Source organism: Thermothelomyces thermophilus, chromosome 3 (assembly GCF_000226095.1).
Source record: "Thermothelomyces thermophilus ATCC 42464 chromosome 3, complete sequence".
Classification (NCBI taxonomy): domain Eukaryota; kingdom Fungi; phylum Ascomycota; class Sordariomycetes; order Sordariales; family Chaetomiaceae; genus Thermothelomyces; species Thermothelomyces thermophilus.
Window position 1 is genome coordinate 4,114,124 of NC_016474.1, and position 136,416 is coordinate 4,250,539.

Genomic DNA, 136,416 nt, shown 5'->3' on the forward strand with positions numbered 1-136,416 from the left:
CTATAAGCTATTAAGTGCTTATAGCTTCCTACTATTAGGTTTGTTCTACTTTCCGTCGTACGTACTATAGCTTTATCTAAAGCTCCCGAATTTGTAACTTCTTTTCGTCTATATGGTAGAGGCAATCGTTACTCTAGCATAAGTCCTATATATCTTGTCCCGTTCTGCAGTACCTAGGCTAGGCTTGTTTTAGAACTATCGTAATGCCTTCTAGACTCCGGTCTTCAATCTTCTAGAGCAATTCGGCCGCTCTATTCCCTATATTATAGACCTATTCTATAGGGTATAAACTTCCGTCCTCATTTCCTTGTCAGGTCGGCTAGTAATTGTTTTCGAATTTGTCGTGGAAGTGATATTGGCATTTGTATGCTATACACTAGAACCAGGGCACTTACGTATATGCCTCGTATTAAGGGTATAGTCGCGTGGCGTCGCCTAGGAGGTATTAGAATTCTCTCCTAAATCCTTCCTACTGTACGTAGACCGTAGGTACTCTAATGCTAAGGTAGGAGTATTTCTTCTAGTAGCTTTCCCACATATACTCGTCTTTTCTATGGTTCGTATATATAAACTAGTATTCTAGGTTCTATATATCATTACTAAGTTACTAATTGTCAAAACACTCGGTATAGCTGTCGGGTCTATTATATATTATAAGCTATTCTCCTTTAATAGTTTCTACGATACGTTAGAGTTCCCTTATCTCGTCCCTTATCTTATTACTCTACTAGGCAAGTTAAGTCAAACGTTTATCCTATTTATATAGTTCTATATTAAGCCGGAAAACTTCATTATAGTACCCTTCGATTTGTTCCTAGAGGAATAGAACATTAGGTCTGGGTCTTTTGGTTCCTTAGGTATTGGTTGTCTACAATCTATCCCGCCTCTATATAACTATAAAACCCTACTGCCCTAAGGCTAGGAGAATCGACATTAGTAGTATATACTCTCCTACCGTATCTTATTTGGCGAGACCTATCTCTAGGTTTATAGTAACTAGTTCGGAATATAATGCTTGTTTGTCTTTACCGTTACTATCGTGTCCTAGACTGTCCGTGTCACTGCCCTTATCTTTATAACTTGTAGCTACTACTTTGGTAATATTCTTGGTGATTTTGTCGATATCTGCGATTTCTTTTCTAGGGACTGGCTTCTACTCTTTCTTCGGGCTTCGACATTCTTGCTTATAGTGCCCTTTCTTTCTGTAGTTATAGTAGGTAATATTAGACTTATCTTTGGTCGTCTTCTTCTGGTCCTGCTTCTATGCTATATCTATATCTATAGCTCTAGGGTATATCCTATACGAGGTGCTAGTATATGTTTGTTTTTTCTTGTCGTTGGCCTTAATTATAGTTCCGTTCGTTTGACCTCGTTTCTATTACTCTTACGTGTAGAGCTAATTATCGATTCTAATGGCCTATACGATATATTCGTCTAGAGTCTTAGGCTGATTATACTTGTATAGCTCGTCTTTAATCTTTTCCTTTAGGCCGTTATAGAATAATTATATTAATGCCTTGTCGTTAAGCTAAGACTTAAACATGTCCTATCTAAACTATATAGCATAAAAGGCTATTAACTTAGTCTATTAGAGATTGGCAAGTCTTTCTTATATATGAATTTTCTTGTCTTTATTATTAAAAACCTTCTAAAGCTCTTCTTCGAAACGGTTGTAAGATTAGAAGACTACCTATATAAATATATCTTAGTTATCTTCGTCTTCCTCGGTAAGATAGTCATTCCATATAGGCTTAAACCATCTAAGTACCTTGCCCTCTAGTCTTATAGCTATATAAAGGACTTTGGCCTTTTCATCTAGAAACTTATTATTATTAATCTAGAAATAGGATCAGAGGTTTATTAGGAATCCTATAAGATCCTCTTTAGTTCCTCTATATTTGCTAGGTAGTTTAATCTTAATATAGCTTACTTTAATAGCCTTAAGCGTCTCGATTTTAGTATAGGCCTTGTTAATCAATTTCTACAAGTACTTTTCGCCGTTCTCGAGTTCCTTAATTCGAGCTTAAGTAGCCTTATCTCTCTACTCTAACTCCTAGATCCGCTGCTAGAGTTAACTAAGCTAGGCAAGCAGTTGTTCGGCCGTAACGTCGGTAGCCATGTCGGTGTCGAGGTCGAAGTTACCTCCGTTCTAAACCATGATAGAACAAAGGGAGTGGTAACAATATGTAGTGAACCTAACTTAGACTTCTTCTAAAAGGGTCTAGATAGAGGTAGATAAAGCGAATAAGGGTATAGGTCGTCTAAGGGATTTAGTAAAGCTAAAGGGTTTATAATAACACTAGAGTTATCTCTTACAGTAGTCGGCAGTGCTTAATATAAGTACTATAATTGTAATTATTACCACTAGTAAACTCTTAAAGTCTACTAAACGAGTGACTAGTTAGCTATATATATATATAATTTGTCTGTCCTTCTTCTATAGTTATCACTAGTACTATTTCTCCTTTTACTCCGTGATTCCGCGTTGTCGGCAGTGACATGCTATTATCACCAGTGAAGACCTTAGTCTTGGCGGTGATAATCTTCCGATTGGTTCGTCAAGTGATTGGCTGTCGGAATGTCCCGTGTCCTGGCTGCAGCCTGCTAGGCCGTCTATATGCTTATTCGTGACACTTTAGAGGGATATCTGTCCCTATTAACTACCTAGGTAGCCTATAGACAAACTACTTTATAGGCCACTAGTTCTATAGCTATAGCTATAACTAGAATAGGCGAAATCGGTTATTTTTATCTAGATAGAGGAAGGAGAAGATAATCTACTACTAATAAAGGAGTAACTAGTCGTGAAAAAGGATTATTAGGTTCCCTTAGACAATACTATCTAGCGATTCCTTAGCAAGACGCTTAAGGGACTTAGGCTACCTTAGCTACTCTAATAGGCACTTAAGTACCCCTATAAGCTAAAGATAGCTATCTACTAGCGTATAGTAGAATAGGTAGAGGAGTAACTTATAGCTACGAAAGGATAAAAAAAACCTTTAAGGTTATAGTAATAGTAACTAGTCAAGTAGGCGCCTTTAGTAATACAATAGCCGCCTAGTTAGACTAGGACAAAGCTAAGTAAGCCGGTATAAATATAAGAGATATGCTCGACCTAAGCCGCTAAGAAAGGATAGGCTCGTTAGCATCGTCCTAATGATAATCCTATTAAATAGACTTAGCCCCTACTATTTAAACGTTTAAAGCCTAAAGATCTAAAGCTAGTTCCTAAGTACCTACCATAGTTTATAGGCTAGGATGTACTAGATACTAAAGTAAAAGCCTAGCAAAGGTATTAGGCATCTAAGAAATAGCCCTTACCTAAAGGTAATAGTAGAGCTAAATAGGCTAAGCGTTATAAGGAATGTAAGTAAGGTTTTAGGTCTAAATTTGCTAGTAAGAGCCTTAAGGTAAATTTAAAGGGGAAGTATAGACTAGGGCTAAGAGTTCTTAATATAACTAGAAAGATATAAGGTATAGTTTTGTTTTTCTAGTTCTATAGAGCTTTACTATATATAATAGGCATAAATAAGGGTTACCTATCTAAGGGTACTAGATAGATAGATAAGGATAATAGATAGCTTTTAATACTTATTTACTCTAATAGATTAGAGTAATAGGATATAGTTCTTCTTTCTTTTATAAGTTAGGGATATCTTTTTCCACGTAAGTAGACTCTTTTACGTCTATCTAGAGGGACATTGCTATCGCCGCCTTTACCTCTATCGTCGTTGCCGTCTAGATGGTCGGACTTGCCTACTGTGACCACGAATACTCGGACGCCCTGGACATTTTGAGCCGAGGCTCCTTCCCATCTGACCAGACGGAGGTTTGGTTCTAGAGGTGCTAAGTGGTGCCTTAGAGGGTTGGTACTAGCTTAATATATCCTTCGAAGGCTAAATCTTCGTTATTTTAAAGCAACTAAGGTCTTCTAACTATATTACTACTAGTGGCTAGAAGTTTAGTATCCTTTAAAGACTTTAAATGCTAGCTAACCTAGGTCTTTCTAGTCTTAAATAGCTAAGCTATATGCTAAATACTAGGTTACTTTCTATAAGGTAAATGGCTAGTTTGGTGGCGAGCTTAAGCGGCAAGGAGCCATTTGGCGGCCTATATACTAGCCGGTTCCTAGATTTGGTTAGTTAGAGGCATCGTATATAGGAGAGTAGGTTTAACTAGGCTTGTGGCAGTGGTTGTGTCTTCGAATATAGGGAGTTGGCTAGTAAAATTGGACGCGGATTTGGACGTATACCTGTCCGGCTATATTGGTATGTCCGGGGGTTTTGGCCCTACCTGTCGGGAGACAGGTGGTAGTCCTGAACTAATTAGTCAGCAACTAACCACCGGGCACGTCCGTACTGTGTATCCGTACTCCTCCGTAAAGGCGCCTGATCTCTGATATCCGGCTACACGGCGCGCTTCATCTCCTCTCCCCCCCACCGGAACGTGGGGACCAAAATGACCCACGCTGACCCTCTACGCTAGTGTAGTGCGGAGTTGCAGCAATCACAGTGCCCAGCGCCCTACCCACCCTTCGTTTCAGGCATGGTTTGTGGCCTTCCCTTGTTCCCCGTTGCAGCCCACGCCGCACTGGTGCCTTTTTCTGCCCTGGGATCCCATCATTCGAACCCTGCATGACCGGGAATGGACAGCAGCCTCCCTCTTGGTTATCTTTCGGGGGTTTGGTTTGACTGCTGATCGCGGCAGCAGCGTCGCTTCTGACCACAACCAACGATGCCACCCCCGAGGATGCGGTAAATTGGTTCCTACTACTGATACCCTGAGGCCTGAGCCAAAGTTAGTCGCCCGCCCGCTGGTTCATCGCCCGCTGCTCGCCGCCGCACCTCGAAATCGTTATTTTGCGACTTTGACGGCAGCGACGGCAGCTGGCGCTCAGAAAACCATGATTCTGAGGGATCTGAGGCGCCTGGCCCTCTTGGTCGGGCCCTTCGCGGTCCTGCTGCTGCTGAGCGCCAGCCTCTGGCGGTCGCACACCGACGGCCTGCGCTCCCAGGTCGGCGCCTTTCTCGTCACTTACGGGCCGTCCGCGTCCCGGTCGTCGTCGTCGTCGTCGTCGTCGTCGTCGTCCGCCTCGTTGCGCAAGCCGCGGCTGACCCCAAACGAGACACACTACGAGGTCTTCTCCCAGTCCACCCCCGACGCCGAGTTCTTCGACATCCGCTTCGACGAGGACGTCTTAACCCCGAGTGTCATCCCCCATCCGAAGCTCAACGATACCTGGTACGTGGTGGCCCAGCTGCCCGCCAAGCGCGAGAAGGGCGGCATCGACGTGTGGGCCGAAGAGGTCGGCTGCCTCGCCCAGTTCTACAAGGGTGCCCTGATGTGCATCGAGAACACACAGCCGCTCCCCTACGAGCCGACCCTGAACGGGAACTGCAAGGGAAACGTCGAACTCCTGAACCTCCAGCGCGGGCCCCGCGAGGCCCGCGTCTTCTTCGGGCCCAAGAACCCCTGGACCGCCTACGGCTCCAACAGCGCGATAGGCTGCTATGGCCAGTTTATCCAGGACTTCCGCGCCCTCGACGTCCTGGCCCCCGAGTGGACGGCCAACGCCGCCCACCCCGACTTCCGCGTCGGGTCCGAGATCCGGCGGTCGCCGCAATCTAACCCCGTGCAGAAGGACTACTTCCTCTTCTGGGACAAGGACGACGCGATGCACGTGCACTACAACATGTTCCCGACCCGGGGTTACGCGAAGCTCGAGGCCCAGGGCAAGACCGGGCCGGATCTTGCTGGCAAGACGGCCAAGTCGGACACCAAGTGCCTCCGCCGCTACCTTCCCAAGCTGTCGGACAAGTCCCAGTCGATCCGGCAGGCGACCAACTCGCTCCGCGTCACCCTGTGCAGCCGCGCCGAAGCGAAGTGCACGCCGCACGACGGGAACACCTTCATCATGACCCTGGTCCAGCACCAGACCGATTTCGTCCACCACAGCGAGTACGAGCCCTACGTCGTCCTCTTCCGGCAGCACCCGCCCTTCGAGCTGTACGCCGTCTCCCGCCGGCCGCTCTGGATCAGCGGGCGCACCCGCCGCGAGGGCCTGCCCGCCGACATCGTCTCCGTCACCTCGGTCAACTGGAGGGACCGTGGCCTCAACTACCACGGCTATCTCGACGACGTCGTCATGCTCGCCTTCCAGTATGGCAACAGGCACTCGGCCGGCATCGACGTCCGCGCCGGCGACCTGCTCGTTGACCTGGGTCTTTGCCAGGACAGCTCATGATTGGCGATATCGTTTCCGCCATCCTCCCCGTCGTCCTTCACTCTTTTTTTTTTTTCTTACCCGCTTGTATTTCATCCTCACGCAGTCCTAGGATTGACTGTACTTAGTGGTGTGACGATGGCGGCCCTTCTTTTCAGTCATGTACTAATCAATAAATGTACATGGCTCGGGATCACGGAGTTCGGGAGTCTGTTGCGCATTGGGAAGCTAGAGGCAGTATCTGCCGGGGGTGGTAAATCTGGTACTGCCAGTTGGCCTCAGAGAGGAGGCTGAGTTACTCCTCTTTCCGTTTACTATATACCCTCTACTGGATATGAACTTCCTCCTTCTTCTTCCCGCATGCATGCCTTACCTGTTCTCCTGCTTCCTTGCAACGGTCTGTCGCCCATAGCAAAGTGGTGCAGGAGCGACACCCTCCCTCACTCCGTTCTCCCTTTGGCCGACGCTTCCTGCGGATGCTAAGACCCTAGACCTTCCTTGCGCCTTCTCTCCTCTGCCCAACAACCCTCCCGGGGGTGCCGACTCGGATCAACACCAAGCAAGAAAAAGGCGCCGATTTCCGCGCCCTCCCGGGCCGCTCCCGTGCATCTCAACTCGCACACCTAGCAGCGCCGCTCATCACTTCACAATTGTCCAACTAACCGCAGGCAATACCGACCCTCCTGCCCCCGCCACCGGTCTAGTCGGGCCTCTATTACCAATCCATTCCCTAGCTTAGCAGTTTGAACCCGGTTGCGCGCACGCGTGAGGTCCCTTGGGTCTCAAGGGGGCTTACGCCCTCCGAGAGACGAGGAGACTCAAGTCAAAACCTCACGGCCCGACCGCTTTAGCCTCCCAACGCTGCGCAACAACACCGAACGACGTCCTCCCAGACTGACGCAGCCTGATGGGCGTGTTTCGTCGCGGCGGTTTCGCACCAGGCCTCGCTCGCTCTGCTCGGATTTCATCCAACCAACCCCTGTCTCCTTTTCCTCGGAGGAAAAAAAAGAATAAGATTGGGAAAAAAAGGTGGTGGCCAGTCGGTTGGGCCGCTTCCCGAGACACAGACTTGGCGCATGCGCCGCATGCAGTGCGCTGGGCGAGGACCGGGCCCCAGCCCAACTCGCGAATGGAGGACAATGTTTCAGGCCACTGCGGTTTCTTCTTGCTTACTTTGTCTTCTTTTTTTTCCCCTCTGCTGACTCATGACCTGAACTCCCCCGTGCGGAGAGCCCGGCGGCCGATGTTCGCATGTCCCATGTATGTGGGTACGTACAGTATATACTTACGGAGTATCATGTGCAGTGCCCATACGTACCCGTTGGGGTTGATCATCATGTTGATCCGGCAGCGGTGGGTTTGGAGACCAGTCGTGAGGAGGAACGCTCATAGAGAATTGCGGCCGAGGGATGCATCTCGTTCATTCGAGTCGTAACATAACATGACAAAGGAAATAAGTGACGCAACCTGGTCCAGACAGGTGTTGTTTTGTGTTCTGGCCTCCCGGCCGTCACACGAGAACCACCCAAGACAAACTCCCCAACTTCCCCAAAACAATGCCAAGGGTCGACGACGATGAAGAGACCAAATGACCCAGACACCGAAGCCAAGCACCACCCACCCACACCCACATCATCACAAGAAGTTCCATGCATCGCAAGTCGTGTCCTCCGATTCTATCAAGGAACGCCACAGAAAGGAGAAAATAAAAATGGAAAAAAGAAAGGAAAAAAAAATAATGCTCAGTACCTGTACCCGTCACCCGCATAGATCCGGCTCCTCTTGCTCCTCTTCCCGCTCTCCATCTCGTCGTACCCATACCCATACCCGCCGCCGCCGCCGCCGCTCCCGCTCCAGTCCCACTCGTCCCGGCCCCGGGGCTGGCGATCCCGGCCCCTGGGAATCTCCATCCTCTCGATCGCCCGCCGCAGGTCCGCGATGTCGTCCGCCTCCTCCCGCGCTTTCCCCTTGCTCTTGCTCTTGCCCCCCCACGGGTCGCTCGCGCTGCGCTTCAGGATCCCCTTGATTTCCCCGGACGTCGTCGTCGTCGTCGTCGTCGACAGGCGCGGCCGGCTGGCGATCTCGGCGTTCTGCCGCTCCCGCCGGGCGCGCACCTCGTCCTCCCAGCGGAGTTGTTTGCGGCTGGCGGAGGAGGAGGAGCCCGTCGCGGTCGAGGCGGATCCGTCGATGTGGTGGTGAACGACGGCAGCGCCGGGCGCGCGTCGCGGCACGTACGCGCTGCCGTAGGGGTCCATCATGCTCACCGGCAGCGCGGCCGCGGCCTCGTCCGGGTAGCCGGACCCGGACGTGGAGTTGCGGCGCTTGGCCTCGCGGCGCTGCCGGCGGCGCTCGTCGTCGTCGTCGTAGATCACGTACCCTTTCGGGTCGTCGGTGCGTCGTCGGGAAGGGGCGGCGGCAGCGTCGGCGTGATTGAGTCCGGAATAGTAGCCGTAGTCGCTGCTGTCGCGCTCGAGAGAGGTCGAATGCCGGCGGCGCCGCCGGCCGTATTCTTCTGCAACCGGCACCAGGCCCAAGGGGATGTCGCGGCTGCTCGAGCGGGATCGGGACCGGGAAGATTTGCCGTCGTCGCGCCCGCGGTCTACGTACACAATGTGGGGGTCGGTGACGGTGCGCTTGAGGCGCAGCTCGCGGTCACGGTCGCGGTCGCGGTCGCGATCGTAGCGTGAGTCGAGAGAGTCTCGGGGGTCATGCCGCTTCGAGGAGCTGCGGTAGCCGTATGTGTCGTAGCCACCCGCAGCGTACAGGTCGTGGGAGTCGTGATGCTTGCTGCTGGGGTTGGAGCCGCCGCCCATGTAAATGCCCGAGTCGCGCCTCCCAGACGGTGACGACGACTTGGCGCTGCGCGGTGTGCGGCTCGAAAAGTAGGGGGTCGGCTGGCGTTCCGAGAGGCTCCGGCGTGACTCGGCCTGGACGTCTGCGAGCCTGGTGAAAGGGAACTTGCGGTCATACCTGCGCACCTCGGGATGGGAGCATCTCCTGCCGTCTCGACAAGGGTACGACTTCTCGGTGATGTCCTGGGCCCCGTCCGCATAAGTATTGTAGTAGACCTTGGTGAGACACATGGTGGGCAGCGTTGGCAGCGCCCTGGAGAAAGAGCGACGTGAGGTCTCCGATATACGGCCCGGCGAGAGCACGAGGAGGGCGGTAAAGAGATATTAAGCTTCCCTAAGGCAACGTGCCTGAAGGGGGAGCTGTGATATCGAAGAGGAGGCGTGAGAGCTCAAGTTTGCTATCAGTCGGCCGTATCCGAGACAAGGCAGTCAGGGTGTCTTCTGACATGAGTCAACGACATGAGGTCATCGAAGAACACCGAATGGGTGAGGAACGACGAGGCCGAGGTCCGCAACGAGATATATCGAGGTCAGTCGCGTCCAGAGTTAGCGGTGCCCGCGACAGACCGTGTTTGAGGGCGGGCTAGGTGGTGACAGCCGTTTTTGCGAGGCTATGGTTGCATACGGGTTGGATAAGGTGGTTATCAACCGGGGCCGACGACCAGAAGGCGGGCGGCCTGTTTTTGTTATATACGCAGTAGAATGGGATGTGAGGGCGGGCCCATAGGATGGTTGACCCAGTCAGTACCACACCCCAAGCCGGCCCTCGCCCAACCTGGCATGCTGCTTAGCCGCATCTCTCAAGCGGCACCCCCTTCCCGCCCTCGCCATGGATGTTTGCGGGAAACGATGCAGTGAAGGGGTGGTTTGTGACGGTGTTCTGTGTGGTCAAGACCCTCCAAAGACCAGGGGTGAGTCTAGTGTATGTTTAACCCACATGCGGAGGAGCTATGGGCAAGGGTGTGGCTACCGGAAGCCAATGAGACATCGACGGCAATGGCTGAGCTGGACGGGTGACCCTGATAGGTCGCTGGTGGGTGTGGACTGCCGGGAACGCAAGGGTCCTGTGACACTTCCCGCTCTTCCCTGTTCACCCCACCATCGATGCCCCGATCCTGGCGAATCGTTGGTGGATGACTTGAAACGGCAAGTTGGGGGACGTGAGCGGCGCATCCGGCGGGCTGGAGCACAGCAAGACGAAACGGGACTGTCTTCGCAGAGTTAGTACACGAACAGGCTCGTAGACGAGCCCACGAACCTTCCTCATCCCGTGACATTGATGAACACAAATTTCAATACTCATCCGGCCGAGGGAACTCGACAGGTCAGTGCTGCCTCTTTTGAGGTGGGGTGCATCAGCAGATTGAAGCAAAAAAAGGCATCTTGCTTTTTTCTCACCGAGAGCTCGTCAGACTCCGAGACCTCGTGCTGCTGTGCCACTGGGGTTGCCTGTTGGTCCAACGACCGGCAGACGGAGGACGAGAGCGACGAAACACCCATGCCCTTAACTCCGGCCTAGCCCGCCCTGTTGTTACAGGCCGGTATCAAAAGGAGGCGCGGCCAACTTCAGAGAGCGGTAGTGCTGCATGCAGGAGCCGCAATGCATGTCATTTCGCAGCGAATCCGCTCGGAGATCGGCGAATGCATCGGAAGCTTGGCTTCTCATAAACAGACGAAGGCCCATCACCCGAGTCAAGGACCGAGCTGGTACTTTGATGAGTACTAGAAGACGAACCGAAAAGCACTGCCACCGTTTGTTCGTCATGACCAATTGATCACGACGTGCGCCACCATTTTGCGTTGCGCAAGTCATCGATCAGCAGGTATACTGGTGGAACTTGCGATCGTGTGTTAGAGTATCCGTATGCGATAACGAAGGAGCTCACCGAGGGAGATCCTTTTTTTTCTTGGGCCAAGATGATGCGTAATTAAGGCCGTTGTGGATGCTTTTGTTTACGGTCGCCGAGCCGAGGAGGCCCAATGACGAAGATCGACTGGCTCAATTTGTTGGCTGTCATTCACCGCAGCTTCGTGAAACTTGCCACCATGTACGGATTGCTTTGTACATACTTCGTAAATGTTGTGCTTCCTAGTATTTCGTAGCCCAACAGGGCTTGTTGACGCGCGTAGGGCCGTGCCGACTGACCCACCACATCCCTACGCTAGCGGCTGCTGGTGGGATATTTTGCAGAGAGCCGGGACAAGCTGTGGTGGAATCCATACACACCAGCCGTTCACCGAGGTGACTGAGGTCATTGAGCTCCAGAGCACCCAGGATTACGATGCTCTCCATTCCTGTTTTTCTGTAAACAAGGCCGCATTTTGGCCACCTACCTTGGCTCGCGATACCGAGCCTGCCGGGTGTTCCTCAGTGGAGTCTTGGGCGATCAGACTCAGCAGGCTATTTCCTGTCGTTAGCACAACAAGAAGATCCCCCGGTATTGCATGTATGTACAACCAGAACCCGTATTTGTCGGAATGGTGGTTGAAGGTTCGCAAAGAATAGGGCAAGAACTCGGCATTCATCACGATGCAGGAAGTAGCTCGGGCGACTTCGAGAGTGTGGTGTTCTGGCTTCGAGAGTGGGGAAACGCAGGCAGCGTCAGCAATCCACCATTTCCCAAGGAAGTATGAAACACCATCGAAGAATACAAACGACGATGCTTGGTAGGTGCCCGTATGCGGTGCCAAAAAAAAAAAAAAAAAAAAAAAAAAAAAAAAGAAGGTCGTGGTTCCAGATAGGTGGAGCATGGTTCTCCCTGCAGCTAGGGTCTAATCAGGAACTGAACTGAGTGAACCTTGACATCAATGAAAGACAGCAGTCGCTCCTGCCAGGGACCAAACGGCGTTCCCACTGCCTAAAACTGCAGGCCCCTTCAAGCCCAAATCGGCAGCAGGCGACCCTTTGAATACATACAAGTCTCCCATGAACCAACCAAGCAACAAAGCAAGCTCCAATGTGGGGCACGAAACAAGCTCCATCATCAATGTGCATCGCTGATCTCGCCTGTTCCCGCTTGATTCCGACTGCAACGCTGTGAAGGCAACAAGTGGCCATGTGAGACAAACCGCCCGGCCGAGCGATCAACCAATGGCGCCATTCCAACAGCATGTGCTAGCGTCATTGACGCCTGGAAGCTAAGCTTCAGAGGACACACTGCAGCCACGACTTGCCATTGCACCCGAATCAGCATCCCACCATTTCTGTGTGCGGTAGTTCATGTTCAACGACGCTCAAAGGTTCGATCTCCCATGGAGCAGCTCAAGATTGGTGTTTTGAATGATCCCAGAAATGTGGCATTTATTTAGTAGTACGTCCGTACCTTACGCGGCATCAGTTACGAAGCTGTTATCCGTACTTAATAGCTTTGCCTCAGTCTCTCAGAAATACCAGATACCTAGGTACCTATGTCCCCTAATTACAAAACGGCCAGCGCTGTCTCATCACCTTATCGAAGTACATAGGTACAGAGAGTCAATAGGAATATTAATAAGAAGCTTTTCCGATGCCCCAAACCTTGAACCCCAGTCCAATAAACTCAGCATGATCGACAACGTTGCGGCCGTCGAAAACCCAGCGCTGCCCTGCATCAAACCCGTAACTTCTACCCAGTCCACGGCTTCTGTGTCGTGGATCCTGGCTTGCCCGAGCCCGCATTGACTATGTGCAGTTGGCGAGGCATGGCGCTAGCGGTTTGAGTCTCCGCAAGAGATCACCCGAGGGAACAGCGATATTCTTCCAGGCCATTCATTCTATCTCGAGGATGCTCAACTCCCTCAGGCTACCGTCAGGACCTCGAGCCGCGAACACATGAGCACCACTCTTCGCGGTCTTGGCCGGCCTCGTTGGTCGATTGCCCAGACCGCGTCCGTGGAACTGTCTCCATGGTGTCAGAATGCAAGCGGCACTGGGCCCTCGAATGCACCATCTCCAGCCGGCAGAGATCTTCACCCTCTCCATCTGGACAGTGCTGAGGCCAATTCGCCGGACCTCTTCGAGAATGTCAGCCGCAGCGCAACCAGGGTCAAACACGGCGATCTCCTGCCGCATCTCGGATGCTAGATCCTTGATAACGTGAACGGCAATACTGTTCCGCGTGTCATTGGTTCCATCCTTGAAAGTGAAACCCAAGATCACAATCTTCTTTCCTCGTAGGGACCCGTTCAGCTCTCGCACGACACGGCGGGCAAAACGCTGGCGTTGATCCTCGTTGATCTTCAAAAGATCGCCAGCCAATATTCCGCAACGACATCGAGATGTAGCTCCTTCGCAAGGTATGCAAGGTTCCGGATATCTTTCTCGAAGCACGAGCCGCCGAACCCGACGCCTGCCTGCAAGAGTTTGGACCCCAGTCTCTCGTCCTTCCCAACAGCTGGGCTCACGTCATCCACGTCGGCGCCCAAGTTAATCTCCTTGCACATGACGCTCACCGCGTTGATGCTGCTGATGCGCTGGACGAGCATGGTATTTGCCACGAGCTCGGTGAGCTCGCTGCTGAAGGTGTTGGCAGTCACTCTCCGGCAAGCAGGCACCCACGCCGCATAGACATCCTTGAATACGGCGGCCACCTGTGTTCCGGCAAGAGTCTGAGCGCTGCCGATGAGGATCCATCTGCGTGGGGAGCAGCGCGGTGTACAGGAGGGCCCCGCTGGAGAAGGTCGGCGGGACAGCCGAGACTGGCTTCTCGGAGGATGTCCATGCCGGGTAGGCTTGTTCTTTTTTTTCTTTTTCAGATGCCAAGCATATATGCTACACACACATATAGGTGAGCAGAAAGAGTATTGAACATTGCTGACGAGAGCGAGCAAGTCCGGTGCCGTCGACCGTGGCTGGAAGGTCAAGTACGTCCCGCTGTGTTTGGCAACGGGCATCTGTCCAAATACTCCGCGCTCCTTTTTCTCGCAGCAGATGCGCTGGGCCCGTGGCAGCACCACTCTGTTTACCACCAAGAACTTTTGGACGTCGAACTTGACTGTCATGCAGAAGATATGATACCTCTGCGGTAAGCAGCTACCCCCAACTCACCGCTTTGCGTTGGAGAAGGAGAGAGAAAGAAGGAAATGGAGGTGTAATCAGTGTTAACGAAAAACCAGGGCTTTTGTACTACTCTGCTGTTTCGCTCGGCATCTTCGTCTCGCCCATCCCGAGGCATTCTCCTCTTGTTCTTCCGACCCTAGTGGTTCAAGTACTCCAACCTGGCCTTCGCCGTTCCGTCCATCATCCACAGCTCCCTGCTCTTTCGCTTCTGGACCAAGGCGAAATACGGCTTCGACGTGCAGCACGCCATGGTTGTGCAGTCGTACGCCTACCTGATGGCTATCAAGGACCGCCTGCTGGGCATCGAGCTGATGTGGGCCGCGTCCGGCGATAGAAAGGCCCACAAGGGCAACAAGTACTGCAACATGCGCATTCTGTGCTGGGTGTGGACCATCGTCACCCTCGGTGGCGTCATGGCAGCCGTTACCTACTACTGGCTGCTGAGTGGGTTTCCGTGGTACCAAACCATCCCTCTGCTTGTGCTCAACATGTACAACCTCTACATTGCCCACTACTTTCTCTTCTGTTCGTGGCGGTGGTAGTCCGGACGGCTCGATGCCGAGGCCGCAGCCGAGGAAACTCAAAGAGCAGGTGTGCAAATATCTACTAACAATGGCCAGGTCGAGACCAAGCACCCTAATGAATAGCAGCGGATGCATAATTACCACTTACAATTACTCTCTTTAATTCAAGTCGAATCTACAGGAGCAAAGGGCTGTTATCCTCGGCTGCGGGAATGTGGGTAATCTCAATGAGTTGACGTTTAAGAAGCCAATGCTGAGCTGAAGAAGCGAACGGGGTGCAATGACCACGTCAAACTCCCGCAAGGTTGCGAATCCGTGCAAGTATATTCTCCTCAGCTCCGCGATAATACTCATTGAAGCGAACATATGCATCCCAGGAGCGAGATGGGAGTGCCGGTACGTTCAGGCCGGCGGTGTGATGGTGGTATCCAGTTTCTTCGTGCTGTCCCCTGACGCTCCGACGGCGACCCCGTATCCGGGAGCACGGGGCTGGTCTCCAGGAAGCAGCGGGTCCGGGCTCTGCGGCTCCGAGCTCAGAGCCTCGGGGCTCTCGCTGTCACCGGGCGCCGCCCAGCGATGGGCCCTCCTATCCATGCGGCGCCTCCACGGCCGGTAGATGAGCACGGATCCCAAGCCGACCAGAAGGAAGAGGCCGCATATACAGCCACCGATGATGTCGTAGTGGTCGCCGATGGCGCCCACGCCTTCCCAGAAGCTCCCTTCGGGCTCCGCGACGTTCTCGACCAGGGACAGGACCTGGATGATGCCGATGAAAGCGGCAACAAAGACGGTGATGCCGGTCAGGACGATGGAATAGTACAGGATGGCAACCACGTCCCGGGAGAACACTTTAGACGTGTACAGGGCCATCATGAGGGCCCCGTCGGTCGTGTCCAGTAGACACATGCCCGCTACAGTAATGTTTCAAGCATCAATCAATATTGTCCGCGTGTACAAGAGAAAGAAAGAAAGAAAAGAATAAGGGAGGTTGGGGTGAAGAGAGCGTCCACTCACCGGTAAATAACGCCGGAAAGATGAGTATCACCCAGATGCTCGTCCCCTGCGCTGCCTGGATGCTCGCGATCCCGAGGATCGCGATCTCGGAGCTGGTGTCGAAGCCGAGCCCGAAGAGGATGCCCAGCGGCAGCATCTTCCACGGCCGGTCGACCATCTTGAACACCTTCCGAAAGACGTTCGCCAGGAAACCCGGGCCCTCCAGCTGCAGCGGTTGCTGCTGCGTCCCGGTTCCGGTAGCGGCGACGTCCACCGCCGCGTTGCTCTCCTCCTCCTCCCCTTCTTCGAGGCCACCGCCTCCTCCAACACCCCGGTCCGCAGACGCGGCCCTCTGCTGCTGCTGCTCCAGGACGGCCCTCAGGCGGCGGACGAGGCGCCAGAGGACCCAGCCGTTGCCGGCGCAGAGCAGCAGCAGGAAGGCGGCGGAGACGCTGGTGCCGATGATGCCGCCGACGCGCTGGAAGTCGGAGAAGCGGTCGCGCAGGGCGCCGGCGGTGGCGGCGACGGCGACGCAGGTGACGACGACGACGGTCGAGTGGCCGAGGCTGAAGAAGGTGCCGACGGCGACGGGTCGCTGGCCCGAGGCGATCAGGCGCCGCGTCATGAGGTCGATGGCGGAGATGTCTGTCAAGCAAATGTGATTGGTTTGTTTCCTCCCCTCCTGGCGGCGGCCGCCAGGCAGGGGAGAGTGAGGATGCGTTAGTTAGTCTTCTTCGTATTACTCTCCATTTTTTCCTCTGTTCATTCATTCTTGTTGCGGTTTTCTCTTTTTGGCTTTCAAAGAACAGCGAAGAGACTGTGTTCTCCGACGGCATAGCAAAGCAAAGCCAATGGACTGAACGACAAGGAGATACGCAAAAGGCAACATACGGTCTGCATCTAGGGCATGGCGGAGGCCGAGGGTGCTGTTTTATTAGTGTGTTAGTGAGATGTATAGTAGAGGTACGGGACTTGGTTACGAATTGCCTCTTCCGGCAATCGACAAGGGCTTGCGGGGAGGGGAAAAGGTGGGAGGGGTTTCGTGTGTGTTCTTCTGTGTAATGCCACGGTTTGAGGAAATCCAAATTGCCGACGACGTACTAGGAGAGTACTGCGGGCGAGATGAGCTCTGGGTTGTAATCTGTGCAGTGTCAGTTAATGAAAATTGCGGTTCTCGATCAGGACCGTGTCGAGGGCGTGCACATACGCAGGACTATTCCGGCGGCGACCCAGACCAGCCCATTAACGAAGATGAGCAGGCCGATGAGTTGGAGAGCGGGTGCGGGGATGGCTCTGAGGTATCCCGGCCGGCGCAATTGTGACGCCCATCTGGGACGCGAGAAGTGGACTCCGATAGGCATAGGGATGTTGGTGTTGGGAGGCTTAGCCGACGGCGATATTCCGGCGCGCGCTGGAGATGCCCCTCCTTCTTTGACTTCCCCAGTTTGTTCGTGATTTTGAAAGGAAGGAACAAGAAATTTATAGAAGTGCGTGAAAGGTCAAAAAAACCTACTCAGAAATTTCTATCTCTTGACAAGATGGCAGGTTGGAGGGGAAGAGTCGAACTGGGTGACTTCATTTCAGATTCAGTGTACGGCAGGAGGGTTCAGGTTGGTTATGCCGACCTCGCATGAGCCCCTCAATGCCTTATCTTTGCGGGCGTTGTAGAGAACCTTAACGGCCTTTCTTGGCGTGGCGTGCATTGCTGTTGCGCTGAGATAAGCTTATCAGTTGACCTTCAAACCTTAGCTTATCTAAGTGTTTTATTGATAAGTTGTTCTGTTAATAGGGGGGTCTAACTTATGCCGAGACCGTACAACAGGCTAATAGACCAATATATATTACTAAAGACATGAACTCCTCTAAGACTCCTAGGAGGCGGGGTAGTGAGGTTATATGTCTATATATATATATACATATATACATACCTATATATATAGCTTAGGTAATTAACCTTATATAGAATGGTCTATAGGTATATATATATATATATGTACAGGACGTAAGATATCTACGCAGGTCCGGATTAGTGGGATCAGTATGACTATTTCGGCCCACCCGCCTGTTTGGCAATAACAGTTCCTCAGACAAAACAAAGCCCTGCCCGTTATTGCGCGTGGGCGAAGATTAAGTCGCAATGGCGGCGCAGCAGCAGTATCGCTGTTCTCCACTTATCACCTTCCAGTTGTAGGCCCTCTTAGCTGCTGTTGGTTTGTGTCCCCTATGCAGCTGTTGGTTCTTGGTTGTTTTTTTGCTCGCGGCTGTGGCCTAGGACCGGTGATCTTACATTGTTCAGCGGCCCTTGAATGCTGTGCACGAATCATCCTGAATGGTCACTTGTCGAACTACAGCCATGCTGGTGGGGGATTCTGCCTGCGTGAGACTCCACCGTCAACAGTCGTGTTCGCATTATCGTTTTGTTTCTCGCCCAGACCTCTTGCAACCTGCCGCAATCACGTGTCCTCAACAATCCACAACACCTGCAATTTCCTCTCCTCCGGCTCCCCCAGCTTTCGGCAGATTATCCTTTTGCACTCCCTCATCGTCCTGGGACTCGGGCGCCGCGTATAGCTCGTATTTCAGAAACGCATCAGCCGCCTTTGGGTCGTCCTCCCACCTGCGCCAGTCATAAGCCGTCGGGTCGATCCCGTAGTAGCCGAGCGGGTCGCCGTCCGGGACGCCGTAATGGGCTTCCAGTGTAGTTGGTCCATCATATCCTGGATCTCCCCAGTCCCACCTCTCTCCCATTCCGAAGTGGACAATGGACACGTGAAGATTCAGAGCGTCATTATGCCTCTGCCTCAGCAATTCTACGCGGTCAATGGCTTCAAAGCACGGACTGGGCATCGTCCAGGACCGGCTGAAGTCGATGAGTTTCCCGCTGGCCATGTAATTCCTGGGGCCAATGTCGCGCACGAGAATGCCCAACTTGTGGAGGTCTTCCAGGTCCCGCCAATGGTCGTGTAGCCTCGACGGGACGAACGGCGTGTAGTCCGTCACTAGCTCTTTGACGATGGCGCGAACAGGTAGATGACGGTGAACCTCCCACCGCCCCCAGAAGTTGCAGCCGTCGAGGACGGTCTCGGTATTGGCTGGGACATGCGGAAGAATATCCGTTCCACTAGCCACCTCGGCGACTTCGGCCTCCTGCTGGGGTGTAAGGAGGAGGTAGCCGTATGCGCGAACCGCGAGATCTTCACGGCCTTCCTGCTTCAGACGCCCGTAGACGCGGCACTCGCAGTTGAAAGGATCGAGGAAGTCGATGTAATGGAGCGGTGAGGAAAGGCGACGGGTGAGGTATCGGCCTGTAGTACTCCCGAGATACCTAGGCAAGGCGAAAGGAAACTGACATGCGGGTAATTCCATTTTTAGGTCAATTTGGTTGGCGCGTTAATTATGGTGCGCGTGTTTGTTTAAACGCGCGTCACAAGCTGCCGGAGGAGCTACATACCATTTTTAGGACATAGTACGGGTCCAATCCGTTGATTTTGACCTTCCACACTCTGGAATCAACATCGCTGTCGGGGTTTCCAAGTTCCTCGATAAATTCAATATCGGCGTGCGCTGTAGCGGTGAAGGGGGCAAGCTTCGGGCCCGGGACCTGTGGAAGAGGCTTCGGGGGATTGGGAAGGCTTGCGACGGACGCCATGGCATGCGCGGTGCGCTCGTCTAAGTGTGCGTATTGGAAATGAAGAAATTAAGGAAATGAAGAAAGAATTCAGCGGGGACGAGTTTGTTTGGAGTGAGGTAATGAGGCCGGTAATTCGATGACTGTTGTCAAAAGCGCTAGAGCTTCTAAAGTACTAAGCACGTGCTAGCCATAGCATATAACACGCTTATAAACACTTTAGCTATTTCCTTTATCTAAATATCACTTGCTTTTTTCTCCTTTGTAGACAGTTTAATAAGGTACCTTTTAGACCTTTAAACCATGTAATTTACTATAAAGTATTTTTAAATGCTTACTTAAGCTTATTATCATCTTTAATAGGAATAAATATAATAATACTAAATTCATATAGGTTAGTACTATTTTAAGAACCCTAAGTTAGAATTAGTATACTAGTATTGACTTTAGTAAGTACTAGCCTAGTATTAGTACTAGACTAATTCCAAACCCTGCGTTAGCAGGTGGCTGCCTAGCAAGCACCAACCGAGCCCCCGGTGTCTCAGAGACTTTGTAAAGCTCATGGGCCACCGAGTGCCTAAGATATCGAACGGCAACCCTCGACAGGTACACTTGACAACCGTCGTCAAGGTGATCGAATTCGGCAGCTACCCCGACCCGAGATCGGTCCTCTCCACACTAGAAGCATCCATGAAGTGGTTCTGGCAACAGTGGCAAGACTCACACCAAGGCGGCGAGATCTCCAAGTAAATATGGCAACTTTCCCGACCCCGAATGGACCCTGGATCACCTGGATGCCATGAAGTGTGGATGGGTGTGCAAGAATCCACAGTGGGTCATTCGGGTACTGAAGGACGGCAACGACACGATATTGAGCTACGGACCGAGTCTCGACTATGAAGAAGGCAATTCTCTGCAGGACCTCTGATTACAGCTTGGGCGAGTTGGACAAGGAGGGCAGAGAAGCTAACCCGAATTACGTATCTCTATTTGAACACAGACGAGCCGGATTCTGGATCACATGTGGTGCGCCAACGATCCGCTGCAGGCCAACCTAGCCCAGCAAAGCGACTGGCGCGTTTTCAAGCAGCAGATGCGAGCGAGCTGGTCCCCGCCCCTGCTCAGGATGATGCTCCTCTTCGCGGCCATGATCACCTGTTGCATCCCCTTGTCTGCCGCTGGGTGGGTGAACCGACTGTTCGTGCCCGTCCGTGTCGTATAATATGGAGAGGCGCTCGTCGCCATCGGCCTGCTCGCAAAGACGGCACGACAGGAGGAGTCGGCTCGCGGCCAACCTCGACTGATATTCAGCGTCGGCCAGCATCTGCCGGCGGGAGGGACCCAAGGTCTGTCGTTCGGTGAGAGGACAGATGAGGAGTCTGTAATGACCACTAGTGTTCTGTAATTATGCTGGATTCAGCCGTGTCGCCGACGGAAACAAGGCTGATGTCTTGGCCGCACCACTGTCCAGAGTGCGCGAGCGGCCTCGGCCATCCCAGGTTGCAGATGCCGCTGACGCGTGGTGTGGTCGTGATGAGGAACGAGATGGGCTTAGTCGGAGAGTGTGGGCCGAGTGTTGAACCACCAAGTAATGCAACTAGCCAGGTCAGCGGTCGAAGCTGCGATTATTCGTATACACTAGTATGTACATACAGTGCCTGAGTTGGGTTCAGTCGGGAACGTGTGAGGCAGGACGGAACGGCGGACTTTTGGTGGTCTACATGGCAGTGGAGGAGGGTTGTAGGAGGGATCCGATCCTAGGGCCGGGTTGTTGTGTAGTTTTGTTGTTGCGATTCCCGGCGTTTCTTGTAGACGGGTTGGAGTTCAATTGGGTGTTTGAAATTTTGGGTATTTAATTACAGGTTTCTTGGTTAAAACACGGATAGAGTTTGACTTGGACTCGAGAAGCCCACCCTACTCAAGTACATACGAGTTCAGGGGATCTATGGTCGAGATGCCCATAAATTCTTCTTTTCATCTGACATTCTGCACTTATAGCAGGTGTGACCTACGGTACACAGCTGTGCTTCAGGTGGAATCGTAATGGAAGGTCCTCGAGGCATCATCAACTTCAATCTCGCTGGCTTATTACTCAACCAGGATCCCCCTCTGATACCTTGTTTCCTTGTTACGTTCCTGGTCTCTCGGCAAGATGCTATCTCAGCTAAGCTGTAGTAGGGTTAACCGGACCTCCTTGCCTGGTTGTCAGCGAACAAGTGAAAGGGAGGTGCCGAACCTGAGCCTGCAATTCGTGGATTTTGGGGGGCCCACCCGCGACCCCTTAATAACCCGGGAAACCGGGAACGGGAGCCAAGCTCAGCTTCCGAGATGCCAAGTCGGTTTTAGTCTGAGCGGCGGGGGGTAACATTTCTCGGCGAACGGCCCGTGATGGAGGGGGAGCAAGCGGGAAGTCGGCAAGTCTGAAGAGGGTGACGGAGGGAAACAGAAGAAGAGGAGCAGGGGACACCAAAAATAACGCGAGAGAGGAACCGGGGAAAATTCACAAGATAAATAGGAAGCCTGCTTATAAAGATGGGTCGTCTAATAGAAATGGTCTCCATCCAGAATCTGTTTCCCAGAGTCGCGGTCAGACAGTCGAACCAGAAGGTAATAATTATTACAAAGACACAACACGATGGGGCAGAAGACTCTCCAGGGGCTGGTGGCGGCGGCGGCACTGGCAGCCTCGGTGGCGAACGCGCAGCAACCGGGCACCTTCACGCCCGAGGTGCATCCGACGCTGCCGACGTGGAAGTGCACGACGAGCGGCGGGTGCGTCCAGCAGGACACGTCGGTGGTGCTCGACTGGAACTACCGCTGGTTCCACACCGAGGACGGTAGCAAGTCGTGCATCACCTCTAGCGGCGTCGACCGGACCCTGTGCCCGGACGAGGCGACGTGCGCCAAGAACTGCTTCGTCGAGGGCGTCAACTACACGAGCAGCGGGGTCGAGACGTCCGGCAGCTCCCTCACCCTCCGCCAGTTCTTCAAGGGCTCCGACGGCGCCATCAACAGCGTCTCCCCGCGCGTCTACCTGCTCGGGGGAGACGGCAACTATGTCGTGCTCAAGCTCCTCGGCCAGGAGCTGAGCTTCGACGTGGACGTATCGTCGCTCCCGTGCGGCGAGAACGCGGCCCTGTACCTGTCCGAGATGGACGCGACGGGAGGACGGAACGAGTACAACACGGGCGGGGCCGAGTACGGGTCGGGCTACTGTGACGCCCAGTGCCCCGTGCAGAACTGGAACAACGGGACGCTCAACACGGGCCGGGTGGGCTCGTGCTGCAACGAGATGGACATCCTCGAGGCCAACTCCAAGGCCGAGGCCTTCACGCCGCACCCCTGCATCGGCAACTCGTGCGACAAGAGCGGGTGCGGCTTCAACGCGTACGCGCGCGGTTACCACAACTACTGGGCCCCCGGCGGCACGCTCGACACGTCCCGGCCTTTCACCATGATCACCCGCTTCGTCACCGACGACGGCACCACCTCGGGCAAGCTCGCCCGCATCGAGCGCGTCTACGTCCAGGACGGCAAGAAGGTGCCCAGCGCGGCGCCCGGGGGGGACGTCATCACGGCCGACGGGTGCACCTCCGCGCAGCCCTACGGCGGCCTTTCCGGCATGGGCGACGCCCTCGGCCGCGGCATGGTCCTGGCCCTGAGCATCTGGAACGACGCGTCCGGGTACATGAACTGGCTCGACGCCGGCAGCAACGGCCCCTGCAGCGACACCGAGGGTAACCCGTCCAACATCCTGGCCAACCACCCGGACGCCCACGTCGTGCTCTCCAACATCCGCTGGGGCGACATCGGCTCCACCGTCGACACCGGCGATGGCGACAACAACGGCGGCGGCCCCAACCCGTCATCCACCACCACCGCTACCGCTACCACCACCTCCTCCGGCCCGGCCGAGCCTACCCAGACCCACTACGGCCAGTGTGGAGGGAAAGGATGGACGGGCCCTACCCGCTGCGAGACGCCCTACACCTGCAAGTACCAGAACGACTGGTACTCGCAGTGCCTGTAGAGGCCGGATCCTCTCTGACTGGGTCCCGACCGGGGACGTGTCTTGAGGAAGAAGGGAGAGGGCATCGAGGTTCATTGTACATAGTAGATAGGTATCTTTCCGAATAGTATGTACATACATACATGGGTACATAAGGTATATACGTAGCATATGAACGAACCTTGGTGCGTTATTTCGTGCTCGATATGTGGTGATTATGCATATTTTATGATGTGATCCTTGCAGGCCTCGATCTAATTAATTATGCTGTTCATTTTCCTCGCTTTCTTGCGTCTTGAGATTACAAAAAAAAAAAAAAAAAAAATAACACTCTTCTACCCAACTCCCAAATCCCCCCCGCTTACACCAGATACCGGAACCCCTTGTTCCGCTGCTCGGGCCGGTCCGCGTCGACGGCCGCGGCCGTGCCCGTGCCCGGGCCCGCGCCAACCTCCTCCTCCTGCTCCTGCCGGTCGAGCTGGCGGTTGAGGCGGACGAGGATGATTCGGAAGGCAAGGCAGCCGGCGATGGCGACCCCGAACATGGCGGTGACGATGCCGTAGCTCTTGCGGAACCCGTTCTCCTCGAGGTCCCAGACGTAGGAGCCGGCGACGTTGCCGAGCTGGCTGAAGGCGTTGATCATGGCGATGGCGACGGCCCGCTTGGCCGGCGGGCGCGGGAACGACGACGAGATCCACGAGTAGAAGACGATGAACCCCGCGTAGCTGCTCGCCTGCAGGAACAGCGCCACGTACCGCGCCGCCACGTTGAGCGTCGACATGCTGATCACGAACCCCACCAGGCCCAGCACGATCGGGCCGGTAATGTGCCAGAACTGGGTCACGTTAGTTACCTTTCCGAAAGAAAAAAAAAAAAAAAAAAACTGGAAGACATACCTTGTCTTGGGTGCGGTCCGAGTGCCACGCGTTCACCAGCGAGACCAAGCAGGCAAACACCCAGGGGGGAGCGCTCATGAGCAGCGTGGGCACGTAGTCGAAGCCCAGGGTGCCGGTGAGGGTAGGCTGGAGAGAAAAAAAAAATTATGGTCAGCTCTTCCTCTGGAAAAAATAAAACCGTCAAACGAACAGAGAGAGAGGGGAAAAAAAGGGGGGGAAAGGGAGAAGGACGTACGAAAAAGGCGTTAAAGGAGAGGCCGACGACGTATGCGGTGAGGGTGAACATCATGAGGTAGACCTTGGGGTCCTTGCCGGCGAGGATCAGGCCGGTCCAGACGGTCTGGCCGGGCTCGTCGTCCCTGTCGGCCGTGCCGACGTCCTCGGTCATGCGCAGCTGGGCCACGTAGCGCTCCTCCTCGGTGAAGCCGCGCGAGTTGTGCGGCAGGTCGGGCAGGATGATGGCGGCCAGGACGGCGAAGAACATGGTGGCGGCGCCCTCGACTATTGTTTAATAATATTTGATTTTGACCGTCAGTCTCAGTCCTATATGTATGTACACACACACCAAAAAAAAAAAAAAAAAAAAAGAAGAGAAAAGAAAAAAGAAATCTCGGAAGGATTCGGGGCTCGCTCGTACTGTAAAACAGCCAGCGCCAGGCGGCGTGGCCGAGGACGCCCTGCATGTTGGAGAGGACGCCGGCGCCGACGAGGGCGGAGAAGGCGTTGGAGATGAGGTTGCCGCAGAAGAGGAGGGCGTTGCGGGTGGTCAGCTCGCGGCGGGTGTACCACTTGGACAGGATGAGGAGGGCGCCCGGCAGGAAGGCGGCCTCGACGAAGCCGAGGAAGAAGCGGACGGCCACCATGCCGCCGAAGCCCGTGACGAGGCCCGACAGGGTCGAGATCAGGCCCCAGATCATCATGGAGCAGGCGATGTAGAGGGACGGGCGCGAGACCAGGTTGATGGCCATGTTGGACGGCACCTGCATCAGGATGTAGCCGACGTAGAGGATGCTCAGGCAGGTCGCGTATTCGTTGTACGAGAGCTTCAGGTCGTCCTGCAGGCCCTTGAGACGCGCCGCCGCGATGTTGTTGCGGTCCAGGTAGTTCATGATGTAGAGGAGGATGAAGTAGGAGCACCGCGCGTCCAGCTTGCGCTTCAGGCTCTTCTCGACCTCGGCCCGCCGCCCGGGATCCAGCGCGAAGGCCGTCTCCAGCTCGGCAGCACCCCCCTTCAGCTCATGCTGTTGGGCCCCGGCCTTCTCTGCTGCCGCGTCCATTTGGGTCGGCTTCGGTGGTAGTGGTGGTGTTGCTGACCGTGGACGTTCCAAGGAGAGGGAGGGAGGGAGAAGGGGGGGAGGAGGGGGGAGAGACCTAATAAGGTGTCATTGCAAGCGGGTAGCGGAGGATGAGACAAAGCTTGATATATAATATATACACGACTTCCCGCCCGGTGACAAAAATCCGCCCCCATCCCATACCACTCCCGGCCTTTTCCCACTTTTCCCCCTTTGCCCGGGGCAGGCCGGGGTATCTGCCGGGGAGAGGACGGTCTACTTACCGCAGTCCATCCGCACGGGATACCGAGCACTACACTGATCCGCACAACTGGCTCGCTCCCCGTCAAGGGTCCCGTCAAGGGAGAGGAAAACCGCACGCACACACACACACACACCAAAAAATGGCACTAACGTTACACAGTAATTCCGCCGTCAAGCGAGCGCCCCAGTTTTATTCCGGGAACACCTTGTTGTGGCATGTCAAAGGTATTGGCAAATCGTCAAGCTTCCTCGCGCCGTTGCAGTGCCGAACGCCAATTGCATGAGGCTGATGCAGGGTATGGCACTGGCCGGCTGGAGATGGTGGAGATTGGTGAAAAACAGATGGGGCCATGTTGGGGAACATGGGGAATGTCGGGGAGCGCTGCGGAGGTGTGGGAGGTGGAACTTGTTTGGGCTGCTAAGACCGAGAGATCTTCTCGAAAAAATTTGAGAAGAGCATGACCCCACGAAACCAACATAAGTACACTAACACAGAAGGGCAACTGAACGTAGAGGATTTTTTTTGCGTCTTTTTTTTTTTTTTTTTTTTTCGTCTTCTTTTGTCTTTTTGTCCCTCATCCGAAATACGAAGCCAGCTCGCTTTTCGGGGGGCGGATCCGGACTGCCTCTCCCGGTGCTCCCTCTCCCCAACGTTTTGCAAGCAAAAAGATACCTTGATGCTACCTACTCCGTACCTCCAAACATACACACCAATCAAGTATTTTACTAGATGTCTTACTCCGCACACTCCATACGCACAATCCCGAATACCCAAATTCCCTGCAGCCGTGGGATGCTACTCCGTACACTACACTACCCAGACCCGACCCGTCCACCGATGGCGTGGGGTCGCAACGGACCGTTCTGGGTTACATCCCCGCCCTGATCGGGCCTTTTCCCATGCAATCGGACTTTAGCAGCGAACAAGGCTCCGCTGCGCACGACTTGGCGTGATCCCTGGCGTACACTACGTGTGTTGGTGTGTCTCGCCCTACTCCGGGCCACGGCACCGAGGTACACTACGCAAACTAGCGCAGCGCGCCGTCGACGTCATGGACTTCCCCCCCCACCCCCATCCCCACTCTCCCGACCCCTGGGGGATGCCGAATTCATCCACACAGGGTTAGTTATTGCTCTCGCCCCAGTTGCTCCCCCCAGGTTTGCTCCTCCGCCCCAAACTCCGCCCTCCGCGTTTGCGTGCGACACTACACTAGACGCTCTCAGTCGCTTACCCTGGCGGGCCTGGGCGGGGCCCCCGGACATGTCCGCGGTCCTGGATGTTCGTGGTTAGTGTACACTAGTCGAAAACAGCGGGTTCTCCCGGATGTCATTCCCTTCCCCCAAGTGAGGCACACGAGCAACAGAAGCCCGGGGTCTCCTTGGTTTATAGCCCGGCAGACACGGCCTTGCAGTGGCGACTAGCGTGGGGGTCATCGTGCTCCTTACAGTAGTGATTTGGAGGACTCGGTAAGTTCATGTGTCCGTGGGGGTTAACTGTGGAAACACCGTGACGCTGCCGGTGATCATAACTTTTGCTCCAGACCGCCGGACAGGGCAAAACGCTAGTTTTTTGGGGGCGGGGAGGTTCGGGCAGTCACGCCGGTCAACCGGATCAAAAAAGCGGTATAATTATCCAATCTGGACGGTCTGGACTCGTCGGGATCGGAATGCCGAGGTAGCCCCATCATCATCCGGCCGTGTTACCAGCTTTTTAACTCTGGAGCTTTGGAACTCCGACAGGAGGTGCCCAAAGCATGTATATAAATAACAGGACTACGGGCCGTAAATCCCAGCATACCTAACTTAGCGATCACAACCAGCCATGGGAAGAAACAAGAACGTATTATTACTCGTTACATACAACTAAACCCCAGTATCTAATTAGACCTGGTTGGTGACTTTCGTGGTCCTCCTGGCCTTGAAACCGGTCAAGACCAACTAGACATGACTGGCAGCAAGCCAGCTCTGCTCGGTATGTATGACAGATATATATATATATACGGGGCTGCTCGCCCGAGTCCCTGTCCCGGGAGCCCGACGTGGTCGTGGTCGTGTCCGCATCCCTTGGCACGCGATCCTGCGTCATAATCACGTACCGTCCGGCAGTATTCAGTATTTGTACATCGACTCGCTTCGTCCCAGTATCATGGCGTTTCACCTCAGACCGAGGGCGCTTGGGTAGGTAGGTAGGGAGCTAGTCGACCGGCCCCTGTCATGGCAGCCTGAACTGCTCCAGCATCCAGTTGTTCGGCCCGTAATCCTGCATCACCAGCCACGCCTCATCCAGCGCCTCTGACCCCAAGTAGGGGTCTATGCCCTCCATCATGCCCGAACCGCCCATCGGCGGCGTCGGCATCGTGTGCTGCTGCCCTTCCCACGTCGGAACGTGCCTGAACTGCTCCTGGAGCGGCTGGGGATGTTGTTGTTGTTGTTGTTGCTGTTGTTGTTGTTGGTGGTGGTGCTGCGGTTGCGCCATGTAAGGAATCGGTGGAGGCGTCACGTCCGGGACACCTTGGGCGGCGGCCGCCGTCGGGGAAACGCCTGTCTCGCCATTGCCCATGAGCGCTGCGCGAGGGTGAGGCGCGTGTGGGAGTTGGGGGTGCCTACCTAGCCGCGCGCTAGCCCGCCGCTTGATGCTCTCGCGATAGCGCTGCAGCACCTCGATGCCTTGGGCCGCCGAGGCGACGTTCGACTTGTGGAAGTTGAGGATCGCCATCACGCGGTCCCACGAGGACTTTGCCGGTTCCGTGTCCAGGCACACGCCGAGATTGGGCGAGAGCGTCGCCACGAGGAGGATGGTGGCCGACGCAAATGTGACTGTTTCAATTCGTCCCCAGAGTTAGCCACCAGACCCACAAAGATCACCCGGACGGGTCGTGGTTAAGAGCAGTCCGGGAGGAGGGGGAGAAAAATCGAGAGGGAACGGGAGACTTGCAGTGCAGCGCATACCACGCCGAGATGCCTCCGGCCGTGGCCGGACATCGGTGTATCTCCGCGAGCATGGTATGCACCGTCTGTAGGCAAAGCATGCATATCTCCTGGTGGAGTCTCTCCTGAAGCATGGATGAGGCCGTCAAGGCCGAGGAAGCGGCCGGGTTGGTCCACCGTTGCGCCTCGGCGAGGAGGGATGGGCGGAGGAGGAAGACTCGGAGGATCAGCAACCGGTAGCAGATCGCGTGGCTCTGGACCTGGAAAAACTTGACCGTGTCCTCGTCCAGCGACATCTTGGAGTAGTCGGCGTCCATGCGGAGATGTTCTGGCAAGGCCTGGAAAAGATCGTCAATCATGGCGTTGACACGGAGGAGAGCGCCGGGCTCCGGCATCGCGATCTCGGCCCCTGCGAGTTTTAGCTTTATGTACGGCGCGCTCCCTGCCTCTTTCATCTTATCCAGAATTTCCACCGTCTTGAGCGTGAAGGCCATCATGTCCATGCGTGAGGGCAGACCTTCGGGCTGCCGGCCTTCCTCGGTCGTGGATAGATATTCTTCGTCAATCGCCAGGGGAGGTGCTGTTTGTGTGAGACCCGGAGTCACCAGACCGGGTCGGCCAAAGCTGACCGAGATGACCCTGTTTTCATGGTTACCAGAATAGCTCGCTGATTACAGGGTTTTTGCGGGGGGGTGGTGGTAAGTTATGAGAACCCGGGAGGGGTTACCGTACTGATCCAAAGAAACACAGCCGCCGAACCAGATCCTCCGGCGCATCTCTCTCTCGAGCTGATTGAGGTGTCTCCTGGGATCGAGATGCAAACCTAGCCCAATAGCCACCCGGACAGCCGCCCCTGACATGAGCCAGCAGCGGTCCGCTTTGCCGGCAAAGTAGAGATACATGGCCCGGAGGAGCAGCAGCTGCACAATCGGAATCGAGGCGGTGTCGAGGGTCTCGACAGACACGAGCCGTAGCGACCGGTGGTAGAAATCCTCGGCTTGGTTCTGCCTCTGTTCGAGCGGGATCCTGTCGAGACGGAGACACGCCAGCGCCATGACCATGTTCGCGGTTGCGTAGAACAGAATGTCGTCGAACGCCGGTCTCGGAGGCGGTTTCTGCTTCCAGAGGGCGCGATATTTGCTCTTGAACATGGGCCAGTGGAGTAAGGGAAAGATGGAGTGAAAGTTTTGCCAGTACCAGCGGAGCAGCTCCTCGGCAAAAGCACGCGGGGGGAGGTAGAGGTTCTGCGGGTTGAACTCGTCTGGAGGACGATCCGGAGTGTGCAGCGAGAAGCCGACGAGATCGGGAAACGTGGGTGATTCTGTTGGCGAGACCGGGGACTCGGAGTTCACGGTCAGGTCATGAGGGCGGCCCTGATGACCAGGCACTTCCATGCCCTGGCGCATAAAAGCCATGTTTGACACTGCCGAGGGTTCATTTGGACGAGCGGCAACTGGATCATCTGAGGGCCTCTCATCCATGGCGGCGTGACCGAAAGACGTGCCGGCCGAGGCCAGGCTGGGCTCGGCCGAGGAAGACCCGGCACGGCCGGCATCGTGAGCTGCGCCCACGTCCAGGGAGGATGATGGGTGCCGAGCCGGAGATGGCGAGCTGCGGGAGGCGTCCTGGCCAGCCCGGGCATTTTCCAGCTTTTGAAGTCTCCGATCAATGTCGACCAAGGTGCTGCTTCCCCGTCAGCTCGGGGGGCCAAACTTGCTCGTCGGGATACGGCCGAGGTAAAAAAGCTTACAGTGCTGTTGAAGGTTGCATGACACTGTCCGGATAGAAGCATTTGTCTGCCCAGCCCCTCATGGAGCAGGCCGAGCACACCGGCTTTCTCCCATCGCATCCAGTCTTGCGGGCCCGACACGGGTTGCAGGCCAGACGCGCCTTTTTTCGCCTCTGCGTAGGCTGTCCTGTTTCGGCGACGAAGGTGTGCTGAGATGCCTCCATGGCGGAGATTGGGGCCAACGCAATTGTCACCGACGGGAATTGTGCCGTGAATCGAGGCACCCCGACTTTGACCTGCAGCCGATGGTTGGCAACGCCGCATTATGTAATTCTGAGGACGCCTTTCATTGGCGAAGATCGCGCCAAGGAGAACATCACTCACAGTTAAACCATGTTAAACCCTGGCGCCGCCGCCATCGCTTGATCCGTGACCGGTTGCGCCGATCTGCATGTAATCCGTACCTACAGCAGCCAGAAACCCAAATCGGACAATCGATTTAAGACCTGCAGCGGGCGCTCTTCTCAGTACTTCGCACCGCGCACGCATTACATAGAGCTCTTCGGTGCTTCTTTACGCCACAACCTATTGAGCATCTGAGGAACCTGGGTATATAGGATCTGTGGAAGGATCGGTTACGTTTAGTAACCGATGAGATGCGGTGGCAAAATTCGGCTCTTTTTTTTTTTTTGGGGGGTGGGGGGGGGGGGAGTGGGCTTCGGGGAAACAGCAAGACTGGCCCTTTCCGGTCGTGTGTGGATTGGACGTGAGCGTTGCATGCCACAGGCAGGTACGCCTGGTGCCTGGTACAGCAGGGCAAACCAATCCAGTCCCTTCAAGCCACGAACCAATTAGCACGTACACGGCCGAACCAGACCAAGCCCTACAAAAAAGTTAGAATCTGAAGGATAATTCCTAGTTCAAAGTCGTTTTTGCCCCGTCCCATCACCCAGACTGTGTGGTTGCGGAAGAAATGGCATCCACCCGACCTGAGGTAAATGTACCATAATCCGTACATGTCTTTCTTGCCCTTACTTTATATATATATATTCATTATTTTAGCGATTTTCTTTTCCTGTCTCGCTTTTTTAGCGATTAGTGCCGGTTGGCAGCAGGAAAACTGGAAACCGAGGCTGGTTAAAAGAAGTGACTCGTCATTAGCATCAAAGTACAGGCATTGCGCCTAAGGTACGGAGCTATGTAGGTACTGTCTGAACATGTATGAAACGTATATAATCCGTATGGTCCAGTCCACGCGTATTAGACATCCTGCCTTTCTTACGGCAACTGGGTGAATGAAGCGACAACTCACTAGTCGGAAGAATTTTCACTCTTTTCAGAAGAAGAAAACACAAAATGAGGAAAAAAATTACTAGCAAAGATGCGATTTAGTCTTGAGAAATTGCAAGCAACTAATGCTCCAAATCAAGCATTCCTGAGAGGGAGATTCAAGCCTGAAGATGTTACTCGCCTGGTTTGGATGGAATCCTTGGTATGTAGGACAGGCAAGTACGGGACGTCTTCCGGTGCATGCTTCTGCGGGGTTGTGATCTGGAAAACCCCCGACGACAAAGTTCCGTAGGTACCCGGTGGTTGGGTGCTGAGTACAGATAGGTGCAGGTCAACTAAGGGTGGGGCCTGAACGGCCAGAGGCTGGCTGCCACTGGTCGTATCGAGAGCCATAGCGTTGAATGTGTATCTAATTACCGAACCCCAGTCACCGGGCAGGTCTAGAACACCCCACCGGAAGTGCGGTGCAAAAGGAATAATGATAGGCTCACAGTGTCTCTCCGCGGGCGAGGAGGGTGATAAACTGATCAATCTTCTTTCTCCGCGTCTCCTCCCGTTTCGCGGTCGTGATGCGCCATAGAAAGGAATAGCGCTTGGTCTTGCCCAGGCCCTCGAAGAAGGCCTTGGCCTTGCTGTTGCGCTCGAGCGCCTCCCGAAAGTCGTCGGGGACCTGCATCGCGCTCGCCGGCGCGTACGCCTTCTCCCACCGGCCGTCCGCCTTCCCGGCCTCGATCTCGGCCCACCCGGGCTCCCGCACACGCCCGGCCGCGATCAGAGCCTCGACCTTCTCGACGTTGCGCCGGGACCACAGGCTCCCCTTACGCCGCGGCGTGAAGCGCTGGATGAAGTGGTCCGCGTCGAGGCTCTTCTTCTGCCCGTCGATCCATCCGAAACAGAGCGCCGTGTCCAGAGCCTCCTCGTACGTGATGGAAGCGATCTTGCCCCCCTTCTTGGCGATCTTCAACCACAAGCCCGCTTGATCCGTGTGGTTGGCCTCGAGCCACGTCTCCCAAGCCTTAACATCCTCGAAGAGCCGGATCGGTTGTGGCACGGTAGTGGCAGCAGATTTTGTTGCTTTGGGTACCGGTTTGGCGGCGGTAGTCGACACGGGTGCCGGCCTTGCTGTCTGGACGGTTCTGGTTGCGAGTCTGGTACGTGCTGTCATCTTTTGCGCTCCTCTGGATGATGATGATTGTTGGCTGCACCCGAGTCGGCTCAGCATCCGTCCGTACTGTAATAAACACTCGACGAGGGTCAACATTGAGGGTTAGGGTTTGTCGGTGACAGAGGAGCAGGGGCACCACGTGGTCTCCTGCCATCTACGACTTAACTTAAGCGGGGATGATTAAAGTACGGAGTAATCCGTAGACGCAGCTTCTGATCTCGCGTCTCATTCTGTGGCGCCCTTCCGGGGCCAGCAAACAGGGGCTTTTGATCCTGGGTTGGGAGAAAAAGAAAATCAGCAGCAGCCAAAAACTGGCAAAAGAGAAGAACACGATCCACCCAGGGGTCGAACCTGGAACCTCCTGATCACTGACCCTCTTCAGGGCTCGTAGTCAGACGCTCTGCCATTGAGCCAGCGGACCTGCTCGGAACTTCTTGAGTATCGGCGAGTCCTGCGCCAGCTTGAGAAGAGCGCACCCAGGAAAGCTACGGCCATTTTGGTTCGCACTTGGCGTTTGCCTGCCCCAAAATGGCCTGGAGTCTCAAAAGGAGGCCTCGAGTACTGCATATACTTCAAGTTCTTTGCAAGCAGGGCTTCATGCGTGAATCCAAGGTTGATACCGTACGTGACTCTCCACTTTCACCGATCGGGTTGTTTTCTCACTCTTTCTTATTCTTTCGTGTTTTATTTTTTTCTCTTACACATTCTCTTTTCCTTGCTTAATGAGTTATATAGTAAGGACCATAAGAGGCTGTCCGGATCTCAGGAGGATCGCTCGCAATATTACGCGTCGTCAATTTCGGAGCTCAGAGAAGTCAACGGAGCATGGGATACGAAGGCCGCGAGAGGATTTCGGAACGTTGCTCGCAGACCAGTTAAACGGCTGATGGTGAATTAGCGGGCCTTGCTCCCGTCAGGCCAAATGATCGGCATCGTCAATCATCTGGGGCAGGCACGACGAATCTCGGGTTGCGCGCCGGAACGAATGGGAATGTCACGGCCTCCAGATAGATGAAACGCACCCCACATTCTCGGCAGACGTTACGGAGTACCAGACCAAGACGATCCACACTTTGGAACCGCCTCGAGGTGAGGCACAAGCTCATTTATCCGGAAAGGCAGATATAGCCAGCAGAGTAAGGGATTTGCGAAATACACTACACCACCGCAACGGTCGGCCGGGCCCCCAACTGATCGACTCGAACAATTTCCCCATTCTTCGGCCAGCGGAAGATGCCATCGCGCCAGGGAAAGGAAGAGATCAGCAGAGCTCTCCCCTGGCCCCTTTCCTTCCTCAACGTCGAGCGTCAGGGCCAAGGTGAGCAAAACACCCTTGTTTAACGTTTAGTGTAAATGATACATTTCGTTCCGCCCAAGGCCCACCCAATGAGACACCGAGACACGGCGCCAGCGCCTCTTGGTCTCCCAGGAACCGGTCCTCCACACCGCGCCAAGCGGATGCTCGCGCGATGCCAGGTACTGTACGTACTGTACTGTATGTACATGACTGTGCCGACCTGGCGGGCAATCCCGCCGCAATTTGAATCTGACAGGATATAGTCATGGCGGACGATGTACTCCCGGTGCAGGAGGATGCGTGAGAATGAACAAGGTGATCCTTTGACCGGGGATATTAAATATAATTATCAAGCCATCGGCATCCCGGACCCCAGGCATGCCGTCACCCGGGTTTTCGTAGCAGTGTAACTTATCCTGGCAGACGATCGACCACCCTTTCGACCTGGTTATTTGGTGTCCAGCAGCAGTGTGATATCAGTTTTCCTTTTACGATCTCGGACTCCCGTCATATCAACCATCTTTGATCTCTCCGAGGCCCCTTCTCCCGGTTCATCTGTCGGCCTAGACTCCTTCAGCGGCTCGACCAAACTCGCCCTCCGCGACGACACAATAATACAACAATAAGCTGCCCGGTATGCCGCCACCACGACTGAGCACCCTCCTTCCCCTCCTAGCCTTAATAGCCCCCACCGCCCTGGGGCACTCCCACCTCGGGTACATCATCATCAACGGCGAGGTATACCAAGGATTCGACCCGCGGCCGGAGCAGGCGAACTCGCCGTTGCGCGTGGGCTGGTCGACGGGGGCAATCGACGACGGGTTCGTGGCGCCGGCCAACTACTCGTCGCCCGACATCATCTGCCACATCGAGGGGGCCAGCCCGCCGGCGCACGCGCCCGTCCGGGCGGGCGACCGGGTGCACGTGCAATGGAACGGCTGGCCGCTCGGACACGTGGGGCCGGTGCTGTCGTACCTGGCGCCCTGCGGCGGGCTGGAGGGGTCCGAGAGCGGGTGCGCCGGGGTGGACAAGCGGCAGCTGCGGTGGACCAAGGTGGACGACTCGCTGCCGGCGATGGAGCTGGTCGGGGCCGCGGGGGGCGCGGGGGGCGAGGACGACGGCAGCGGCAGCGACGGCAGCGGCAGCGGCGGCAGCGGACGCGTCGGCGTGCCCGGGCAGCGCTGGGCCACCGACGTGTTGATCGCGGCCAACAACAGCTGGCAGGTCGAGATCCCGCGCGGGCTGCGGGACGGGCCGTACGTGCTGCGCCACGAGATCGTCGCGCTGCACTACGCGGCCGAGCCCGGCGGCGCGCAGAACTACCCGCTCTGCGTCAACCTGTGGGTCGAGGGCGGCGACGGCAGCATGGAGCTGGACCACTTCGACGCCACCCAGTTCTACCGGCCCGACGACCCGGGCATCCTGCTCAACGTGACGGCCGGCCTGCGCTCATACGCCGTGCCGGGCCCGACGCTGGCCGCGGGGGCGACGCCGGTGCCGTACGCGCAGCAGAACATCAGCTCGGCGAGGGCGGATGGAACCCCCGTGATTGTCACCAGGAGCACGGAGACGGTGCCCTTCACCGCGGCACCCACGCCAGCCGAGACGGCAGAAGCCAAAGGGGGGAGGTACGGAAGGAACTTTCGCGGGTAGACGCTGAATCGGTTTTATTTTTATTTTTATTTCCTTTTCTCCCCTTGTGGACTGTCTAATAATTGCATATTACGGCATTGTTGCGTGCATGGTGTAATTAGGTATGATGACCAAACCCGAACTAAAGACCTAAATGAACGCTTCTTTTATAGTAGCCGGCCAGAACAGAAGAGGCTGACAGCGACCTCAAGAAGGGAACTAGTTGATCATCGTACCCGGTACCTCTCCGTAGCTGTCTGCGCAGATTTCGGCGCTCATAAGGCAGCAGAAACCAACCACGAAGCTTTGAGAGGCGGCAATAAGCACCATGGCGGTGTTTCAGAGTGAGAAGCATAGATTTGGAAACATAGTAGAGAGATAACGTCGGACGGTGGTAGGGATAGGTTCCATGAGCTTGCAAGATAGAGTCATGTTTTTTAATCCACTCTCCACCCCGCCCCTTTTTTTTTTTTTCTTTTTTACCTCTACACTCGCTATTATTTTAAGAGTATCATAGATTTACGGGAAGCCGTGGAACTGATGCGGCTCACAATCAGACACGGCAAAATATTGAGTGGTATTATTGAAGGAATGCCCGACCCTAAAGAAAACTATACGTCCGGTTTCACTTGGTTCTCAGGGTTTCCTGTTAACTTGTCGTCTTTGTATATTGTTGTGTTTAGGTGTCAATTGGATAGCCAAACCATTGTTCTTGATGAGTTATTACCGAGGATCGGAGGTAAATATAGGTACATATCTTAATGGACCTTAGGCAAGGTAGCTTTTTCTGTGGTGGTTACTGGCCCAGTCTCTGTGTGATCAGCAGACCACGCTGCACTTGCAGACGTCGCTCAACTCATTATTAACTGAAGCAACCTCCAAGCTCCCGACCAGATATTTACGTGAAATAACCATACCGAACTCCCTTGTGCCTCTATGCGGCTCGGCACTCACCTCCGTCATGTCTACCAATGTGTAGTAGGTACCTAGGTACCTACGTATAATCAATACTGATGAGTACTTCGTACCTAGCTCATAATTACGCTCAAACAAAACACATTCAAGCGAAGATATCTTCAATTACCCACTAAGATGAATTACCTCTTCACTCATTACGACCAACAAATCCCATGAAACTGGACAATTGGCTCAAGCAGCTACCAAACATGATCGATTTCATCAGGCACGGTTCAACCCGTACGTTAACACTGCCTAGCCAAGATTGTTCCGTACACGGTGACTACCTAGGTATGTACCTATCGAAATACCAAGCGATTGCGTGTGCTGGGCGCCGGGGTGCAAGCATCTTGGCACATGGGCCAAGCATCCTCACCTTCCGCATTGGGCAATGCTGTATCACAACAATGCGACCTGCAGTGGCAGGCCGATGCTCGTGCGGGTTACCTGCCGTCCGGGGATGAACGGTTCGCGGCCAAGAGTCCAATCAGGGCAGGAGAGGAAGATTCGGCAAAATAACATCGTACTGTGTACCCAGCAAAGTCGAACATGCCCAGCGACCAGCCCGTATCACGCCATGTTCGACCATGTGCTCGGTAATTACTCCCTCCGTTCGTAGGTAGTTAATATTTAGTTGATTACATGGTTACTGCCCGACATGACGATCTCCAGCTTCTTCTCCCTTTTCCCTCCCCCGCTTCTCCTCGAGGCCCTCCACACCCCGGTATACACTATTACCTGCAAGACGCTCCGAGAAGCTCGGTACCTGAGCGTAATAGACGGCGGAAGGAGGTGGCGATGCGACGACTCCTCTCTCTGTGCGTCGCGGCCGTGTTGGCCTCGGCCATCGAGCCTCCCCGGTTCCCTCACCAGCCGACGGGCAATGGCAAGAAGCTGCTGACATACAACATCACGACGGGCAGCCCCGGCGAGCTCTCGCCGTCGACGAGGACGGTCACGTGGGTCCAGTCGGACCGGGACGGCGACTTCATCACGACCGACGACGACGGGTCTCTCGTGTTTGAGAACGTCGAGTCCGGGGACCGGACCACCTTCCTGGCGGCCGACAAGATTCCGGCCGACTACTGGGACTACCAGATCTCCCCCGACCGCTCGCGGGTCCTCTGGGCCGTCAACTACACCAAGCAGTACCGCCACTCGTACTTCGCCGACTACCTGGTCCAGGACGTGGCCACGGGCGGGACGGAGCCGCTGGTCGGGGACTCGGCGGGCGACATCCAGTACGCCACCTGGAACCCGGCCTCGTCGTCCGAGATCGCCTTTGTCCGCGGGAACGACCTCTTTCTCTGGAACGAGGGCGACATCAGCCGGATCACGGACGACGGCGGGCCGGACCTGTTCCACGGGGTGCCGGACTGGGTCTACGAGGAGGAGATCCTGAGCAGCAACAACGCGCTCTGGTACTCGCCCGACGGCGAGTACGTCGCCTTCCTGAGCTTCAACGAGACGGGCGTCGAGACCTTCACGGTGCCCTACTACATGGACGGCCAGGACGTCGCCCCGCCCTACCCGCGCGAGCTCGAGCTGCGGTACCCCAAGGTGGGCACCAAGAACCCGACCGTGGCGCTGAGCCTGCTGGACGTCCGGGCCCGGTCGGTCACGCCCGTGCCGGTCGACGCCGCCTGGCCGGCCGACGACCTCGTCATCGGCGAGGTCGCCTGGGTGACGGACGACCACGACAAGCTCCTCTACCGCGCCTTCAACCGCGTGCAGGACCGCGAGAAGCTCGTCCTCGTCGATACCGAGACCGCAGAGTCGACCGTCACTCGCGAGCGCGACGGGTTCGACGGCTGGCTGGACAACAACGTGGCCATCACCTACGTCGGCTCCCGCGGGAAGAAGGACAAGGACAAGGGGAAGAAGAAGGAGGGCGACGGCAGGGGCGAGGAGGAGCGGTACTACCTCGACCTCTCGGACGCGTCCGGGTGGAATCACCTGTACCTGTTCTCGCTGGACGGGCGTTCCAACGTGACGCTCACGTCGGGCGAGTGGGAGGTGGCGTCGATCCTCAAGGTCGACCGGGCCCGGGGCCTGGTGTACTACACGTCGACGGAGCGGCACCCGACCGAGCGGCACCTCTACTCGGTCTCGATCGCGACGGGGGCCAAGAAGCCCCTGGTCGACCCGTCCGTGCCGGCCGTCTGGTCCGCCTCCTTCTCCCGCGGCGGCGGCTACTACATCCTGCGCTACGCCGGTCCCGACGTGCCCTACCAGGAGCTCTACTCGGTCGAGCGGGGGCCGACCGAGCCGATCCGCACCGTCGAGGCCAACGCGCGCCTGCACGCCGCCCTGCAGCAGTACCGTCTGCCCCGGATCCTCTACTTCGACCTCCCCCACCCGTCGGGCGTCAACCTGAGCGCCATGCTCCGGCTGCCCGTGAGCCTGGGCGACGACGACGACGACGCCGACGGGAAGAAGAACAAGAACAATAACAAGAAACAGAAGAAGTACCCGGTGCTGCTGACGCCCTACGGCGGGCCCGGCGCGCAGGAGGTGAACAAGGCGTTCCAGGCGCTCGACTGGAACGCCTATATCTCGTCGGACCCGGAGCTCGAGTACGCGACGCTGACGGTGGACAACCGGGGCACCGGCTACCGCGGGCGGGCGTTCCGGTCCGCGGTGGCCGGGCGGCTCGGGGAGCTGGAGGCACAGGACCAGATCTGGGCGGCCCAGTGGCTGGCGGAGCGGTACCCGTCCTGGGTGGACGCCGACCGCATCGGCATCTGGGGCTGGAGCTACGGCGGGTACCTCACGGCCAAGGTGGTCGAGTCCGGCGGCGGCAAGGACGGGAAGAGGGGCCCGATCGCGTTCGGGTTGGCGACCGCTCCCGTGGCCGACTGGCGGTTTTACGACAGCATGTACACGGAGCGGTACATGAAGACGCCCGAGCTGAACGCGGAGGGGTACAACCGCTCGGCCGTCTCGCGCCTGGACGGGTTCCGCTCGCTCCACGGCACCTTCCTGGTCCAGCACGGCACCGGCGACGACAACGTGCACTTCCAGAACACGGCCGCCCTCGCCGACCGCCTCATCGGCGGCGGCGTCGGCCCGGACAGGCTCGAGCTCTCCTTCTTCACCGACTCGGACCACTCTATCCGCTATCACGGCCAGAACGCCTTCCTCTACAAGCAGCTGACCACGCGCCTGTGGGAGGAGAAGCGGAGGGGAAAGACGGCCGAGGAGCACCAGTGGAGTAAGAAGGCCGTACTCCCTACTCGGTGAGAGAGCACGGGAGCGGTGGGCGTGACAGCCCCCAGGACCCCAGGAATAGAAGGGAAAAAGAGAGAGAGAGAGAGAGAGAGAGAAAATACCTAATAGTATATTTGGGCCCTTAATGTCTGAGAATTGAAGACCGGTAATGAAACGTAATTGATATTAATTACCTACAGAGGTTGTCGCGGTGTGCCTGGTTGAGAAGTCATCATCTTCTCTTCTTTGCTTTCAGTGTTTGATGATTCCCCCGAGATCCCGGCAAGTTGGACGCGTAGTCTCGTTTAGGAAGGTGAGAAGATGGAAGGCGAAGGAAAAGAATAATAGCCCGCTCAAGTTCGTCCCTACCTAAATCACACTAATTAACGAATTCCGCCCGCGCTTACCCTCGGTTTGAGGAGACGGCCTAGAACCCGCCGACGCACAGCTAAGACATGCAGTGTTCCCGCACTTGCTGTTTCTAAAATTTCCACGGCCAGGGAGGTACTGTACCTCACGTACATACAGTACCAAACAGCCATCGAACTCGTTAGACAGCGACCATCAGCACCCGTACCTGGATAAGCCCCATATGGCTAGCACGTGGGCATAGGTACTCTGTGTTCGTAAGATACATACATTGAGCTCCGAGATGTTCCGATCCCAGGTCAGAGCAGTTTATCATTGCCTACCTGACTCTACTGTATGTACATACATCATACAGCTGAGACGCGTCTGAGGGGAATAACCATCCAACAATTGGCTCCATCCATCCGTCCTTTCTATTCACCCCCGGACTGACCACCCAGAACAAACTAGCTGACAATGTTCATCTGTTCTTCCCCCCACCAGACCCCCATCCGCCCCCCGCATCCCCTGTCCTGCATGTGCACGTGGGACAACGGTAGCACCAGACACTACAGACCGGCAATGGGGCTCGGCCGTGGCAGAAGCAGGATGTATTCCAGGGGATCTTGGCAGGGCCGGCTGGCCGCCGTAACCTGTCGGCGATCCTGGCTCTTCTGGGGTTAGTGTGCATACGACACCGCGGGGCCCTACACTACCGCAGTACTTTGCGATTCACTTTGGCTCCCGGTTGATTGGTGTCGGAGACATGGGGGACAGGGGAGGCGGGAGGTGTGGGTTAGTTAGGGGCGGGGGCGAGTTTGCGGGGAAGTGGACACTCCGCACGAAACTACTACCGCGCTCCGTGGCCGACGCATGCGGGGGAGGGGCCCCCCATGTCCCGGTGGGCTTTTGCGGGGAGAGTTTGGGAGGAAAGAAAGAAGAGTACGGAGTAAGTAAAGTGCGGGCTGCCTGGGATGTGGACCGGGCGGGTTGAGGCGAGACCTTGTGGTGGTCGCTTCTTGGCTGGTCGGTGTCGCAAAGGGACAGGACCCGGTACTTGGAGTTAAACTGGTAATTAGTTCTGGAACCTCGGATGAGTGAAGTGCTTACACAGTACTGCTTGCCCTGTTGAGCTTTAAAGAGAGAATGCACACGACGCAGATCCGCAGTCTAGATGTTTCCCTCCTCGTCTCTTTGGCTCTCCCTTCCCTCTCCGTCCGTCCCCTGCACCTTTCTCTTCCGTTTTCTGTGCTTTTCTAATAAAAAGCAGGATAAGAGAGCAGCCCCTGTTAAACGCAACAGAAGGCAGAAAGGTTGATTACCTCCCGAACGCCCAGACAAGATGGGAACGCACGCCGACAAGGTCGACGGACCGGGGTCGCAATCCGACGACCGGGTGGACGTCGAGCAGCTCGACCAGGTAGCGGTGCCGCCAGTGACGCTTCAATCGTTTGCCCATCTCAACGAGAAAGCCATCCTACGCAAGGTAGGTCAGGTTATCAGGTTATCAGACATGGACTCTGCCCCGAACTCTTCCCTTGCCCTGGCACATTGCTAACCCGAGAATCGAAAATGATAAACAGATGGATATACGCCTGATCCCCATGCTCGCCCTTCTCTACCTCCTGTCATTCCTCGACCGTTCGTCTGCCCCCCTCCCCCGCTTTCTCCCCTCCCCTTGGCGCTTCATGCTTCGCTCCGTTCTCTGCAAATGACCCTCCCCCCCGCTAACGCTGTCAATATCTCTCTTCCTAAACAGGCGGCAACATCGGCAACGCCAAGATCGAAGGCCTCCAGGAGTCCCTGGGCCTCACCAACGACCAGTACAACTGGTGCCTGACCGCCTTCTTCTTCACCTACGCCGCCTTCGAGGTGCCCAGCAACCTGATGCTCAAGCGGGTCCGCCCCTCGATCTGGCTGCCCACCATCATGGTCGCCTGGGGCGTCGTCATGACCCTGATGGGCATCGTGCGCAACTACGCCGGCCTGCTGTCCGCCCGCATCTTCCTCGGCGTCACCGAGGCCGGCCTCTTCCCGGGCGTCGCCTACTACCTCACCAACTGGTACAGGCGCGAGGAGATCCAGCTCCGCCAGGCCATGTTCTTCAGCGCCGCCAGCGTCGCCGGCGCCTTCAGCGGCCTCCTGGCCTTCGCCATCGGCAAGATGGACGGCGTCGGAGGACTTCGTGGGTGGCAGTGGATCTTTATCCTCGAAGGTAATAACTATTATATCAACCGCCACGTTCCCAATGCCTCTGGGACTTTTTTTTTCTTCATCTTTTTTTCCCCCGTAGTGCGTAATTAATAGATGCTGATTGCGCTCGTCTAGGAATCGCCACCGTGCTCGTCGCCGCCATCGCCTTCTTCGCCCTCTTCGACTTCCCCGAGACGGCTACCTTCTTGACCGAGGAGGAGCGAGCCTTCGTCATCTACCGTCTCAAGTACCAGGGTCAGAGAGGGGATGACTCTGGCCGCGAGCAGGTAGCCCAGGCCGACGGGTTCAAGTGGAAATACGTCAAGGATGCGTTCCTTGACTGGCAGATCTGGGTCAACATCATCGTCTATTGGGGCGTAAGCGCTTTGCTCTAATTAATATCCAACTTACCCATCAGCCTGTTGCCCCTTGTTTCGTTGCTGACAGGACCCATATTTCTGACATCTGCTAATTAGATCGTCTGCCCCCTGTACGGTATCTCGCTCTTCCTGCCGACCATCATCCGCGAGCTCGGCTACAAGAGCAGCCAGGCCCAGCTGATGACGGTGCCCATCTACATCACGGCCGCCATCTTCGCCGTCTTCGCCGCCTACTGCTCCGACAGGGTCGGCCGCCGGAGCCCCTTCATCGCCGGCTTCCTGCTCGTCATGGCCGTCGGCTTCGCCATGTGCATCGGCACCGACCCCAAGGAGAACCCCCGCGTCGTCTACGGCGGCGTCTTCCTCGCCGCCTGCGCCATCTACCCTGCCTTCCCCGGCGTCATCGCCTGGCTGTCCAACAACCTGTCCGGCTCCCTCAAGCGCTCCGTCGGCATGGCCATCCAGATCGGCGTGGGTAATCTGGGAGGTGTGAGTATTAGCAAAGTGCCTGTCCCCTCATCTTTTCCGGCGCAAAACTGAACTGACTTGTGTTGCTCAGGCCATGGCATCCAACTTCTATCGCGCCAAGGATGCCCCCCGGTACATCCTCGGTCACGGCCTCGAGCTCGGCTTCATCGGCGGCGGCCTCGTCGCTTCCGCCATCCTCGTGCTGGGATACACGACCCAGAACAGGAAGCGCGCAAGGAGAATCCAGGAGGGCGCGCTGGACTCGTACACGTCCCAGGAGCTGTCCGAGAAGGGCGACAGGGCCATCACGTTCCGTTATGTGCTCTAGAGAGAATCCCCTTGTGGGACTGCGGCTATTAATAAGGAAAGGAGGGGGGGATGTGCTGCTGCTCGATGAGACGCGCGCGGAGTGTCTAGACTAATAACTCAAGAAGGAAACTGAATAACCTGTCCCGTCAGCGCAGAGAGGATCGTGCCCTGAGAGTGCCACCATCTAATTAATTATTCAATCACCCTCGAGAGTGACCGCGGCAGGCAAGAGGGCATGCAGATCCAAGATTCAACCTGTCAGCGTCGTTGCCGCCGACATGACCTCCCAGTCCTCCTCTTCCCCTTCTCCCCCCGCCAGGGTATCATTCTCGTCGTCCTGCTCCCCGCCCTCACCCTCACCCTCCCCATCCCGATCATCACCCTCTTCCACCCTTGACCAGACCTCCCCGCCCCGTCCTTCCGGTAACCCTGGCCCGTTGACCCCTCCGAGCGCAGAACACCACGCCTCGTCCCAGCACAGCACCAAAGCAGACTCCCCGCCCGCCCACTCCTCCCACCGCGCCGGGCGTTGCCCCTGCCCCTGCCGCTGCCCCTGCCCCGAACCAGACGGCGCGCCCCACGGCGCCGCCGCAGCCGAGGATAGCATGCCGTGCCCGTCGGGGAGCGGGACGGTCTTCTTATCATTGTCTTTGATGTCGCTGTCGTCGCTGTTGTCTCCTGTGGTTCGGTTGCCGAGGAGGGCGACGGCGGCGTGGGAGAGATAGAAGGCGATGTGGTCCCTGGGGAGGGTTGACGCGGTCGTCAGGAGGTCCAGGTGGTGCGAGACGGACGACCGCTCCGGGGGCGCGGGGGGAGGGGTTGCGAGGACGAGGTGGGCGTGGATGTATTTGAGTAGGTGTGCGTGGGAGGTCACCTCGGCGGGGGTGGGGGTTTCCCCGATGAGTTTGGCTTCCTCGAGCAGGACGGCGCGGTGAAATTGTAGCACTTCCAAGGACGGGAGCTCGGGGACGAGGCCGGCCCTCCGGAAGGATTCGTTGGGACTGGGGTGGGTGGACAAGAGGTGGAAGTTGGCCGGGCTGACGGTGTCCGGGAGCGGCTGCAGGTCGGGCGGGTGGAACCTTGCGCGGGCCGGGATGCTGTCCCAGAGTTGCGGGCTGTAGTACGCCGTCCACGCCGAGGGCGAGATGCGGAAGGTCTCCTCGAACAGCGGGTAGGTCATGTTCTGGAGGAGGTGGGTGTTACCGAGGGTGAGCGGCAGCAGGGCCGCGTGGACGAGGTGGAGGTAGAAATGCGATTGCGTCTCCGAGTACGCAGGGACACCCGGGCACAGCGATCTGAGCCGCATCGTCTGTCGCCGGAGCGAGTCCAAGGCCAGGTTGGTGAACCAGGCGCGTCGACGGGTCTCACCGGGGCGGAGATACCTCTGTACCACGGCAAACGCGAAACGGAGGAGCCGGTGGGGATCTTCATGCTGCGGTCTGGTGAGCTTGTGTCGAAACTGTGAATCTCGATATTGTACCAGTTCGACAAGCTCACGCAGATTTGGCAGCATCCAGTAATCCCGGGAATACGAGGATGCCAATACGTCCGGGCTGAAGTAGGTACTGGGCAATCTCTCGTCTACGAGTTCCGGGAAGTACCGGAAGATGCCCTTGAAACTCGTGGGCCCTCGCACACTGAAGCTCAGCATTGCCACGAGAGCAAGCCTGACATGGTACAGCCAGAAAACAGTAAGGGTTCTGCCTTGTGTCAGTGATCCGAAACAATCCCCTCGCTTCACGGCGGGTCAGACTCCTAGTAATTAATGCCCCATCATTCATGTACATCAGGTAATTACATACCTCGGCTCAGGTGAGTGTTGGGCATGCGAGTTACGCCGTCGAAACCTGTTCATCCTGGTCGCGAATATGGTCGCCACCTCAAGCAGGTCAAGATCCCGGACGTCGCATTCGAGAAGAGTGATGTAGGCGGCGCGAAGGTAGTCCATGTGTGTCCAAGGGGTGATATTCCCGCGTAGAAACGCCTGGCGGAAAGCTTGGTCCGTCATGTTATCTCCAGAAGGTGCACCTCGCTCCGGCTTCCCAGGACGAGACGGTCGAGGTGCCGCAAGTAGAGCATCGCCGACCATTCGAGCAGCGTCGACAACCGGCATCTCGAGGACGCAATCGAGACTTGCGGCCACTGCCGGTGCATCTGATATGCCCGCGGAAGCCAGCTCGTCCCTGAAACGGGCGACCATGTCATTACGAACCCCGCTGGAAACACTAGCACCTTGTGCGGTGCTAACGGCGACCCAAAACCCTCGGCTGCCGTGCCGCCTCTGCAACTCAATGGAGTCGCGCAAGGAGCGTACCGAGGCTTCGACATCCGGATTCGATGCATCGTGCACAAACAAGAATCCCGACTTGCCACCCGACAGATTCAGAGATCCGTGGAGATGCTCTGGGGCTGCAGAACGTCAGCTGAGACGCGACGGCGGGGCAGCATGGTCCATTTCGCGAAAACTCACCGATGTCAAAGGACGAATCTTCCCGGGGGACGTGGCGGAACAAGGTGATGACGGAGCCACCCTGTAGCTGTAAACGTGCCTTCTCGACCCGGTGGTCAAGCCCTGAACCAACATCTTTCCAATCCAGCAATGACAAGAGTGCAGATGTCGTTGGGAGTCCGCACAAGAACAGTGAACACCCAAGGGTCCTATCACTAGGAGGATCCTGGAGGTTGGAGGACTTAGGAGAGCCAGGCACAAATGAGTTCATGGCATGCGATAGCGACAGATCCTAAAATGAACTGCTAGCAATTGCAGGAGATGACCAAGAGGTTTTAGTCGGGGATCAGGATGACACCTAGGAGTGGAGTGGACCGGCGTTTTTGTTATTGTTCTCATCTTCACTTATGAACAAAGGTGCAGAGCGGAGAATCGGTAAAGGCTCCAGCTGTCCTCTTCCTGACGACACGCAACACTTGCCAATTGAAGATCACTACCTACGAAGTGGAAAGCACTAATTATAACTAGTTTAAGCTAACGCTAGAGCAGCAGGCAGCAGGCAGCAGACAGCAGGCGGCGTTCGGGCTCGCATTAACCCTAACCCCTATCGAATCCCAACCCCTATTACTAGTACTCCGTACCCCTTGAGCAAAAACAATGTAATCTGGACGAGAATGTATAAACTGAAGATACACGGCATCTTGTACAAACAAGGGCACTCGTGGCTGACTGTGATCAGGGTATTCATTGTTGAACTTCTATCCTCTCTGCTTTCTTATTTCTTACCTCAAAGCTCTGTTAACATCAACGTGGCAGCCTGGACACTCACGAGGACCATACCTTAGTTAGCTCGGTACATAATTACCATGCTTAAAGAACCAATCTGCAATACTGAGCTGTATGTGCAATACATAAGTAGTTCCTCTCTGCCACTGATACTGCTTCAAGAACCGCTGCTGCATGATCCTCCGTTAACACAAGAAAGGCCGCCAGCAACCTTGAGTCAACCATCTCTACCTGACTAATCCAAGAGGAAATCCCACCGACATGTGCACCGGCGAGTGCGTCTGCTTTTTCTGCCCCCGGTCCATGGTCCGGGACCGTCTCTGCCCGTACTACATCCCCAACGCCCCGGGCGGGCCCAAGGCGCAGCCCCTCGCCATCATATGGATCGAGGCCCTTTTCGTGTGCTGCGGCAACCACCAGGGCAACTGCCTCAACTGCCCGGAGCTGTACGAGCCCGGGAACATTGAGCACCAAATTGCTACCCACCTCGAGTGCGAAGACTGCACCCTCCGAAACCAGGCCGAGAGTTAGGCGGGCTGGAATAATAGGAGGTGATGGGCGGGTGTTGGATGAAGCGGGGAGGGCGCGGCGCCGAGGAGGAGAAGGGTGGGATAAGCTTATTATAGCGATGGGGAGACGGAGACAATGCTAGTAATGACGATGACCGTGGCATTGGGAATTATGGGTAAGACCGCAGTCAATTCACAAGAGTCAAACACACCCCGGTCAAATTCGGCCAGCACTCTTGAATCATATTATTTGCTATCATTACCTTGTGGTATAATAACGGAACAGTCTCGTCATCCGTCGACGATATGGTAATCTCAAACGGAGAGAAGTGTACCGAAAAACCCATCGAACTTTCCCTGACTTTAGCCAACCATACACCGTTCTTTGCTTCGCGGTTACCTATTGTGGTTCTCTTTGACTCTCAAATCGTTGTTCGTGGCTATGATCAGGCTTGCAGTGAGCTGCTGTAGAGAATAATTGTTCCCTTGAAAGTTTTCAAGTTCATGCTGTTTTCCAGCTGATAGCTTGAAGACGGCACTTGGTAACATGCCAAATCTAACAAGGAGCCGTGGGAGGGTACATCACTATTACAGATGGTTGTTCGTTTGAGTCGAGGTGCTTATTTTTTGTTCATTTCTTTATGTCCGCAAAGAGGGGGGAGGGGGGCCAAACAAAGGCTTTCATGGGTCATGCAAAGATCATGCAAATCTCTTACCAAGGAATCATCCAAAGAACATTATATCATCCCAAAGACCAGAAACAATGTACTATGAACAATAGACCGGGGAGCCGTCGCCTAGTCCAATGCGAAAAAGTACAAATACCTCGATTCTGCACATCTTCTACTTGGCCCTCTCTTCAATCCCAAGCAACCACACTCAGCCACCCTACACCAACAAGACAAAACCTTCGCGATGTGCCAGGTTCAGATCATTCACTTCTATTGTATTGACGCCCAGATGCGACATCCCCAGTGTCCATACTGGAAACGGACGACCGGCCGCCCGTGGAGTTACGAATATCCATATCAGCATGCTCTTACTAATTGCTGCGGGCTCGACAACCACATCGGAAAGGAGTGTTATGAGTGTCCTAATGCCACAGGTGAGAACCGCAGGGAATTCGTGGTAAACACGCAACGGTGCCATGTATGCGAGAGCAGGGTCAGGTCAAAAGCGTCATCTGCTTGACTCCGTCGGTCCTATTCCTAAGATACATTAGGTAGCTAGGTGGATGGGTAGATCGATAGGTTAGTACCTTTCAGAGGTGAGGTAATTAGAGGAAACAGGCCCCCTAAAATAGACACTTCTCTCTTGCCACCTTTTCTGCTTTCTTCATCATGGTACGTCCGGCTGTGATTACTACGCCCAACGACTAATTATGTAACACACAGCTCCTTCACACTGGTAAGACGTATGTAAGGCACCGTATTGCCCGTTGTATGTACCCTATCTACTCCCTACCTGAATCAGTTCGTTACCGAGCCAACCCTCCCCAGGCCCTTCCTTGCTCACCGCGGGCGCCATATCCGATCAGGGCGAGACCCGAGCACATACGAGATCTCGATATCTAAACCCTATTTACCAAGCAAGGCTCTCCACAAGTCAAACAAGCCAAATATCCTCCAATATTTGACTTGGCTTGGCCTAAACCGAGCCATATTTGACATGTAAAGGGCCAGGCTGCTAAATATTAATTACTTCAACATCACCAACGAACTGCTCCCTCACACCATCGCCTAGACTTCTGCCGCGGCAGGCTCCTCGTTGCCCACCAGATCCTCAGACGGGCTCCCTCCAGAACATCCTTAAGGATCTAGACCGCCTTCCCCTCCTTCGATCGTAGTCTTCATCTAGAATACTATACATCTCCATCCTCATACAAATAACCGTCTAATTCGCACATAGTTAGGAGCAAAGCTAATTAATTAATAATTCATATAAACATGGATATATGCCTATATATTATATATATATTTTATTATTATTATTATTAATCCTATACTACTATACTAATAAATATACTAGAGTCTCTCTAGTTAAATATAAAGGAAACTATACCTAATAGGCCGGATAAAAACCTCTATCCCTCCTTTAATACCTAATCTAGAATACTAATATACTATAAAGAAAAGGAGAAGTGGCTAGGATGGCCTTATAGAGGCCCTGCTTCCCGGTCTAGCCTCCTCGCAAGGCGATATTCCTGGAGCCTCCCTAGGTCCATTAGCCACTGTAGAACCCTCCTTGCCAAACGATAGTTGCGGGCCCCTATACCCCGTAAAACGAGGTCTAGGTCTCTTTGCGACCGAATTTCCCAGGATTCCCACGTTCGGCTTCTTGGTGAATTCCCTTCGGGGTAGCACCTTCCATCTCCAAGCATACCTTCAGTGGCGATTGAGAAGCACAGATGCCAAGAACTCAGTGCTGCATTGAGGGGACACCACAGCACCAACAAGCCAGCACTCAGAACCGCTCCCGGTCATTGGTGCGTGGGACGGATCGTTTTGTTCAATGATAACGTCGAGTGTGACACACACACCGGGGAAACTGTTGCCTTCCGTGGATCCTGTTGCCTTGCATCTGACAACACACCTTCACCTCAGCCGACATTGACAAAATTGGTTCTCCACATTCTTTTTCAGTTTCGCTGTTGCTAGGCTCATCTCCTGTCACTATCTGTGACGCCGAGAAGAACGTAACCGCTGGCTCCCCAACATCAGACTTTTTTGCTGCCATGGGTTCCTCCATGTCAATCCCTAGCTCAGCTAGCATCCGAGAAGAAACCAGGCAGACCGCGGTCCTATCCGAGTCCGGTCTGGTTACCCGACAATACCGCCGCGCAGAGATTCCAGACGAGCGCAATAGCCTCCGGCTCAGGGTCCGCTTTGGGACTGATGCAGGCGCCTTGGTCAATGGCTTCCCTAGCAAAGGCGGCGTGTATAGTCTTTTTTGCTCTCCGATGGAGCTCGATTTTCTCGGCTTGGACCGGTTTGAGACCGCGCTACCATCATCTGACCCGGCTGAGGAGGATGCACTCTGTGCTAAGATACGACTGCTCGGCGCCGAATGGTGGCCGAGTTTGGATTCTCTGTGGGGAGGACCTCCTCTACTGAAGGAGAAGGTGCGCTTCATTGGAGTCGCGTGCCCACTGGAGGAGAAGGTGCGCTTCATCGGAGTTGCATCCCAAGGGGGGTTGTGGGCACTCGAGACGAACTTGGAAGACTGTTCTAATAGGCAACTGGGAAGAATTCAAAACGCCAGGGATATGGAGGAGAAGTGCAGGCAGATTGAGAGATTCGGAGGCACCTTCTATGCTGATCCGAGCGAGTGTCCTCTTCTGGACTTCAAATCCCCAGTTCCTGAGAGGGCGGCCATACACGTCCTGTTTGCCGACGACGATGCCAGCAACCAGACAGTCGCGCGCAATCTCCTGACACATCTTGGATTCTCCCAAGTCACAACGGTCCGGGACGGCAAGGAAGCGCTCGACTTCCTTTTGGCAGCTGCTGAGGACAAGTCGCAGAGAAAACCTGACATCATCTTCTTGGACACGGAAATGCCCGTGATGGACGGCTTCGAATGCGCCCGCATTCTGAGACGGGAGTTCCCTTACAATACAGATTATAGTAATATCCCAATCGTCGGCATGGCGTACCGTAATCCGATGCTGGAGAACAGGGAAAGGTGGTTTGCGGCAGGCATGAGTGGCTTTCTTCCACTCCCGATTCAGGAAAGAGATCTGGAGCAAATGCTTGTTCGATTGGTTCTCAGAGGTCGATCCAGAATTTCGCTTTCCGGGCCAAGTATCGAGGATGCGGGCCGAGATGCAAGTATGATGCAGGAAGAGTAGATCTTTGGCTGTTTTCGAAACAGGGACCCTGCCGCATCATACCGTTGAAAGACAACTTGATGCGTATGATGGATGATGCCGTGTCCTTTCCGGAGAGGATTCAAGCAAGATCAACTTGGTCAAAGGGATGCACCCCACCCGTCGGTCTAGATGTGGATGAGTCGGCAGATAGTGAGCTGGCTGACTAGTTGGCCAAGAGTGTAAGAGCCGAGGAGGAGCATAATTATACAGGGCTTCTTTTCCTTTTTCTGGTCTTTCCTTTCCTGTCATTTCTCTTTCTTCTCATTTTCTCCCCTCTGTGATAAATATCATCTTTAGCCGACTAGCAAGCTAGTACAAACAGAACAGTATGTTGAACATATAGAGGCCGTCTCTTCTAGCTTTCCAACCGAACGCGAAATTTTTCTGCCGCTATAACCAGGAACAAGCTAACTCACTGTGTCTTCACATGAAGCCGACGCCAGCGTGCTGCCGTCAGGCGAGTACGCTAATGCTATGACGGAATCCCTGTACCCCGTGAGCTTTTTCCCGGGGGTGCCGGTCGTCGTATCCCAGAGCAGGATAGTCTTATCGTCTAAAGCCGACGCCAGTCTCTTACTATCCGGCGAGAACGCCACTATACTGACCGTAGAGCTGTTCCCCTTAAGCTGCCGATAGGTGCTGGTCGCCACATCCTAGAGCCGGAATATCCCGTCTATTGACGCCGACGCCAGCGTCTTACTATCTCGCGAGAACGCTACTATATCAACCCTAAATATATACCTCTGGAGCGTCTGGCGAAGCTCGCTGGTCACTATACTCTAGAGCCGGACTATCCTATCCTCTGAGGCTGATACTAGCGTCTTGCTATCTGGCGAGGACGCCGCTACTATAATACAAGCGCTATACCCTTTGTACTTCTGCCGATAGGCGCCGGTTGCCCTATCCTAGAGCTAGATTATATCAGGCCCAAAAAGGCCCTGGGGTTATAAGTCAAAATGAAGAGGTACGAGTAAGGCACACGCAAGTATAGAGCAACCAGGGAGATGGTGAACTACCGGGTCCGGATTCGCGTTTTCGCCCTCCCCATAATGACGACAGCTTCTGGTCTTCGTTGTTATTTAAAGGGGGCGGTTTGTTGTCCTTATAGCTACCAGTTGTAGACCCTTCTAAGCAGATATACAACTTTTATGGGCAAAATATCCATGCGACCTACTTACAGCGAAGAGCAGTAACTAGTGTGTATGTCCTCCGGTTCACGCAAAGGGCTCATGCAAAGCCAGCCCTCACGCACGCACGCACCACGGAATCAACCAACATGCCGCGACACCCCTTACCGTTCGTTCGTTGTCATTCTCCGTCACCGCGACCTGCGTCGACTATTACCTCGGCTAACCAAGGTATGCATGTGTATCTTACTACACTACAGGCACTGAGAGTAGTACTGGTTCTGGGCCTTGCATGTCGAGCCGGCCGCGCACGTCGTGCAGCCCGTGTAGCCCTGTCCACCACACTGGCCCCTGTTTTCCGAAAGAGATTGGTCAGTCAGAGTGGTTTGCCCCAGTCACTTAATCCATGGGCTTCATGAGGAAGAGGGGTAGGTTGAAGATGGGAAAAAAAAAAGAGGGGGGGGGAGGGGGGTTGCCGTACCACTTGGCGACCTGGCAGGAGCCGCCGCCATTGTTGTTGCCGCCACCGTTGCCAGGGTTACTTCCGCCGCCTGTGTTTATGTGAGGTCTGGTCAGCAACCTCTTCTTCTTTTCTGCGGGAAAGAAGGAAGGGAGGAAGGAAAGGAAGAAGGGAGGAAGAAAATAAAAAGAAAGTTGGGGGGGGGGGGGGTACTACGCACCAAAGCCGGAGCCCGGCTGGGGCCCGACGATCTGGACGCCACCCGGCAGGCTGTCGAGCCAGCCGTCAATCTGCTCGTTGACGACGCGCTGGACGGAGCACTGGTTGGCCTGGGAGATGGTCTGGGTCTTGAGGGTGGGGCAGGAGACGTCGCAGTTGGCGTCCATGGCGCGCTGGAGGGCGTCGCCCTTCCAGCCGAAGACGTAGTCGCCGTGGGTGCCGTAGCCGGTGAAGTCGCCGTAGGACCAGACGAAGGGCTGGCTGCCGTCTTCGGGCCACAGCTTCCTGTCGTTGAACTGGCGCGTGTCCCAGATGACCTCGTAGAAGAGCTGGGGGATCTTGACCGGGTGGCTGTCTGGGCAGGGGCCGCCGCTCTCGAAGGTGCCGCTGGCCGGGTAGGCGACGTGGTCGGCGTGGTTGGGCGAGTCCAGGTTCTTGCCGTCCCAGCAGGTCGGGAAGCGGACGTTGGCCATGATGCCCTCCGGGCAAGGGCGGTTCGGCATCGACGTCGTCTCGCCGTCGCGCGTGTACATGGTGTCGAGGCAGGTGAAGGTAAGCTGCCGGTACCGCGACGCCTCCTCGGCCGTCCGGAACATCGGGTTGCCCACGATCATGCGGAAGCCCGGCTGGAAGGCGGTCACCTTGCCGCCCTGGTACGAGGCCGTGTAGTAGACCGTCATGCCGCCCCCGCGCGCCCCCTCGAAGCCGACGTTGGGCCGCTGCGGCACCCGGATGTAGCTGCCGTTGCGCGCCCGGAAGTACAGCACCGCCGTCCAGTAGTTGGAGAAGTCCTCCGAGAAGGTGCACGTCGTGCACGTCGCCTCCTCGCCGATGTTGTGCTGCTTGGGGTCCATCGTGATGTTGAACATGTTGCCGCCCACCACCTGGTGCAGGTGGGGGGACTCGGGCGACCCGGGGAAGACGAGGCTGGTGTCGGCCGCAGACACGGGTTAGCTTGTTGTCCAAAAGGCGTAGTATGGGGAAGGGTAGGTTAGGTAGGTAGGTAGGTAGGTAGTAGGTAACGAACGGGTCGAGACGCTCAGTGACAAGCTCAGAGCACGAGAAGCGAAGGACGGCATTGACGCTTGGCGCCCCGGCCAGCGCCAGGGCGGCGGCGAGGACGCTCCGCTGCTAAAGCTTCATTGTCGTTTGGGGGATATCGACCTCGGACACTCGGACACTCGGACACTCGGACACGCACGCACACACTCTGGGAGTGAAGTGAACCCGTCCAGTCTGTCGAATCAAGGCTCACAGAGTGTCTATATATCAACCAACGTTGGGGTTGAACTGGGCAGGTGCTCCCCCCCCCTTTATTATCTTCTTTGACCGCCGGTAAACCTTGTCTGGCTGGATCCCTGGCGAGGATCCTCGGCTCTCCTCGAGTCTCTCTATTACTCCATTCATTACACTATGTTGTGAATTACCCTCCCTGCTTTTTTGGTTTCGAGTGGAAACATCCGCTCTTGGCAGTCAAGCTGAAGACGTTCTTGTGCACCGCAAAAAAACAGGCCTATTAAATTCGCGGGCGGCGCTTTGTGGCTCCGGCTGAATTCTAGAGTCGCAATGGCCATATTAGCCGTGGCTGGACGGGCGTGAGGCTTTGGCATTCATGTGCACCTTCGGAGCGGGAGCATTCGTGGGAGAATAATATGCACGAGGGGCGTCACACAGGAAACAAGGGGAAGAAATGGGGAGAGGTCAAAGCAATCCGGGGAATGGAAAGCTTCGACCATGTTTCTATGGGGCCCCCGGCGCTTTGCATGCCGGATGCCGGATGCCGGATGGCACCTCAGCAAGGACGGCCACTACCCGAATAGGGCAGCGATGTTCGCCAAGGTCGTATGAGATGCTGGAAACCGTTGGCTGCTTTGTCTCCTTTTGGCCTCTTGCCTTCCCATTTGAGTCCGGCGGAATCTTCCCCGCGAAAACATCCCCCCCTCTCCTGAACCGCGAGGGAAGCCTTATTAAACTCTCCGATTCAAGCCCAGCAGTGCGACCTTGGCTCGGAGATTTCTTTTACTACCGCTTCTGCGTCTGGCTTGCGTTGGACGCCCGGCTAGAGACTGTGCTCCGCCGTAATATGTTACCCAACTGGTGCACTTGGTTGAGCATTGACTGGTGTGTCACAAGCGCCGATAGAGTTTCCGTTGAGGCTCCAAGTTACGTCCCTATTGTATGTATGTAAGCAAGCACAATAGATGGATATTGAAGATGCATGGCGTCCCTGAGGACCAAAGATGAAACCCCTGTAAACGTATAACACAATGGCAGGATCTGGCAATTAATTACCAGGTGGCGGGAATATTCCCAAGTCGACGGGCGATAAGTCATGGCCGATCCTGAAAACCTGGAAAGGGAGGTCGATGCGGCGACAGTGAGGCTTCCATAAACCTGCAGTGCTTCCTCTTGGCGGAGGCGCCGCCCGGGTTCACCAGCGCGGCATGTCATCGATAGTTCCACCTCTTCATATGGATATATTCCGCCCCGGCATCGGGCAACGAATAACGACCAACCCATGATCCGGGATCCATCGCTTCTCGTCTATGTGATGGCGGGTGACATGCCAGTTGGGTCCTCTAGCCGGGTAGCTGGATCTGCTCCGTCCCGGTTCCCCCACCCGCGGGGGAACTACGCCGCTGGCGAGACGGACTGGATCCCTGATTCTCGGCGGCATGGTGACGTCGAGAGAACGTTCCGTGTTTTAGTGGTGCTTTTTCTGCGGTTCCCGCATCCGCGCCATGTAACTCTACAATGCCCATTCTTCCATGCTCGTCCGCTCCGCGCCGCTTTACCCGGTGGTTGTGTAATTCTAGGAGTTCAACCGTGATTCGGGTCGAGGAAGATGATATGATTAGTTAGGCATCATGTAGAATGAGTTCAAGTGCTGGCGTCCGGTACCCTGAAAACAACTGCTGGTACGTATGTCATCGTCGTTGTCGGTTCATGTACATACGTCAAAAATCTAAGGTACACTTAGACACCTACACTCCGTAATTAAGGTGCTTAAGGTATGCAAGGTGTACTTGGTACTTCTCGACCGTGGCCTGTGGCAACTTTGGCTTCCGCTGATCGACATGTGCTTTCTTCCAGTGATTAATTAGCCTGGTGCCAGATCCCTGACACCGAGATCGGTCGATGACTTTTCCTGGGCTGGTTATTGTAACTCTCCGCCGGATCTAACCTCTGGGCACGGAAGCTGCTTATGCCATACCTTATCTAGAACTGGGTTGTTCTTCGAGGATTCTGGGCTCAGAGTTGCCTGCGGTACGCTAGTCTCTCGCGGACGAACGGAGGAGATGCACAGTGAACTGCGGTTGGGTTGATCAGAAACATTTCAGAGGATGCGAGAAACGGACTGGGGGCTGCCAAGAAATCTACGCTACATCGCTGGCGACCTCACCGCCTGCCTCGGCCCATCAGGAAAGACACGCAGCGTGCGTGACCTGGTTCTCAGACTATATGTGCAGTTCTAAGCCATCCCTGCTGTCTTTTTCGGGGTTCTTGAAGTCCGAGTAACGCCATAGCGACTCAGCACCTCCTCCATAATTATTCTTTTTGTTCTCACCATGGGTTTGTCCCGATCCCAAAACAGTTGTATACTTAATACAGGACATATATACGTCAGAGGACGTTGTTGCCCTCTCACGAGAGGCAGTTGGAAGCAGAGGGAGGAGATACCGCGGCGGGAAGAGCATTTGAGTCGTGGCTGAGGTTGCTTCGGTAGGCCACCCATAGATGAGCCGTCCTGCGGGATACGGTTGGCACAGCGCCCTGTGGCCTGGTAGTAGGGCGGACCCTCTTTGCACTACGAGCGCAACACGAGCCTTGGTTTCTGGGTTACGCCTAGCCGGGGATATGTGGGCGGCGGCGACTGTCCTAGACCTAGATCGCCGATGGAGTCCGTTGCGGTCCGCAAGCTTGCATCTGGACCGCTGAAGCAAACCAGCCAGTGCCTTTCCCAAGAACTTCCGAGACGGCATACAGTCCCGGTCTGGTCTTCAAGGGTATCACGTATCGTCCCTCCCCTCCCGAGATTGGACCAGACCAAGTGCGGCTCCCTCGGATGTAAAAGCAGTGCGTGGCGTATCTGTCGAAAAGGAAGCTGTTGTTCCGAGGATTAGTATCTCTCAGCAGAGGCGACGGGGGGTCGTGCCTGGTTCGAGAGAAAAGAGGCGTCTGTGGTAGCTACGGGCCCAGGTCGCTCTCGGACCTCGATTAAACAAGTGCTACTGCGACACCTCCAACGAGGGATGGTATTCTTCATTTCGGCTATGCCCTCCGGGTCTCAAGCACCGATGGAAGGCTGCAAGTTGCTGAACGTTGCTGAGAGATCCTTGGCTCGTTCTTCGAACACGTGGGTTCCCGCGAGCGGCCCGAGGTCATTGAGAACCTACATGACCGAGGGAGATTATGAATAGAACGTTGAGGAATTCCCAGATCCTTGTGTTTCTTCCAGGGAACAAATCGGTATTCACTCGGTAAAGAAGGTTCCGCAAGGGCGGGGTAAGAGGAAGGGCTCTCGTCGTACCCTTGGATTTTGGATTTCCAAGAGCCGGCATCTCGATCTGTCGACCGTATTTCCGGACCAACGGATCAAACCAAAGATGTTTAATGTCAGGGAAAATGGAAAATGATGGAACAGCATACGTTAGTGATAATTTGGGGATTTCAATAGTCATAGGACAAGAGCCAGACCATCGAAAGTTTGCACCCGGTGCGCCGTCTGAGTAGGCACCTACCGGAGGTAGCCAAGGAGGTATTTCTTTGTATAAGTGCGAGCCCCACACTTGCTTGATTCGTGATCGTATTAAACCTGCGAATCGCGCATACAGAACCGCAAAGGACGCGACTGCGAACTGCTTAGATAGGTGTTCAGGAGCAATAAGTCAAGTTCAATGATTACTCGAATTTTTCCTGCCAGTTTAGTTTCGTTTCCATTATTCTTGTTCCTGGTATCCCAGAACAGGCTATCAATGTTAGGTTCAACAAGCCGCGATCCGAATTTATCATTATTATATAATTAAGGTACCTAGGTTGTACTCGGAAGCCACCACAATCACCCCGTAGCCAATAACACCAGACAGGTACTTCATCAAAATAGCCCTTAATTCCTATTTCGGTGGGTATCTCTCGTCCCTCATTACATGTTTGTCTATATCGACATTGATTCTTGGTATCTAAGGTAGATACCATAACGAAACGCTTACACAGTCTCGGTGATTATTCAATGGTCAAAAACCTGCGTAACTACATACCCAAGCAACGAGCGTCCCACTTCTTCGCCCATTCAGATGTGAATACATACTGATTACCAAGCTGCTCTTATCCAAAAAGGCCGTCTACGAGATCTACACGTATCCCAAAGCCCGGAGTTGGCTGCCCGCGGTCTATGGCTGTTGTTGCCCGTCAAGTAGATGGTCGAGAGCCGAGTGACAACCACCTCTTCTTGCTCCTGACGTTTTCGACGGTCGTCACGGTCGTCGCGCGCCCGAAGCGTTCCTGCCCGCCCGCCAGCCCTCGGGCGGTCGCCGGCTGAATACCACTCAACGCTATCAAAATGTCGAGGATCACGGCGGCGAAGTCTGTGGTTGGAGATGGGCAGGCAGGGAGAAATCGAGGCGAGCCTTAAGTCGTTGGTGGCAGAGAACAAAATTAACGCAAGAAGAAGAAGTTTGAGAAGAGCATCATTTTAGCAGATCTCGGACATCGTCCTGAAGTGGGCAGATCACAGATGCCAAGTCCCCACGGATTACTATAACTCTATTTATACCATCTCCCATGACCCTTTAACTCCCCTCCCCCTTGGTTGCGCCGGAGGGGGTCCCGCGGGACTGTGCCGTACAATGGCAATCTATGAATGCCATTGTACGGAGTACCAGGGACGGAATAATATGCAGTGAGCGCTACAATTATGGTGTTCGGTGGCAACCGCCCGTTGCAATTTGTCACAATTAGTCCAGCGGGAGCACTCGATTTGTACAAGGAGAAGCAGTGCCGTGTAGTGTGCACAATACACATACGCGGTACGAATTGAAGGTAAATACACAGCCGGAGACTATTAAGACACACGCGTTATGTTTTCGAATGTAGGTACCTATGTACGGATCACACCCATATCGACTCCGTTACACGCCGAAAGCGTTGCGGTTGAGGTACCTATGGAATACATACAGTAATATCCGTATGGCTCCGCACTACCCTTGATGCCTACAGAGTAGTGTCTGCTTTAATAATACATACACTATCCCGTCAATCCTCACATAAGGATTCCGATTCCAGCACGTTTCTGGGCCAAAAGTTCGGGGCGCGCTCTGCTTGTACTAGTGAATGCCATCCCGCTGCCTTGTAGGGCGCGGTACTAGTCGGCCAGCTCTCAGTTGCAGCACGCATATAGTTAGAAACCTTGCTCCTTCTACGATGCCTTCGAGGAAAGATATTGGTAGCTGGCCACGGGGTAGGCGAACGGTGGCAGATCTGAACCCGAGCCATACAGAGTAGCTCTGGTCCCTGATGATCTATCTCGAATCCAGTGGTGCCACTTGTCACCAGAAGACGGCCAATTCATGGAACGCATGGTAACATTGTTGAGATCTATGCGCGCGGCACCGTCAAATCTTGGGCTCGAAACGGTCATGGTGGGCAGGGTAATCTGGGCGATAGGCAAGCTCTTCAACGAGGAATGCGTATGCATACTCCGGACATAGACCCGAATACTACGCGGTCAGCCCGCTCTCATAGGCCCCCAGAATCGTGAGGGGCGACTACAAGCGCAGTTGTCGTGAAGTTCTGTGATCATTTGGCGAACAGTACCGGGTAGGTATTGGATGTGGGTACATACATCAGGTATGTACATACATACATACAAGCTTAGTGAGCTTAATTAGTAGATGTAGGTACACCCCTACTTGGCACGTGTACAGTAGTGAAGGTAGGAATTAAGGCTAAGGCTGCATATGGAATACGAGTGTGTTCTGAACGCACTACATTACGAAGTATGTATGTAAAGTACAACAATCAGGTACACTACTGTAGTATTGTACAGTGACGTTCGCTAGAAATGGACAAGCTTGGAAGAGAATGTCGGGGGTTCCAATTGCCACCCACGAAGCTGCGGCTAGTGTAGTGTAAGATTTCGAGGCAAGATTGGTGGTTGGCTGAACCCCCTAACTGCCCCACCTTTGACCTGGGGAAAGATTGGAGAGTGACGAGCAAACATTGCCCGGCAAGGCTCAGAAACGATTTTTTCCCCCGTCTTTGGCCAGGCGAGATGCACGGGCGCATTCGGCATCACCGTGTTCAGCGAGAAGAGCGACAATCCCTGTGCTTTATCTACTAGTAAGACATCAAAACAAAAACAAACCGAGAACACGACGCAGATGCTGCCCCAGGGGTTCTGTAGCCTGAAAGCGCCTTCAAAGGGAACAAGCCACGAACACGCCTGGATTTCTCTAAGTGCCTAGGAAAGTCTCGAGGATTTATTTTTCTCATCCAAACTCCACCCTCCGCCAAACACTCGCTTTTTGAAGTGTTGGTTGCACATTGCGGCGTTCGCGCAGCAGAACAGAAGTATTAGACCCCTGGTGGCGCCCTAAAAAAGGCAACGAAAACATTTGGCGACGCCACACCAGCCGCTTCACAGCGTTTTGGTCGCCACAGGGTCGCAGCGCACTTTTTGCGCGCCTCATCCTGAAGCTTCAAAACGATCTCTCGTCATTCCTCAAGGGTCATTCGTTTGGCGTAGGAGGCTCCCTTCGCTCGTCGAATCCTGCAAGCCAAACCCATCCTCTTCTTCCTGACTCGCCATCTCGAATACAACTGCCCATTCCGCCTCGGCCTCCAAGCGCCTCGATCTTTACCATTTGATTCGCTCTTGGAGCTCCGCCGCTCCTGGGCTGTGAGCAGCCGAACCATCCACTAGCCAGTCTCGCTCACCCCGATCCCCACCGCCTTTCCCGCTGCGGATCTATTCGATGCAGCCCTTTTTCGCCTCCAGTCTCTGACGTCCTACGAGTCTCGATCGGTCGCGGAGAAAAAAAAAAAGTTCGCCGGGGCTTGCGTCCCGCCCCTCCCTCAGCGCCACCGAACGTTAGCAGGGAGTGCCGTGTTGGATCAACCGTCCAAAAAAAAAGGGGTCCAAGGGGTTCTTTTGTGACATCAAAGCCGAACCGATCCCGCGACGACCCTCATAACCCGACCATGGGCCCCTCCGGCTCGACCTCGACACCCTTCGTTGCATCGCAGGCATCCGGGTACGGCAAAATGGCTGTCGCCTCGGATTCGACTGCACGGAGGATCGTTCAAATGCGAGATTGGGTCTCTGCGCAAGAAGCTATGTTTCCCAACGCGCCTGCCACTATCCCCGTCGGACCATCGCCGCAAGAAGACAGAGCACACAACAGCGCGCTGCATCCTCCTCGTGCGCGGCTCCGGAGCATGAGTGTCTCCCTCCCTTGGCGGCACCGGCTCAAGTCGTCGCTCCTAGAGCCCAGCCTTGAAAATGGAACTGGCTACCATGGCCACAGGTTGGAGAAGAGCAGGAGCCATCACGGGTTCGACCGCCAGGAAGATGTCCAGCTTCCCCCTACTTCGTCGATACAAGGGAACTTCAAGCGAATGCTGCGACGAGCCTCTGTCTCGCTCAAGACGGGAGTGAAGGGATTCATCCACCGGCGCACCTCGGTACCGGCTACGACAACGTTCGACACCGACGGTCGGCCCGCGAGGCCCCAGCTCACCGGCTCCTCCCACCACGCGTCCCGCCCGACCACCTCCTACTCGGCATGGCACCGTCTGCGGAAGGAGGCTAGCTTCCAACGACACTCGCAAACCCCCTTCCCCGGTTACGCCGACCGTACGTTCGCGCACGACCTCGATCCGATCGAATCACCGACCCTACCCATCCCCGGCTCCGGCGAGCAGCCACCCATCATCCCTCGGAATACCGGCGCCGCGGCGAGGCATGCCGCGGCGATTGCCTGCAACGGGCGGCACGGCTGCGACCTCATGGACATGCCCATGCCCGTGCCCCGCCCGGGGTGGCTGGCGAAAGACGGGGGGCTGGACGACCGCGAGAGCGGCATCGGGATCGCGCTGACGAGCTGCGAGACCGAGCCGTACATTCCCGAGGACGAGGTGGATTCGGACGTCGACGTTGGCACCAGCTCCAACTGCGACGAGGCGGCCATCGTCAAGGTCGACTTCATCTCCCAGCTGCCGCTGGAGCTGGCTATTCAGATCCTCGCGCTGCTCGACGCGCCGACGCTCAACACGGCCAGCCGGGTCTGCTCCGGCTGGTACCACGTCATCCGGAACCAGCACATCTGGCGCGAGTCCTTCCTGCGCGAGAAGACCACCACCTACGCCACCAGCGGGCCCGTCAAGCCGGGCGCCGGCCTGGGCGTGCCGCGGGTGCGGCCGACCAACGACTGGCGAGAGATCTACAGGGCCAAGACGGAGCTTGACAGGCGCTGGAAGGAGGGCAAAGCACGGCCGGTGTATCTCAACGGGCACACGGATAGCATTTACTGCCTGCAATTCGACGAGTACATATCCCCCCCCGCCTTTTTTTTTTTCCCTTTTTCTCATTTCCGCTTCTTCATTCTACGTCTTTGAATCCGTCGCTCACCCAAGCAAAACCAGGTCCAAGATCATCACCGGCTCTCGCGACCGCACCATCCGGGTATGGGACATGCACACCTTTGCCTGCAAGCTGGTCATCGGCCCTCCCGAGATCGTCAACGACAATTCGGCGGCCCTTCTGTACGACGAGAACAACATCCCGGTCCACCACGCGACCCTCCCGGACGTGGACCCGTCCCCGACGCCGGACGGCCTCCCGCGGGCCCCGATCCGTGCGTACCACTCGGTCCCGGCGCTGTACGCGCCGCCCATCCACCACAAGGCGTCGATCCTCTGTCTGCAGTACGACGACCGCATCCTGGTCACGGGATCGTCCGACTCGACTTGCATCATCTACTCGCTCGCCGACGGCTTCCGCCCCGTGCGGCGGCTGCGGCACCACTCGGCGGCGGTGCTGGACCTCGTCTTCGACGACAAGCACATCGTGACGTGCTCCAAGGACGTGTCCATCTGCGTGTGGGACCGGGCGACGGGGGCGCTGCTGCGGCAGCTGCGGGGACACTCGGGCCCGGTCAACGCGGTGCAGATGCGGGGCAACACGATCGTCTCGTGCAGCGGCGACTTCAAGGTGAAGCTGTGGAACATCGACACGGGCAAGAACATACGCGAGTTCCTCGGCCACAGCAAGGGCCTCGCCTGCAGCCAGTTCTCCGAGGACGGCCGGTACATCGCGTCGGCCGGCAACGACCGCGCCATCCGCATCTGGGACGCCAACACGGGCGAGTGCGTGCGCGAGATGCGCGCGCACGAGAACCTCGTCCGCAGCCTGCACGTCGACAGCATCAGCGGCCGCCTCGTCAGCGCCAGCTACGACTCCGACATCAAGGTCTGGGACATGGAGACGGGCCAACCCCTGCTCGACTTCCCCAAGTGGCACTCGAGCTGGGTCCTGAGCGCGAAGAGCGACTACCGCCGCATCGTCAGCTCCGGGCAGGATCCCAAGATCCTGATCCTCGACTTTGGCGCCGGTGTCAGGGGTATCGAGATGCTCGAGAGCACCCCGGCCGAGGGCGAAGAGGAGCCCGAGGCCAATCAAGCCAAACGCGGAGTCCATATCTGAACTATTATAATCCGGGGCATTTCTCTTTGTTTCTTTCTTTTTTTGTCTTCTTGTTTTTGTTTTCTTCTCTTTCCCTTCTTCCTCTCGAAAATCGTCCCGGAACTACGCGCCCAAGGGCCGTTAATGGTAGAATCAAAGACGGAGGAAGCAATTTGCGGTTGATGCGCGCTGGCGGGCATCCTGCCGCTGTCCAAGGGTTTTGGACAGCAATAGACTCTGTGGTAAAAGCAATCGGGGGAGCACAGGCGTTTGCTATGGGATCCCTCCGAAACTACGACCAGCAACATATGGCTGGAGGGATATAGGATCTCATCTTCGGGTTTTTTTTTTTTTTTTTTTACACCATGGTTATGTTTGTGCAGTTCAGTGGGAGTCAAGTACGGTTTGCCTTGCATTGCGATCGGACATCTGCACGTATTCGCATTGAGACTATTTGGGGCATCTCTTAGAGCATTGTACCTCGTCGGCAACATTACTTGAAACTTGTACGTCCTATTCAATTGGTCGAGCTTTTCCATTGTTTTCTGTTACAGCCTAGCGGCGAAGTTGGTGAGAGAGTAAGGTAGGCTCCAAGTCAGGTGTCGAGGTGAGAGGAAAGGGGACCGGTGCTGCAGTTCTGGCCGGGGGTGGGGATTTGTTCCCCAGATCGGCCTCCCCAGAGAAGGAGGGTTGGCCTCCGTGCCGTGCCGTGCTGTTGTTGGTCGCCACGGAGATTCCCCCCTCCCCTCCCCCGGCCCCCGGGAAGAAGATCACAGGGCAATCTTGGCTCCACCAACCGTCCAGATGATCAATCACGCTTTGCGGTCTGCTGCTGGGATGTGGTGGAGAGAGATCATATGCCAGCAAATCCCCGCGTGTTGCCAGGGATGTAAAATGCTGCGTGAACCGAAACCCAGGGTTCGCTATTTACCAAGTAACGATGTGTATGTATGTACTTTGCTGTCTCAGCTGCTGCATACTCGAGCTAAGAAGAGCCTACGTCATCCTATGGTTTGCAACACCAACCGGGAACACAAACTGCCAAGTTCAACGGTGCAATGGCACAGCGAGGATGACGTTGGACCGATTGTTGGATCCAAACCCGCAGGAGTGGACGGCGCCGGATTTCTGAAGGAGGCGAGGTGGTTCGGGTAGTGGATGGAGTGCCGCGCACGGCAGTCGGTTGGTATGATAGATACCTAATATATGCGGAGCACGCTGCCTAATGGAACGTTGTGCTTTGCCAGGAAGGCGCCTGTTGATGGCGTCACTGGGACATTTGAAGGCGCGGGAATGGCCAAGCTGGCGCGGCTTTCACGATTTTTGTACATAGTATTGGACCTGGTCAGCGTTACGCCGCGACGTTGGAAGCACAGCGCCGTACCTTGCTTGCCATGGTAACTTGCCAAAAGCGCCGTCTGGGGAAGCGGGAAGGTTGCCCGCTTAACGGAGCATTTGCCAAGCCCAGCTTGGCTTTTGCTATGCCGTGCGGATACGAGAGTACGGATTACTAGCAGCAAACATAGCATGGAACATGCGGGTAAGAAACCTAGTGATGCAGGCTCGATCGATTGGTGCACAACGAGTCGTCTTGCAAAAGAATTCGAGATGGGAGGGGCTCGATTGAGGCAGCAACGAATGGTCAAGAGAGAATGTTGGTTGTAAGAGAAGCTCCACTGTGTTTCGAGACGCCGCTTCTGTAGCGAATCCATTCCACCTCCCACCCCCTGCGAGAGGGAGGGAAGGTGGGGGGCCGGGCCCCCTTGGCCCGTGCTTGTTTCCGCTTTGCCCAGCCAAGATTCGCATCTTTTTTTGCCAGCATCAACTGGCAAAGCGGACCCTGTTCCATGTTACAGATCTCGAGATCCTTGCCACTTATCAGTGGATCCTCCATGCACCTCACTCTCCAGTCCGTGCCTCTCAAAATGATGTTCAAGAGATCATCTCAAATGCTGCTCGAATGCCTGGTGCAGCCCTAAGATCTCCTAGAGTCAAGAGTTCTTGGGGACTGGCCCTTGGTTACTCAAAAGAAGTGGGACGCGGCGCTTTTATCGGCGGTTGCATGAGTTTGTCCCCCGTCATCGCCCCCTTTGATCTGGCGGTGGTCAGATCCGCCCGATTCTTTCGTTTGCTCCGTCCAATGTTCCGTTGGTGCTCGTTCAAGCCAGGGGTATCCAGGCTTTTTGGCTTTTGTTTGAACTTTTGGTCCCTCGCAGCCAATTACCAGAACGGCAACACTCTCGGCCCAACCCGCGCGGAAGCCAATTGTTAGCTCTTGAGCCACGGATACACTACACTACACAGGCAAGACTTAATTAGCTCCTGGTGTATACAACTCGTACATACTACTGCGAGAGTTGTGTGGGAATTCTCCACGCAATGGTCTGCCAAGTTGCGCGAACTGACACCAGGAGTCACTGACACATGGAGTCCTTCGGCTTGGCTGCTACACTACCACGAACACGGCGCGATGCACCGAGGTGCGTGCTGGCACGAGGGGACGTGCGGGAGTCTTGAGACGTTAAACACGAAAACAAGTTTGACAGTCAAGTACGGAATATGTGTATACAGCAAACAGATAACTTTGTCGTCGCAGTAGAGTAGGTAGCTAACCATTGGACGTGACTGCATTGTCATGGTAGCGCTTGAGAATGCCCTGTCATTTCCGTCTCGTGGCCTGACGATCCAGCACGGCTCGGAGCTTCTGCCACCCAGGGGGTATATCACGCAGATCTTTACACTAGATCCCCGGGGCGGCTACCGCTCGCCACCTCTTAGCGTAAGGTACCCCGTACCCAAAACGCCGTGTTCGAAACACACACGAGGAGCGAGGAGCAGTGGGTCGGAAGGCGGGAAACAACCCCGGGCGCCAGACACAGCGCCGCGCTGGATGCAAGTGTTATAAGATCGCCGCACCTCGCCGCACCCTGCCAATGCTGCAGCCTGTGATGCTCCTTTCCCGTCAATCCGGTCTCCGTTCCTTTTTATTTTGTTTTCTTTTTTTTCAGCTCCCTATCCTCTTGTATATCGTCATTCTTTTTTTGCTGCCTGTGCTGGCCAGGGCGCTCATTCTTCTGGCTGGCTCAGAGTGGGTAAGTGCCATCAGTGGCATCATCTGATGTTTCCCTTCTTCTGCCGCCCTTCTTCTACTTGCAAGCCCTTTCCGGCAATGCCCCATGCATGTTTCAGACACGACAACGACCTCGAGTTAGGCGGAGAACCCGCAGCCCATCATCTCTTTTCTCCCAACTAGTGTGTGGTGGAGGGCGATACCCGCTATTTTTCATTGTTCTTGTTCGCGTGGTGCGCTCGCATTGTCTGAACAAGGCTCAACAATGGGGAAAGCAGGATTTCCTTCCTATTTCCTCCTATTGTTCAGTCAACTGATCGCAATGGATGACTTTTAACTCGCCAACTTTCTGGATCCAAGCCGATGGATGATGAGCACACGGTCTTTATCCTTCTCATCCTCCACGCCACGCTCCCCTTTTGCTTTCCTTTTAAATGCGAATCAGCGGGCGATGCCAACTGGCTTCTAGAAAAACCTGAGCTAACCTTGTTAACTGCTTTTCAAGATCACATTACCCAAAACGACATCTGGAGATAGCCGGACCTAGACCTAGATCAGGATGCTCAAACGACTGTCCACAGCGGTTCTGCTGGCCCTCGGGCTCGCCTCCTCCACTCTTGCCGCACCGGCACCGGCACCGCGGCAAGAGTCGGGGTGGTGGGTGGCCAGCATCGAACGGCAAGGCGCTCCCGCCTTCAACGATGACCCCAACTATAAAGTGTTCCGCAACGTGCGGGACTACGGCGCCAAGGGTGACGGTGCGACTGACGACACCGAGGCCATCAACAAGGCCATCAGCGACGGCAACCGGTGTGGTCAGGGCTGCTCTTCGCAGACGACGACCCCGGCGCTCGTGTACTTCCCGCCCGGCACCTACGTGGTCAGCAAGCCCATCATCCCCTTCTACTACACTCAGCTCGTCGGCGACGCCGTCTCTCCCCCGACCCTGAAGGCGTCCGCCGACTTCTCCGGCATGGCCGTCATCGACGCGGACCCGTACGACTCGGAGGGCAACAACTGGTGGACGAACCAGAACAACTTCTTCCGCCAGGTCCGCAACTTTGTCATCGACCTGACGGCCATGCCCGTCGAGGTTGGCGCCGGCATCCACTGGCAGGTTGCGCAGGCGACGAGCCTGCAGAACATCGTCTTCAACATGCGCACCGACGGCGGGGAGGCCAACAAGCAGCAGGGCATCTTCATGGACAACGGGTCGGGCGGTTTCATGTCGGACCTGACCTTCAACGGCGGCAACTACGGCGCCTTCTTCGGCAACCAGCAGTTCACCACCCGTAACCTGACCTTCAACGACTGCAGGACGGCCATCTTCATGAACTGGAACTGGGCCTGGACCTTCCAGGACGTCAAGATCAACAACTGCGGCGTCGGCATCGACATGGCCAACGGCGGCCCCGGCGGCCAGACCGTCGGGTCCGTCCTCGTGCTCGACAGCCAGTTCACCAACACGCCCATCGGCATCAAGACGGCCTACGACCCGGCCTCCCCCCAGACCAACGGCACGCTCATCCTCGACAACGTCGACATGACGGGCACGACCCAGGCCGTCGTCAACGAGGGCACCGGCGCCGTGATCCTCCCGGGCAACCAAAAGGTCAGCTTCTTCGCCCAGGGACGGGCCTACGATGGCGCCGGCGCCGGCTCCGGCAAGGCGGTGCAGGCTCCCCAGGACCCGGTGAGGAAGCCGGACGTGCTGCTCGACCCGGGGACGGGTAAGGTGGTGACGCGCAGCAAGCCGCAGTACGAGAACGTGCCGGCGGGCAGCTTCGTCAGCGTCAAGGCCAACGGGGCCAAGGGCGACGGCAAGACGGACGACACGGACGCGATCCAGGCGGTCTTCGATAAGGCGACGCCCGACCAGGTCGTCTACTTCGACCACGGCGCCTACATCATCACGCGGACGGTCAAGGTGCCCAAGCAGATCCGCATCACGGGCGAGGCGCTGCCCCTGATCCTGGCGGGCGGCGATTCGAGCTTCAAGGACCAGGCGAACCCGCAGCCGGTCTTCCAGGTGGGCCAGCCGGGCGACAAGGGCGAGGTGGAGATGTCGGACCTCATCTTCGGCACGGCGGGCCCGCAGCCGGGCGCCATCATGATGGAGTGGAACGTGGCGGGCAGCAAGCCCGGGGCGGCGGCGCTCTGGGACGTGCACACGCGCATCGGCGGGTACGCGGGCACGCAGCTGGAGCTGGAGCAGTGCGCCAAGAACCCAGACGTGACGAACCCGGTCAGGCCCGAGTGCTTCGGCGCCTTCATGATGCTGCACGTGCGCGAGGGCGGCAGCGTCTACCTGGAGAACACGTGGTACTGGGTGGCGGACCACGGGCTGGAGCCGTCGGCGCGCGACGGCCAGATCGACGTCTTCAACGGCCGCGGCGTCCTCTTCGAGGGCGAGGGCCCGGTCTGGGGCTGGGGCACCGCCTCGGAGCACTCGGTCCTGTACAACTACCAGTTCAACAAGGCCTCCAACGTCTTCCTGGCCCTCATCCAGACCGAGACGCCGTACTTCCAGGGCAACCCGGACGCGACGCAGCCCTTCGCCGTCAACCCGGACTTTGCGGACCCGGACTTTGCCAAGTCGTGCGCGGCCGACGACGCCGGCTGCAGGCGGGCGTGGGGCGTGCGGGCGATCGAGTCCAAGGACATCTTCGTGTACGGCGCCGGGCTGTACTCCTTCTTCGACAACTACGCGCAGGACTGCCTCCGGACCGAGTCGTGCCAGTCCCACATGGTCTCGATCGAGGGCGGCAGCCGGGTGCACATGTACGGCCTCAGCACCAAGGCCAGCGTCAACATGGTGACGGTCGACGGCCGGGGCGCCGTCCTCGACAGGGACAACCGCAACAACTTCTGCGCCACCCTCGCGTTCTTCCAGTCGGCATAGGGAGTCGGTCGGGGACGTGGTGGTGGTGGTCGCGGCGGCGGACGAGGAGGCGGTAGAGGCGATAGAGGCGGGCTTGGAACGTGCTCCGAGAGGAGCGATACGATGGCGAGGCGGTAGTGTGTAGCTACGCTCTCGATGTAGCGCCCGCCCGACACGATGATGACGACAAGATGGGAGGCTTTGTGTGTGGTTTATTCGCTTTTTATTTTCCGTACATTATTATCACGTTGCTTTCTTCTTTTATACCCTTCGAAACATTGGCCGCGAAACAGGCCCTTTTTGTGCATTCGGTTTGCGGGTCGGGTTCTAACGACATCGGTCGGCGGTGACGAGATATGCGTAGATCTGGATAGGGGCGCAATGCATATTGCAAACGATTTGGGAATTGAAACGACCCTACAATTTTTTTTTTGCGTGTTCAAAATGGCCAAGATTGAGGCGTCTCGTACGGTACTCCGAAGCTGTACTGTATGCTCTCGAGAGTATGTGTATGGTAGGTGTGTGCATCTGTAATCCGCACGTACAGCGTACACAGTAGTGTAATGGTGCTTCAGCCTGGAGGCTCATACAAATACGGTTGGTTGGTGGGGCTCGCCGCAACCGTTGCATTCCCGGGCCGCATGCCAGTTTTGATGAAAGCAGGGAGGTGCAATCGCAATTGGAAACGTCATAACTTCCGCCTGCCAAGACCTTGTGACAGCTTCGACCCTCGCTCTGTTTTTCCGTACTCCTTCCCCGTTTCCATCGCCGATTTGCGACGCAAAGCCGCACCGCAGCCCACTCGCTCCGGCTGCACTCTCACCCGTTTTGCATTTTCATGAGCCTGGGCTCTGAGGCGATCGATCCATCCCTCAGCTCTCGCCACTCCTAGGATCAGTTTTTTCTCGGTTTCATGCGACGGCTCGAATCCGGTTTCTCTCGCGCGACGTTATTACGTTATTTCCCGGTAGAAGGCAACAACGACAACGATCCCTCAGAGAGCAACAGCAATAACCCCAAGTCCAGAATATCATGAAATCATGGCCGACACGGACCGCCCAGCGCGCCGGTACAAGTCTCCCTCCGAGCTCTCCCGCGAGCCCGACGGCGCCCCCTTCCCCCCCTCCTCCCCATCCTCCCCATCCTCCCCAACATCCCCGACCCGCCACACGGCGCGCATAACGTGCACGACGCACACCCACACGCCACCGCAGCGGACCAGCCCGTACCTGCCTACGCCGACCGAGCGGGCCGTGCTGGCCCTCTACCCGGCGGTGCTCGTCTTCGGCGCCCTCTTCTCACAGCTGTCGCCCGAGACCCGCGCGGCGCCCTACGACACGGCACGCCAGGCGCACGTGCAGGACCCGGCCCTGGCCCCCTCCTACTTTGCCCGCAAGGACAACCTGCTCAACGTGCTCTTCGTCAAGCGCGGCTGGGCCTGGATCAGCGTCGCCTTCTGGGCCTTCCTGCTCACCCACCCGGCAGCGGGCCCCGGCGCGAAAACGAGGGCCAGGGCGGCCGTCCGCTGGGCCGCGGTCACGGCCTGGTGGGTGTTTGTGACGCAGTGGTTCTTCGGCCCCGCCCTCATCGACCGCGGCTTCCGCTGGAGCGGGGGCAAGTGCGAGGTCGCCGAGGAGGTGGTGAGGCAGGGCGAGGCCGGGACCAAGGAAGTGGTCACCGCCGCCGCGTGCAAGGCCTCGGGAGGGAGCTGGCGGGGCGGGCACGACATCAGCGGACACGTGTTCCTGTTGGTCCTGGGGAGCTTCTTTCTGATGCAGGAGGCCGGGTGGGTCGTCGCGAGGTGGGCGCGGTGGTTGGGGGAGGAACGCTCTGTGGTGATGCACGACGGGGCGGTGAAGGGCGCACTGGTGGAAGCGGACAACAGGAGGGACAGGCAAGAGGAGGTGGTGGTGCTGACGGCTTTGGAGGCGCTGGGCCGGGGAGGGACGCTGGTAGCCGTGGTGGTGGGGCTGTGCGGGTGGATGCTGCTCATGACGGCGATTTATTTCCACACGTGGTTTGAAAAGGTACGTGAAGTGAAGCAACACAAAGAGCCGGAAGCTCTCCTCCCGATTATTCCGATGGAAGAAGGGCTTGCTGACCTCGACATAGCTCACTGGACTGCTCGTTGCCCTGATAGGGTTGTATGTGACCTACATCCTCCCGCGCTGGGTTCCCGCGCTGCGTGGCGTTGTTGGGTTGCCAGGGATCTAGCGCCATGATATATAACGACTCGAAAGAAAGAGGTAGACCGAGACACAGAAAGGGCGAACTGAATAATAGGCATCACATCATCCCTGCATTTGTTTTCCTACACCTTTTGTTAGTTGCTCGGTCCACCCACAACTTCACAATCTCACCCCTGTTCCTTTGCACATGCTTGGCAGGGGATGGCCAGCGCACGGACCGATTCATGACCTCATCGAAGAGGGACCGAAGCATTTCGCGGGGTTCTTTCTGGGTCTTTCACTTCTGCAACAACGCTCGCGTATTCCTCGGACACGATGACAGCACCATCCGACGGCATGCTCTCGGTCAAGGTCCCCGCCAACCTCCCCGAGTTGGTGAAGGCGGCCTTCAACCGCGCGCGCGCCAGTGGCGACGTGCACTTCTTCCCGACTCAGGTCACCCTCGTCAATGTCAACTCGATCCCGGTACGTTCGTTTGTTTCCCTTCCCCTGCCGGTAGTAGCAAGCAAACCCGAGCACGAGCCCCGACAAGACGGCTAACATTTGCTCGTCCTGTACGCGTTTGCAGTTCCAACTGCGCTTCTCTCCCGCCCTGGCAAGCAAGCCTCAGGTCCCACAACCGCCCGCGCCCTCCCCCGATGCCGAGCCCTCTGCGAAAGAAGGGCGACCGCGACAGCCACAAAAGAAATCCTTCTTCGACCCCTTCGACAATCCGCCCGAGGCTATGCTCATCACCCCTCTCGATCCGGCACACAACCTGGTCCTGAACAAGTTTGCCATCGTGCCCGAGCACTTCATCCTGGCCACCCGCGCCTTCAAGGAGCAGACGGACCTGCTGGAGCGGGACGACCTCGAGGCGGCGTACGCTTGCATCGAGGCGTATCACAACAGCAGCGAGAATGACGACAGCGGCAGCGAGCTATACGTCTTCTTCAACTCGGGCCCGGCCTCGGGCTCGAGCCAGCCGCACCGCCACCTGCAGATGCTCCCCGTGCGGAGGATGCGGGAGGGCCTGGACGGCGGGGACGGCGGGGCATGGGACGTGCTTGCGGGCCAGCTGCTCGACCCCGGGGTGCGGCGGCGGGTGCCCTTCAGCACGTTCGCCGAGCCGATCGGGCCCGGCGCCGACCTGCTGGGCACGTACCTGAGGCTGTATCGGCGTGCCTGCGCTGCTGTCCTGGGGCCTACCGCCGCCGCCGCCGGCGCTTCTCAGTCCGAGGGGAGGCCGGACGGGGAGAAGGAGGCGAGGGTGGAGTACAACCTGGCCATGACGAGGGACGTCATGGCGGTCGCGCCTCGCGTGGTCGAAGGCACGGCGGTGACGGCGGCTGCGGAGGACGGGACCGGCAGGAAGGAGGTGGGCAGGCTCGCGCTCAACGGGACCGTGCTGGCGGGCACGGCGCTGGTCAAGACGCAGGCGGAGTGGGATGCGCTGAGGGCGGAGCCGGAGCAGCTGTTGGAGATTCTGGGGAGAATAGGGGTGCCGACTGTTCCGGCTCCGTCGCCGCTGTGAGATCAAGGGAGATGTTTGCGTGATTTGTTTACACCGTACTCTTATCTTGGGTCTGTATTATAGATGGAATAGCGTGTCTCTTTGGAGCCACAGGAGAGAAATAGGTTCAAGAGATCCTTCTGCCCATGATGTCTGTAATTGAACCAGGTTCGAATTCGACAGAATTAGTTCTTTGCAAAATTACACCTCAGCTCCAAGCTCACTGCCCATGTCTACCGGACACGAAGTTATTATTAGGTGACGGCCTCGTCAAAGATGAAAGTAGGCTAGGTAGGTATGTAGATAGTCTCCTTATTCCTTATTCCTCGATTACCCTTCACTTTTGAAAGAGCATCAAGTCACCATTAGACCTCTTCCGCCTCGGGACAAAAGCAAAAGAGCAAGAAAAAAAACGAAAAAGGAAAAAAAAGGGGAAAAAAGGAAAAAAGATGGAAGAGAACGGAGATAGGACGGAAGTCAAACTGCCTACTGCCGCTCCCTCTGATACAGTATCTGATCACGCCAGAAACCCACCACGGCCGTGATGACCGCTGCCGTTCCCGTCCGGCGTAGCTGCAGCCACAACCGCAGCAGGCACGACAACAGCGGCACCGTAGTCGTCGTCGTAGGCGTCGTCGGCGTCGTCGTCGTCGTCAAAGAAGGGCTGGTGCAGGCTCTTGCCGAGGGCGGCCTGCTCGCGCACGAGCTCGTCCCAGCGCTTGCGGCAGGTCGAGTTGCCAAAGTGGTACGACCCGCCCTGCGCCACAATGTACTCGGCCACCCGCTTCCAGGGCACCTTGGCCGGGTTGAGGTCGGCCGTGTGGGCGAGCTCGCGGACGCCTCGCTCCAGGAGGCGGAGCTGGAGCATGTCAGTTCATGACGAGAAGATTTTTCTTTTTTTTTTTGGGGGGGGGAAGCAGAAAAAAGGGGGTGGGGGGGCCAAGCACTCACATCCGTCTCGGACCACTCGGGCTTGCGCACCCTCGCCTCGCGGCACTTGGTCAGCGTGCGGTAGCGCCCGCGCAGCGTCGACTCGGCCTCGGTGAACCCGCCCAGCCGCCGGATCTCCTTGTACGTCCTGCCCATCCGCTTCTGCCGCACCAGGAACTCGTCCTTGGACATGCGATCCGCCAGCTCCGCCGCCGCCGTCGCGGTCGCGGTCGCGGTCGTCGTCTCCTGAGCTCCCCCTCTCCTGAGCTGCAGACTCTGGCTCGGGGGAGCCTGCGAAGATAAGAGAGGAAGCGGCGGCGGCGGCGGCGGCGGCGTGGGCGACATCGTCGTTGTCGTCGCCACCACCGCCACAGCGGACCCGCCTGGCTTGGGCCGCAGCCGCGTTAGCCTCCGCGGCGTTGGGGAGGAGGAGGAGTCTGCTGACCGCTGCCGCCGGGTGGACGCGTTGCCAGTGGTGGTGGTGGTGGTGCCGGGGATGAGGGCTCGCCTGCGGCTGTTGTTCTCCGCCAGCGGCTTACCCCCTCCCCTCTTCGCTCTCCCTCCCGAGTTCGACAGTGCCGGGTCGACGGGAGCTGCGGGGGGCTCGCCGTGGTGCGCGTCGGCCGGGAAGCTCGCGTGGACTGAGTCGTTAGACGACGACAATGACGACGATGATGATGAGGATGAGGATGAGGATGATGATGATGACGATGACGATGGAGTCGGCGTCTGGCGGATCCTTAGCATCTTGGGCGACACGGTCGTCTCGTCGGCCGGCTCGGGCTCGGGCTCGGGCTCCGCCCAGGTGCTGCCGCTGATGGCGTGCGGTTCCGTGACGACTCGGACGCAGCGGCCGGTATCCTCGCGAACCGCCGCTTTGGTCTCGGGCGAGACGTCCCAAGAGCTTCGGGTTGGCTCATCGCCGAGCACTATGGCCCCGAGCATGTCGGACGGAGAGTAGAGTGTAGAGTTTGTGCTCGAATCTCCCTCCGGCATGGGCGCAAGGGGTAAGCCGTGGAGCGCGTCGGCAGCGGCATGCTGAAAGACGGCCTGTGGGAGGGCACCCGCGGGGTCACCCAGCGCGTAGTCGCTGTAGTCGACCAAAGAGTGGGCGCCGTGCTGGGTGTGGTTCCAGGTCGGATCCCCGCCGTACGCAAACGGGGGAGCGGCTGGAGAGCCGTGCGGGACCGGGACCAGGTGCCAGTATGGCGGCCCCAGCGGGAGCTCAGGGGCTCCCGGGACGGGGACATTTGTGCCTGACCCGTGGGAGATGCCCGTCTGTTCGGCGCAGAGCGGATAGTGTGAGACAGTCGAGCCGGGGGACTCTGATGCGCGATTGCCGGTCGATGTTTGACTGTCATCTCCCGCCTTCAAACCAAATCAGCTCTCTCTCTCTCTCTTTTGTTCTTCTTCTGTTTTCTTTTCTTTCCACTCTCTTCTTTTCACTCATGTCTCTCTCGCGCGAAAAATGCGGGACAAAAAAAGAGAAAAAAAAAGGGGGGGGGGGGGGGGGAGCAGACCGAGTCGACGTACCGCAAGGGACAAACTATTGCCCAGCTGCTCTGCCTCGGGGCAATACCCGGTGCCGTAGGCCGGAAGGGGTTGGTGACCCCGTTTGGCCGGCTGCTGGGGCCAACCGCTTCTCAGGGACAAAGGATGGAAAGACATGTCGTGGAGCTGTTGTTGCTGCACAACCAGTGCCGTGTTGATGTGATTCAGCTTGAAGAGCCAGGGCGCAGACTCTGCCGCTGCAAGAGTGAAAACATGGTCCCGGAGTGAGACCATGTCCACCTGGGGCTCTCCAGGGCTGATAAACATGCTGAACCTCCTCGCAGAACCCGTTGCAGCCCGATGCGCTCTAATGGTTCCCCCTCTCCCCCCTCCCCGGGGAACTGGACCCCTGAGCAACTTTGCCCGCTGCCCGTCTACTTGGCTTCGCTCACTTCCCACCGCCTCCTCCTTTCTTCTCCTCACCGCCGTTCCCGGTCGCTCTACGTGAAGATGTGAAGATGCGTAGAGCCCCGCTTGACAGGAAGCTTTTCGAATCACCAGCCGGTTGAGCCGATAGATGAGGGGCTCGTCGGGCTGCACCGTTGAGCGGTCAAGGCGGATCTTTCTCTGGTTCGTCTGCAGGTTTGTGTAGGTTTCCGAAGGGAACGCCTGGGGAGGAGGGGTTGGTCGACTGACACCGGTCGGGCAACACGCGGTTCACCACATAATCTGCGAGGACGAGAGAGAATTAGTATGGCAATATTATCGTGGAAGAGTTTACGCCTTTAACCGTCCGTGGGTGTTTTCATATTGCTCACATACACTTCAATCTTGCCCGGCGCTGGCGTGGAACCAAAAAGAACAGCAATCCGTGCTTCAAGGTCCGACACACACGCCGTCTTCGAAGTGCGCCTCGGAGATGATGAGGGAGGGAGACAGAGGATGGGAAGACAGAATTGCAGGATATGTGATTATCAAGTCGCCCCGGCAGAGAGATCTGGCTCTTGTCTTTGAATTAATACGGCTTAATTGTGCTCGAGACCCGGGGTGGCGGCGGGCCGCTTCGGCTGGGACTCGACACGATCCGTGTCTGAGGCATTGTGTCCATCTTCATTCATTTTCAAGTCTTGTTTTTCCCTCTTTCCTAGGACTGTTTTCTCTGTCACTTCTCCTGGGAAATTAGAGAGGAGGCGTTTTGGTGGTTTGCTACGGGAGCCTTGCTGAAAACGGACAGTCGACTGCCAGAACAGGAACCGGACGAGCTCGGGTGCGCCTCCCGTCCGGATGCCATCCCGGGGCCAGAACTGCCTCTTTCCTATGTGGGAGGGGGTCTCGCGCAGGCTGTCGGTCGGCCCGGTTGGTTGTAGGTTTTGCCCCTGTATAGCCAGCCAAGTATTGGGGGAAGCGGCCCGGATGAGGCGATCCAGATGACGAACTCACATCTCACTGCATCTCACTGGTGGCCTGCGGGAATGTTGCCGTCGTAGATCGAACTGGCCTGGCCCGGTGCTAAACCCACACCTCCTCGTTGACTCGTTGAGAGATACGCATCTTCCTGCAGGTGCCAGATAATCTGGAGCAGAGGTACCCTAGCCATTAAATATTAGGTACCTAGATTGCCCTTGACTTTGCCGGTGCTTCTTCCATGAGCTTTAGTTTAGAGGTCGATCCGTGGAGACTACCGCGCTTAATTACTCTGAGAAATGTCTCAGCAGCAACCATGAATTCCATCTAGGCGGGTGACCAATCGTCTGGGTCCAAGTATGAGGTGTGGTGGTGGTGTTGGTGGTGGTGGTGGTGGTGGTGGTGGATGGTTTTTTCGCAAACAGGGCCCCCCACATATGTATGTACAAGTGCCATACTGCATGCACATTGCTACTTCTCAGATATCTCAGATCCGGGTAATCCGACAGGGCTGGTCGATCCTACGCAAGTCGCAAGTAATGATGCATTGCAGGTGAGCAATCGGCACCTGAACCGTATTCCCCGCCGTGGAGCCAGAGGAGCCGGTCTGGGAGGCATTTACAAACGTTCTTAAGGCTTTTTTCCCTTTTCTTTTCCTGATGGTGGGCCAGGCGGCCTGCCCGTTCGATGCTTTTTCTGCAGAGGCATCAGCACTGGGGAACGCCCCATATCAGCGCAGGTGCTCTGCAAGACAAGCCATTGTCCTATGTTGTGAGATATTATTAGATAATACCTAGGTAAGGTAAGTAACCAAAGCATGTAATTTGTACATACAGTATATACTTGCAGTATCACACCACCCTAATAGGGGTAACACGTCAGCAGCAGGAAGCGCCACGAACGCATTGAGTTTGAACGTCCTGTCCTGTGCCCGATGGCAAACAGCGAGATGTCATATCGCCCTTCCGGACATGGGTTCAAGATGCTTGACAATTTCCTGTCCTCTTCACGCCTCCCCCAGTTGGGAATCAATTGCATGCGGCGGCGGGATGCAACCCGTTCGCAGGCGGGAGCGAACCCTGGCAGGCCTTGGAGCCGTGGCTAATGGCCCAACAGCAGGGAGCGCTGTGCCCTCGTTGAGGGAGTCCTTCAAACGTCTGGATGCACTTTGCCGTGCTCCCGTCCGCTGTCTGCCGGAGAACTGATCCCCATGGTTGGATGTACTGCGTTGAGCAACCAGCTTTCCCTCCCTAATCATGATTGTTCCCGCTCCATGTTAGGGGCAAGATCAGCAAGCCCCCAGTTCTCGCTCGCACGGGAGCCGCATCCAGTTCCTATTGCGGTGTTGAGCGCTGCTAATCTCGGTGCTCTGGGGGTACATATGGCGGCAACTGGGTGACGGCGGACGGGTGGCCGATGGTTGACTGCTGACATTCTCGATGGAGCCTTCTTGTGTCTCTACATGACTGACACCTGGATGAATAGAGAAGAGTGGAGAACAGGAGTGGTGCTGTCATGATGAAAAGATGTTCCAGAGCAACCACGTACTCAATACGCAGGCAATGGAGGAGAGGTTAGCAAGGTGCTAATTAATAGAGCATCAATCATCATCGTGACCGCATGATATTCGTGACGGCGATTGTTGACTCTACGTTCTCCAGAACATAATTACATATCAATATAAGGAGGCATCTCATAAAGCAAATAAGAAGGGCGGTGTGTAGTCGAAGTACCATCTCCATTCAGATTGCACCCAATTAGGTAGTGTCCTGAGATGCTGATATCTTAATCACAGCACCCGGTCCCAGCAGATGTTCTCCCTATCAGCGGCGAGATGTAATAACCAGTCCTGGCAGAATCACGTACCCAAGTATGTATGTAGGCACCGTGAGATTGCGAGCTAAATATGTTTAACCTTACCTGCAGGTAGGAATGCAGCACCTGATGCCTGTCATTTGCATGCGTGGCTCTCACTCTCGGAGTGTGGTGGTGACCAAACACCCAAACAGTGATTCTGATCAAGCTTCATCCTAACACTCCATGGGTCATGCCCTGGGAATGTTTGACTACATTGCATATGGAATTACTTTTCTAGGCCAATATAGTCTCAAAGGGGGCCCATAACTGATCAACACATAATAGGTACATATCAAGCACCAAATTTCTGGACAGAATTCCGTCGTTCTACGCAGAACACGAGTAACACGCAAACGCGATTCGACGCGGGAATGTTTGACGACCAGGCTCTTCGGGGTTGCTCTGCCAGCTGAGATTCGGACACGGGAAACGGTGGAGGTAATTAATGCGAGTATCTGAGTACCAGCGCTGATACGGATAGGAAAGATTGCTCTAATTATACGCACAAATACCTAAGTACCTGACGATGGTCTGCCTACCTCCGACCTCTCTCTCACCTTCCCCGTTTTTGATTACGGGATTGAAGTCGATCTCACTTCATTTCCTCAAGCAAGGCAAAAGCGGAAACCTACGGTACGTAGCATGTCGGTCCGTCGCGATGCTTTCCAGCTCTAGGTCCGTCTAAGTCAGACCCCTACCCTGACTGATCCGTGTCACGACAACTGCCCATCATACCACGAGAGGGAAAATATGGCTACGAAGAGAAGAAAGGATAAGAAAGGAAGTTACAAGGTTAGGTACCAAGGTTTCGTCAAAATCCGAACATGAGCAATACCGGTACGATCCAGTCACCTGTTACAGGTAATTAGGTAGCCAGTAAATATTTCAACGAGAAGACATCTAGTACTGTATGTACATACATACAAAATCGCGTTGACATAAACGTACATACCTAGTTAACACCCAATGAATATCGGGCGCTAGGGTTAATTATTGCAGCCCCCGAACCTCGGGTATAATACCTATTATTTATGCCAAATACGAGGGCTTGGCGCTCTTGCCAACGCGTTTGAGCAGTGGTCGAGGCAACAAACAGATCGCTCAACGCGACAAAACCGGAAAATAATTAATCTCGCAACGGGCGTTGAAACATGCCCTGACTCCCAAAATGATGTTTGTCAAAGAACAATCTCGGTACTTTCAAGTCAAATCGATCGGATCATAATAGAGGAGGACAAGGCCGGAGCGACGTAATTAGACGTGGTAATTATGGAGGTGAACTTATGGTGACTTCATCTGTAATTAATTCGTGTCCCACGACGGAGCTGGTTGAGAGATTGATAGCTGCAATGAGTGGTAATTAATAGCAACGTCGAAGTTTATAGGCCTGTAGTTGGAACATCACAAGGCAACTCACACGGGAAGTGCTTAAAGGAGGCGGAACTATAGATTAGCTATAATTAATAGCGCGTATATGATGTGAAACAATCCCGCTGGATGCATAATTATTATCAGAATTTCATGTTTGGATATCATACCGCATCTACACATCCTCCTTCTCTACAGGCTGACCCGAGACCCTCCCAGCTTGCGGATGCGTGCCCCATACCGACCGAAAAGCAACGGGACGGGGGCGAGTGCCAGGGCGAGGAAGGCCAGCAGGCTGTTTCCCCAGCCCCAGCCGAGGGCGTGGTACAGGTCGAGGCCGCTCAGGGGCAGCAGGGCGCCGACGGTGCCCCTCAGCACCGTGTTGGCGCCGACCGCGCTGGCGGCGTACTTCTCGAACGCGTCGATCAGGTACGTCTGGATGCCGACGAAGACCAGGATCGAACCAAACCCGGTCACGGCCGTCCCGAGCAGGGGCACGGCCCAGTGCACCCGGCACTCCACACTCCACCCGTAGAGGAACAAGCCGGCGGGGAACGCGAGGGCCCCCGGTAGCGTGACGACCAGGGGGAGGCGGTCCTCCGGAGTGGCCATCGTCGCCGTCGCCGTCGCCGCCGCCGCGCGCTTGGCGATGGTACGATCGCTGAACCGGGCCATGTAGGCCAGCCCCAGCAGCGTGCCGGCGCCGCCGGGGAGGAAGACAAGCCCGGCAGCGGAGGGCGAGAAGGCGTAGACGGTGCCGAAGACGAACGAGTAGGTCGCAAAGAGGAGGTAGAGGGTGCCGTACAGCACGGCGACGTAGGCGCACAGGATCGTTACGGCGGGGCAGCAGAGGAGCATCCGGGACGGCCGGACGATGCTCCGCCGGAAGAGCTCCGCCGACCCGATGCCGGACGCCAGCTTCGACCGGTACCGGTCGTCCCCCGTCTCCCTTCGGAGCCTGGCCGCCTTTCTTCCCAGCAGAACCGGCGGGTAGGTCTCCCTCAAGACGCAGAAGCTGAGGATGGTGACTGCTCCGATCTGGGAAAGTTAATTAGTGACAAACACTAGAGTGCCCTGTGTTTTTCATTCCTTTTCTTTCTATCCATTTTTAAAGACAGAAAATAATTAAAAGAAAGGAACACAAAACAAGGAAGAAAAGAAATTATTTACTTAGCGGACACGCACAGCAATGGAGATAGACCAGAACATCCACCTCCAACCCGCCGTCTCTGCGACAAAGCCGCCAATAATGGGCCCGATCATGGGGCCGAGGATTGTGCCGACGGACCAGGCCGACACGAACTTGCCCCTCTGCTCCTTCGGGACGAGGTCGGCGATAGAGCCGGAGCCGTTCGCGATCGGGGCGGCGCCGGCGAAGCCCGAGAGGAAGCGGAAGGCCAGGAAGGCGCCCTGCCCGGGCGCGTGGGCGCAGCAGAGGGTGAAGACGAGGAAGAGCAGGTTGGTGGCGTGGTAGACGGGCACGCGGCCGTACAGCTCGCTCAGGGGCGCCCATAGCAGGGGTCCCGAGGCGAAGCCGAGGACGAAGACGGACACGGAGAAGGTGGCGAACGCCGTCGAGGTGGTCTGGTAGTCGTCCATGATCAGCTGCACCGCCGGGGCCATCATGGATGACACGAGCGGGCTGATTGGTAATTAACCATCAGACTCGGGTCTCGCATGTATTATTTTGAACAGTAACCGACCTTGTTTCGGACGATTGATGATCAGCGGCGGGGTGGACTTACACCAGGAACCCAATCACGGAAAGGATGAGAATATTAGCCCACTTCACCAATGCTGACCAGTTCATTGGGTTTTCTGGGTCCTCGGTCTCGGGCTCGTCCCAGCCCACGATGAACTCGAGGGGAGGAGGGGTGGCTGTCATGACTTCGGGCTTCGTTTCTTCGGAGACGGGTCCATGATCAGGTGAAGGTTTCATGTTTTGTGTTGAGCTTGTTCCTTCGGTCGAAAGAGGCGGTTCGGAACAATAATTAGACTAATAGAGTTCGTTTGGTATACAACCAAGAACTATGTCACATGCGGAGAACCCGAGTCCATCAATGCATGGGAGAAGACATGATGCCGCCCAGTGGCATTCAGTGGCACTCACTGTTTCCACTTTGGGATTTCCTTTTTCAGTACAGGATGTACATACATACCTTAATGGCTACCTACCTAGCCTTAATGTATACCTTGATGGCTATTATGTGCATCATACCTTGATGGCTGCCTATTAGTAAGGTACCTGGGCAGGGGGGAATGTACGGAGTAAATGATTCGCATGGGGTCTACCGAGTATGAAAGGTGTCCATCCCGTGTCATGGCCTCCCTGGCAGAATTCTCTCAGACTCCAATGTCACATCGGTCCCACATAGAGAATACCAGTTGAGGTGCAACGCAGGAAAGGAAACCTGCGCAAACCCCCTCATAGGCCAGAAGCGGGGTACAGAACCACGACCTGGGTTGCCCATTTTACACTACAGCCGGAACGAGATCGGCAGATCTAGCCTTAGTATTTAGTTCTTCCATGGCCACGGTGTTGGGGATTAGATCCCGGAAGCCTTTTTCTAGAGAGGTCTGTTATCCTGTCATATTGTAAATACAGCTTACGCTGACACGAGACACGCTTCACGTATTTGGGTTGGATGTAGCATGTGGTTCTATTTGGAAATGAAGCGGAAAATGGGATGGGTAATTAAGAAATCAACAGAGTTAAGCCCAGACACACCTAAATGCAGGTGTAGGACCGTAATTAATAGTGTACACTTGAAGGTGTGGTGGACCTGAAAAACCCCCAGTTATTACGTACCGTAATGCAGCAGGTTTGTAGTATCATGTATAGACTTGCATGTACTACATATAGGTACTCAAGGTAGGATCCGCACGTTGTAAGTAGGTGTGAGTATTATAAAGTTTCTCCATCCCCGCTGCTCTACTCCCAAGACCGCCACAGGGCTAATCCCCAGCGGTCACGGAGATTGGGCGGCCGATCAGGGCTTGGGTAAGACTAGGATACTGACCAGTAGGCTGGGACTACTTTCCGACCGCCAGGGCTCCAGGGCCGAAATTCATAGGTATCTTAAATAGGAGGATGCCTCCTACCAAGTTGTGAAACGCAATAAGTACCTTCGTTGCCTTCAGTTTCGCACCCACGACCCGGAAATGGCCATCGCGCTCTCTATGACGGCTACATCAGTGGCCATCGTGGTGAGTGAAAGCATCTGCGTCTGCTCGACGGGCAAGGTATCCCGGACTTACTTCGCACTTCTAGTTTGTTTCCACGATTCTCTGGCATATCCTGCAAAGACGATACTTTCACCCGCTTCGTTCGGCCCCTGGCCCCTGGCTCAACAGCATATCGGAGCTACCAGCAGCACTAGCACTGGTCGCGGGGAACCAGCATGTGTACTACCAGTACCTTCACGAGAGATATGGCCCGGTGGTGCGGGTCTCCCCAAATGAGCTCAGCTTCATCAGTGTCGAGGCGCGTGAGGAGATCTACGGGTTGAGGGTAGGTCGGTCGGCTGGTGATATAATTAACCTGGGCTGTACTAGAAGCGGATGGCTGACGTTGAAACACCGTGGTGTCCCTCGTCCGGAGCAAACAGAAAGGCGGCCTCAACATGGAAAAGAGCCCCATTTTCCTGGGTGCGGTCGGGAGTGTCGATGGGCAGACCGGGGTGAGTCTGGCCGTTAACAAAGAACACGCCCGCCAGCGACGGGCGCTGGGATACCTCTTCACCAACAGCGCGTTGGCACACCTGGAGGGCCTTACCCAGGCTCAGATCCACAAGTTCATTTCCAAGCTCAAGTCGATGGCGGCGGAAGGCCAGGCTGTAAATGTCTCGGACTGGTGTAAGCGACATTGTCAACTTCCTCTCAACCTTGGCCGTGCCCACCTGAATTTGAATTACCCGACATATTTACCTACCAGACCGAAGTAGCTGACGTGATGATCACACCCCCGCAGACACGTATCTAGTCTTCGACATCATGGGCGAGCTCTGTTTTGGCGAGCCTTTTGGCTGCTTGGACCAAGGCTCGGCGACCGAGTGGTCGACGTCCGTCATCAACGTCTTCGTGGCAGCGACGTGGACGCAGGCCATCCGGCGCATCTCGGGCGTCGGCACCTGGCTCGAATCCCTGTTGACGTGGCTCCTCGTCCCCCGGCAGGCCGCCGCGTGGAGGGAGATCCACCTGCGCAACTCGCGAGAGAAGACGCTCCGCCGCCTGGCCGACCCGGACCGCGACCATGGCGACTTCATCCACCAGATTCTCAACAGCCACTCGGCCAAGTCGCTCTCCCAGACCGAGATCGTCCTGAACATGGGCCTCTTCATCAGCGCCGGCTCCGACACCACGGCCACCGCCCTGACGGGCTGGACCTACTTTGTGTGCACCCACCCGGCCGCCTACCGCCGACTGGTCGGCGAGGTCCGGGGCGCGTTCGCCGGGGCCGGGTCCGGGTCCGGGTCCGAGCCCGGAGAAGAAGGCGAACGCGCTGTCTCGTGGGCAAGGGTGAGGGACCTGCGCTTCCTGGAGGCCACCATCCTCGAGGCCCTCCGCCTCTACCCGCCGTCGCCGGCCAGCCAGCAGCGCGTCGTTCCCCGCGGCGGTGCCACCGTGGACGGCTACTACCTGCCCGCGGGCACGACGGTCGCCGTGGCGCCGTGGGCGTCGAACCGCTCGGCCCGCAACTTTGCCGAGCCCGACGCCTTCCGCCCGGAGCGATGGCTGCAGCAGCAGCAGGGGCCGTCCGGCGAGGGCAAGGGCGAGGGCGAGGGCGTGGGCGAGGGCGAGGGCGTGGGCGATGCGGACGCCGCCGCGCGGTTCGCCGGCGACCGCCTGGGCGCCTCGTTGCCGTTCGGAACGGGGCCCCGGGTCTGCATCGGCAAGAACCTGGCGCACATGGAGATGCGGCTCATCGCTGCGCACCTGCTGCTCAACTTCGACATGGCCCTGGATACGGACCCGCGCGCACATGGGCAGGAGAACAAGGTCTGGGGGCTTGATGGCCGCCTGAGGACCATGAAGGTGTACCATTCCATGACCAAGCCGCCGCTGTGGGTGCGGCTGACGCCTGTGAGGACATAAAGTGGCCTGTGGAAAGCGGAAGGTTTATAGGTCTACTTATCATGGGATTCTCGGGCGGTTGCTATAAGATACTATATCTTTCTATCGGCCTACTTAGCGTTTTAATAGTTACCCTAGCTAGCTACTAATACTAGCTCTATAGCCTATAGTCTATATTATGGTGCCTAGAAGAGGTATAAGCCCTCCTTATAGCTTTGTTAGACCTATTACTAGGCTATAGCCCCTATAGCCTTTAGGGCTATAAACTTTAATCTCTAGCTCCTTGCCCTTACCTACTTTTTCTAGAATATCTAGCTAAGCCTATTATAGGCCTATTAAATAAGGGTTATTACTAGGACCTAAGGGGCCCTTAGGCTAGCCTTAGGCTATCAAAGAGGCTAATTAAGCTTAGCTTTAAAGTTAGCTAGCCTTTTATTAAGATATAGGTTAAAGAATAATACCTAGGCTTTTATTTTAAGATAAGGCCTTTATAGTAAGCCTAGTTAGGGTAAACTCTTAGGTCTTTAACATTTTAGCTACTTTCCTATAATAAGGACCTTATTATAGCCTTTAGTTTAGCTAGACCCCTAGGAATCTAGCTAACTTTATAAAGGCTATAGTAATAATGCTCTCTTTAGGCTATAAGAGCTCTAATAGCTATAATTACTATTTCTATCCCTTATTAAAGTAGATTATTATTATTATTATTATTAATACTATATTACTATACTAATAAATATACTAGACCCTCTCTAGTTATATATAAAGGAAGCTATACTTAATAGGCTGGATAAAAACCTCTATCCTACCTTAAACACCTAATCTAGAATATTAATACACTATGAAGAAAAGGAAAAGTAGCTAGAATAGCTCTATAGAGGGCTTCCCCCCTAGTCTAGCCTCCTTATAAGGTAATACTCTAGGAGCCTCCTTAGGTTTATTAGCTACTATAGAACCTTCCTTACTAAATGACAATTATAGGCCTCTATATCCTATAAAACGAGGTCTAGGTCCCTTTATAACTAGATTTCTTGGGAGTTCTATATTTAGCTTCTTAGTAGGTTTAGGTACGATATAATAAGATCTTTTATAGTCTCCCTTTCCTAGCTATAGGTATAGTAAGGGGTATTAACCCCTAGGACTTAAACCTTAAATAGGAAGTTATAAAGGCTAATAGCCCTTATATAGGCCTATACTAGTAGGGAGCTCTAGGTCTTTATTAGGCCTAAATGCCTTTATAGGCCTTCTTTTATGAAAGCTAGGTATAAGGGGTCCTTATTTAATATATATTATATCTTCCTATTAGCCTAGTTAGCCTTCTAGTAGTTACTTTAGCTAGCTACTATAGCTAGTTCTATAGCTTATAACCTCCTCTATAAGGCCTATAAAGGAGATAGGCTCTCCTTATAGCCCTCCTAAACTAACTACTAGACTATCATTCTTACTACCTCTAAGGGTATAGGCTTTAGCTCCTAGCTCCTCGCCTTAGCCCTCCTCCTTTAGAACTTCTAGCTGAACCAATTATAGGCCTATTAGAGATAGAGCTCTTATAGGAACGTAGGGGCCCCTAGGCCTACCCTAAGCTATAGAAGTAGCTAGTTAAGTTTGGTTTCGAAATCGGCTAGCCTTTTGTTAAGATAAAGGTTAAGAGGCGGTACCTAGGCCTCTATTTCAAGGCACTAGATCGGGATAGCCTTATAAGCCCTAGCTATAACTTAAAGGGCTTTGTACTAGGCCTTCCATAGCTCCCTAGCAGGGCCTTCTAGCTTACCCCCTAGTTTAGTAGGCTTATGGAAGTTTAAAGCCTTATAGGCTAAGGTATTATAGATATACTTAGTATAGACCTTATAGGCCTATAAAAGGCTAAGGCCCTAGGTCTTTATAGCTAGCCTAGTTAGGGCAAACTCCTAGGTTTCTAACTTCTTAGCTACCTTTATATAATAAAGGCCTTACTATAGCCTCTAGTCTAGCTAGACCTTAAGAAATCTAACCGACTTCAAAGGGGCTATAGTAATAGTACTCCCTATAGGCTATGAAAGCTCTAATAGTTATAACTATTATTTCCGGCGTCTATTAAAGTAAATGAGTATATAGTATTTTATTTAGTTACTTTAAAGATAAAGAAGAGAAAGAATATGGTAATTATATAATAGACTAAGGCCAGAAGCTCTTAATATAACTAGAGGGGCATAGTATATACTTTTGTTTTTCCGGCTCTATATAATATTATTATATATAATAGATATAAATGAAAGTTACCTATCTAAGGAGTATTAACAAAACGCAAACAATATAGATAAGAATAATAGATAGCGTTCAACACTTATTTACTCTAATAAGTCTAGGTAATAAGATATAATTCTTCTTATTTTTATAAGTTAGGATATCTATTTCCATATAAGTACACTCTTTTACGTCTATCTAGAGGGATATCACTATCGCTACCTTTGCCTCTATCGTTATTACTATCTAGATAGTTAGACTTGTCTACTATAATTGTAAATACTTAGATGCCCTAGACATTTTAAGCTAAAGCTCCTCCCTATCTAACTAGATAGAGGTTTAGTTCTAGAGGTACTAAGTAGTACCTTAGAAGGTTAGTATTTGCTTAATAATAAAGTGCCTTTTACCCAGTATATATATATATAACCTAATTAGGGCTTAGTTAGGCCTTAGATTAGGCTTTAACTAGGCCTTCATTATATATTTATTAAGGCCTCGAACTTTTATAAGCCTATCAAGCCAGGGGGTAAGCTAGAAGGCACTGCTAGGGAACTATCAAAGGCCTAATATAGGGCCCTTCGAGTAGTTACTAGGGCCTATAAGGCTACCCCTATCTAGTATCTTGAAATAGAAACCTAGATACTACCCCTTGACCTCTACCTTAATAAGAAGCTACCTAACTTTAAAGCTAAACTTGACTAGCTACTTCTATAGATTAGGGCAGGCCTAGGGTCTACTTAGGTCCCTATAAGGGCTCTTATCTAACAGGCCTATAATAGGCTAAGCTAGAGGTTATAGAAAAGAAGGGCTAGGGCAAGGGGCTAGGAGCCAAAGCCTATAGCCTTAGAGGTAATAAGGTCGACAGTCCGGTAGTAGGTTTAGGAAGGCTATAGAAGGGGTCTACCCCCCCTATAGACCTTATAGAGGAGGCTATAGGCTATAGAACTAGCCGTAGTAGCTAGCGAGAGCAATTGTTAGAAGGCTAACTAGGTTAGTAAGAAGATATAGTATATATTAGACAAGGACCCCCTATATCTAGCTTTTATAAAGGAAGGCCTATAAAGGCATTGGGGCCTAATAAAGGCCTAGAGCTCCCTACTAATATAGGCCTATATAGGGGCTATTAGCCTCTATAACTTCCTTTTCATAGTTTAAGTCCTAGGGGTTAGTACCTCCTACTATATCTATAGTTAAGGGAGGAAAACTATGGAGCACCTAGTTATTTAGTACCTAAACTTACTAAGAAGCCGAACTTAGGAATCTTAGGAAATATAGTTATAAAGGGACCTAGACCTTGTTTTATAGGGTATGGAGGCCTATAACTATCGGTTAGCAAGGAAGGTTCTATAGTAGTTAATAGATCTAGGGAGGCTCCTAGAATACTACCTTATAAGGAGGCTAGACTAGGAGGCAAAGCCTCTATAGAGCTACTTTAACTACTTCTCCTTTTCTTTATAGTATATTAGTATTCTAGATTAGGTGTTAAAGGTAGGATAGAGGTTTTTATCTAGCCTATTAGGTATAGTTTCCTTCATATATAATTAGAGAAGCTCTAGTATATTTATTAGTATAGTAATATAGGATTAATAATAATAATAATAATAATTACTTTTTCTTTTCTTTATAATGTATTAATATTTTCGATTAGGCATTAAAAGAGGGATAAAGGTTTTTATCTAGCTATTAGATATAGTTTCCTTAATATTTAATTAAAGAGGCTTTAATATACTTATTAATATAATAATATAATATATAATATGCTAGCCTTATAGCATCTATGGATAAGCGTATAATTTTTTATTCGACTACCTTAAGGAGGGAAAAGAGGAAGAATATAAGAGTTATACAGAGGAGCGCCTTTTCAATATATACGTATATAGCCTAGGTAGGGCCTAGTTAGGCTCTAGGTTAGGTCCTAAGCAGGCCCTAACCACACGCCCTACAAACGACCTACGAACGTCTCGCGAACCAATTATATATGCTTGGATAGGTCAAGTAGGTCCGGTCTATTACTAGGTAGGTCCGGTCCGTTACCAGGTAAAGCCTAGTATTATTTAGCCTAGGTAAAGCCCGGGCCTATAATATACCTCCTTCCTTCCTAGGTCGGTTGCTAGGTAGACCTGCCCTACGTTACTATAGTAATAAGACCTATATATACTAGTAAGTTATATATAAGGCCTGGTCTTATTTTAAGTTCTACCTGTGCCCTCCTAGCCCTACCTCTAAATAGGTATAAATACCCCCTCTCTCTCCCTCCTCCTCCTACTTCTTCCTTCTTTTTAACTAACGCTCCCTCTACCTACTTCTTAACCGCCCTCCCCTCGTATTATATTTTTCTTACTACCTATACCTATATTATACTTATAAGACTTTTTTTTTTTTACATTCATTTAGAATATTAACTATAGTTAGCTTACTTAATAGTAGTAGTAATAGTCGCTACCCTAGTAGCAATAAGAATAAGGACTATTATATAAGTTTTTTCCTTTACTATTTTAACTATAGTTACCTTACATTTATATAAGACCCTAATTAATCCCTTACTTATAGTATAAGAATTAGAATACTTCCCTTAGTAGGTTTACTATCAAAGGTAACTCCTTTAATAAAGAGTTTAAATTACTATTTAAGAAGGAGTAATATTACCTTAACTATATCTACTGCCTCCTATATAGTAACTAAGTTATATACATTCCTAGCTATAGCGCCTCCTATATAACCTACTATACTACCTATAACCCCTACATTTAAGACATATAACTCTAGGTTAATAACCCCTACCTATATATAGGTATTAGAAAAATTATATACTACTATAATACTAGTGTGACGAACCTAACTCAGACTTCTTCTAAAAGGGTTCAGACGAGGGTAGATTAAGCAAAGCCAGCAAGCAGGTCGTCTAAGGGATTCGGTAAAGCCAAAGGGTTCACAACAACACTTCAGTTATCTCCTCACAATGTTAGGGTACTATAAGTTATGATTGCTATCACTGGTGAACTCCTAGAGTTCACTAGAACGAGTGACTATATACAATTTCCTTGTCCTTCCCCCTTGAGTCTTGATCGTACGATCGCTGCTGTGATCCTGCGATCGTTACCTAAGTGCTTGTCTTGATTGAAGTGCGATCACTGCGATCACTTCCTAATTAGTCCTTAGGTCTTGTGGTTCCTGATTGGTTCTGTGTGCCTTGCCGGGTTGCCTTATATAGCCAAATTGTGACACGATGCCCCTCCTTTAGGTCTTTTGTCCTTGAAAGACTTTGGTCTATTTTAAATAGTGCTAATATCCCCTGTCTATATGTAATTGCGTTTCCTAGTTTCTTCCCTCCTTTGCCTTCCTATAATGTTGTTAAGATGGCTAATTGTATGAGAAAGAAGTCGAAATCTAAACCTGCTATATCGACTCTTTATACTAATTACCTTCTTATAGCAATTCTTTCTTTAGATAGCCTTTTAACGATATATCCTTGCTTGCCGTATAAGTCTAAAGGCCTTAGTTTATACAAGGTCTCGAAAGCTAATTCTTCTTAATATATAGAGTACGTCCGTAATAAACGCTTAAATTATAATGTTCTTAGTGTCTCCCCTGCTTAGCTTCAGTCTATCGTAGCTTAGCATTAGAAACTTAAGGATGAACTTATAGCTACTAAGGAGCGAGTCCTTCGTCTTCAGAAACAAAAATATATATGGTTTAAGAAGATGATAAGGGCTATTGCTCGGGGTATTGACAGTATAGAGGAGTTGGAGCAAGTAGAGCGTGAGGAGGCTGTGGTGGCGGCGGTAGTGGAGGCTTCTAGGGTTACTATGTCCTTTTCGACCCTATCTCGCTTGTCTGCCGATTTCGGATAGCTTTAAGATACTATATATCCTGAAGTTCCTTTGGATCTGTCCTTGCTAGCCGATTTTGGGTTAGTCTCTAGTTTGTCGCTTTCGGTCGATTAGGGTTCCTCTAGTAGAACTACTAAAGTTTCTTAGGGCAATTTAGGTTCTTAATAGATTCCTATAAGTTATCTTCTAGTCTAAAATTAAGCTATTTAACTAGATATTATAGTTCTCCGTTAACGATATATGAATCTAGAATTTCTTCGACGTCCTATTCTTCCTCTTCGTCCTCTGCTTTGATATTTATAGCAATCTTAGCGTCCTTTGGCGCTGGTTCCAAGAGTGAAATATAAAAAACGTCTGTCTATAGTTATATAGATGATGGTAACGATAGTTAATAGTTAGATGTCGAGATTCGCTCTTTGATAATAAATAGTCCTAATTTTTTGAAGTCTAGCTTCTCGCTTAGTCATTTAGTTTATAGGTATTATAAGATTAGGTAAACTTTGTCTCCCCTCTCTAGGCAAGGTCTCTTAAGCCTATGTTTGTCGTAGTAGTTCTTTATCCTTGTTTTGACGAACTCGAGTTCCTTCTTAAGCTTTTTATATAGTATATACATTTGTTCTACTTTGATTACTGCTCTTGGCACTATAATCTCTAGTCCTTATCTAAGGTCTGCTTTATATCTATAGTTTGCGAAGAATAGTGTAACCTTAGTCGTTTCCGTTAGCATTATGTTGTAAGCAAGTTATACTATTGGCAATAATATGACCTAGTCGTTTTACTAATAGTTAATGTAAGAACGGAGATACTGTTTGATGACTTGGTTTAGTCACTCCGTTTGTCTATCGGTCTGCGGGTGATATACCGTTAATAGCTTACTATTAACGCCTAATCGTCGTATTAACGCTTGCCAGAACTTCGATACGAATTTGGTGTCCCTATTAGTGATCCATTCTTGCGGCTAAGCATGCACTAATGTAACTTGCCAATAGATCATGTCTGCTAGCTATTTAGCTATCTAGGATTCCTTATAGGGGAAGAAGTATACCTATTTAGTCAGGCGATCTACTATAGTAAGGATGCTATCGTAGATTACTCTTATAACTATGTCTTTAGATTCTAGCAGCTTCGTGATAAAGTCTATCGTAACCAAGCTCTATAGTTTGTCAGGTATTAGCAGTAGCTAAAGTAACCTATACGGCTTATATCATACCGTTTTGCTTTGGTTACAGATGTCGCAGTTTTATACGACTTCTTTAACTCGTGCCGTTAATTATAGAAAGTCGTAGTGTTTCTTGACTTATACGACAGTTTTCGTGACTCCTTTATATCCTCCAAGTTTTGATTCGTAGAGCTCTCGAATCATTCGCAGCTATTGATCTTTATTATAGATATACGCTTTACCTCGGTACTAGAGTTTCCTATCTTTTTCTTCCACTCCGTCAGGTATCACTAGTCCGGGTGCTACTTAATACTATATCTCGTTAATCCTTTCTTCTCGAAGGATTACGTAACATTCTAGGAATAAGTCGAGTAGATCATCTTCTATAGGTGTCTGTGTTTTGTGATGTAGCGTTCCGTCTATCTATTCCTTAAATAACAGTAGTGTTGTTTCTGTCCGTTCTTCCGTGTAACCTGTTCGTCGGCTTAAGATGTCCGCTTATACATTTTCTTTGCCCTTCTTATAGCAGATCTCGAAGTTAAATTCCGCGAGGAATTCTGCCTATTGTATTTATTATCTATTAAGCTCCTTTGTCGTTATAAAGTATTATAGGTTCTTATAATCTATATATACTTATACTGGTTTAATCGTGCTGCTAAGGTATAGTCGCCATTCCTTGAAAGCTTCGATAATTGTAAGTAGTTCCTTGTTATAGATCGGATAATTAAGACATAGTCTATCGAGCTTCTTTGAAAAGAAGGCTACAGGATATAGCTTCCCTTATTCGTCTCGTTATCCTAATTGTCCTCCGATAGCGTAGTCTAAAGCGTCCGTTTCCACCTTAAATGGCTTCTTAGGGTTTGGCAGTACTAGTACTAGATCTTTAGTAATAGCATCGTAGATCTATATAAATGCTTACTCGTATTACTCTTCCTATTAGAATTTAGCGTTCTTCTTAGTAAGTTTATATAAAGGTCGTACGATTGCTCTAAAGTTCCTAATGAACATCTAGTAAAAGTTTATAAATCTAATGAAGCTTTATACTTCTATAACTGTCGTTAGTCGTGGCTAATTCTTAATAGCTTTAACCTTTGAAGGTTCTATCTAAATTTGTCCTAGGGATATTTTGTACCCTAAAAATACCATTTTCCTAACGTGGAATTCGCTCTTTTCCTTGTTAACTAATAGCTTATATATATATAGCGCGTCTAGCACTGCTCTTACGTGCTTCTAGTGTTCGTCTATCGTCTTAGAGAAGATAAGTATATCGTCGAGATAATATACCGTAAATTTGTTAAGAAAGGGTCGGATAGCTTGATTAATTAGGGCTTAGAACGTTGCCGGCGCGTTTGTAAGTCCAAATGGCATGACGAGGTACTTGTAGTGGCTATAGGGTATCCTAAAGGCCGTTTTCTACTTGTCGCTTTCTTTGATCTATATATAGTTATAGGCCGATAGCAAGTCAAGACATGTAAAATATTAGGCTCCTGCTAACTGATCTTAGAGCCGTGAGATTAGTAGTAATAGGTATCGGTTTTTCACGGTCTGTTCGTTAAGTTACCAATAGTCAACGTATAACCGTAGCTTTCTATCTTTCTTAGGCACAAATAGGATTAGGTAGCCTACTAGCAATATTAATAGGCAGATATATCCTCTTCGAAGGTTCTCCTCTAAATATCGCTTAAGTTCTTTATTCTATATCTGGCTTATATAGTAAATCTTAAAGAACTTTAGTCATGCTCCTTCCTTAAGCTTAATCTTGTAATCCTATAGGCCGTGTTCTGGTAATCCTTTTAGATATTTTGGTTCAAATGCTAGGTATCCTTTATATTTCTTTGGTACTTCCCTAGTCTTGTCTTGTCTCTTAGTTTTCTAATAGTATACGAACTTGGTTCCGTCTATAGCAATACTAGCGATTTCTCCTATCTCGACCTACTGCTCTAATTACAGTGCTCTACATTCGTCAACAGAGAGAATAGCTATCGACGGTTTAGCTCGTTCCTCCTATTATATCGTCGTTATCGTTTTACCGCTTCTTCTAGAGTCTATAGTAGTCTATCTACCACTGTCCGTCTCTTATAGTAGATCCGTAGGACATGCCTTCCCTTAAGCATCGTCCTCTTGCGATCCTTGCGTGCTTCCCATCTTGCTAGTCAAATATAACTCCATTTGGGGTTATAGGTGGCTACCATTCTTCTAGCTAATGTCTAGGTCGTAATCTTCATACTATAGTAACCCTAATATCATATCTTTATTATTGCCTATATCTATAATACTAAATATAACTACTATAGTCTTCCCTACTATAGTGATGTTAATTAGTTTGGTCTCCTTATATACCTATTACGTTAGAAATAGTCCTTTGACTATGCTATACTTCCGCTTTATTCTCTAAGGTATCTGTAGCTAATTTACAAGCGTCGGCAAAATCAGGTTTATCTCTGCTTCACTATCTACTAGTATAAGCATTTCGTGCTATTTCCATTATGCTATTATCTATAGTCGCTTGTCCTGCCGTTGTCGTCTAAAGATCGTGGCGACTTCCTATATTTCCACTAGGAGGTCTTAATATAGTAGTCTCTTGCGGCAGTTCCTCCTATACTACGCTACTACTTGCTGCTATACAGGCGTTAATGGTTTTCAGGCCCCTCAAAGGGCCCTAACCTATTTCCTAGGTCAGTGCTAACCTCTTTAGTTATTTAGCTAATAGCAGCTTTGTCTATCGTACTCATTTCCATAAGCCATTAAGTACTTACGGCTTCCTACTATTAGGTCCGTTCTACTTTCCGTCGTATATACTATAGCTTTATCTAAAGCTCCTAAATTCGTAACTTCTTTTCGTCTATATAATAGAGGCAATCGTTGCTCTAGTATAAGTCTTATATATTTCGTCCTATTCTATAGTACCTAGGCCAGGCTCGTTTTAGAACTATTATAATGCTTTCTAGACTCTGGTCTTCAATCTTCTAGAGCAATTCGGCCGCTCTGTTTCCTGCATCATAGACCTATTCCACCGGGCGTAAGCTTCCGTTCTCATTTTCTTGTCAGGTCGGCTAGTGGTTGTTCTCGAATTTGTCATAGAAGTAGTATCGGCATTTGTATGCCACACATTAGAACCAGGGCACTTGCGCATGTGCCTTATGTCGAGGGTACAATCGCGTGGCGTTGCCTAGGAGATATTAGAATTCTCTCCTAAATCCTTCCCACTGTATGTAGACTGTAGGTACTCTAATGCTAAGGTAGGGGTATTTCTTCTAATAGCTTTCTTATATACGCTTGTCTTTTCTGTAGTTTGTACGTATAAACTAATATTCTAGGTTCTGCATGTCGTTACTAAGTTACTAATTATCAAAGCACTTAGTATAGCTATCGGGTCTATTATATACTATAAGCTGTTCTCCTTTGATGGTTTCTACGATATATTAGAGTTCCCTCGTCTTGTCCCTTATCTTATCGCTCTACTAGGCAAGTTAAGTCAAATGTTTATCCCGTTTGTATAGTTCCGTATTAAGCCGGAAAACTTCGTTATGGTACTCTTCGATTCGTTCCTATAGGAATAGAACATTAGGTCTAGGTCTTTCGGTTCCTTAGGTGTCAGTTGTCTACGATCTATCCTGCCTCTATATAACTATAAAACCCTACTACCCCAAGGCTAGGAGAATTGAAATTAGCAGTACGTACTCTCCGGTCGTGTCCTATTTAGCAAGACCCGTCTCTAGGTTTATAGTGACTAGTTCGGAATACGGTACTTGTTCGTCTTTACCGTTGCTGTCGTATCTAAAACTATCTATATTACTACCCCTATCTTTATAGCTTATAGCTACTACTTCGGTAATATTCTTAGTGGTTTTGTCGATATCTACGATTTCTTTTCCAGGGACTGGCTTCCACTCTTTCTTCGGGCTTCGACATTCTCGCTTATAGTGCCCTTTCTTTCCGCAGTTATAGCAGGTAACATTGGACTTGTCTTTGGTCATCTTCTTCCAGTCCTGCTTCTACGCTACGTCTATATCTATAGCTCTAGGGTACGTCCCGTACGAAGTACTAACGTACGTTCGCTTTTTCTTGTCATTGGCTTTGACTATAGTTCCATTCGTTTGACCTCGTTTCTACTACTCTCGTATATAGAGCCGATCATCGATTCTAATGGCCTATACGATATATTTATCTAAAGTCTTAGGTCGATCGTACTTATATAGCTCGTCTTTAACCTTTTCCTTTAGGCCGTTATAGAACAATTGTATTAACGCCTTATTATTAAGCTAAGACTTAAATATGTCCTATCTAAACTATATAACGTAGGAGGCTACTGACTTGGTCTATTAGAGATTGGTAAGTCTTTCTTACATATAGATTTTCTTGTCTTTGTCGCTAAAAACCTTTTGAAGCTCTTCTTCGAAACGATCGTAAGATCGGAAGACTACCTATATAAACACATCTTGGTTGTCTTCGTCTTCCTTAGTAAGGTAGTCATTCTATATAGGCTCGAACCATCTAAGTGCCTTGCCCTCTAGTCTTATAGCTATATAAAGGACTTTGGCTTTTTCGTCTAGAAACTTGTCGTTATTAAGCCGGAAGTAGGATCGGAGGTTTGTTAGGAATCCTACAAGATCCTCCTTGGTTCCTCTATATTTACCAGGTAGTTTGATCTTGATATGGCTTGCTTTGACAGTCTTAAGCATCTCGATTTTGGCGTAAGCCTCGTTAATCAATTTCTACAAGTACTTTTCGCCGTTCTCGAGTTCCTTGATTCGAGCTTGAGTAGCCTTATCTCTCTAGTCTAACTCCTAGATCCGCTGCTAGAGTTGACCAAGCTAGGCAAGCAGTTATTTAGCTATAACGTCAGTAGCCATGTCGGTATCAAGGTCAAAGTCACCTCTATTCTAAACTATAATAGAATAAAGGGAGTAATAGCAATATATAACGAACCTAACTTAGACTTCTTCTAAAAGGGTTTAGACAAAGATAGATTGAGCAGAGCTAGTAAGCAGGTCGTCTAAGGGATTCGGTAAAGCCAAAGGGTTTATAACAATACTTTAGTTATCTCCTTACAATGTTAGGGTACTATGAGTTGTGATTGCTATCACTGGTGAACTCCTAGAGTTTACTAGAACGAGTGACTATATACAATTTCCTTGTCCTTCCCCCTTGAGTCTTGATCGTGCGATCGCTACTGTGATCCTACGATCGTTACCCAAGTGCTCGTCTTGATCGAAGTGCGATTACTGCGATCACTTCCTGATTGGTCCTTAGGTCTTGTGGTTTCTGATTGGTTCTATGCGCCTTGCCGGGTTGCCTTATGCAGCCAAATCGTAATAACTAGTACCGCCCTTGCCTCCCCTACCTACTATAAGACCACTATCTAGGGCGCCTATAGGGCTATCCTAATACCTAAGTTCTTTACACTAGTATACTCGTTTACTATAGTCTTAGAAGCTATATAGGCTAATCATTCCCCTAGCTATACTACCTTCTCCCCTATCTAGGCTATAAGTTCCTACCACTCTACTAATAACCTAGGCCTAGTCACCGCCCCTTACACCCCTACCCGCTGTAGTAACATTATCTAGGCCGCCGCCACCCCTGCCCCTACCCTATATACTATTAGGTAGCTTATATACTATGCTATAGTATAGAACGACAATATACTACACTAGATATAGCATATAAATAAGAATATATTAACTTTAGTTAATACTAATACCGCCCTCGTTACCTATATCTTAGGTACACTGTTGCCCGCCTCCTACGCCCTTTCACGCGCCTCCACGTGCCTTACACCCGTACCGATTAACTTCGGCCGCTCTCGCACCCGCTGCTCTTCCTCGCCTACCGACCGCGCGGTATACTTGATCTATAACTATAAGGAGCCTACTAATATCTCAGAGGAGGAGGAGGAGGAGGAGGAGTTTAAGGAGGAACTTATAAAGTAAGTATATGATATACACTAGTTATCATATTTCTATTTTATAATTAGTAGGTTGGTATATTTGTAACGTATCTATATATGTCTGTTGCCTGTTTGCCCTAGGTTTGCCTATATATATGAAAAATCTTAAATTATTTGCTTTTATAGCCTTCCCTACCTCTTATTTATAACTAGTCTATTATTATAATATATATCTCCCTATTTTTACTTGAATATATTAAGCGCCTTAGTGTTTTCTAGATTTTCTAGTAGCTTCTAAGTTAGGGTATTATATCCCTTTTATTTTATAAATACATTATATTAGTTTCCTCTCTCCTTTATATTTTTAGCTGTAAGGATTATTTCTACTTTATATTCTTCTTATAGTAGTCCTTCTTAGGAAAGTTCGAATATTAGGTCTAGTTAGAAATCTAATATATATTATAAAGGTAGTAGATTAGATATAGTATACTTAATAAGGTTAATATAGAAGGTAAAATAAAGGCCATAAGGAATATTTGGAGTTACTATTAATAGTATTAATACTACGATTACTTTATACTTAGTATTAACCTAGTTAAGTTTATAGCTAGGTAGTTAGTCCTAATATTATATAAGGATAGCTATACTTTATCCCTTACTTTAAACCTCTTAACTAGGTATCGAGAGTAATTAGCATTTTCTTACTAATGCTATTATATATATATAATAGTAGCCTAGGTCTATTCTATACCTTCTCTTAGGTAATGTAAGAAATTAGTAGCTCTTCCCTATAAGGTCGAGGTAGGAGCGTCTAGTAGGTTAGTAAACTATATTAGGCTTATATCGTAACTATAAAGGAGATAGCTTATACTTATTCTAATTACCATTAAGTTATAGTTATTAATCGTAAACTAGTATATATATAGATATTCGAGCTAGTTATACTAGGCAAAGGAAACTATAGTCTATAGGATAATCTATACCTCCTAATTTACACATTCTATATCTCTATCTATCTATAGATAATAGGCTATTAACAATAGCTATTCGATTCTAATAGTCTTATAAAGAGTAGTCTAAAACTAGCTAAGCTAATCCGAACTATAATCGGTAATAATTTGTATTAGAAATCTATAAAACCACTACTATATATCCTAGAACCAGAGTACGTATACCTCGGCTCCTATTAAGAATATAGCTTCGAGCTAGATATACTTTAACAGCTAGTCGGTAATTATTATAAGGTACCAGGGTGATTTCTTATCTCGTATAGGGAGATCGACTATAAAATTAATAGAAATCTATTTCTAGAAGCGGTTAGCAATAGGTAAGGGCTAAAAGAGTCTTTATTATAGCTAGCGTAAAACCTTAGCCCTTCGGCATATATAATAGTTCCTTGTGAATCTCTTTACGTCCGGGGATATAAAATCCTAATAGTAGTCCTATTAAACATTTTAAATAACCTATTCCTCCCTAGGTAGCTCAACATAGAGGAGTTATAGACATGTTAAAGAATGGCAGTCATAAGTAGCTCCTATATAGGAAGCCAAAGTCTACCTTAGAACTAAAGGGCACTCTATATATTAAGGGAGTAATCTATAATCTAAGTTTACGCTATATTCGCCTCCTTTAGGAACTTTCAGGCCCTATCTTAGATGGCCTAGAGCTAGTATATATAATATTTGTCCTTGATAACTCTCTTATCCTATAAGGCTATAAGCTATATATCCGCGAAAATGGTACTCCCCTTTAGTAGATAGTATATTTTAGGTAATGACAAGGTACTAATCGTGTCTATCCGAATAGTAAGGAAGAGTTATACTATATATTATATATCCTTAGGGTAATCTTATTTATAGTAAGATAGGGCATTAAGGTAAGAAGCTTATAATCCTAGTTAGTAATAAAGTTTAAAGTTAAAGAAGGAAAGTATTTTAGCCTATTAAGCTTACCATTTGCTAATTGGATAAGGCTAAGAGAAGTATTTAAGGTTTTTATAGTCAGTTAGGATCTAAAAAGGAGTAATAATACTATAAAGCTTAGCCGACTAGGCCTTTAGATATAAGATAATCGTAAGCAGTTCCTTATTATGGATCGTATAGTTCTATTTAGCCAGGGACAGTTTTATGGAATAGTAGGCTATAGAATATAGAACCTTATCTTCTTCCTATTAGAATAAGTACCTTCCTAATATTATCCTAGAGCAGTCTACCTTAAGTACTATCTCCCGTTTAGGATCCTATTATACTAGGATAGGTTCCGATATAAAAGCTATCTTAAGAGTTTTGAAGGCCTTTTATTCCTTAGTCTCCTACCGGAATAGGGTATTCTTACAACTATATTAAGGGTATAGTTAACTCGGAGAAGTTAAGGATAAAGTCTTGGTAGAAGTTTACAAACCCTAGGAAACTCTATACTCCCTAAACCTTATATAGTACCTCCTACTCATGGATAGTAGCCAGCTTCTTAGGGTCTAGGCAAACCTAAGCCCCTACCTCTATAATATAGCCAAGATATTTAACTTCTTTTATAATAAATACGTACTTCTTAAGATCTAATATAAGTCCTACTTTCTATAGCCTTTAGAGTATATCTCTTACCCAACTTATATAATCTTTCTTACTACCTAATATATAGATTAAGATATTATTAAGGTATACTATTATAAAGTCTCTAAGTATTGGGCTAAAAGCGTTATTAATATATTATTAGAAAGTTATAGGTACACTTATAAGTCTAAAGGGGTAAATAAGCCACTTAAAGAGGCCAAACCAGGTCTAAAATGCTATCAAATACTTATAGCCCTCTATAATCCGGATATAATAGAAGGCCGCCCGGACATTAAGCTTTGTAAACCACTTAGCTCTAGCTAGGGAGCAAAGCGTCTCCTTAATAAGTAAGAGAAGGTACTAATCTTACTTTATGATCTCATTTAGCGCCTGATAGTTGATATGGAACCTCTATCCTCTGTCTGCTTTCTTTACTAAGAAGATAGGGGCAGCGGCTAAAGAGGAGCTAGCTCGGATCTATCCCTTATCTAGTAAGTTAACGACTTGCTTTCGGACTTCTAATAAATGATCTTATAGTATATTATAGAGAGGCCCCTAAAGGAGTTTAGGAATCTTTCTATCCAGGCCTTCCTTTAATTTAATATAATGGTTAGCCGTGTTATAATATAGGGGGAGTCTATTAGCTTTTTCCTTATTAAAGAGGTTAGTAAAGTTATAAAGTTTGTCTAGTAAGGTAACCTCTAACTCTATACTAGGCTTAGGTTAGGTACCCCCTTTTCCTAGGCTATCTCTGTTAAATTAGTATCTCGATTCTAGGATAATTATCATCTCCTGGATACTAGTAACTAGGAAGGTATTAGAAGTCTTCTTTTTCTATACCCTTTATATTATACCTATAAAGACTATACTTATTATTTAGGAGATTCCTATTTATCTAGGCTATAAAGGGATCTTATAGATAAGTAGTCCTGGTTATATACTAATTATAAGAATGCCTATATATATATCTAGTATAACTTTCTAGTATTTTATCTATAGGAGGCCTAATATAATATTATATATAAGTCCTAAGACTATATAGAACACTACCTAGCTCTCCTAACTATTAATATCCATTATAATATAGGCTATCTAAGTGATCTTCTAGTCTAGTTATAGCCTATCACGGTCCTAAAGGTATATATAGTAGGTAAACTAATCTACTTAATTCTAAGCTTCTAGTATATTCTCTTATTAATGGTATTATAGCTAGAATATCCACTATCTACTTAAGCGTTTATAAAGCTAATAGAGTTAAGGAAGATTGGAATAAGAAAAGGAGGTCTATCTATTTTTTTACTAATCTCTACAAACTTATCTTCTAGGTAGTTATAGTCTTTTAGCCCCCTTACAAGACTTTACTTAGGGGCTACTCTTTTTCCTGCTCATTGTCTTCTTCGTGTCACGGATAAGCACATAGACGGCCTGGTAGGCTGTAGCTAGGACACGGGACATTCCAACAGCCAATCACTTGACAAACTAATTAGAAGATTATCACCGCCAAGACTAAGGTCTTTACTAGTAATAATAATATATTACTATCGACAACACGGAATCACGGAGTAAAAGGAGAAATAGTACTAGTAATGACTATCAAAGAGGGACAGATAATTATATATATATAACTAGCTAATCACTCGTTATAATAGACTCTAGGAGTTTACTAGTGATAGTAATTACAATTATAGTACTTATACTAGCATTACCAATTACCATAAGAGACAACTCTAGTGTTGTTATAAACCCTTTAGCTTTACCAAATCCCTTAGACGACCTATATATTTGTCCTATTTAACCTACCTTTGTCTAAACTCTTTTAGAAGAAGTCTAAGTTAGGTTTGTTATACATTGCTATTACTCCCTTTGTTCTATTATAGTTTAGGACAAAGGTGACTTTAACCTCGATATCAATATAGCTACTAATGTTATAGCTAAATAGCTATCTGCTTAGCTTAGGTAACTCTAGTAGCAGATCTAAGAGTTAGATTAGAGAGATAAGGCTACTTAAGCTCGAATTAAGGAACTCGAGAACGGCGAAAAGCACTTATAGAAACTAGTTAATAAGGCCTATACTAAAATTAAGGCGCTTAAGACTACCAAAGTAAGCTATATCAAGATCGAACTACCTAGCAAATACAGAAGAACTAAGGAAGATATTACAAGCCAACTATATACCGCGACCCGGTAGGGTGCAGCAGGCTAAATGAGCCACTAATCAAGAAGGGCACGAAGCAAGGCTGACATAGGATCGCTAGGGAGCGTGGGCTACCACAGGCAAACAATTGCCAAAAAGGGAAAGATAGCAGAGGATAGCTAGCTACCAAAGGCGATCCAAGGACAGGATAGAAGGGGACTATAAGCGACCGACAGAAGTATATATACATGTAAATAGTCACTCGTTATAGTAGACTCTAGGAGTTTACTAGTAATAGCAACCCCCCTTATATGACGAACCTAGCTCAGACTTCTTCTGAAAGGGTCTAGACGGAGGTGGGTTGAGCGGAACAAGCAGGCAGGTCGTCTAAGGGATTCGGTAAAGCCAAAGGGTTCACAACAACACTTAGAGTTGTCTCTCACAGTAATCAACAATGCTTGGTATGAGTACTATGATTGTGATTATTACCACTGGCGAACTCCCAGAGTCCACCATAACAAGTGACTAGCTAGCTATATATATATAATGGTCTGTCCTTCTTCAATAGTTATCACCAGTATCACTTCTCCTTTCACTTCGTGATTCTGCGTTGTCGACAGTGACATGTTATTATCACCAGTGAAGACCTTAGTCTTGGCGGTGATAATCTTCTGATTGGTCTGTCGAGTGATTGGCTGTCGGAATGTCCCATGTCCTAGCTACAGCCTGCCAGGCCGCCTATGTGCTTATTCGTGACACGATGCCCTTCCTTTAAGGCTTTCGACCCGAAAGCCCTCTTAGGTCGTTTCAAATAGCGCTAACAACCCTTCGCTTGTAAGTACTATATTCTCCCTGTTTCTATATCGTGGTCGCCATGCTGACAAAATGCCGATAGAGAAACGGAAGTCACACTCTGTACGTTACCGTGCTTCCCTTGCTTAGAATATCGCTAAGAACGGTTTTGTCGTTATGCCTTGCTCTTGGTACGCGTCGTAAGGCCTTGTCTGCAAAATGATCACGCGCACAAAGCGTTGCGAGGCCTGTGTTTGTTAAGGTCGTTCTTACGATAGCTTTGGTATCCCGCTTTCTTCCTATAAGCCTGTCTCCTTTTTTTTTTTTTTTTTTTTACTATAATTCCTGATGTTTGTTCTAGTAGATCGTATTCTTTAGGAGCAGCGTCATATTAAAGATGCTAAATGTCGTGCCGAACTTGAGCTAGATGAATCCTAATGCCGTCTAGAAGAGGCCTAGCGTAAGTTGTCCGAAAAGCTTACATGGCTCCGGCGTCTTTGTTAGTAGAAGGAGTTTTTAGTAGAGAAAGGTGCCAATATAGTGGCACGTAGTCTGTCGACCTTAGACGAGTTAGAGGAGGTTAAGCGGCAAGAGACGCCTGCTATGCCCTTGTTATAGATTAATGATACCGTCGATGCTATCAACTGGGGCGCCGTCTTTGGTTCTGTCCCAGGTTTTCCTTTGGTCGATCCGGGTTCTGCCGATAGAACTATTCCAGTTTCTTAGGGCAGTTCAAATTCTTAACTAGTTCCTATAAGTTATCTTCTAGTCCGAAATCAAGCTATTTGACTAGGTACTATAGTTCCCCATTAATAATACATAAATCCAGAATTTCTTCGACGTCCTATTCTTCCTCTTCGTCCTCTGCTTCGATGTGCGTAGCAACCTTAGCGTTCTTTGGTGCTGGTTCGAGAAGTGAAATATAAAAAACATCCGTCCGTAGGCATATAGATGACGGTAACGATAGTCGGTAGTTAGATGTCGAAATTCGTTCTTTGATAATGAAGGGTCCGACCTTCTTAAAGTCTAGCTTCGCGCTTGGTTGTTTGGTTCGCAGGTTTCGTGCAATTAGGTAGACTTTGTCTCCCCTCTGTAGGCAAGGTCCCTCGAGCCTGTGTTTGTCGTAGTAGCTCTTTATTCTGGTTCTAACAAACTCGAGTTCCTTTTTCAGCTTCTTATATAGTATATGCATCTGTTTTGCTTTGACTGCTGCTCTTGGCACTATGACCTCTAGTCCTTGCCTAAGGTCTGCTTTATATCCGTAGTTCGCGAAGAACGGTGTGACTTTGGTCGTTTCCATTGGCATCGTATTGTAAGCAAGTTATGCTGTTGGCAACAGTATGACCTAGTTATTTTGCTGGTAATTGACGTAAGAACAGAGATACTGCTTGATAACTTGGTTTAGTCGCTCCGTTTGTCTGTCGGTCTACGGGTGATATGCTATTGACAGCTTACTGTTAACGCCTAATCGTTGTATTAACGCTTGCTAGAACTTCGACGCGAACTTGGTGTCTCTGTCGGTGATCCATTCTTGCGGCTAAGTATACACTAATGTAACTTGCCGATAGATCACGTCTGCCAACTGTTCTGCTATCTAGGACTCCTTGTAAGGAAAGAAGTATACCTACTTAGTCAGGTAATCTACTATAGTAAGAATACTATTATAGGTTACTCCTATAGCTATATCCTTAGATTCTAGCAGCTTCGTAATAAAGTCTATCGTAACTAAACTCTATAGTTTGTCAGCTATTAGTAGTAGCTAAAGTAGCCTATACGGCTTATATTATACCGTCTTGCTTCGATTGCAAATGTCGTAGTTCCGTATAACTTCCTTAACTCGTACCGTCAACTGTAGAAAGTCATAGTGTTTCTTAACTTGTGCGACAGTCTTCGTGACTCCTTTGTGTCCTCCGAGTTTCGACTCGTAGAGTTCTCGAATCATTCGTAGCTATTGATCCCCGTCGTAGATATATGCTTTGCCTCGGTACCAGAGTTTCCTATCTTTTTCTTCCACTCCGTTAGGTACTACTGGTCCAGGTGCTACTTAATACTATGCCTCGTTGATCCTTTCCTCTCGAAAGATTGTATAGCATTCTAGGAACGAGTCAAGTGGATCATCTTCTACGGGTGTCTACATTTCGTGATACAGCGTTCTGTCTGTTCGTTCCTTGAACAATGGTAATGTTGTTCCTGTTCGTCCTTTTGTATGATCCGTTTATCGACTTAAAATGTCCGCTCGTACGTTTTCTTTGCCCTTCTTGTAGCGGATCTTGAAGTTGAATTCCGCGAGGAATTCTGCCTATCGTATTTGTCGTCCGTTAAGTTCCTTCGTCGTCGTGAAGTATCGCAAATTCTTGTGATCCGTATATACTTGTACTAGTTCAATTGTACTACTAAGGTATAGTCACTATTCCTTGAAAGCTTCAACAATTGCAAGTAGTTCCTTGTCGTAAATCGGATAATTGAGATATGGTCTATCGAGCTTCTTTAAAAAGAAGGCTATAGGATGTAGCTTCCCTTGTTCGTCTTGTTATCCCAATTGTCCTCCGATAGCGTAGTCTGAAGTGTCCGTTTCCACCTCGAATGGCTTCTTAGGGTCTGGTAGTACTAGTACTAGATCTTTAGTAATGGCGTTACGGATCTGTGTAAATGCTTGCTCGTATTGCTCTTCCTATTAGAATTTAGCATTCTTCTTGGTAAGCTCGTGTAAAGGTCGTACGATCGCTCCAAAGTTCCTGATAAACATTTAGTAGAAGTTCGCAAATCCGATGAAGCTTCGTACTTCCGTAACTGACGTCGGTCGTGGCCAATTCTTAATGGCTTCAACCTTTGAAGGTTCCATCCGGATTTGTCCTAGGGATATTTCGTATCCTAAAAAGACTGTCTTCCTGACATGGAATTCGCTCTTTTCCTTGTTAACTGATAGCTTATACGCGTGTAGCGCGTCTAGCACTGCTATCACGTGCTTCCGGTATTCGTCTATCGTCTTAGAGAAGATGAGTATATCGTCGAGATAATATACCGCAAATTTGTCGAGAAAGGGTCGGATAGCTTGATCAATTAGGGCTTAGAACGTTGCCGGCGCGTTTATAAGTCCGAATGGCATGACAAGGTACTTATAGTGGCTATAGGGTGTCCTAAAGGCCGTTTTCCACTCGTCGCCTTCTTTGATCCGTATATAGTTGTAGGCCGATGGCAAGTCAAGACGCGTAAAATATTAGGCTCTTGCTAACTGATCTCAGAGCCGTGAGATTAGCGGTAACAGGTATCGGTTTTTCACGGTCTGTTCGTTAAGTTACCGATAGTCGACATATAACTATAGCTTTCCGTCTTTCTTAGGCATAAACAGGATCAGGTAGCCTGCTAGCAATATCGACAGGCAGATATATCCTCTTCAAAGGTTCTCCTCTAAATATCGCTTAAGTTCTTCGTTCTATGTCTAGCTCGTATGGTAAATCTTGAAGAACTTTAGTCGTGCTCCTTCCTTAAGCTTGATCTCGTGATCCTATAGGCCGTATTCTAGTAATCCTTCTAGATACTTTGGTTCAAATACTAGGTGTCCCTTATACTCCTTCGGTACTTCCCTAGTCTTGCCTCGTTTCTCGGTTTTCTAATAGTATGCGAACTTGGTTCTGTCTATAGCGATGCTAGCGATTTCTCCTGTCTCAACCTACTACTCTAATTGCAGTGCTCCGCATTCGTCAACGGAGAGAACAGCTATTAGCGATTCAGCTCGTTCCTCCTGTCACGATATCGATGTCGTTGTGCCGCCTCTTCCAGAGTCCGTAGTGGTCTGTCTGCCACTGTCCGTCTCTTACGGTGGATCCGTAGGACATGCCTTTCCTTGAGCATCGTCTGCTCGCGATCCTTGCGTGCTCCCCATCTCGCTAGTCGAATACGACTCCGTTCGGGGTTATAGGTGGCTACCATTCTTCTAGCTAATGTCTAGGTCATAGTCTTCATGCTATGGTAACCCTAATATCATGTCTTTGTCATTGCCCATATCCACGATACTAAATACGACTGCTGTAGTCTTTCCTGCCATAGTGATGTCAATCGGTTTGGTCTCCCTACGTACCTATTACGTTAGAAATGGCCCTTTGACTATGCCATGCTTCTGCTTTATTCTCTAGGGTATTCGTAGCTGATTTACAAGTATCGGCGAAATCAGATTTATCTCTGCTCCACTATCCACTAGTACGAGCATTTCGTGCTATTTCTACTATGCTATTATCTACAATCGCTTGTCTTGCCGCCGTCGTCTAAAGATTGCAGCGATTTCCTATATTTCTGCTAGGAGGTCTCGATATAGTAATCTCTTACGCTAGTTCCTCCTATACTACGCTACCACTTGCCGCTATGTAGGCGTTAATAGTTTCCAGGCCCCTCGAAGGGCCCTAACCCGTTTCCTAGGTTAGTGCTAACCTCTTCGGTTGTTCGGCTAATAGCAGCTTCGTCAATCGTGCTCATTTCTGTGAGCCATTAAGTGCTTGCGGCTTCCTACCATTAGGTCCGTTCTGCTTTCCGTCGTATATACTATAGCTTTGTCTAAAGCTCCCAAATTCGCAATTTCTTTTCGTCCGCGTAATAGAGGCAATCGTTGCTCTAGCACGAATCCTATATATCTCGTCCGGTTCCGTAGTACCTAGGCCAGGCTCGTTTTAGAACTATCGTAATGCTTTCTAGGTCGCAGGCTTCGATCTTCCAGAGCAATTCGGCCGCTCTATTTCCTGCATCGTAGACCTATTCCACAGGGCATAAGCTTCTGTCCTCATTTCCTTGTCAGGTCGGCTAGTAATTGTTTTCGAATTTGTCACGGAAGTGGTATCAGCATTCGTATGCCATACACTGGAACCAGGGCACTTGCGTATGTGCCTCGTGTCAAGGGTGCAGTCGCGTGGCGTCGCTTAGGAGGTATTAGAATTCTTTCCTGAATCCTTCCTACTATACGTAGACCGTAGGTACTCTAGTGCTAATATAGGAGTGTTTCTTCTAATAGCTTTCCCACGTACGCTCGTCTTTTCCGCGGTTCGCGCGCATAAACTAGTATTCTAGGTTCCGCACGTTGTTGCTAAGTTATTAGCTGTCAAGATACTCGGCGTAGCTATCAGGCCTATCGTATATCACAGGCTATTCTCCTTTAATAGTTTCTACGATACGTCGGAGTTCCCTTATTTCGTCCCTTATTCTATCGCTTTATTAGGCAAGTCGAATCAAGCGCCTGTCCCATTCGCGTAGTTCCGTATTAAGCCGAAAAACTTCGTTATAGTACCATTCGATTCGTTCCTAAAGGAATAGAACATTAGGTCCGGGTCTTTCAATTCCTTAGGTGTCGGTTGTCCACGATCCATCCCGCCTCTACGTAACTATGAAACCCTATTGCCTTAAGGCTAGGAGAATCGAAACTAGCGGTACATATTCTCCTGCTATATCCTATTCGGCAAGACCTGTCTCTGGGTCCACAGTGACCAGTTCGGAGTACGGTGCTTGTTCGTCTTCACCGTTGCCGTCGTGTCCGAGACTATCCGTGTCACTGTCCTTGTCTTCGTAGCTCGTAGCCGCTACTTCGATAACGTCCTTAGTAGTTTCGTCAATAGTCGCAATTTCCTTTCTAGGGGTTGGTTTCCATTCTTTCTTCGGGCTTTGGCATTCTCGCTTATAGTGCCCTTTCTTTCCGTAGTTATAGCAGGTAACATTAGACTTGTCTTTGGCCGTCTTCTTCTAGTCCTACTTCTACGCTGCATCTATATCTATGGCTCTGGGGTACGTCCTATACAAGGTACTGACGTATGCTCGCTTTTTCTTGTCGTTAGCCTTAACTGTGGTTCCGTTTATTTGACCTTGTTTCTGCTGCTCTTGTACGTAGAGTCGATTATCGATCCTAATAGCCTACGCGATATATTTATCTAGAGTCTTAGGCCGATCGTACTTGTATAGCTCGTCCTTAACCTTTTCCTTTAGGCCATTATAAAACAATTACATTAACGCCTTATCGTTAAGCTAAGACTTGAGCATGTCCTATCTAAATTGTACAGCGTAAGAGGCTACTAACTTAGTCTATCGGAGATTAGCGAGTCTTTCTTATATATAAATCTTCTTATCTTTGTCGCTAAAAACTTTCCAAAGCTCTTCTTCGAAACGGTCGTAAGATTAGAAGACTGCCTGCGTAAACGCGTCTCGGTCGTCTTCGTCTTCCTTAGTGAGATAGTCATTCTACGTCGGCTCGAACCATCTAAGTGCCTTGCCCTCTAGTCTCGTGGCTACGTAAAGGACTTTGGCTTTTTCGTCTAGAAACTTGTCGTCGTTAAGCCAGAAGTAGGATCGGAGATTTGTCAAGAATCCTACAAGATCCTCCTTGGTTCCTCCGTATTTACCAGGTAGTTCGATCTTGATGCGCTTCGCTTTGGCGCCCTCAAGTGCCTCGATTTTGGCATAGGCCTCGTTGACCAACTTCTGCGAGTACTTTTCGCGGTTCTCGAGTTCCTTGATTCGAGCTTGAGCAGCCTTGTCTCTCTGGTCTAACTCCTGGATCCGCTACTAGAGTTGACCAAGCTAGGCGAGCAGTTGTTCGGCCGTGACGTCGGTAGCCATGTCGGTATCGAGGTCGAAGTCACCTCCGTTCTGAACCATGACAGAACAAAGGGAGTGGTAACAACGTGTGACGAACCTAGCTCAGACTTCTTCTAAAAGGGTCCAGACGGAGGTAGGTTAAGCGGAATAAGTAGGCAGGTTGTCTAAGGGATTCGGTGAAGCTAAAGGGTTTATAACAACACTTAGAGTTGTCTCTTATAATAATTAACAATGCTTAGTATGAGTACTGTGATTGTAATTGTTACCACTGGCGAACTCCTAGAGTCTACCATAACGAGTGACTAGCTAGCTATATATATATAATAGTCTGTCCTTCTTTAATAGTTATTACCAGTATCACTTCTCCTTTCACTTCGTGATTCTGCGTTGTCGACGGTGATATGTTATTATCACTAGTGAAGACCTTAGTCTTGGCGGTGATAATCTTCTGATTGGTCCGTCGAGTGATTAGCTGTCGGAATGTCCCGTGTCCTAGCTGCAGCCTGCCAGGCCGCCCATGTGCTTATTCGTGACACCTTACAATTACAATACTTATACCAAGCATCGTTATTAACTACTATAAGAGATAACTCTAGTATTATTATAAACCCTTTGGCTTTACCGAATCCCTTAGACGACTTGCCTACTTGTCCTGCTTAATCTACCTTCGTCTGAACCCTTTTAGAAGAAGTCTAAGTTAGGTTCGTCACATATTACTATTACTCCCTTTGTTCTATTATAGTTTAGAACAGAGGTAACTTCGACCTTAATATCGATATAGCTACTAACGTCATAGCTAAATAGCTGCTTACCTAGCTTGGTCAACTCTATTAGCGAATCTAGGAGTTAGACTAAAGAGATAAGGCTGCTTAAGCTCGAATCAAGGAACTCGAGAACAGCGAAAAGCACTTGTAGAAATTGGTTAACGAGGCCTATACCAAAATCAAGGCACTCGAGGGCACTAAAGTAAGCTATATTAAGATCGAACTACCTAGCAAATATAGAGGAACTAAGGAGGATCTTATAGGATTCCTAATAAACCTCTGATCCTACTTCCGGCTTAATGACGACAAGTTTCCGGATAACAAAGCCAAAGTCCTTTATATAGCTATAAGACTAGAGGGCAAGGCACTTAGATAGTTCGAGCCTACGTAGAATGACTATCTTATTAAGGAAGACGAAGATAACCGAGACGTATTTACGTAAGTAGTCTTTCGATCTTATAACTATTTTAAAGAAGAGCTTTAGAAGGTTTTTAGCAATAAAGATAAGAAGATTTATATATAAGAAAGACTTGCTAATCTCTAATAGACTAAGTTAATAGCCTCCTATACTATATAGTTTAGATAAGACATACTTAAGTCTTAGCTTAATAATAAAGCATTAATATAACTATTCTATAATGGCTTAAAGGAAAAGGTTAAAGATAAGCTATATAAGTATAATTAGCCTAAGACTCTAGATAAATATATTATATAGGCTATTAGAATTAATAATTAACTCTATATACAAAAGTAGTAGAAACGAGGTCGAATAAATAGAACTATAATCAAGGCTAATAATAAGAAAAAGCGAACGTACGTTAGTACCTTATATAAGATATACCCTAGAGCTATAGATATAGATATAATATAGAAGTAGGACTAGAAGAAGATAACCAAAGATAAGTCTAATGTTACCTACTATAACTATAGAAAGAAAGGGCACTATAAGCAAGAATATTAAAGCCTAAAGAAAGAGTAAAAGATAGTCCCTGGAAAGGAAATTACGGCTATTAACGAAACTACTAAGGACGTCATCGAAGTAGTAGCTACGAGCTACAAAGACAGGGGCAATGATATAGACAGTTTTAGATACGACAGTAACGGTAAAGACGAACAAGCACCGTACTCCGAACTGGTTACTATAGACCTAGAGATAGGTCTTGCTAAATAGGACATAGTGGGAGAATACGTACTGCCAATTTCGATTCTCCTAGCCTTAAGGCAGTAGGGTTTCACGGTTATATAGAGGCGGGATAGATCGTAGATAACCGACACCTAAGGAATCGAAAGACCTGGACCTAATATTCTATTCCTCTAGGAATAAATCAAATGGTACTATAATGAAGTTCTCTGGCTTAATACGGAACTATGTAAATAAGATAGACACTTGATTTGACTTGCCTAGTGGAGCGATAAGATAAAAGACGAGATAAGGGAACTCTGACGTATCATAGAAACCATTAAAGGAGAATAGCCTGTGATATATAATAGGCCCGATAGCTACGCCGAGCACCTTAATGACTAGTAACTTAGTAACAATATACGGAACCTAAAATACTAGTTTATATACGCGAACCGTGGAAAAGACAAGCGTATATAGGAAAGCCATTAGAAGAAATACTTTTACTATAGTATTAGAGTACCTATAGTCTATGTATAATAGGAAGGATTTGGGAAAGAATTCTAATACCTCCTAGGTAACGTTATACGACTATACCCTTAATACGAGGCATATATACAAGTGCCCTAGTTTTAGTATATAGTATATAGATGCTAATATCACTTCTATAATAAATTCGAAAACAATTACTAGCCAACCTGACAAGGAAATGAGGACGGAAGCTTATACCTTATAGAATAGGTCTACAATATAGGAAATAGAGTGGCCGAATTGCTCTAGAAGATCAAAGCCTACGATCTAGAAGGCATTACGATAGTTCTAAGACAAGCCTAGCCTAGGTACTATAGAATAGGACGGGACATATAGGACTCATGCTAGAGCAACGATTGCCTCTATCACGTAGATAAAAAGGAATCGCGAATTCGGGAGCTTTAGATAAAGCTATAGTATGTACGACGGAAAGCAGAACGGACCTAATAGTAGGAAGCTATAAGCACTTAATAGCTTACAGAAATAAGTATGATTGACGAAGCCGCTATTAGCCGAACAACCAAAGAGGTTAGCACTAACCTAGGAAACGGGTTAGGGCCCTTTAAGGGGCCTAGAAACTATTAATGCCTATATAGCGGCAAGTAGTAATATAGTATAGGAGGAACTAGCATAAGAGACCACTATATCAAGACCTCCTAGCAGAAATATAAGAAATCGCCGTAATCTTTAGACGATAGCGGTAAGATAAGCGACTATAGATAATAGCATAATGGAAATAGCACGAAATACTTGTACTAGTAGATAGTAGAGTAGAGATAAACCTAATTTTGCCGACGCTTATAAATTAGTGTGACGAACCCAACTCAGACTTCTTCTAAAAGGGTCCAGACGGAGGTAGGTTGAGCGGGACACGTAGGCAGGTCGTCTGAGGGATTCGGTGAAGCCAAAGGGTTTACAACAACACTTAGAGTTGTCTCTCACAGTAATTAGCAATGCTTGGTATGAGTACTGTGATTGTGATTGTTACCACTGGTGAACTCCCAGAGTCCACCATAACGAGTGACTATCTACATGTATATATAATCCTAGTGATCACTCCTGATCACGGTGATCATGAGTGATCGCATAGTGGTGATCACCCTGATCGCTGGTAAGCGTAGTGATCACTATACTTCCCATGTTGTAATTGGTCCTTCCGTTCCTTCGGCTTGATTGGCCCGTTTGTGCCGGTAGCCTAGGCGGCATCTGCATATATATTTCCGTGACACGATGCCCTCCCTCCAAGGCTTTCGACCCGAAAGCCCTCTTTTTAGGCCGTCTTAAATAGCACTAACATCCCTTGCGTTACTTGTACGTGTTTTTCTCCTTAGTCCTCGTTACCCTTCGTGCTATTAATCATGCTGTCTAACGCGCGCAGATCCCTAGCGTCTATTCGTCGTGAGCGTTTGGCTTAGTTTATTTCCGATCACGGGTTCGTAGTGATGGTGTGTTCCCATTGCGTAGAGTACAACCGAGTATGTAAGATGATTAAAAAATCTCGTTACTACGAGGCTTGCGTGCGTCGGGGTCGTGCTTATAATGGTTCTAGCGTTCCCGTTTCTTCTTGTAAGTTCCTGTTTTCTTGCGAGGGCACGTCTCTGATCATAACGCAGTAGATCGTATTATACGCAAGCAACGTCGTTTGAAGGCTGAAGAGAAAGAGGCCGAAGCCTTGCTACGGGAATATCAATACAAAGCTTCTAAGGCGTTAGCCCGTCTGACTCGGGTTCGTGAACAACGAGAGTTCCTGGTGGAGAAGGGGGCAGACATGGTTACACGGGGTTTGTCGAATCTAGACGAGTTGGAGGCGGTAGAATAGCAGGAATCGGGGGCCGTCGTGTAACTTAACGGTAGCGTCGACGTTATTGACTAGGGCGCTGTTTTCGGTTCTGTCCCAGGTTTGCCTTTGGCTGATCTGGGTTCTGCCGATGGAACTGTTCTAGTTTCTTAGGGCAGTTCAAGTTCTTGACTAGTTCCTATAAGTTATCTTCTAGTCCAAAATCAAGCTATTTAACTAGGTACTATAGTTCCCCATTGATAATACGTAAATCTAGAATTTCTTCAACGTCCTATTCTTCTTCCTCGTCTTCTGCTTCGATGTATATAGCAACCTTAGCGTTTTTCGGTACTAGTTCGAGAAGCGAAATATGAAAAACATCCGTCTGTAGTCGTATAGATGACGGTAACGATAGTCGGTAGTTAGATGTCGGAATTCGTTCTTTGATAACAAAGGGTCCGACCTTCTTAAAGTCTAGCTTCGTGCTTAGTCGTTTGGTTCGCAAGTTTCATGCGATCAGGTAGACTTTGTCTCCCCTCTCTAGGCAAGGTCCCTCGAGCCTATATTTGTCGTAGTAGTTTTTCATTCTAGTTCTGACAAACTCGAGTTCCTTTTTGAGCTTCTTATGTAGTACGTATATCTGTTCTACTTTGACTACTGCTCTTGGCACTGTGACCTCTGGTCCTTGCCTAAGGTCTACTTCGTATCCGTAGTTCGCGAAGAACGGTATAACTTTAGTCGTTTCTGTCGGCGTTATATTATAGGCAAGTTATGCTATTGGTAATAGTATAACCTAGTTGTCTTGCTAGTAATTGATGTAAGAGCGGAGGTATTGCTTAATAACTTGGTTTAGTCACTCCGTTTGTCTATTGGTCTGCGGGTGATATGCCGTTGACAGCTTGCTATTAACGCCCAATCGTTGCATTAACGCTTGCCAGAACTTTGATACGAACTTGGTGTCTCTGTCGGTGATCCATTCTTATGGCCAAGCGTGTACTGATGTAACTTGCCGATAGATCACGTCTACCAACTGTTCTGCTGTCTAGGACTCCTTGTAGGGAAAGAAGTATGCCCACTTGGTCAGGCGATCTACTATAGTAAGAATACTATCATAGGTCACTCCTGTGGCTATGTCCTTAGATTCTAGCAGCTTCGTAATAAAGTCTATCGTAACTAAACTCTATGGTTTGTCGGCTGTTAGTAGTGGCTAAAGTAGCCTATACGGCTTGTATCGTGCCGTTTTGCTTCGATTGCAGATGTCGTAGTTCCGTACGACTTCCTTAACTCGTGCCGTTAACTATGGAAAGTCATAGTGTTTCTTGACTTGTGCGACAGTCTTCGTAACTCCTTTATGTCCTCCGAGTTTTGACTCGTAGAGTTCTCGAATCATTCGCAGCTGTTAATCTTTGTTATAGATATATACTTTGCCTCGGTACCAGAGTTTTCCATCTTTTTCTTCTACTCCGTTAGGTACTAGTGGTCCGGGTGCTACTTAATACTATGTCTCGTTAATCCTTTCTTCTCGAAAGATTGTATAGCATTCTAGGAACGAGTCGAGTAGATCATCTTCCACGGGTGTCTACGTTTCGTGGTATAATATTCCGTCTATTCGTTCCTTGAACAACGGTGGTATTATTCCCGTTTGTCCTTTCGTGTGATCCGTTCGTCGACTTAAGATATCCGCTCGTACGTTCTCTTTACCCTTCTTATAGCAGATCTCAAAGTTAAATTCTGCAAGGAATTCTGCCTATCGTATTTGTCGTCCGTTAAGCTCCTTCGTCGTCGTAAAGTATCGCAAATTCTTGTAATCCGTATATACTTATACCGGTTCAATCGTGCTACTAAGGTATAGTCGCTATTCCTTAAAAGCTTCGACAATCGTAAGTAGTTCCTTATCGTAGATCGGATAATTAAGATATAGTCCGTCGAGCTTCTTTAAAAAGAAGGCTACAGGATATAGCTTCCCTTGTTCGTCTCGTTATCCCAATTATCCTCCGATGGCGTAGTCTAAAGCGTCCGTTTCCACCTTAAATAGCTTCTTAGGGTCTAGCAATACTAGTACTAGATCCTCAGTAATGGCGTTACGGATCTATATAAATGCTTACTCGTATCGCTCTTCCCATTGGAATTCAGTATTCTTCTTAGTAAGGTCGTGCAAAGGTCGTGCGATCGCTCTAAAGTTCCTGATGAACATCCGGTAGAAGTTCGCAAATCCGATAAAACTTCGTATTTCCGTAACTGACGTCGGTCGTGGCCAATTCTTGATAGCTTTAACCTTTAGAGGTTCTATCTAAATTTGTCCTAGGGATATTTTGTATCCTAAAAAGACTATCTTCCTAATATAGAATTTGCTCTTTTCCTTGTTGACTAATAGCTTATACGCGTGTAGCGCGTCTAGTACTACTTTTACGTGCTTCCAGTGTTCGTCCATTGTCTTAGAGAAAATAAGTATGTTGTCGAGATAATATACCGTAAATTTGTCGAGAAAGGGTCGGATAGCTTGATCAATCAGGGCTTGGAACGTTGCCGGCGCGTTCGTAAGTCCAAATGGCATGACGAGGTACTTGTAGTGGCCATAAGGTGTCCTAAAGGCCGTTTTCCACTTATCGCCTTCTTTAATCTATATATAGTTATAGGCCGATAGCAAGTCAAGACGCGTGAAATATTAGGCTCCTGCTAACTAATCTTGGAGCCGTGAGGTTAGCGGTAACAGGTATCGGTTTTTCATAGTCTGTTCGTTAAGTTGCCGATAGTCGACATATAACCGTAGCTTTCTATCTTTCTTAGGTATAAACAGGATTAGGTAGCCTGCTAGCAATGTTAATGGGCGGATATATCCTCTTCGAAGGTTCTCCTCCAAATATCGCTTAAGTTCTTCATTCTATATCTAGCTCGTATAGTAAATCTTGAAGAACTTTAGTCATACTCCTTCTTTAAGCTTAATCTTATGATCCTATAGGCCATGTTCTGGTAATCCTTCTAGATACTTCGGTTCGAATGCTAGGTGTCCTTTGTATTCCTTTGGTACTTCCCTAGTCTTGTCTCGTCTCTCGGTTTTCTAGTAGTATACGAACTTGGTTCCGTCTATGGCGATGCTAGCGATTTCTCCTATCTCAGCCTACTACTCTAATTACAATGCTCCGCATTTGTCAACGGAGAGAACAGCTATCGGCGATTTAGCTCGTTCCTCCTGTCGCGATATCGATATCGTTATGCCGCCTCTTCCAGAGTCTGTAGTAGTCTGCCTGCCACTGTCCGTCTCTTGCGGTAGATCCGTAGGACATGCCTTTCTCTAAGCATCGTCTGCTTACGATCCTTGCGCACTCCCTATCTTGCTAATCGAATACAACTCCGTTCGGGGTTATAGGTAGCTACCATTCTTCTAGCTAATGTCCGGGTCGTAATCCTTATACTATGGTAACCCTAATATTATATCTTTGTCATTACCCATGTCTACGATGCTAAATACGACTACTATAGTCTTCCCTACTATAGTAATATCGATCGGTTCGGTCTCCCTATATACCTATTACGTTGGAAATGGCCCTTTGACTATACTATACTTCCGCTTCATTCTCTAGGGTATCCGCAGCTAATTTACAAGTGTCGGCGAAATCAGGTTCATCTCTACTCTACTATCCACTAGTACAAGCATTTCGTGCTATTTCCACTATACTATTATCTATAATCGCTTATCTTGCCGCCGTCGTCTAAAGATTATAGCGATTTCCTATGTTTCTACTAGGAGGTCTCAATATAGTAGTCTCTTACGCCAGTCCCTCCTATACTACGCTACCACTCGCCGCTACACAGGCATTAATGGTTTCTAGGCCCCTCGAAGGGCCCTGACCCGTTTCCCAGGTCAGTGCTAACCTCTTTAGTTGTTCGGCTAATAGCGGCTTTATCAATCGTACTCATTTCCGTAAGCCATTAAGTGCTTGCGGCTTCCTACCATTAGGTCCGTTCTACTTTCCGTCATACGTACCATAGCTTCGTCTGAAGCTCCCGAATTCGCAATTTCTTTTCTTCCACGTGATAGAGGCAATCGTTGCTCTAGCACGAGTCCCATATGTCTCGTCCCGTTCCGTAGTGCCTAGGCCAGGCTCGTCTTGGAACTATTATAATGCTTCCTAGATCGCGGGCTTCGATCTTCCAGAGCAATTCGGCCGCTCTGTTTCCTGCATCGTAGACCCATTCTACAGGGCATAAGCTTCTGTCCTCATTTCCTTATCAGGTCGGCCAGTGATTGTTTTCGAATTTGTCGCGGAAGTGGTATCGGCATTCGTATGCCACACACTGGAACCAGGGCACTTGCGCATATGCCTCGTGTCGAGGGTATAGTCGCGTGGCGTCGCCTAGGAGGTATTAGAATTCTTTCCCGAATCCCTCCCATTGTATGTAGGCCGTAGGTACTCTAATGCTAAGATAGGAGTGTTTCTTCTAGTAACTTTCCTACGTACGCTCGTCTTTTCCGCGGTTTACGCACATGAACTAGTATTCTAGGTTCCGCACGTCGTTACTAAGTTATTGGCCGTCAAGATACTTGGCGTAGCTATCGGGCCCATCGTATGTCACAGGCTATTCTCCTTTGATAGTTTCCACAATACGTCAGAGTTCCCTTATCTCGTCCCTCATTCTATCGCTCTACTAGGCAAGTCGAATCAAGCGCCTATCCCGTTCGCATAGTTCCGTATTAAGTCGGAAAACTTCGTTACGGTACTATTCGATTTGTTCCTAGAGGAATAGAGCATTAGGTCCGGGTCTTTCGATTCCTTAGGTGTCGGTTGTCTACGATCTATCCTGCCTCTGCGTGACTATGAAACCCTACTAACTCAAGGCTAGGAGAATCGAAATTAGTAGTATATACTCTCCTGCCGTATCCTATTCGGCGAGACCTGTCTCTAGGTCTATAGTGACCAGTTCGGAGTACGGTGCTTATTCGTCTTCACCGTTGCCATCGTGTCCGAGACTATCCGTATCACTGTCCTTATCTTCGTAGCTTGTAGCCGCTACTTCGATAACGTCCTTGGTAGTTTTGTCGATAGCCGTAATTTCTTTTCCAGGGGCTGGTTTCTATTCTTTCTTTAGGCTCCGGCATTCTCACTTGTAGTGCCCTTTCTTTCTGCAGTTGTAGCAGGTAATATTGGACTTGTCTTTGGTCGTCTTCTTCTAGTCCTGCTTCTATGCTACGTCTATATCTATAGCTCCGGGGTACGTCCCGTACGAGGTACTAACGTACGCTCGCTTTTTCTTGTCGTTAGCCTTAACCGTAGTTCCGTTCATTCGACCTCGTTTCTGCTACTCTCGTGCGTAGAGTCGATCATCGATCCTAATAGCCTGTACGATGTATTTATCTAGAGTCTTAGGCTGATCGTACTTATATAGCTCGTCCTTAACCTTTTCCTTTAGGCTATTATAGAACAATTACATCAACGCCTTATCATTAAGCTAAGACTTAAGCATGTCCTATCTAAACTATACGGCATAAGAGGCTACTAACTTAGTCTATCAGAGATTAGCGAGTCTTTCTTACGTATAAATCTTCTCGTCTTTGTCGCCAAAAACCTTCTAAAGCTCTTCTTCGAAACGGTCGTAAGATCGGAAGACTGCCTGTATAAACGCGTCTCGATCGTCTTCGTCTTCCTCCGTGAGATAGTCGTTCCACATAGGCTCGAACCATCTAAGTGCCTTGCCCTCTAGTCTCATAGCTACATAGAGGACTTTAGCTTTGTCATCTAGAAACTTGTCGTCATTAAGCCGGAAGTAGGATCGGAGGTTTGTTAGGAATCCTACGAGATCCTCCTTAGTTCCTCCGTATTTGCCAGGTAGTTTGATCTTGATGCGCTTCGCTTTAGCGCCCTCAAGTGCCTCGATTTTGGCGTAGGCCTCGTTAACCAACTTCTGCGAGTACTTTTCACGGTTCTCGAGTTCCTTGATTCGAGCTTAAGCAGCCTTGTCTCTCTAGTCTAACTCCTAGATCCGTTGCTAGAGTTGACCAAGCTAAGCGAGCAGCTGTTCGGCCGTGACATTAGTAGCCATGTCAATGTCGAGGTCAAAGTCACCTCCGTTCTAAACTATAATAGAACAAAGGGAGTGGTAACAACGTGTGACGAACCTAACTCAGACTTCTTCTAAAAGGGTCTAGACGGAGGTAGGTTGAGCAGGATATGTAGGCAGGTCGTCTAAGGGATTCGGTGAAGCTAAAGGGTTTATAACAACACTTAGAGTTGTCTCTTATAGTAATTAGCAATGCTTGGTATAAGTACTGTAATTGTGATTGTTACCACTGGTGAACTCCTAGAGTCTACCATAACGAGTGACTATCTACATATATATATAATCCTAGTGATCACTCCTGATCACGGTGATCGTAAGTGATTGCATGGTGGTGATCACCCTGATCGCTGGTGAGCGTAGTGATCACTGTACTTCCCATGTTGTAATTGGTCCTTCCGTTCCTTCGGCTTGATTGGCCCGTTTGTGCCGGTGGCCCAGGCGGCATCTGTATGCATATTTCCGTGACAATTAGCTATAGATACCCTAGAGAATGAAGCGGAAGTATAGTATAATTAAAGGGCCATTTCCGATATAATAGATATATAAGGAAACCAAACTAATCAACATCACTATAGTAGGGAAGACTATAGTAGTTATATTTAGTATTATAAATATAGGTAATAATAAAGATATAATATTAGGGTTACTATAATATAAAGATTATAACCCGGACATTAGCTAGAGGAATAGTAGCTACCTACGACCCCGAACGGAGTTATATTTAACTAGTAAGATAGGGAGCATATAAGGATCGCAAGCAGATAATGCTCAGGGGAAGGCATGTCCTACAGATCTACTATAAGAAACAGATAGTGGCAGGCAAACTACTATAGACTCTAGAAGAAGCGATATAATGACACCGACATTACGATAGAAGGAACGAGCTAAACTACTAATAGCTATTCTCTCCGTTGATAAATATAGAGCATTATAACTAGAGTAGTAGGTTGAGATAGGAGAAATCGCTAGTATTGCTATAGACGGAACTAAGTTCGTATACTATTAGAAAAGCGAGAGACGAGACAAGACTAGGGAAGTACCAAAAGAATACAAAGGACACCTAGCATTCGAACCGAAGTATCTAGAAGGACTACTAGAACACGGCCTATAGGATTACGAGATCAAGCTTAAGGAAGGAGTATAATTAAAGTTCTTTAAAATCTATTATATAAGCTAGACTTAGAACGAAGAACTTAAGCGATATTTAGAGGAGAACCTTCGAAGAGGATATATCCGCCTGTCGACATCGCTAGTAGGCTACCTAATCCTATTTATACCTAAGAAAGACAGAAAGCTATAGTTATATGTCGACTATTAGTAACTTAACGAATAGACCGTGAAAAACCGATACCCGTTACTGCTAATCTTATGGCTCCGAGATCAGTTAGTAGGAGCCTAATATTTCATGTGTCTTGACTTGCTATCGGCCTATAACTATATATAGATCAAAGAAGGCAACGAGTAGAAAATGGCCTTTAGGATATCCTATAGCTATTACGAATACCTTGTTATGCTATTCGGAGTTATAAACGCGTTAGTAACGTTCTAAGCCTTGATTGATTAAGCTATCTAACCCTTTCTCGACAAATTTATAGTATATTATCTCGACGACATACTTATCTTCCCTAAAACGATAGACAAATACTAGAAGTATATAAAAGCAGTGCTAGACATGCTATATATATATAAACTATTAGTTAATAAGGAAAAGAGCAAATTCCATGTTAGGAAAACGGTATTTTTAAGATACAAGATATCCCTAGGATAAATCTAGATAGAACCTTTAAAGCTTAAAGCTATTAAGAATTAGCTATAACCGACGTTAGTTACAGAAGTACGAAGCTTTATCAGATTTATAAACTTCTACCGGATGTTTATTAGGAACTTTAGAGCGATTATACGACCTTTGTACAAACTTACTAGGAAGAACGCTAAATTCTAATGGAAAGAATAGCACAAGTAAGCATTTATATAGATTCGCGACGCCATTACTAAAGATCTAGTACTAGTATTACTAGATCCTAAGAAGCTATTTGAGGTAGAAACGGACGCTTTAGACTATACTATTAGAAGACAATTAGAATAATAAGATAGATAAGGAAAGCTATATCCTATAGCCTTCTTTTTAAAAAAGCTTAATAGACTACGTCTTAATTATCCGATCTATAATAAGGAACTACTTACGATTATCAAAGCTTTCAGGGAATAGTGACTATACCTTAATAGTACAATTAAACCGGTACAAGTATATATAGATTATAAGAACTTGCGATACTTTACGATAATAAAAGAACTTAACAGACGACAAATACAATAGGCAGAATTCCTTGCGGAATTTAACTTCGAGATCTGCTATAAGAAGGGCAAAGAGAACGTATAAGTAGACATCTTAAGCCGACAAACGGATCACACGGAAGGACGAACAGAAACAACACTACTATTGTTCAAGGAACAAACAGACGGAACGCTATATCATGAAACGTAAATACCCGTAGAAGATGATCTACTTGACTCGTTCCTGGAGTATTATGTAATCTTTCGAGAAGAAAGGATTAACGAGATATAGTATTAAGTAGCACCTAGACTACTAGTACCTAACGGAGTAAAAGAAAGAGATAGGAAACTCTGGTACCGAGGCAAAGTATATATCTACAATAGGGATCAATAGCTACGAATGATTCGGGAACTCTATAAGTCGAAACTTGGAGGATATAAAGGAGTTATAAAGACTGCTATATAAGTTAGGAAACATTATGACTTTCTATAGTTAATGGTATAAGTTAAGAAAGTCGTACGGAACTACGACATTTGTAATTGAAGCAAAATGGCATAATATAAGCCGTATAGGCTACTTTAGCCACTGCTAACAGCTGACAAACTATAGAGTTTAGTTATGATGGACTTTATTATAAAGTTACTAGAATCTAAGGACATAGCTATAGGAGTAACCTATAATAGTATTCTTACTATAGTAGATTGCCTAACTAAATAGGTATACTTCTTTCCCTATAAGAAGTCCTAGATAGCGGAATAGTTAGTAGATATAATCTATTGGCAAGTTATATTAGTATATGCTTAGCTATAAGAATAGATTACTAACAAAGATACTAAGTTCGCGTCGAAGTTCTAGCAAGTATTAATATAATGATTAGGCATTAATAGCAAGCTATTAATAGCATATTACCTACAGACTAACAGACAAATGGAGCGACTAAACTAAGTTGTCAAGTAGTATCTCCGTTCTTATGTCAACTACTAGTAAGATAACTAGGTCATGCTATTACTAATAGTATAACTCGCTTATAATATAATACTAATAGAAACGACCAAAGTTACACCATTCTTCGCGAACTACGGATATAAAGCAGACCTTAGGCAAGGACTAGAGGTCATAGTGCCAAGAGCAGTAGTCAAAGTAGAATAAATGTACACACTATATAAAAAGCTTAAAAAGGAACTCGAGTTTGTCAAGACCAAAATGAAGAATTACTATAACAAATATAGGCTTAAGGGACCTTGCCTAGAGAGGGGAGACAAAGTCTACCTAATCGTATAAAACTTACAAACTAAACAACCAAGCATAAAGCTAGACTTTGAGAAGATCAGACCCTTTGTTATTAAAGAATGAATTTTGACATCTAACTACCAACTATCGTTACTATCATCTATACAACTACAGATAGATATTTTTTATATTTCACTTCTCGAACCAATACTAAAGAATGCCAAGGTTGCTATATATATCAAAGTAGAGGATAAAGAGGAAAAATAGGACATCGAAGAGATTCTAGATTTATATATTATTAATAGAGAACTATAATACCTAGTCAAATAGCTTAATTTTAGACTAGAAGATAACTTATAGGAACCTATTAAGAACCTAAATTGCCCTAAGAAACTAAAGCAATTCTACCGGCAGAATCCTAACCAGCCATAATAACCGGCTCTAAAGCCTATTCCCCGACAGAAAAAGAGGGGAACCCACCAGAATTAGGACCAGGATCTAACCCGATTAACTCCTAATCAAGTACGTCAAAAGCACCTAACGCCTAAGCCTAACCTACAAAGGTCTACATCTCCGATATCAGCGGAGGAGTATCTAGCTCTTCTTCCTCCTCTAGACGAGCTATACCACGACGAAAAACTTTAGTACTACGATCGTACAGGGATTGCTATAAACGACGTAATCGACTTAAATGGCTCAACGTCTAAGCAAGTAACGCCTTAGTCTTAGTAATCTTCCTCGAAACCTTCTCCTGCTCTAATAAATTCGAAAGGACTAAGATAGTTAATAATCTAAGACTATAAAGGAAAATAACGAGGAACCTATAGGTATCTATAATGTTCGGACTATTATACTTCTTGCCTATATAAATATAGTTTTAATACTTATTTAAACCCTCTATCATTATATAACGCTTTTACGGCTTTATATTCTAATAATGCTCGCAAGGTATAGCGACTTTATAACCCTCTCGCTTAATCTTAATCGTAATAGTATATCGTTCACGTTTAAGATTACGACGATTCCTAGGAATACAATCAGCTATAGCGAAAGGAAGTTAGCAGAAGAAGGACGTTACCTACTAGGAAGAGAGGGGTATTAGTAGTACTCGAAACAAGTTATAAGAAGCTTTTAGGTCGAAAGCCCTAAAGAGGGGGCATCGTATCACGAGCCAACTATATACTACAACCTAGTGGGGTATAGCAGGCTAAATGAGCCACTAATCAAGAAGGGCACAAAGCGAGGCTGATATAGGATCGCTAGGGAGCGCGGGCTACCACAGGCGAACAATTGCCAAAAAGGGAAAGATAGCGGAGGATAGCTAGCTACTGAAGGCGATCTAAGGACAGGATAAAAGGGGACTATAAGCAACCGACAGAAGTATATATATATATAAATAGTCACTTGTTATAGTAGACTCTAGGAGTTTACTAGTGATAGTAACCCCCCTTACAATCACAGTACTTATACCAAGCATCGTTATTAACTACTGTAAGAGACAACTCTAGTGTTGTTGTGAACCCTTTGGCTTTACCGAATCCCTTAGACGACTTGCCTACTTGTCCTGCTCAATCTACCTTTATCTGAACCCTTTTAGAAGAAGTCTGAGTTGGGTTCGTCACAGAAGATCTTATAGGATTCCTAACGAACCTCTAATCCTACTTCTAGCTTAATGACGATAAGTTTCCAGATAATAAAGCTAAAGTCCTCTACGTAGCTATAAGATTAGAGGGTAAGACATTTAGATAGTTTAAGCTTATATAGAATGACTACCTTACTAAGGAAGATAAAGACGACTAAGATATATTTACGTAAGTAGTCTTTCGATCCTATAACCGTTTTAAAGAAGAGCTTTAGAAGGTCTTTAGTGATAAAGATAAGAAGATTTACGTATAAGAAAGACTTACTAATCTCCGATGGACTAAGTTAGTAGCCTCTTATATTATATAGTTTAGATAAGATATACTTAAGTCTTAGCTTAATAATAAGGTATTAATATAACTATTCTATAATGGCTTAAAGAAAAAGGTTAAAGATAAGCTATATAAGTATAATTAGCCCAAGACCTTAGATAAATATATTATATAGGCTATTAGAATTAATAATCGACTTTATATATAAGAGTAGTAGAAATAAGGTTAAATAAATAGAACTATAGTTAAGGCTAACGATAAGAAAAAATAGGCATATATTAGCACCTTATATGGGATATATCTTAGAGCTATAGATATAGATATAGTATAGAAGTAGGACTAGAAGAAGACGATTAAAGACAAGTCTAATATTACCTATTATGACTATAGAAAGAAAGGACATTATAAATAAGAATGTTAAAGCCTAAAGAAAGAGTAGAAAATAGTCCCTAGAAAGAAAATTACGGTTATTAACGAAACTACTAAAGATGTCATCGAAGTAGTAGCTACAAGCTACAAAAATAGGGATAGCGATATAGACAGTCTTAGACACGATAGCGACAATAAAGACAAATAAGTACTATACTCCGAACTGGTTACTATGGACCTAGAGATAGGTCTTATTAAATAGGACATGGCAGGAGAGTATATACTACCAATTTCAATTCTCCTAGCCTTGAGGTAATAGGGTTTCATAGTTATATAGAGGTAGGATAGATCGTAGATAACCGATACCTAAGAGATCGAAAGACCTGGACCTAATGTTCTCTTCCTCTAGGAACAAATCGAATAGTACTATAATGAAGTTTTCTAGCTTAATATAGAACTATACGAACGGGATAGACGCTTGACTTGACTTACCTAGTAGAGTAATAAGATAAGGGACGAGATAAGGGAACTCTAATATATCGTAGAAACTATTAAAGGAAAACAGCCTATAATATATAATAGACCTAATAGCTATACTAAGTATTTTGATGACTAGCAACTTAGTTATAATATATAGAACCTAGAGTACTAGTTTATATATATAAACTATAGAAAAGATAAACGTACGTAGGAAAGCTACTAAAAGAAACATTCCTACCTTAGCATCAGGGTATCTATAGTCTATATATAGTAAGAAGGATTCGGGAAAGAGTTCTAATACCTCCTAGGCGACGCTATATGACTATACCTTTAATATAAGGTATATATGTAAGTGCCCTAGTTTTAGTATATATTATACAAATGCCGATACTACTTTCGTGATAAAATCGAAAACAATTACTAGCCGACCTAATAAGGAAATGAGAATAGAAGCCTCTACCCTATAGAATAGGTCTATAATATAGGAAACAGAGTAGCCGAATTACTCTAGAAGATCGAAGCCTATAATCTAGAAGGTATTATAGTAGTTCTAAAACGAGCCTAGCCTAAGTACTATAGAATAGGACAAGATATATGGGACTTGTACTAGAGTAACGATTGCCTCTACTATATAGACAAAAAGAAATCGCAGATCTAAGAGCTTTAGATAAAGCTATAGCATATATAACGAAAAGTAGAACAGACTTAATAGTGGGAAGCTATAAGCACTTAATGGTGTGACGAACCTAACTCAGACTTCTTCTAAAAGGGTTCAGACAAAGGTAGATTGAGCGGGACAAGTAAGCAGGTCGTCTAAGGGATTCGGTAAAGCCAAAGGGTTTATAACAACACTAGAGTTATCTCTCATAGTAATTAGCAATGCTTGGTATAAGTACTATAATTATAGGTTACTATTACTAGTAAACTCTCAGAGTCTACCTAACGAGTGACTATCTATATGTATATATAATCCTAGTGATCACTCCTGATTACGGTAATCGTAAGTGATCGCATGGTGGTGATCACTCTGATTGCTGGTGAGCGTAGTGATCACTATGCTTCCTATGTTATAATTAGTCCTTTTGTTCCTTCGGCTTGATTGGCCCGTTTGTACCGGTGGTCTAGGTGGCATCTATATATATATTTCTGTAATATCATGCCCTCCTTTTAAGGCTTTCGACCTGAAAGCCCTCTTTTAGGCCGTTTCAAATAGCGCTAATATCCCTTGCGTTCCTTGTATATATTTTCCTCCTTAGCCCCTTATTGCCCTTTGTACTATTAATTATGCCGTCCAACGCGTATAGATCCCTAGCGTCTATTTGCTATAAGCGTTTAGCTTAGTTTATTTCCGATTATAGGTTCGTAGTGATGGTATATTCCTATTGTATAGAGTATAACCAAGTATATAAAATGATTGAAAAATCTCGTCGTTACAAGGCTTATATACGTTAGGGTCGTACTTACAATAGTTCTAGCGTTCTAGTTTCTTCTTATAAGTTCCTGTTTCCTTGCGAAGGCACGTCTCTGATCGTAACGTAGTAGATCGTATTATACACGAGCAACGTTGTTTAAAGGCTAAAGAGAAAGAGGCCGAAGCCTTGCTATAAGAATATTAATATAAAGCTTCTAAGGCGTTGGCCTATCTGATTTAGGTTCGTGAATAACGAGAGTTCCTAGTAGAAAAGGGGGTAGATATAGTTATATAGGGTTTATCAAATCTAGATAAATTAGAGGCAGTAGAATAGTAGGAATCGGAGGCTATTATATAACTTAATAGTAGTGTTAACATTATTAACTAGGGCGTCATTTTCGGTTCTGTCCTCGGTTTGCCTTTAGCCGATCTAGGTTTTACTAATAGAACTGTTCTAGTTTCTTAGGGTAGTTTAAGTTCTTAACTAGTTCTTATAAGCTATCCTCTGGTCCGAAATCAAGCTATTTAACTAGATACTATAGTTCCCTATTAATAATACGTAAATCTAGAATTTCTTTGACATCCTATTTTTCTTCCTTATCTTCTACTTTAATATATATAATAACCTTGGCGTTTTTCGGTGCTAGTTCGAGAAGCAAAATATAAAAAACATCTATCTATAGTCATATAGATAACGGTAACGATAGTCAGTAGTTAGATATCGAAATTTGTTCTTTGATAATGAAGGGTCTGACCTTTTTAAAGTCTAGCTTCGTGCTTAGTCGTTTGGTTCGTAAGTTTTATATAATCAAGTAGACTTTGTCTCCCCTCTCTAGGCAAGGTCCCTTGAGCCTATGTTTGTTATAGTAGTTCTTTATTCTGGTCTTGACAAACTCGAGTTCCTTTTTGAGCTTCTTATATAGTGTATGTATTTGTTTTACCTTGACTGCTGCTCTCGGCATTGTAACCTCTAGTCCTTGCCTAAGGTCTGCTTTATATCTATAGTTCGCAAAGAACGGTATGACTTTAGTCGTTTCTATTAATGTTATATTATAAGCAAGTTATACTACTAGTAATAGTATAACCTAGTCATCTTGCTAGTAGTTAACGTAAGAATAGAGGTATTATTTGATAACTTAGTTTAGTTATTCCGTTTATCCGTTAGTCTACGAGTAATATACTATTAATAGCTTGCTATTAACGCCTAATTATTATATTAACGCTTACTAGAACTTTAATACGAACTTGGTGTCTCTATTAGTAATCTATTCTTATAGCTAAGTATATACTAATATAACTTGCTAATAGATTACGTCTACTAACTGTTCTACTATCTAGGACTCCTTATAGGGAAAGAAGTATATCTATTTAGTTAGATAATCTACTATAGTAAGAATACTATCGTAGATTACTCCTATAGCCGTGTCCTTAGATTCTGGTAGCTTTATAATAAAGTCTATTATAACTAAACTCTATAGTTTATCAGCTATTAGCAGTAGCTAAAGTAGCCTATATAGCTTGTATCGTGCCGTTTTGCTTCGATTACAAATGTCGTAGTTCTATATGACTTCCTTAACTTGTGCCGTTAACTATAGAAAGTTATAGTATTTCCTAACTCATGTAATGGTCTTCGTAACTCCTTTATATCCTCCGAGTTTCGACTTATAGAGTTCTCAAATCATTTATAGCTATTAATCCCCGTTATAGATATATGCTTTGCCTTAGTACTAGAGTTTCCTATCTCTTTCTTCTACTCCGTTAGGTACTACTAGTCTAAGTATTACTTAATACTATGTCTCGTTAATCCTTTCTTCTCGAAAGATTATATAACATTCTAGGAACGAGTCAAGTAGATCATCTTCTACAGGTGTCTACGTTTCGTAATGTAGCATTCTGTCTATTTGTTCCTTGAACAACGGTAGTGTTATTTCCGTTTGTCCTTCCGTATGATCTGTTCGTCGGCTTAAGGTGTCTACTTATACGTTCTCTTTGCCCTTCTTATAGCAGATCTCAAAGTTAAATTCCGCGAGGAATTCTGCCTATTATATTTATCGTCTATTAAGTTCTTTCATCGTTGTAAAGTATTATAGGTTCTTATAATCTATATATACCTATATTAGTTTAGTCGTACTACTAAGGTATAGTTACTATTCCTTAAAAGCTTCGATAATCGTAAGTAGTTTCTTGTTATAGATTAGATAATTAAGATATAGTCTATCGAGCTTCTTTAAAAAAAAAGGCTATAGGATATAGCTTTCCTTGTTTGTCTCGTTATCCTAATTATCCTCTAATGGCATAGTCCAAAGCGTCCGTTTCTACCTTAAATGGCTTCTTAAGATTTAATAATACTAGTACTAGATCTTCGGTAATAGCGTTATAGATCTATATAAATGCTTACTCGTACTATTCTTTCTATTGGAATTTAGCGTTCTTCCTAGTGAGTTTATATAAAGGTCGTGTAATCGCTCCGAAATTTCTAATAAACATCTGGTAGAAGTTTGTAAATCTAATGAAGCTTTGTACTTCTATAACTAACGTTAGTCATAGCTAATTCTTAATAGCTTTAACCTTTGACAGTTCTATCTAAATTTGTCCTAGGGATATCTTATATCCTAAAAATACTATTTTCCTAACGTAGAATTCGCTCTTTTCTTTGTTAACTAATAGTTTGTACGCGTGTAGCGCGTCTAGTACTACTTTTATATACTTCCGGTGTTCGTCTATTATCTTAGAGAAGATAAGTATATTATCAAAATAATATATTACAAATTTGTCAAGAAAGGGTCGGATAGCTTGATTAATTAGGGCTTAGAACGTTGCTAGCGTATTTATAAGTCCGAATGGCATAACGAGGTACTTGTAGTAGCTATAGGGTATCCTAAAGGCCGTTTTCTACTTGTCGCCTTCTTTAATCCGTATATAGTTATAGGCCGATAGCAAGTCAAGACGCGTAAAATATTAGGCTCCTACTAACTAATCTTAGAGCTATAAGATTAGTAGTAACAGGTATCGGTTTTTCATAGTCCATTCGTTAAGTTGCCGATAGTTAATATATAACTATAGCTTTCTATCTTTCTTAGGCATGAATAGGATTAGGTAGCCTGCTAGCGATATCAACAGGTAGATATATCCTCTTCGAAGGTTCTCCTCTAAATATCGCTTAAGTTCTTTGTTCTATATCTAGCTCGTATAGTAAATCTTAAAGAACTTTAGTTATGCTCCTTCCTTGAGCTTGATCTTATAATCCTATAGGCCGTATTCTAGTAATCCTTCTAGATACTTTAGTTCAAATGCTAGGTGTCCTTCGTATTCTTTCGGTACTTCCTTAGTCTTGTCTTATCTCTCGGTTTTCTGATAGTATACGAACTTGGTTCTGTCTATAGCGATGCTAGCAATTTCTCCTATCTTAACCTACTACTCTAATTATAGTACTCTATATTTGTTAACGGAGAGAATAGCTATTAGTAGTTTAGCTCGTTCTTCTTATTATAATGTTAGTATTGTTATATTGCTTCTTCTAGAGTCTATAGTAGTCTGCCTACTACTATCTGTCTCCTACGGTAGATCTATAGGATATGCCTTCCCTTGAGTATCGTCTGCTTATAATCCTTACGTACTCCCTATCTCGCTAGTCGAATATAACTCCATATAGGGTTATAGGTAGCTACTATTCTTTTAGCTAATGTCTAGGTTATAATTTTTATACTATAGTAACCTTAATATTATATCTTTATTATTACCTATATCTATAATGCTAAATACGACTATTATAGTCTTCCCTACTATAGTAATATCAATTAGTTTAGTCTCCCTATATACCTATTACATCGGAAATAGCCCTTTAACTATACTATGCTTCCGCTTTATTCTCTAAGATATCTATAGCTAATTTATAAGCGTTGGCGAAATCAGGTTTATCTCTGCTCTACTATCTACTAGTATAAGTATTTCGTGCTATTTCCATTATACTATTATCTATAGTCGCTTATCTTACCGCCGTCGTCTAAAGATTATAGCAATTTCCCATATTTCTACTAGGAGGTCTTAATATAGTAGTCTCTTACACTAGTTCCTCCTATACTACGCTACTACTCGCCGCTACATAGGCATTAATAGTTTCTAGGCCCCTCGAAGGGCCCTAACCCGTTTCCTAGGTTAGTACTAACCTCTTCGGTCATTCGGCTAATAGTGGCTTCGTCGATTGTACTTATTTCCGTAAGCCATTAAATGCTTACGGCTTCCTACCATTAAGTCTGTTCTGCTTTTCGTTATATATGCTATAGCTTTATCTAGAGCTCCCGAATTTGCGATTTCTTTTCGTCCGTATAATAGAGATAGTCGTTGCTCTAGCACAAGTCCTATATATCTTGTCTTATTCCGTAGTACCTAGGCTAGGCTCGTCTTAGAACTATCGTAATGCCTTCTAGATCGCGGGCTTCGATCTTCTAGAGCAATTCGGCCGCTCTATTTCCTATATCGTAGACCTATTCTACAGAGTATAAGCTTCCGTCCTTATTTCCTTGTCAGGTCGGCTAGTAATTATTTTCGAATTTGTCGTAGAAGTGATATCGGTATCTATATACTATATACTAGAACCAGGGCACTTATATATATGCCTTATATCGAAGGTATAGTTATATAGTATTGCCTAAGAGGTATTAGAATTCTTTCTCGAATCCTTCCCATTATATATAGACTATAAGTACCCTAATACTAAGGTAGGAGTGTTTCTTCTAATAACTTTCCTATATACGCTTGTCTCTTCTACAGTTCGCGTATATAAACTGGTATTCTAAGTTCTATACGTCATTACTAAGTTACTAGTCATCAAGGTACTTAGCGTAGCTATTAGGCCTATTATATGTCATAGGCTATTCTCCTTTAATAGTTTCTACGATACGTCAGAGTTCCCTCGTCTCGTCTTTTATCTTATCGCTCTACTAGGCAAGTCAAGTCAAGCATCTATCCCATTTGCACAGTTCCATATTAAGTTAGAAAACTTTATTATAGTACTATTTGATTTGTTCCTAGAGAAATAGAACATTAGGTCCGGGTCTTTCGATTCCTTAGGTATCGGTTGTCTACGATCTATCCCGCCTCTATATAACCGTAAAACCCTACTACCTTAAGGCTAGGAGAATCAAAATTAGCAGTATATACTCTCCTACTATATCCTATTCGGCAAGACCTATCTCTAGGTCTACAGTGATTAGTTTAGAGTATAATACTTATTCATTTTCACCGTTACCGTCGTGTCTAAGACTATCTATATTACTGCCCTTATCTTTATGACCTGTGGCCGCTACTTTAATAATATCCTTAGTAGTTTTATCGATAGCCGTAATTTCCTTTCTAGGGACTATCTTTTACTCTTTCCTCGGGCTTCGACATTCTCGCTTATAGTGCCCTTTCTTTCTATAGTTATAGTAGGTAATATTAGACTTGTCTTTAGTCATCTTCTTCTAGTCCTACTTCTATACTATATCTATATTTATAGCTCTAGGGTATATCCTATACGAGGTACTAATATACGCTCGTTTTTTCTTGTCATTAGCCTTAACTATAGTTCCATTTATTTGACCTCGTTTTAACTCCTCTTATATATAGAGTCGATTATTAATTCTAATAGCCTATATAATATATTTATCTAGGGTTTTAAGCTGATTATACTTATATAGCTTGTCTTTAACCTTTTCCTTTAAGCTATTATAGAACAATTATATTAACGCCTCGTCGTTAAGCTAAGACTTAAGTATATCCTATCTAAACTATATAGCATAGGAGGCTACTAACTTAGTCTATTAGAGATTAGCGAGTCTTTCTTATATATAAATCTTCTTGTCTTCATCGCCAAAAAACCTTCCGAAGCTCTTCTTCGAAATGGTCGTAGGATTGAAAGACTACCTATATAAATGCGTCTCGGTCGTCTTTGTCTTCCTTAGTAAGATAGTCATTCTATATAGGCTCGAACTATCCAAGTATCTTGCCCTCTAGTCTTATAGCTATATAGAAGACTTTAGCTTTATTATCTAGAAACTTGTCGTCATTAAGCCAGAAGTAGGATCAGAGGTTTATTAGGAATCCTACAAGATCCTCCTTAGTTCTTCTATATTTACTAGGTAGTTCGATCTTAATATAGCTTGCTTTAGCGCCCTCGAGTGCTTTGATTTTAGTATAGGCCTCGTTAACTAGTTTCTATAAGTGCTTTTCGCCATTCTCGAGTTCCTTGATTCGAGCTTAAGTAGCCTTATCTCTCTAGTCTAACTCCTAGATTCACTAATAAAGTTAACTAAGCTAGGTAAGCAGCTGTTCGGCTATAACGTTAGTAGCCATATCAATGTCAAGGTCGAAGTTACCTTCGTTCTAAACCATGACAAAATAAAGAGAATAATGGTAACATATGACAAACCTAACTTAGACTTCTTCTAAAAGGGTTTAGACGAAGGTAGATTAAGTAAGACAAGTAGGCAGGTCGTCTAAGGGATTCGGTAAAGCTAAAGGGTTTATAATAACACTAGAGTTATCTCTTATAGTAATTAGTAATACTTGGTATAAGTACTATGATTATAGATAGGTTACTATTACTAGTGAACTCTTAGAGTCTACCTAACAAGTGACTATCTATATGTATATATAATCCTAGTGATCATTCCTAATTACAGTGATCGTGAGTGATTGTATGGTGGTGATCACCCTGATCACTGGTAAGTGTAGTGATTACTATGCTTCCTATGTTGTAATTGGTCCTTTCGTTCCTTTGACTTGATTGGCCCGTTTATGCCGATGGCTTAGGCGGCATCTATATGTATATTTCCGTGATATACCTAGACTAGTGGTACCTAACGGAGTGGAAGAAAAAGATAGGAAACTCTAGTATTAAGGTAAAGTATATATCTATAATAAAGACTAATAGCTATAAATGATTCGAGAACTCTATAAGTTAAAACTTAGAGGATATAAAGGAGTTATAAAGACTGTTGTATAAGTTAAAAAATACTACGACTTTCTATAGTTAATAGTATAAGTTAAGAAAGTCGTACGAAGCTATGACATCTATAATCGAAGCAAAATAGTATAATATGAGCCGTATAGGCTACTTTAGCTATTGCTAATAGCTGACAAACTATAGAGTTTAGTTATAATAGACCTTATTATAAAGCTATTAGAATCTAAGGATATAGCTATAGGAGTAATCTATGATAGTATTCTTACTATAGTAGATCGCCTAACTAAATAGGTATACTTCTTCCCATATAAGGAGTTATAGATAGCTAAATAGCTAGTAGACGTGATCTATCGGCAAGTTACATTAGTATATACTTAGCTATAAAAATAGATTACCAATAGAGATACTAAGTTTATATCGAAGTTCTAGCAAGCGTTAATATAATAATTAGGCATTAATAGCAAGCGGTATATTACCTATAGACTAATAGACAAATAGAATAACTAAACTAAGTTATTAAGTAGTACCTCCGTTCCTATGTTAACTACTAGTAAGATGACTAGGTCATGCTATTACTAATAGTATAACTCGCTTATAATATAATACCAATGGAAACGACCAAGGTCACACCATTCTTTACAAACTATAGATACGAAGCAGACCTTAGGCAAGGACTAGAGGTTATAGTACCAAGAGTAGCAGTTAAAGTAAAACAAATATACGTACTATATAAGAAGCTTAAAAAGGAACTCGAGTTTATTAGAACTAGAATAAAGAACTACTATAATAAATATAGGCTCGAGGGACCTCGCCTAGAGAGGGGAGACAAAGTCTACCTAATCATACAAAATCTATAAACCAAACAACTAAGTACAAAGCTAGACTTTAAGAAGATTAGACCCTTCGTTATCAAGGAACGAATTTCGACATCT

General features: G+C 49.4%; 28 protein-coding genes and 1 non-coding gene across 29 annotated transcripts; 15 read left to right on the forward strand and 14 right to left on the reverse strand.

Annotated features, from left to right (window-relative positions):
* The first annotated feature begins 4,512 nt into the window (after positions 1-4,512).
* Positions 4,513-6,846, forward strand: MYCTH_2305382 (uncharacterized protein). Its single transcript, XM_003663386.1, has one exon. The coding sequence runs from the start codon at positions 4,904-4,906 to the stop codon at positions 6,242-6,244; it is 1,341 nt and encodes a 446-aa protein (XP_003663434.1). The 5' UTR covers positions 4,513-4,903; the 3' UTR covers positions 6,245-6,846.
* Positions 6,847-7,965: 1,119 nt separating this feature from the next.
* MYCTH_2060238 (uncharacterized protein) lies at positions 7,966-9,306 on the reverse strand (the record flags this gene model as incomplete). Its single annotated transcript, XM_003663387.1, has 1 exon — positions 7,966-9,306. The coding sequence occupies one exon, from the start codon at positions 9,304-9,306 to the stop codon at positions 7,966-7,968; it is 1,341 nt and encodes a 446-aa protein (XP_003663435.1).
* A 3,517-nt stretch (positions 9,307-12,823) lies between these two features.
* On the reverse strand, positions 12,824-13,775 carry MYCTH_2110542 (uncharacterized protein; the record flags this gene model as incomplete). The annotated part of the gene is made up of 3 exons (XM_003663388.1): positions 12,824-13,291; positions 13,327-13,644; positions 13,713-13,775. The coding sequence occupies 3 exons, from the start codon at positions 13,773-13,775 to the stop codon at positions 12,824-12,826; spliced, it is 849 nt and encodes a 282-aa protein (XP_003663436.1).
* Positions 13,776-14,136: 361 nt separating this feature from the next.
* Positions 14,137-14,655, forward strand: MYCTH_2110543 (uncharacterized protein; the record flags this gene model as incomplete). The annotated part of the gene is made up of 2 exons (XM_003663389.1): positions 14,137-14,142; positions 14,254-14,655. 2 exons carry the CDS (start codon positions 14,137-14,139, stop codon positions 14,653-14,655), a joined length of 408 nt encoding a protein of 135 aa, XP_003663437.1.
* A 121-nt stretch (positions 14,656-14,776) lies between these two features.
* Positions 14,777-17,154, reverse strand: MYCTH_2093133 (uncharacterized protein). The gene is made up of 6 exons (XM_003663390.1): positions 16,838-17,154; positions 16,732-16,771; positions 16,522-16,556; positions 15,905-16,275; positions 15,652-15,868; positions 14,777-15,548 (listed from the first exon to the last, which is right to left on the reverse strand). The coding sequence occupies exons 1-6, from the start codon at positions 16,989-16,991 to the stop codon at positions 15,040-15,042; spliced, it is 1,326 nt and encodes a 441-aa protein (XP_003663438.1). The 5' UTR covers positions 16,992-17,154; the 3' UTR covers positions 14,777-15,039.
* Positions 17,155-17,756: 602 nt separating this feature from the next.
* On the reverse strand, positions 17,757-19,404 carry MYCTH_2305389 (uncharacterized protein). Its single transcript, XM_003663391.1, has 2 exons — positions 19,082-19,404; positions 17,757-18,975 (listed from the first exon to the last, which is right to left on the reverse strand). The coding sequence occupies exons 1-2, from the start codon at positions 19,277-19,279 to the stop codon at positions 18,094-18,096; spliced, it is 1,080 nt and encodes a 359-aa protein (XP_003663439.1). The 5' UTR covers positions 19,280-19,404; the 3' UTR covers positions 17,757-18,093.
* Positions 19,405-20,113: 709 nt separating this feature from the next.
* Positions 20,114-20,872, forward strand: MYCTH_2305390 (uncharacterized protein). Its single transcript, XM_003663392.1, has one exon. The coding sequence runs from the start codon at positions 20,280-20,282 to the stop codon at positions 20,478-20,480; it is 201 nt and encodes a 66-aa protein (XP_003663440.1). The 5' UTR covers positions 20,114-20,279; the 3' UTR covers positions 20,481-20,872.
* Positions 20,873-21,835: 963 nt separating this feature from the next.
* MYCTH_111372 (glycoside hydrolase family 7 protein) lies at positions 21,836-23,445 on the forward strand. The gene has a single exon (XM_003663393.1). The coding sequence runs from the start codon at positions 21,894-21,896 to the stop codon at positions 23,286-23,288; it is 1,395 nt and encodes a 464-aa protein (XP_003663441.1). The 5' UTR covers positions 21,836-21,893; the 3' UTR covers positions 23,289-23,445.
* An 86-nt stretch (positions 23,446-23,531) lies between these two features.
* Positions 23,532-25,440, reverse strand: MYCTH_80276 (general substrate transporter; the record flags this gene model as incomplete). Its single annotated transcript, XM_003663394.1, has 4 exons — positions 23,532-24,102; positions 24,164-24,289; positions 24,399-24,664; positions 24,801-25,440. 4 exons carry the CDS (start codon positions 25,438-25,440, stop codon positions 23,629-23,631), a joined length of 1,506 nt encoding a protein of 501 aa, XP_003663442.1. The 3' UTR covers positions 23,532-23,628.
* A 2,458-nt stretch (positions 25,441-27,898) lies between these two features.
* Positions 27,899-29,216, reverse strand: MYCTH_2305394 (uncharacterized protein). The gene is made up of 2 exons (XM_003663395.1): positions 28,639-29,216; positions 27,899-28,520 (listed from the first exon to the last, which is right to left on the reverse strand). Exons 1-2 carry the CDS (start codon positions 29,124-29,126, stop codon positions 27,914-27,916), a joined length of 1,095 nt encoding a protein of 364 aa, XP_003663443.1. The 5' UTR covers positions 29,127-29,216; the 3' UTR covers positions 27,899-27,913.
* MYCTH_2305395 (uncharacterized protein) lies at positions 29,217-30,672 on the reverse strand. The gene is made up of 2 exons (XM_003663396.1): positions 30,380-30,672; positions 29,217-30,312 (listed from the first exon to the last, which is right to left on the reverse strand). The coding sequence occupies exons 1-2, from the start codon at positions 30,580-30,582 to the stop codon at positions 29,301-29,303; spliced, it is 1,215 nt and encodes a 404-aa protein (XP_003663444.1). The 5' UTR covers positions 30,583-30,672; the 3' UTR covers positions 29,217-29,300.
* Positions 30,673-32,037: 1,365 nt separating this feature from the next.
* MYCTH_2305398 (uncharacterized protein) lies at positions 32,038-33,151 on the reverse strand. Its single transcript, XM_003663397.1, has one exon. It carries the CDS (start codon positions 32,811-32,813, stop codon positions 32,136-32,138), a length of 678 nt encoding a protein of 225 aa, XP_003663445.1. The 5' UTR covers positions 32,814-33,151; the 3' UTR covers positions 32,038-32,135.
* Positions 33,144-33,234, reverse strand: MYCTH_t88. Its single transcript has one exon. It is a non-coding gene; the product is annotated as a tRNA-Arg (tRNA).
* Positions 33,235-34,746: 1,512 nt separating this feature from the next.
* On the forward strand, positions 34,747-35,763 carry MYCTH_2060403 (glycoside hydrolase family 61 protein; the record flags this gene model as incomplete). Its single annotated transcript, XM_003663609.1, has 1 exon — positions 34,747-35,763. One exon carries the CDS (start codon positions 34,747-34,749, stop codon positions 35,761-35,763), a length of 1,017 nt encoding a protein of 338 aa, XP_003663657.1.
* A 1,655-nt stretch (positions 35,764-37,418) lies between these two features.
* Positions 37,419-40,101, forward strand: MYCTH_80274 (uncharacterized protein). Its single transcript, XM_003663398.1, has 2 exons — positions 37,419-39,096; positions 39,145-40,101. Exons 1-2 carry the CDS (start codon positions 37,498-37,500, stop codon positions 39,940-39,942), a joined length of 2,397 nt encoding a protein of 798 aa, XP_003663446.1. The 5' UTR covers positions 37,419-37,497; the 3' UTR covers positions 39,943-40,101.
* A 1,085-nt stretch (positions 40,102-41,186) lies between these two features.
* MYCTH_2305399 (uncharacterized protein) lies at positions 41,187-43,742 on the forward strand. Its single transcript, XM_003663399.1, has 6 exons — positions 41,187-41,743; positions 41,841-41,898; positions 42,017-42,472; positions 42,586-42,827; positions 42,927-43,319; positions 43,390-43,742. The coding sequence occupies exons 1-6, from the start codon at positions 41,600-41,602 to the stop codon at positions 43,624-43,626; spliced, it is 1,530 nt and encodes a 509-aa protein (XP_003663447.1). The 5' UTR covers positions 41,187-41,599; the 3' UTR covers positions 43,627-43,742.
* Positions 43,731-46,447, reverse strand: MYCTH_2305401 (uncharacterized protein). Its single transcript, XM_003663400.1, has 3 exons — positions 46,078-46,447; positions 45,410-46,016; positions 43,731-45,307 (listed from the first exon to the last, which is right to left on the reverse strand). Exons 1-3 carry the CDS (start codon positions 46,325-46,327, stop codon positions 43,858-43,860), a joined length of 2,307 nt encoding a protein of 768 aa, XP_003663448.1. The 5' UTR covers positions 46,328-46,447; the 3' UTR covers positions 43,731-43,857.
* Positions 46,448-47,103: 656 nt separating this feature from the next.
* Positions 47,104-47,373, forward strand: MYCTH_2060712 (uncharacterized protein; the record flags this gene model as incomplete). The annotated part of the gene is made up of 1 exon (XM_003663401.1): positions 47,104-47,373. One exon carries the CDS (start codon positions 47,104-47,106, stop codon positions 47,371-47,373), a length of 270 nt encoding a protein of 89 aa, XP_003663449.1.
* Positions 47,374-50,007: 2,634 nt separating this feature from the next.
* On the forward strand, positions 50,008-51,515 carry MYCTH_2305403 (uncharacterized protein). Its single transcript, XM_003663402.1, has one exon. The coding sequence runs from the start codon at positions 50,086-50,088 to the stop codon at positions 51,199-51,201; it is 1,116 nt and encodes a 371-aa protein (XP_003663450.1). The 5' UTR covers positions 50,008-50,085; the 3' UTR covers positions 51,202-51,515.
* Positions 51,516-51,629: 114 nt separating this feature from the next.
* Positions 51,630-51,848, reverse strand: MYCTH_50538 (uncharacterized protein; the record flags this gene model as incomplete). The annotated part of the gene is made up of 1 exon (XM_003663403.1): positions 51,630-51,848. A coding segment is annotated over one exon (219 nt), but the record flags the coding sequence as incomplete, so codon positions are not given.
* A 755-nt stretch (positions 51,849-52,603) lies between these two features.
* MYCTH_101354 (carbohydrate-binding module family 1 protein) lies at positions 52,604-54,602 on the reverse strand (the record flags this gene model as incomplete). The annotated part of the gene is made up of 6 exons (XM_003663404.1): positions 52,604-52,700; positions 52,831-52,900; positions 53,030-53,216; positions 53,280-53,955; positions 54,056-54,159; positions 54,456-54,602. 6 exons carry the CDS (start codon positions 54,600-54,602, stop codon positions 52,604-52,606), a joined length of 1,281 nt encoding a protein of 426 aa, XP_003663452.1.
* A 6,456-nt stretch (positions 54,603-61,058) lies between these two features.
* MYCTH_2305406 (uncharacterized protein) lies at positions 61,059-64,053 on the forward strand. Its single transcript, XM_003663405.1, has 2 exons — positions 61,059-62,573; positions 62,671-64,053. The coding sequence occupies exons 1-2, from the start codon at positions 61,363-61,365 to the stop codon at positions 63,728-63,730; spliced, it is 2,271 nt and encodes a 756-aa protein (XP_003663453.1). The 5' UTR covers positions 61,059-61,362; the 3' UTR covers positions 63,731-64,053.
* A 2,601-nt stretch (positions 64,054-66,654) lies between these two features.
* On the forward strand, positions 66,655-69,777 carry MYCTH_2305407 (glycoside hydrolase family 55 protein). Its single transcript, XM_003663406.1, has 2 exons — positions 66,655-66,801; positions 67,285-69,777. Exon 2 carries the CDS (start codon positions 67,339-67,341, stop codon positions 69,679-69,681), a length of 2,343 nt encoding a protein of 780 aa, XP_003663454.1. The 5' UTR covers positions 66,655-66,801; positions 67,285-67,338; the 3' UTR covers positions 69,682-69,777.
* A 701-nt stretch (positions 69,778-70,478) lies between these two features.
* MYCTH_2315372 (uncharacterized protein) lies at positions 70,479-72,049 on the forward strand. Its single transcript, XM_003663407.1, has 2 exons — positions 70,479-71,687; positions 71,773-72,049. Exons 1-2 carry the CDS (start codon positions 70,701-70,703, stop codon positions 71,872-71,874), a joined length of 1,089 nt encoding a protein of 362 aa, XP_003663455.1. The 5' UTR covers positions 70,479-70,700; the 3' UTR covers positions 71,875-72,049.
* A 136-nt stretch (positions 72,050-72,185) lies between these two features.
* MYCTH_49355 (histidine triad-like protein) lies at positions 72,186-73,362 on the forward strand (the record flags this gene model as incomplete). The annotated part of the gene is made up of 2 exons (XM_003663408.1): positions 72,186-72,314; positions 72,418-73,362. 2 exons carry the CDS (start codon positions 72,186-72,188, stop codon positions 73,360-73,362), a joined length of 1,074 nt encoding a protein of 357 aa, XP_003663456.1.
* Positions 73,363-73,858: 496 nt separating this feature from the next.
* MYCTH_2110559 (uncharacterized protein) lies at positions 73,859-76,089 on the reverse strand (the record flags this gene model as incomplete). The annotated part of the gene is made up of 3 exons (XM_003663409.1): positions 73,859-74,200; positions 74,293-75,639; positions 75,805-76,089. The coding sequence occupies 3 exons, from the start codon at positions 76,087-76,089 to the stop codon at positions 73,859-73,861; spliced, it is 1,974 nt and encodes a 657-aa protein (XP_003663457.1).
* Positions 76,090-78,692: 2,603 nt separating this feature from the next.
* MYCTH_93602 (uncharacterized protein) lies at positions 78,693-79,436 on the forward strand (the record flags this gene model as incomplete). The annotated part of the gene is made up of 4 exons (XM_003663410.1): positions 78,693-78,739; positions 78,962-79,040; positions 79,093-79,174; positions 79,309-79,436. 4 exons carry the CDS (start codon positions 78,693-78,695, stop codon positions 79,434-79,436), a joined length of 336 nt encoding a protein of 111 aa, XP_003663458.1.
* Positions 79,437-80,583: 1,147 nt separating this feature from the next.
* Positions 80,584-82,276, reverse strand: MYCTH_2118654 (uncharacterized protein; the record flags this gene model as incomplete). The annotated part of the gene is made up of 3 exons (XM_003663411.1): positions 80,584-81,429; positions 81,577-82,033; positions 82,137-82,276. The coding sequence occupies 3 exons, from the start codon at positions 82,274-82,276 to the stop codon at positions 80,584-80,586; spliced, it is 1,443 nt and encodes a 480-aa protein (XP_003663459.1).
* A 1,277-nt stretch (positions 82,277-83,553) lies between these two features.
* On the forward strand, positions 83,554-85,485 carry MYCTH_2118655 (uncharacterized protein; the record flags this gene model as incomplete). The annotated part of the gene is made up of 4 exons (XM_003663412.1): positions 83,554-83,598; positions 83,663-83,902; positions 84,000-84,246; positions 84,362-85,485. The coding sequence occupies 4 exons, from the start codon at positions 83,554-83,556 to the stop codon at positions 85,483-85,485; spliced, it is 1,656 nt and encodes a 551-aa protein (XP_003663460.1).
* Positions 85,486-136,416: the final 50,931 nt, after the last annotated feature.

Coding starts and splice junctions, on each gene's coding strand:
- MYCTH_2305395 (XM_003663396.1), bottom strand. CDS start 30,582: ATGGAGGCATCTCAGCACACCTTCGTCGCCGAAACAGGACAGCCTACG. Junction 30,313..30,379: donor ATGCAACCTTCAACAGCACT/GTAAGCTTTTTT, acceptor ACGGGGAAGCAG/CACCTTGGTCGACATTGATC.
- MYCTH_2315372 (XM_003663407.1), top strand. CDS start 70,701: ATGGCCGACACGGACCGCCCAGCGCGCCGGTACAAGTCTCCCTCCGAG. Junction 71,688..71,772: donor TCCACACGTGGTTTGAAAAG/GTACGTGAAGTG, acceptor ACCTCGACATAG/CTCACTGGACTGCTCGTTGC.
- MYCTH_2305390 (XM_003663392.1), top strand. CDS start 20,280: ATGTGGTGCGCCAACGATCCGCTGCAGGCCAACCTAGCCCAGCAAAGC.
- MYCTH_111372 (XM_003663393.1), top strand. CDS start 21,894: ATGGGGCAGAAGACTCTCCAGGGGCTGGTGGCGGCGGCGGCACTGGCA.
- MYCTH_2305403 (XM_003663402.1), top strand. CDS start 50,086: ATGGGTTCCTCCATGTCAATCCCTAGCTCAGCTAGCATCCGAGAAGAA.
- MYCTH_2305382 (XM_003663386.1), top strand. CDS start 4,904: ATGATTCTGAGGGATCTGAGGCGCCTGGCCCTCTTGGTCGGGCCCTTC.
- MYCTH_2305407 (XM_003663406.1), top strand. CDS start 67,339: ATGCTCAAACGACTGTCCACAGCGGTTCTGCTGGCCCTCGGGCTCGCC.
- MYCTH_2305406 (XM_003663405.1), top strand. CDS start 61,363: ATGTTTCCCAACGCGCCTGCCACTATCCCCGTCGGACCATCGCCGCAA. Junction 62,574..62,670: donor TACTGCCTGCAATTCGACGA/GTACATATCCCC, acceptor AAGCAAAACCAG/GTCCAAGATCATCACCGGCT.
- MYCTH_2305398 (XM_003663397.1), bottom strand. CDS start 32,813: ATGACAGCACGTACCAGACTCGCAACCAGAACCGTCCAGACAGCAAGG.
- MYCTH_2093133 (XM_003663390.1), bottom strand. CDS start 16,991: ATGCCTATCGGAGTCCACTTCTCGCGTCCCAGATGGGCGTCACAATTG. Junction 16,772..16,837: donor CGCCGCCGGAATAGTCCTGC/GTATGTGCACGC, acceptor GACACTGCACAG/ATTACAACCCAGAGCTCATC. Junction 16,557..16,731: donor TCGCCCGCAGTACTCTCCTA/GTACGTCGTCGG, acceptor CTAATAAAACAG/CACCCTCGGCCTCCGCCATG.
- MYCTH_2305389 (XM_003663391.1), bottom strand. CDS start 19,279: ATGGCGTCCGTCGCAAGCCTTCCCAATCCCCCGAAGCCTCTTCCACAG. Junction 18,976..19,081: donor CGTACTATGTCCTAAAAATG/GTATGTAGCTCC, acceptor CCCGCATGTCAG/TTTCCTTTCGCCTTGCCTAG.
- MYCTH_2305399 (XM_003663399.1), top strand. CDS start 41,600: ATGGGAACGCACGCCGACAAGGTCGACGGACCGGGGTCGCAATCCGAC. Junction 42,473..42,585: donor GTGGATCTTTATCCTCGAAG/GTAATAACTATT, acceptor GCGCTCGTCTAG/GAATCGCCACCGTGCTCGTC. Junction 42,828..42,926: donor ACATCATCGTCTATTGGGGC/GTAAGCGCTTTG, acceptor TCTGCTAATTAG/ATCGTCTGCCCCCTGTACGG.
- MYCTH_80274 (XM_003663398.1), top strand. CDS start 37,498: ATGCGACGACTCCTCTCTCTGTGCGTCGCGGCCGTGTTGGCCTCGGCC. Junction 39,097..39,144: donor GCGCCATGCTCCGGCTGCCC/GTGAGCCTGGGC, acceptor AAGAAGAACAAG/AACAATAACAAGAAACAGAA.
- MYCTH_2305394 (XM_003663395.1), bottom strand. CDS start 29,126: ATGATGGCCTTCACGCTCAAGACGGTGGAAATTCTGGATAAGATGAAA. Junction 28,521..28,638: donor TCGGCGTGGTATGCGCTGCA/CTGCAAGTCTCC, acceptor ACGAATTGAAAC/AGTCACATTTGCGTCGGCCA.
- MYCTH_2305401 (XM_003663400.1), bottom strand. CDS start 46,327: ATGAACTCATTTGTGCCTGGCTCTCCTAAGTCCTCCAACCTCCAGGAT. Junction 46,017..46,077: donor AGATTCGTCCTTTGACATCG/GTGAGTTTTCGC, acceptor GACGTTCTGCAG/CCCCAGAGCATCTCCACGGA. Junction 45,308..45,409: donor CAACACTCACCTGAGCCGAG/GTATGTAATTAC, acceptor GACACAAGGCAG/AACCCTTACTGTTTTCTGGC.